This window comes from Sarcophilus harrisii, chromosome 6, assembly GCF_902635505.1.
Source record: "Sarcophilus harrisii chromosome 6, mSarHar1.11, whole genome shotgun sequence".
NCBI lineage: Eukaryota > Metazoa > Chordata > Mammalia > Dasyuromorphia > Dasyuridae > Sarcophilus > Sarcophilus harrisii.
The window spans coordinates 3,401,639-3,545,817 of NC_045431.1; positions in this window are offsets into that span (position 1 = coordinate 3,401,639).

The window sequence follows — 144,179 nt, forward strand, 5'->3', positions numbered from 1 at the left end:
AAGAAACATTGTATGGTGGAGTGAAAGGAGCTCTGATTTGGGAATCAAAGGATATGAGTTTAACGTAAGTTGTATGATTCAGGGTAAGTCATTTCCTCTTGATGTTTCATCATCTATAAAAATGAGAGCTTTGGCAACCAAGGGATAGAAGGCAACCGACAATAACATAGAATTTTGGCAATTGCAGTGCTTTTCTGTGAACAAAATCAATCTAACTAAGATAAGAAGGTAAATTGAGAAATCATCGAAAAGCTATCTCCCATCAAATAGCTCTGCTAAAAGTATGAGTTCTATGCTATCCAGGGGACTGTCATTTACCTATGGGTACATACATACATATGTGTGAAATACATGTTTTAAATACACACCTATCCAAAAGCTATTCTCCAATAGATATTATTGGATTCTCATTGGATAAAGGTCAAAAGGTTGTAACAACCTATAGTTCTCAATACAATTGTCAACTACTAATGAAAAGATAAACATTTGCTCGAAATCACTAATAAGATAAGCCAAAGTAAAACATCTCTTAGCTTTTAGTTTATGCCCAGTCGCTTTGAAAAGGTGATAAAAGATGGAAATAATTTACCTTAGAGGGCTTATAGGGAGGCAGTTATAGTTGATAGGGTTGGGAATTGGTCCAACCATTTGGGAATAATTTGGAATCATGGCATAAATTGATAAAATCTTTATATCTTTTGATTCAGTGTTTCCCTTGCTAGGTATATATCCTTGAGGAAGTAAAGAGGAAAAGGAAAGGTCCCATATATACAAAAGCATTATTAATAGCTCTCTTAATGGTAGCAAAACTAGAAGCAAAGATAGTGCCCTTCCATTGGGTAATCCCTAAGTGAACTGTGGCATAGGAACTGCCAAAATAACCCAGAAAGGAGAAATTCTGGAAAATCTGAGAATGGCTCTAGAAGGAGAACCAGGAGAATGTTACATCCGATCACTACAACACCCATGAAATAAAGAATAAACCAAACACCATTGTTATGCTGCCCAATCTCAGGGCTAGAGTTGAAGGGATTAGGCAGCAGTGGGTCTGGAATTCTGCCTCCTCCCTCAAATACAGTCAATGTGCTTGCTGGTTTGGATTATTTGTTTTTTCTTCCTTCTGTTTTAAGAGAAAGCTCTTTGTGGAGAGGAGTCATTAAATTATATTTGAGGATGAATATGCTATCCATTTTTAAAAATATAAAATCTTAGAGTTAAAAGGAAATTTAGAGTTTACTTAATACAACCCATTCAGGAATCTGATGCTCTAGTGGGAGTGGGAGGGGCTGGGGAACCATTAAAAAAAAAGTTGGTCCTCAAAGAGCTCTTACTTTATAGGGAAATAAACATACACACAAATATCTGTACACAAAATTTATTTTTATGATCATCTATATACATAAATATAAATTAATTTTTAGGTAGCTGTCCTAGTAGTTGGTAGACCAACATGAGTCTCTCAAGGGAGAAGCAGTTTGGGTCGGGATTAGGATTTTCATAAGGGGAAGTGAGGAGGGAGAGCATTTCAGGAAAGGCCATCGAAAAGCATGGAGGCATAAACCCAAGCTCAGCTGTGGGACCTAGCCACAAAGGCAGTTTGGCTGAACCAAAGAGGCCATAACAGAGAGGGCCACATGATGAGAAGAAAGGGAATTGGATGTGAGTGATAAACCTCGGTTAAAATCAAAGAGAGACTATATTTCACCACCAAGATAATAGGGAGCAAAGCAGTGATATAGTCACCTCTGTGTTTGAGGCAAGTCATTTTAGAAACTGTGTGGAGGTTGGATTGGAATCGGAGACTGAAGTCAGTGAGAACGATTAGGAGGACACTGCAAAGTTCTAGATAGGAGGGGACTGGGACTTGAATTAGTTTTTCCTTCCCTTCCTTTCTTCTCCCCTCCTCCTTCCTACTCCCCTTCCTGCCTTTTCTTTTACTCAGCACCCCCTCCTTCCCCTTCGCCTTGGGATGGAAATCTTGTTTCCTTCCCTTCTGCACTCAGCACCCTTCCTACCCCACACTAGCTCAGTTCCCTCGGGCCTCAGCTCTACTGAAAGTCCAGGCTCCCTCATTCAGGAGCTCGTTTTGGAGCTCATTTCGGCTCTCCCAAGCCTTCTGCTCCAGTCCCCTCATTTAAACGAAGAGAAAAGAGGTCCCAGAAGGGGAAGGGCCAGAGCGCTCACTCGAGGGCGCACCCCTGGGTACCGCGGGGCTCCGGCTCCTTCCACTTCGCCCCTTTGTTCCTTTGTTCCTCTGGCACTTGAGCTTTTGTGTTCCGGGGACAAGGAGTGTATCCTGCCAGGGCCGTTTTATGCGGCATTCGGCGGGGGAGGCAGCTGTGCGGGGTGGGGGGAGCCACAGACACTGAGAGAGCCAGGGAGGGCGGCCGGAGGCCACCAGCTCTTCGGGGGCAGCACCTCGGGGGGCGCGGGCGCGCAGGGCTTCCACAGGGCTTGCGGCCATGGCGCTGGCGGCCTGGGGGGCCCCCGAACCCTTCGGACTGGCAGCGGGGCGCGCTCCGATGGAGCACCCGGGTCCCAGCGGCCAGGAAGCCCGCGGGGGCCCTCGGGGCTGTGCGCGCCCCAACGGGAAGTTCCCGGCCATTGTCTAATCTCCCTAAAATTCAAGCGGCTGCCAAGAAAGCGCTTTGTTCTCCCCTCCTTGATGCGGCTTTGGGGAGACTCGGATTCGGAATACAGAGAAACACGGATGTGGGGTATGGAGTAATCCAGGGCTGGAAAAGAACCTGGCTTGTTTATGTCCTAGTCCAATCTGAATTAACGGCAAGACTTGGACTTGGGCTTCTCTCCCTCCCTCCCTTCTTTCCTCCCTCCCTCCCTCTCTCCCTTTCTCCTTCTCTCTTCCTTCCTTCCTTCCTTCCTTCCTTCCTTCCTTCCTTCCTTCCTTCCTTCCTTCCTTCCTTCCTTCCTTCCTTCCTTCCTTCCTTCCTTCCTTCCTTCCTTCCTTCCTTCCTTCCCTCTTTCCCTCTTTCCCTCTTTCCTTCCTTCCTTCCCTCTCCTCCCTCCCCTCCCCTCCCTTCCCTCCTTGCTGTCTGTACTTCTTCTTTTCCTCCCTCCCTCCCTTCTTTCCTCCCTCCCTTCCTCCCTTCCTTCCTTATAACTATGAATCTATGTTGAATGAAAAAAAAATCCTTAGAATTCAGAGAACCAACTTTTAAAAAATCAAATGAATACTTATCAACCTATTTCCCCAGCTATCACTATAGTTGTCTTGAAAACACTTTCAGTGAACCTACACAAGATAAACACGTATTCTACTTTTAAAAAACTATAAACATTACAATTTTAAAAGAATAGATATTTTCATTTTTCTAGAAATATTTTTAAAATAAGACATCATTTAAATATGAGTTGAGAGTCGCTAAGGAAAAAGAAGAAGATGAGGAGGAGCATTATTATATGATCACTGCCTCTAGATTTCCTCCAACTCTGATTTTTCAGAGATTTGGGTGTTTTATATCTAGTCATACAGAATCAACCCAAAAAGTAATGTTGAAATGATAAATTTTTGTTGTGAATAGGGAACTCATTAGGAAAATTGGAATACTCTGAACAATATTATTCTCATTTAAATCTGGCCAATTATTTGTCCATATCTAGCATCTGCCCAGCTTCCATGTACTGATAGATTCAATTGGCCACCTAACTGGCTATTAAACTTGGGTGATGCACTTGATTTTTTCCACCTGGATTACTAGGCTCTTTTGAGTAGCTCTCGTTGAGGATGGCACAGTATTTTAAAGTTTTGTATAATCAACATCGTGTCATCTGGAAACAGGAGTATCTGTAGATATTTTCCAATCTCTGGGTCACTCAATTTTTTATCCTTTCCAAGGCAGCCTCTATGATGTTTTCATTATACATAAATGCTATCAAGAAATTTATGTAGTCACTGTGGATCTTAATGATCGACCAGCTATATTCCTTGGATAGTACCTGGTTTGGTCATTGAAGAACAGTGTGTTATGATACTTACCATAGTTATGACTTTTCATGAAGACTAAAACAAAAAGCATGTATCTTGTTGCTCTAGTGCTAAAATCTCATGATATAATATGTGTAAAACACTTGTAAAACTTCAATAGAAAAATACAGAGTAGTGGACCTGTAGTCAGGTAGAGCTTCAGAAATACATGAGCTGTAAGACTCTGGGCAAGTCACCTAACTCTCAGCTTCTGTTTCTTCATCTGTTAGATAGAGATAATAATACTACCTCCTTCACAGGATTATGAAGGTCAAATGGTGAAAAAGAGTAAGTAAAACACTTTGCAAACCATAAAAAATTGTACAAATGTTAGCTATCCTTAAATGCCTTGGTTCCAAAGGCAATTATCTTGCCTGGCGTATTTAAGTGATCAATGAAATTCAAAGAACGTCTTCACAGTCCGTGCTTACGCATTTTGTGCTGGTTTGCATGTCGGGGGAGAGAGATCTTAAAATAGTCTCCCAATCCTCTGAAAGGCTGATAGCGTTCTGAGCACTGCAGACTCCCCAAAAAACTGACAATTCCCACTTCCATGTGTGGGTAGTGAGAAAGAGAAGAAATCAAGGTAAAAGACCTGGACAGTCTCCGTCTTCTACCATATGGCTGACTCTACATTGGCAAATCAATCTTCGTCATTACTTCAATCTCTGTAGGACCAGGAATTGGGGAGGTCTGAGTAGCCCCCCCCCTCCCCGACCCCGGGGAGGTGTTGAGCTACAAACACAAAAGCAAAGGCAGTTCTGGCCCCCAAGAAACTCACCTGTGGAAGGTTATCATGCATGTGTGCAATCCTGTAGAAGGTGGTAGGTGCCCTTGCTAGATGTCTTCAGGAACAGCCTCAATGGCCATGTGTGGGTATTGCTGCAGGCAGGATTCTTGCTCAGATACGGTGAACAAGATGGCTTCCGCTGCTCATTCCAATATGGAAGAGTTTGTGAGTCTTTGATTCCAAGAGGTAAAGGTCAGTTTCCCCATTAGAGGGTCATAAGTTCTTAAAATAATTTTTAAAATTATAAACTTAAATACAAAATGAGAAAAGAAAAAGAAACATTTCTGTGTAAAAAAATAAAAATCTATGGAATTGCAAAAAAAAAAAATTAAGGAAATGAAGTTGCAAATTATATTCCCCAATCTCAAGCCCCTCCCACCTTGCTCTACAGTCACCTCCTCCTGGACATCACTGCCCCTTGTATTGAATTTCAGTTCTGTATTTTGACATCCTCAAGAAAAGCAAAATTGAAGTTTAATGACAAGTCACCTTTACAGAGCACTTTTTAAGGTTTACAAAGAGCTTTCTGGGGAGGAACTCCTTATATACCTCTAGAAGACAGCTGCTGCCATTATCTTTATTCTACAAATGAGAATCCGGGGCAGACAGGAGGTAGGTGACCGGCCCAGGGCCATATGAATAGGATGTGTAAGGCAGATTTGAACTCAGGTCCTCCAGATTTCAGGCCTGGTGCTCTCTCCATTAGGCAGCTGCCTAATTCAAAGGATCCATAACCAATAAATGGTTATAAACAAATCTTTTCTGGGGAAGATGATTCAGAACACTCCTTTCCCCATCACAGGCCATCAGCCCACATTTACTTTCTGGACTGACCCTTGTCATCTGAGGCTACTGGTCTGTCAATCACACATTGTTTGGAATCAATCAGCAAACCTTTATTAATCTTGATTATGTTCCAAGCATTTGTGTTAGTCTCCAGGGACACAAATACAACAAATTAAAGCTGAATCTCCAATAATTATGTTCTAATGAAGAAGGCAACAAGAACATATATACCAACCTCCACCTCACATGCATGTGTGTATGCATGTCCTTATCCATATACATGTGTGCATATGTGCATATGTCTAATGGATACAAGAGAATAAATACTAAAAATGCAAAAGGTTTTTTATCGTAGAATGTCAGAGCTGAAAGCTGCTGTAGGAGGCCTTTAGTCCAGTCAGCTGATTTCAAAGATTAGGAGACGGCCTCAGGAAGTCAAAATGAGCGTTGAATCCCTCAGCAATTTAATGGTTGAATAAAAATTAAAACTCAGGACTCCCAGCTTCCAGTCGAGCACTCACTGGGGCTGCTAGATACATTGCATAAATAAATGGCTCTTCAAGAAGATGGCTCATTCTCCGTGGCCTTTTAGAAGCACCTGAGCAATTGCAAATACTATTAAAAGATAAGCCTTTGAAGCAACCCGGGGCCCCACAGAGTGATGGCATTTCATAAAACAGTAAGAATGACTTCAGACATTTACACAGAATCTTAAAGTTTATAAAGTGCTTTCCAGCCTTTTCCTCATCTGGCCCTCCCAGCAGACTTGAGACATTATTACTGTCCACGTGCTACAAACAAGGAAGTGGGGGCTCGAGGACTTCCATCACTCAAGCATGGACATATAGTTAGTGAGGATAATGTATTAATCTATATCTAATGTATAGTTGGATTACAATTTTAAACCCATTCTCCTGACTCCTGGTCCAATGTGCTTTCCATGCAGCTTCATGGGGGAGGAAATTGAGACCCAGAGAATTGCCTGAAATCATGCATCCATCTTAGAATTTGAATTAGAAGCAACTTCTTTTAACCTCCGGACTAGTTTGAATCCTCATTTAGCACCCTGCTTCCACAGCATCACTCCATTTGTAGTCGTGAACCTCCTTTCCCCACCCCCAGATCATAAGCATCCCGAGGACGGGCTTCACTGTGAACGTGTTTGTATACAGCCCAAGGAGTTCATCCCTGTTAGGAGTTTAACTATTAAATGTCCAATTAAATTCAATAGCCTTAATTAACAAAGGACCCCAAGCAGAAGCAAGAAGGAAAATGTGCTGTTCTTTCCCGATAAGGGCTAAATCCAGAATTCCGGGGGGATGATTTCTTACAGACCTGGCTCTTCCCAGGACATCCACGGTTTTCCCCTCTGGCTTTCAAGCAGCCTGAGAGTTCCGCTCTCTTCCACTTGGAAAGCTTTCTGACACAGGTATAGAGGGCCTTCAGTTAATTAACCATCAAAAGAGAGGGCCTCTCCTCCTGTAGTAGCTGCTCTTCCTTTCAAGAGGGATGTTATATTTTTACCACCAGGCGTGACTGAGTTGGAAATGAGCCCCGCTGTACCCCGTGCCCTCACTGAATGAAGCAGCCTCTTGCCTGCTCTAGGATGCCTCCCCTGCTTCACTGCCTCTCTGTAGAAGGAGCTGCGGTAATTAGTATAAGAACTGGCCAAAACTCCAACCTGGTAAATGGAGGACATTAAGGACCATTGATCAGTCATGTCCAGGGAAGGGGAGGAGGAGAGATTTGATGGTGAAGTGTCCTTCCTATTTGTAATTGAATACGAAGAAGCAAAATGGCCAATGTGGCTGTGGTAATTGTGGCTGTAGAGAACAATGACTGACCAATAGTCCTTGATCATTCTTCTTCCCCATACTTTGGGTCACAGATGCAGAGAGCTTATCTCCAGCGAGCCTTCCTTTCTTCCTGCCTCCCCCATCATTTCTCCCCTTGCTTTCCAGCGGCAAGGAGGTGCAGCCATAGAATGCTGCCCCTGGAGTCAGGAAACCTGAGCTTAAATCCAGCCTCAGACACTTCCTCTGTGACCTCAGTTTCCTCAGTTGGAAAATATGGATCGTAATAAGATCCTATCCCATGATTATTGTGAGAGTCAAATGAGATAGTGCTTATAGAATGTCTGGCACACAGTTGGTGCTCTATAAATGCTGGTTGTTGTTAACTTTTTTTACTTCTGTTTTTTCAAGATTATTTTCCTAGTAGATAGAAAGCAAAAGAAAACCAATAAACAGAGGCTGAGGGTAAATCCCGTATTCCTACACAAAGCCAACTTGTCAACAGTTAAAGGCTAAGGATGATAGATAAAACATGGGCCTGAGTATCACATTGATAGATTGTTACCTACAAAGTTCTCCTCCTCAGGAATAATTCATGCATCTGGTTCATGAGATATTTCAAAATTTTAGACTTTGTGAATCCCCGAGTGTTTGAACATCAGAGCTGGAAAGGGCCTTACAACGAGGAACACAGAGTTCGGCCGCAGGAGAGCTTAGAGATGCTTCTAAGAGAAGGGAATCCAAGTACCGGTATTCCATATTTCACACATATATGAGCCCTGCCATTGTTGCAGGCTGTGACCTCCCCACGTTCCATCCTTTTGTCTGACGTGCTTCCCAAATCTTCTGCAGGGAACCCAGAGCTGAACAAGAGGACACGAGGGGGTAGGGATTACACAATCTGCCCAAACCCCCAGAGGAGCCTGAAAGATACATTCTACATGGAAGATTCTATAAAAACAAAAGAAAGAAAAGAAAGAAAAAAGCAGTTAAAGGCCAAGAAATAAAAGAAAGAGCAAAAAGGAAAAAGCAAATAAAAACACCAGAGAAGCAACTGACATTCTTATTCCCTTCCATGAATGGTACTAGTAGCTGGCTCTGGTTGAAATCCTCATTACAGACATCTTTCCCACAATTCTGTGAGGTTGGCAGGTAGCGTGGCAGAGTGAAGATAGAGCCCACTTAGAATGTGGGCAGATCTGGGCTGTGCTGTAGTTCTGCTTCTGACATATCCTGCCTAGGGGATGCTGAGCAAGTCACTTATTTGTGGTCTATAATACTCTCTAAGGTTCCGAGGGGGTGCTGACCTGCAGGGGTGGAGTCCCCATAAACCTGAATTCACAGGTCCAGTTTCTGTCCCTGCCTTGTACAGAGGAAGAAACCGAGGCACAGTCACTTTCCAGGATCACGGAACCATCCCTGGCTTCCATGAAGGCAGGGCTGCTTCCTCTCCCCAGTGTAACCTCCCACAAAGTGAGAAGCAGCCCAATCCCACAGTTGATTTTCTGGCATTGAGTCTCCAGTCCTTGTCCACCCCCTCAGGACTTTTTTCCTGGTGGGTGTGAAAACACACAGATTGGAAACTGAATGCGGAGTCATAAACAAAGCAGATCAACAGCAACGTTTCCAGTTGGGAGGAGGCGTCTAATGCCGGGCTGCCTGGCCCGGCTGGGCGCCTGCCTCCATTAATGATCTGGAAAAGGGAGTAAATAGGCCTGTAATGAAATCTGCGGATGGCACTAAATTGGAAGTCATTACAGACACCACTGAGGACAGAGACATGAACAAAGGAACTGCCTGCTGAAAACGTCCTGTGTGCTCAGAGAAATGACGCCGTGGCCTAGTTCTACGCAGCCCCATTGGAGCCAAAAAAAGAATGGGATGTTCTGGGAAAAAAAGAAAATGAGGTTTCATCTGAAAGTTGGTTCACAGCTCTGCAGCACATACATGATGGGATGTAACAAGTATGCACATGCGTCTTTATACATACTAGACACATATAAATATATGTGCAGACATATATACATTCTCTCTTTATACATACATACATATATACATACACACACACACACACACACACACACACACACACATTATATTGTGATGAGCCCTATGACAAAAACTATAGTTAAATCAATTTCAGGTGGAGTTAATAGAAATCGAAATCAGGAAAGAGAATGTTCTGCCCTGACCTGATCAGATCACATCTGGAGCCTTGCAATATTCCATTCACTTCAGTTCTGGGTTCCACATTTTTATTTCATTAAATGGTGTGTTAGCTATGACATCCAAAATCAGAGCAGAATGGCATATTGGCAAAGCGGGATGGATTTGGACTCAGAAAATCTTTGTCAAGCTTGATTTTAAGCTCTGACAATTGCTCTGTGTGACCCAAATCAATGCTGTGGTTTAATCCTTTTTTATTTTACTTTACTTCATTTATTTATTTGCTCGTTTGTTTATTTTTGTACTATTTCCTCCTCGGGCTCATTTTACAGAATAAAGCAATGAGGCAAACATAATGAAGTGACTTGGCCAGGTTCACCCAGTTAAGTGTCTGAGGGCAGATTTGAACTCAGGAAAAGGAGCTGTCCCACCCAAATCAATAGCCCCTCAATAAATCTCAACTTCTATAAAATGGTGGGGCTAGATTGGAGAACCTTTCATTTATTTTCCAGCCCAAACTTAGGAATTGTACTTACATGGTAACTATTTATATTTATATTAATCTTAATGAATGAAAGAATATACAACTTCTCCCCTTTTTTCCCTCCTTATTAAGTTCCCATCAGATTTTTGGTCCATTCACTCTCATGATCTTCCCACATATGATACTAGTTTGGATGAGCTTCATTTTTCTGGTTCCACATTTGGCACTTTGTATTGTTCCAAAAAGATCTTTCCAGATTTCTTTGTACTCCACATAATTGTCCATCTTGACTTTTAAATTATCCCATTCTATTAATGTACCACAATTTATTTGACCCTCTATTGTCAGGTATTTTGATTTCTTCTTGTTTTTTTTAGTAACTATGCATAAATGCTGTTATGAAAATCTTTAAACAGATAGGTGCCACATAAAACGGGGAACAGAGAAGGTCAGAGGACTAGAGAGCCTGCCGAATGGAGAAGGTGCTTGTAGAGCTCCTTGTCTTTCCCTCAAAACCTGTTCCTTTCTCCCACTTCCTGGTCGTTTCTAGGACCCCGGCATCCTCTCTGTGCTTCCTCCTCCCTCTTGGCTGGCACTAGAGGTCTCATCTTTAACTTCTTCCCCTCATGATGTCTCCCACCCAGTGCCAGATCCGGGCATTTCTCCATTGCCCCATCTCTCCTCTCAGGTTCCTGCAGCCCTGGTTCAGACCTTTGCCTCCTCTCACTTGGACTGAGCAATAACCTTCTTCTGGGTCTCCCTGCTTCAGTTCTCTCCCTACATATTTTCTGAAGCCGCCTGAAGCCCTGTACTTCTAAGATCCCCCAAAACTGGTTGCCAAGAAGGATGGGAGCTGCACCAGACTGACAAGGGGTTTAGGACCCATGTAGACACAGAACGCCCGAGTTCTTCTGAGCCTCGTGATTGGGTCAGTATCACTGGATCAATGAGTAAAGAAGTCGAGAATTCCTTTTTTGAAATGAGGCTGGGGGATGGCTCCCTGATCCTCGACTCAGTTTTCTATCATTGAATATTCCAAAAGAAGATTTTGAGAGATATAAGACTAGTGAGAAAAGAAGGAAAAAGATGTAAACTTACAGACTCTGGGAGCCGTAGCAAGAGCACCAGATTGGGTGGTGGGCGTCATGGGCTTGGATATTTGCATCTCTGCTTCTCAATTTCCTGATTGGTTCCATTGGGGGTCATAAGTAATGGCCCATCTATTAAAGAGACTGAAGTGCTGAACAGTTAGAATCCCTGACAATTTGTGGGAGATGGTGCTTTAAAGGAAATCTTATCCAATACTCTCTTTTCTTAGGGGATAAAAGTGAGATCCCTTACCCAGGGTTGTTCTGATAAGATAAAATATTTTAAATAAATGTGTTAATTTATTTAAAAAAATAATGTATTTGAAAGGACCTTAGCAGAATGCAAAAAGTGGAAATGAAGTTGTTGTTAGCCACATGTAGGCAGCAGTGAGATCTAGGGAAATGAGGACTGGACTGACTTTGAGCCATGAAACCCTTCTGTTTTAAGTCCCTATAAGAATGAATGCTGATGACAAATATGTGTATAACTTTTTTTAAGGTTGGCAAAGCAGTTATTGTACATTATCTCATTTGATTCTCACAAAAAAACTCAATCTAGTATCTGCCAGCAATGAACCTCTATTATAATGAACCTGACGGGTAGTAGTCCAAACTCTACTTAAAGACCCTCAAACGGTGGGAACTCCTTGTTACAAAGCACTTTCCTCGAGACAGCCTCGTAAGGAAGTTAGAGAAAATAATATTATCCTCATTTTCAGGCAGCTACGCTGAGAAGTTGGGTTATTTGCCAAGGCTTTTCACTGGTATCTTCAAAATTCGAATCCAGGGCTGATTTCAGATTTCGGGCTCTCCTCCATCCGAGTCGACAGGCTCCATTCTGGCTCCCACACTCATGGTGTCTAGAACTCTTATTTGAATACATTTGTGCATCCACTCCCTCATTTTTTAACTTAACAATTGGCTATTCTTTTAGGGGAAAAAATCCTTCATTTTGTTTCTTATACCTCACTTACTGCTTAATAATCTTGCCCACAGCGTCCTCCCTGGAACACGGTTGCTTTCCCCCAACAAAATAAAAGAAAACCCATAAGTAAAAATTCTTGGCTCCGCAGCCAAGTCCATTATCCCAGAAAAGCCTCAGCTTTGTTGCCTTTCGCTCCTTTCCTTCCAACAATCTCTTCCACGATATCCTCACCAACAACCTCTTCATTGTTCATTTTTCCACCCCATCCCCCCGTTCCTTCTTAGAACAGGGCCATGATTGAATCAACTCTACCAGGGTTTCTGCTATCGATTCCTCTGTGTCCCCATTCACCATCTCTTGCATTGTCTAAACCAAGGTAGCCCACTTCCCTGACAGTCTCTCCTCTACATCTAAGGTTTTTCAAACTTCAGTTTCTGGAGGACTGGGTCCTTCTGCTATTGTTTTCATATCTCTAGTTCTTAGCATAGTACTTGACAGTAGTAAATACTCAATTTTAAAAATCCATTATATTTATGTAAATTGTCTATACAATGTAAACTTACATATATATGTTATTATATAACACAATTTATTGAGGAAATGTCTAATTGATGCAGCCGGTTTCCATCAACAAAAATACTGCAATGAACATTTTCCTTTACACAGGAACCTATTTTCTGTCTCCTTTATTATTATTATTATGAATGGGTTTGCCATTTATGTTTCTCATCTTTTTGGAACTCATTGTGGTACCTTATGTGAAGTGTTGTTCTAAACTTATTTTCTGCCAAAATACTTTCTGGAACCCCTCACAATTCTTTTTGAAGAGTTGGGGAACAGCCCTTCCTGAACTAGATGTTCTTTTTCAGTCTATCAAGCCCTGGTTTACTTTGGTGTTTTTCTTCTAGATCTTGTGTATTCAGTCTTTTACAATGCTTTCTTTTTTCTGGTTCAAATTGTGAAGACTGCTGATTTATAGTTCAACTTGACACCTGATAATTGTAGGTGATCTTCGTGCCTTTTCTTCTCCTTAATTTGCTTAAAAATTTGACATTCTTCTTAGAAATAATTTAAAAGTTTTTGGGTTGAGTTTTCTAAAGTAATCCCTTGTTAAATTAATGAGTATAGCACTAAATTTGTCAATTTAAGTAATATTTATCTCATTTCATCAATTACATTTGTGAGCATTACATAGCTCTCAAATGATTTAAATCTCCCTTTATTTTTGTGGAGAGAGTTTGTGTGTGTGTGTGTGTGTGTGTGATTGCATTCCTAAAAGTCATTAATATATTTTAATGGGTTAATTCCCTAATTTTTTTTTTAAATTGTGGTCATGTTGTTGAGGTTAGGAACCGAATGTTGAGGTGTAGACCACATGTTGAAGTCTACATTTGGGGTACCTAAATGAAATTAGGGTTTAGTTAAGGTCTAGTGGCAGGTTTGGGGTACAGGGAGTCAAACAGAGTTACCCTGCAACCCCCTTAGATTCGGCGCAAGGATACGGCGGTATATGAGGTCTAGAAGCGGTGCGGATTCCCAATAAAAGCATTTATTGGCCCAGAGAGCTAGATTAATAAAAGAGGTTTATTATTGAGTTTAGAAGTAGGAGATAGGTGAAGGTAGAGATAAGGAGGGCACTGGACAGAGGGTCCAGTGGACAGAGGGTCCTCACATGGCAACCATGTTTGGAATCTCTGCAAAGAGGGGTTTCCCAGTGTGGTCCTTTTAAGTCGGAGACTTAGCTCGAGGGGCTGTTGGGTATAGCCCCAAAGTTGGCTCAGATCCGGGTGGGGCTGGGACAGGTCCGGACCTTCTATTGGAATTCAAAGGGACCAGGATTTGTGAGTCAAAGGGTAATTTACATTAGCTAGGGGGGGTTGGGAATCAAAGATTGGAATCTTTCCCCCATCAATGTGGCATAGTGAATAGAAGTTTGGGCCTACAATCAGAAAAGCCTGAGTTCAACTCCAGTTTCAGACAATTAGCTGTGTGACTCTGGGTTTGTCACTTGACCCATTTACTTCAGTTTTTTCATCTGTAAAATTGAGATATGAATCGCACCTAGGGCTATTGTGAAAATCACATGAGATAATCAATGTAATGAGCATAGTTCCTGGTATACAGTAAGAGCTATATAAAAATTAGCTAGTATTTGATTTATCATTATCATTGCCATTGTCACTATCTTAGAGAATTCCTTTAATCAAAGTTAGCTTGCTTTGTTTAGTAATATTAAAAAAAAACTTAGTAATTTTATGGAACTTATTTTGTCCCTATTTTGCTGAAGTTATTATTTAGATCCATTAATTAATTTACTGATTTTTTAGACTTTCTATATATGGTATCCATAACTAGGGGTGACTATTCTTTATTAATTTTTTTCTTTAATTTCTTTCTTTCTCTTGTCATTGATTTAGCTGCTGTTTTTAACGTCTCAAATAACTGTGAAGAAAACAGGAACTTTTCCTTTACTTTAGAAATTATTTGGAAAGTATCTCACGTTTTCTCCATTGCAAATGATGCTAGTTTTTGGTTTTAAATAAAAATATTTTGTTCACATAAAAATGGACCTTCCCTGCTTATGTACATTTTAGTGCTTTTAGTATAAACTAGTACTATCTTTTGCCAAAGGGGTTTTATTTGTTGATATAATCAGGCATAATTTTTAAATATTTTATAATTTATGCAACTAATAATCATAATGTGAGCAGTGAGGTGGTGCAATAGCTAGAATGCCAGACCTGGAATCAGGAGGACTCATCTTCCTGATTTCAAATCCAGCTTCAAACAATCACAAGCTATGTGGCTCTTGCCAAGTCACTCCATCCTGTTTGCCTCTGTTTCCTCATCTGTAAAATGAAACAACAAACCCTTCCGGTATCTCTGTCAAGAAAATCCCAAATGGGGTCCCAAAGAGTCAGACCTGTCTGAAGTGACAGAACAAAACAAAATTATAATGCATAACTGGTATAAATAAAAACTTGTGATAATGACTTTTAAATATATCAGCATAATTATTTGAGAATGTTTTGTTAAATAATTTTGCATCAATATTCATTTATTGATATTAGCTTAAAATTATCTTACTTTCCTTTAATCTTCCCTGATTTTGTTATTAGGACCACATTTATCTTATATAAAATATCTGATACAGCATCTTCTTTTGTTGTTTTATATACCACAGATATTAATTATCATTTAAATATTTTATTGCTTTCATTTATCAATCCTTATGGACTAGATTTTCTAATTCCCATATTAGTCTTTTTATAGCTTATTCATTTTTTATGTGATAGTATAATTTAGGATCTCTATTTGCTGCTTTATTTGGATATTTTATATTTTAACAGATTTTCATTCATTTCCTTTAACTTCTTAATCCTCCTGGAGTAAGATTGGATTATTCCCTTCATTTCTTCTCTTTTATTTTTATCATTTTGATGACTTTATTTGGTGATTTTTTTGTTATTTAAATGAATGAATACATGAAAAAGCACTAATTTCCAGGTGACTTTGTGCCATAGCTAGTTCTAGGCTCTGGAGATACAAGTACCAAAGCTTTGATAGTCCTATCTATTAGAGACTTTGCCTTCTGACAAGAGCATTACATATATAATGATGATGAGGGAAAGGGTCACACTGATGTGAATAAAAAATTAATAATCACCCCTGATTATGGATCCCACCGACAGAGCTGAGATTTGAGGGCACATCCTCTGGATTCAAGTCTATGATAGTTCTACCATTCCAAGATTCCTGGGTTCAAATCCTGACTTTATGTGATCTTGCTTAAGTGACACAGGTGATGAGGAGAAAAGTCATGCTACAGCTGATTTCTCTTACACTTTGGTGTGTGTGTGTGTGTGTGTGTGTGTGTGTGTGTGTGTTGAGAGGATGAAGTTTATAATGCATGTTTGCGGGACTGGGGGGTGGGAAGCAGAGACACTATCGATGAATAAACATGTGTGATGGTTTGGCCTGAAAAAAGTCATCAGGAAAATCATTGCTCTGACGGCTTGACAGTTAAACTGCTCCCTGCCCTCTGGCACGGCTTCTGAAAATCTTGCTGCAGACCACCTTAACTCCCCCCTGCTTCCCACACATTGGCTAGTAATGTCCCAGCATAATTTACTTTAGGCAATCCCCGTTAAGATGGCATGATGGAGGTGGTGAAAGAAATCGTGTTGCCCTTTTTTTGGCCCATTCAGAAGCTCATTTGAGTGATACAAGGCTGAGATTGGGCCAGAATGTCAGTGGAGAGTTAAAAAGAAAGGAAAATATTGCCTCGGGCTGCCCCCCCTTGAATGGAGCACTTCATTGATCAGGAGATTGGAGAGCTGGCTCTGGCACCAAGGCCCCTCCGATTTCTCCGAGATCTATGGGGCTTCCTCTCCTGATGAGCAGTTAGGAGACAGTCCATTCACACGTTCTAAAGAAAACATTTCCCAAAGCCTCTGCCAACAAGCGAAGAGCAAGTTCTAACACGGGAGCTGTTAGAGCTCCAGAAAACAAACACCAGAGCATCTCTGCCTGGGAGGTGGAGGGGCTCGAGGTATGTCCCGTGAGCTTCGGTCCTTGGGGATCAACGTGGGAACTGATGGTAAGGATGCTCCAGAGTCCTTGGGCAGGAGGAGCGGGGGAAGCAACCCAGTGGATTCCTCAGGATCCCCTGAGCCCAGGAGCGGATCACTTCAGTCTCCTGTTTCACGTAGGGGGAGGGCAGAGTGGGAAGGAAAGGGCAATGAATTGCGGGGCATGTGATCACAGCAGTGGAGAATTGCAAAGGACGGCCCCCCTCCATCTTCCAGGTAAAGTGAGCAAGTCCTAGACCGGTCCAGACACCCGAGAAAGGTCACCCGGATAACTAATGGTGTAGATGGAGTTTGAACCCAGTTGTCCTGATTCACCCCCAGTGATCTTTTTATTCTCATGTCAGGGAGCATCCTGGCTCCATGTAATCTTAGGCCAGACTGTGGTTCTAAGCCTCGGCTTTCTCACCTTTCAAATGGTGGCGTCAGAAGCTCTAGCGTCTCTCCTGAAAAGATTTTTCTAGGCTATGAGGAAGCAGCAGGTGGCCCAGGGGAGAGTTTGGGCCTGGAGTCCTGAAAGCTGAGTTCAAATCCACCTACTAACTGTGAGACACCGAGCAAGTCACTTAAACACCATTTATCTCAATTTCCTCAACTTTTATTTGGAGTTTGAAATGATGCTTTCCCACAGGTTGTGAGGATCAAACAGTAGAGTATTTGTAAAGCACTTAGTACAGGGCTTGGTACATAATAGGTGCCTAATAAATGCTTATTTCTCTCCTCCCCCATTAGAAAACTGGACTTTTCTTTCTCCCATATTCTGACCTCCTGAGGCAGGTACCACAACCCCTGATCACTCCACACCGAGCAAGTGCACGGTCTTCCTTCCGAAAGAGGGGCGAGAATGTGGAATGGGCGGGAACTCACTCCATCTTTCTGGGACAGAACTCAAGTCCACACCTTGACGCCCTCCCCCGCATGTGTACATGTTATACATCCACATCTGCAAATATACGTGTGTACATATAGATGTCCTTGCTCCAAATGCTGTGATCTGCAAAATGAGGCACATGGAGGCCACGCTCTAGGATGATGAACACATGCACCAAGTGTGGCTGCCAACCTGCCTCAGCTGGGGGCGAAACTCCTTCCCCTTACCTGGCAACCATCCCCTGAGTGCTTCCTGGATAGATGGGGCTATGGATTTCAGAACTCATTTGGGTTCACTGATTAATCCCTTAAATGAGAATGGGATGGGAAGCTTTGAGCGTTACTGCAATGTCCAAAAGATTAGCCAGTAACCCAGAAGACCCTGGTCCCGCTCTTGTGTCCCACGTAGGGGACTCTGATCCAACATGGAGCCCTTTCTCTGCTCTTTGGTCTTCATTGGACAATCCCTGAGTTTGATCTAGGTTGTTTCTGTGGTTGTACTTGGGACGAGGTGGTGTGTGTTCTGCTCAGACATTCTCTGATCATTGAGTTCTAGGGTAGAAAGAAGCCTGGAATTAAAAAAAAAAAGATGAACTGGTTGATGGTCTAGATGCTTCTCATAACCTGTAGGGTGATTTTGGCCAATTATTTCTCTTTTCTAACCTTCAATTTCCTCACCTAATTTGCTCAGAGCTTTCTGATGGTTTGTGTGATAAGGAAGAGGAAATCCTGCCTTCTCATGAAGTCTTTAAACCCACTTTCAGAATAATATTTTAAATACAGAAAATTATATATATATATATATATATATATATATATATATATATATATAGAGAGAGAGAGAGAGAGAGAGAGAGAGTGTGTGTGTGTGTGTTTCAAAGAAAACCAAAATGGTTTGGTGGGTTGGTTACTGGAAATAGAGATAATTTATTTTTCTCCATCCAAGTTCATAGAAGCTCTCCAAAGTTCCCAGGTTAATAGCCCTGGACTAGACACTTTTAAATGTGTCTTCCAGTTTTCGGATTTTTTTTCTGTATCTTTCTGTATATATTAATAACAATGTATATTATGTAAGTATGCATGATATGTTACATCTGGGCTGGTGCTGGCTCAGGCAATAGGCTTCTGTTTTCTAAAGTGCAGTTTCTTCACACTGATTTTTACACTTAAAATTAAAATATTTTCATTAAGTGAGAATATGCCACGTGCCCCTGTATTGCATTATACAGGAATCAAATCTTTTGGTTTTCCTGTTCCTACATATCTGTGTATTTTCTGAGGAAGAAAGAGATAGAAGATATTTTAAAATGGAATATATATATATATATATATATATATATATATATATGTCCACATCCTTTCTTATAAAACCAGCTGTCTTGTATTCAGTGTCTTGACAGCATTTCTGTTCGTCATCCTCATTTGGAAAAATGATAAAAGAAAAGAGATTTTTGATAAAAGGATCCAGGAAAGAACACAAAAGAAAAAGTGATTTTTTTTTTTGGTTTAAACAAGGATAAATCAAATCTCAGAAAATGTATGCATGTTTTAAAGATGAATATCTACTGTATGCTAATTGGTGAATCCTCTTGTGGGTTTCAAGAACATGCAGATTATTCTGTCTAATATGACAGCATGTGTCATTACTGCCAAAGAGTTCCCAGAAGCCCAGTCAGGGTGGTTAATGACAGCATCGTGTGGCAGTGGAGCAGTTGGGAATGAGTCTGTGCTTCTGTCCCACCTAGGTTCATGATGTCATCAGAAATGACTGGCACTGGGCTGTTGCTGTTTTCTATTTGTTCCCTTTCTGGCATTATGATCATTGTCCTAACAAGAGAAGTTCCCCCAAATTCTGCCTCTGGGACTGGTGAGAGCTGTCTTATTTTCCTCGTCTGGAGCCCTTCCAGCAGACATGGGGAAATCAGAGCGCATTAATGATGTGGACGGCCATCATCCTGCCTTATTAACTACTGAGAGCTACGGGGTATTGTCTCCTTGCATCTGAGCTACAACTTCTCCCCTCTCCCCATTATTCTTCAAGCATTTTTATTCAAGATAATAAATTTATATATATATATATATTATGCACACATACATATATATGTATATATGTGTGAACAGGCACACTCATATATATATATATATATATATATATATATATATATATATTCTGGCAGACGGGCTCTATTCTTGATCAAACAGAGGAAAACAAAAATAAGTAAATAAAAACAAGAGACAGACAAACCAAAAAAAAATAGGTGTACCTAACATGCAAGGAGCTGGGGAGCTGGGTCCCATAAAAACAAGGAGGAGGAGAGTGGCTGTACATGTTTAGGAAGATGTTCAGTGCTTTCAATTATAGCAAGCTGCTCTCTAATAAAAAATAAAAAGCAAAACAGCAAAATCCAACACACACACACAGAAGTAACTTCTAGCTTCAGTAGCTTCTCCGTGATACACGTAGGTTTCTGCATAAAACTACTTAAAACTGCAAATCGTGCAGTGTCTTGATCTCAGAAGAACCAGAATTGCTGGTGACCCCAAGGGCAGCCCTGAGAGAGAAGTACGCTGGGCGTGAGTGGGCTGAGGCGCGTCACCCGTGATTTCGGTTGTGCTCCAAGTACCAGAAAAGGCATTAAGGGAGTGCCTGGGAGGGAGAAGCGGCAGCTGTTCATGCTGTAAGGGCAAAGAAAGCTGAGAGATGATCTGAATGCTGTCCTGTCTCTGGGGAGTGTTAACATGAGGATGACACCCCATCTTTCTGAGAGGGACGCAGGGCTACATCTGTGTGGGTGAGCTGCTTTCAAGACATTTCCCTGCCTACTCACTTTGGGTTTCAGATGAACCGAATTTTTTATATGGAATTTTTTTATTTGAAATGTTTATCTGAAGTGTCTCCTAGCTATTCTCCAACTTCCCCCTGCCATTTCTCATCATCCATAATTATCTGGACTGGCCTCCTGGTCGAAAATGAGCTTCTTTCTTCCTCTCTTCTGCTTCTTAGGATGGCCAGCTTCTTCCAAGGTTCCACTCAGATACTTCCTTTCCAGGAAGCTTTCCACTTCTCTCACCTCTTCTTTCCTTATCTGAACTGATACTGTAGGCTTCCAGTAGAATGGAAGCTTGCTGACAGCAGGGGCCATTTCATTGTTTTTTCTGTATCCCTAGCTGCCAGTAAAATGTCCTGGGCACAGAAGAAGCTTCATAAGCATTTGCTGAATTGAATTTTGTCTTTGTCTCCCTCTGACCATTTTCAGGGTTTGTGTTCTCATAGAAAATGCTCGACTTCTCTTTTACGTGAAACCGTGTATTCTTACTGCACTTGGCTTGGCCCATGAAACAAATCTCCCCGAGGAACATATGGTCTTCACCAAGGATGATTCTTTGTATCCCAGGGGAAATATCAGTAGACATGCAATTTTCTTTCTCACAGTTGCTTTTTACAAGTCTCATGTTCCTAGTTTTACCTTCTTGGTACAAAGTCGATTTTGAATCTATAGATTTTTGCAATGTTTAAATTTATGTATGAACTTTTTCTCCCTCATTTTTATGGGCAGAATGACATCTATACTCACTCATTTACAACCCAAAGGGAAACCCGGGATCATCTGGAATACCAGGGACTCTCACATTTTTTATTATGTGGGAAACTGAGGTATATTGCATTCGCTGATTTGCCCAAGGCCACAGAGACAGTTTAGCACAAGATGAGTAATAATTGTTAACTGAATGAAATGGAGTGAACTGGACCTCTTAACTTGAAATCCAATGCTTTTCTGACCCTCCCACATTCAGAAATAGATGAGAACTCAACTAAATTTCAATTTATAGAAGGAAAAACTGGGACCCAGATAGAGAAAAAAAGTAGTTCAAGGCTGTACAGCTCTCTACTTTCCCTTACTCCGTTACCTTCCATGCTGTCTAAATAATCATGTGAAATAATATTTGTAAGAGTCAACAATAGGTTCATTGGCTTTGGCTGGTAGATATGTTTATCTCTTTAATGATGATGATGTATTATTTCAAGGTTCATCAATGTTTTTCTTTTAGATAATGTAGCACAAGGATTGTTGTCTGATCTTTTCAGAACAGGCCTTCTGTTGAAAATACTGTACAATGTGTTAAGAGACTTTGAAAGACTTCAACAGTTCAAATGTACTTGCTTTTCTTTATTTTATTAAAAATAGAATAAGAAAAATAGAAAACAGAAAAAGGAATACAAAACAAAACAACAAAAACAAAACAAAGAATGTTGTTACATGCCCAGCAAAACATCAGGGAGAATTAAAAATATTTAACAACAAATTAAGTTCAAGAAAGCGTGTATCTACATGTGTGTGTGTGTGTGTGTGTGTGTGTGTGTGTGTGATCTGTGTGTGTGTATATTATATACACACACACAGATCATATATATATATATATATATATATATATATATATATATATATTACTAGCAAGCTGGTTTAGGGATAGAATTACAAATTATAAAATGATAGAATGTAAGCCCCAGAAAAAAATACTTTTATCATTCTGTCCTCCCTTCCATTTCTTCTTGTTTTTCTTCATTTTCCTCACTCCCTCTTTCCCTTTCTCCCTCCCTCCTTCCCTGTTTTCCTCTCTCCCTCCCTCCTTCCCTTCCTGCCTGTGCTTTCTCTCTCATTCCCTCTCCACCCCCTCTCCTTACCCTTCTGGTTTCACAAGAGAGTGGTCCTTCCAATTCCCTATACATTCATAGTTTTTATTTGAAACTATCAATTTCTTCTCTGGGTAGAATAGCCACATGTTTGCTGGCTGTTCATTCCAGTTCTCTTACATACATTGAGCCCTGAGGTATCATGAGGCAGAATAATAGAGCTCAGTGAAAGTACTTAAATTGTTGGGGAAAAGGACTCCCGGCTCCTGTGCCCGCATTCTTCCCAGGCTCAGCTGCTTCCATCTCTCCTCTGTACTTAACTTTGCCGCGTGTTCTTGGTCGTTCCTTCGCACCCGCCATGTTAATCACAGATATTCCAGCAGTTTTACTACTGGGCTCCCCAACCATCTGGCAGAAAAGGCTGATAAAGAGTTGCTTTAGCACCAGCATCCTGTGCCTAGGACACCACAGAGTCCGTCTACTCTGAATCACTCTCCTTCCTCTGCCTTCGTTCTCCCTGTAATGCTTAGATGATTTTCTTAGGCACATGAATGTATAATAAACCAGAAGAAACAAACGTCCAAAAATAAGAACCCAAGAAGAAGAGCGATCATTTATAACAATTATAAGCGTATTCTTTCTAGAAAGTTAAGAGAAACAATGGATTTTAACTTTGGAAGAGACCTGCTTATGTTGACAACTGTGCCGAGGGTTCTCTCTCAGTCAGTAGATAAAGGAGAGACCCTTAATCCTGGGGTTTAAAGCCCACCGGCGTTTGGCCCCCTCATCTCATTTCCGCCTTGTCTTCTTCAGTTGGTGCAGCCAAAGGGATCGAGTTTTTGTTTCTCAGAGGTTGGGTCCCTGCCTCCACACCTGGGCTAAGGTCAGGGACGTGATGTTGGATGGGTTGGGCCATATCACGTTTTCTGACATCCCTGTCAGTCAGGTACATGCTTGTCCCCATTTTCTAGTGTGTCACTAGATTAGAACTGTTGTCCCCTCACTCCAAAGATGGTCAGAGTCACAGATGAGTTTAGAACGCAGATGTCCCAGCTCAGGACTCTCTCTAATGTATCACAGAGCTTTTCGATGGATGCAGAGTTGGGGTGATGATGGGGACCAAACAGTCCAACTCCCTCATTTTACAGACAACAGCCTTGGCCCAAACTCCCTGTATATCGAGTCATATCCAAGTGGCAAAGTACATCCTTAACTAGGAGGCTGGAAGAGAAAATTTCCAGCTTTTTGGTTCTTTCATTTCCATAGGTGATGACTAATCAACAGTTTCCACTTTAACATGTTCTCTGGATCTGATTTCAGTTGTTCTCTAGATTTGCACCTTACTACCCAAACTGTGAAAATTCAGTTTCCTGCCATCCCTGTTGTTTAAGAATTATTTCCCTCATGTTTCATTTAGAAGCTGTGAACTCGCCTCTCTGACTTAGATTCCCTGCTGCATCTGCCTCAGGTTCCGCAGGTTGGGTGCAGAGAACAGGTCACTCTTTGGGCCCAGTCCCCAGCTCCAGAGTTGCCAAGGCCGCTGCTCCTTCTCATCAAAGTGCCTGGCCCCCCTCCTCCACTCTGCAAAAGGCTGATTAGCGCTCCTGGTGCATAGGGAGATCTTGGACCGGGGTGTCCTGTCACCTCTGGCCCCAAAGCTTTGTTCTGCATGAAGACTGGGAGCAGGATGTCCCCGGGGACCGGGGGGACCAGGGTTAGCAGACTTGACAAGTCCCCACTCAGTGCTTGTCCAAGAGCTTCAGCCATGTTGGGGATAACCCCAAATTACTTATTCTTATACTAGCCCTGAACTTAGACTTGTGACTGGTTGTGCCCTATTGCATTTTGGGAAAGAAGATTCATACTCATCAGACACCCTAAGCCCCATGTTTCTACAGGTGACAGAGGGCCTAGACTTCCAGGAAATGTCTCAGAAACTGGGATCTGACGGCTTGCTTCATGGGTGGGACTACCTTTCTATTGTGCTTCATGACACAGGACCTCAGTCTGAGCCTTGTGATGAAGCTGGTACCAGATAAGAATCATCATGACCCAGAAGACTCAAGGACCCCAAATTTGTTGCCCTGGATCCCCTGAAGAACTTCTGTCAATGTGTTCAATTCTCCCCAATCATCGGTTCTGCCGTCATCTTATGGCAGCCAACTGCCAGGCCCTTCTCCTGTTTAATTCTGCAGTTCGGAATCTCCATCTGCTGGGCAGAATTTTATGTGGATGGTTCAACTGACTTAGCTCAGGAAAATGTTTAGTTTTCTAATTAAGATAGACTCGTAACAATGCATTTCCATTAGTGTTCTTAAAATGGTTTTTATGTTCCATGGAGTGCTGCATCTATTTCTACATTGCATCTCACCTGAGTTAAACATTTAACATTTTTAATAGTATCCCTTGATTGGAGAACATGACTCTTGTATGTCTTCATTTAATTAAAAAGAAGAGTATTGTTGGACCGGTGTTTTTATTACATTTTTATTACTGCTTATGTTACAATAGAAAAGTGATTACTCTCTGAATTTCAGTTTCCTTCTCTGAAGGAGAGAGTTAAAAATCAGTGGCCTCTAAGGTCCCTTCTAGAGCATAATTTATTCTCCTAGGATATAATCCCTATCCAGATCAAATCTACTTTGTTCGTGTCTTTTTCTTATTCCACTGAGCTTTAGATCCCTTTCTCTACTGTTAACAAAATGCTTCTTATGTTCTATCTCTTCTGCCTTCTGACATCCATGGAAACTTGGCTCCATGTAAAAGACACCATCTCTGGGGTCATCCTCTCTGATACTAAGTGCCCATATCGTTCCTTCTTACATATGGGGCCAGGAGCATGAGGTTACATGTTCCTACTTCCTCATTACCACTTTCAAACTATTCATTTTCAACCATCCAATCAATAACTTCTCTTCCTTCCTTCTTTATGTCATCTCATCAAATCCTTCTCATTATGGTTTAGTGGATTTCGTTAACATTCTTAATTCAAGGAGTGCGATAATTCTGGCAACAACCTGGGGATGGTGGTGAATTATGCAAATTTGCACCCAATCTCAGCTTGAAAAGGAAACCTCATTTTGTTCAAACTTTACCAATTCCCTCCCACTGATTCTTCTCAGGGGGATGTCATAATCAGATTGTAATTTTAAGACTATCTTTTTATTCATTAATAAAGACATTGCACTGTGGCTTCCATCCCCAACATTCACCTGAAACTACCTTCTCTCTGGTTATCAATGATTGTCCAATACTACTGCTTTTTCTCAATCTTTTTTCTCCTTGACCTGTCTATATTCCTTGACATTAATGTTCATCTTCTCCCAAATGCTCATTCCTTTCTGAGGATTTGTGACACTGCAGTTCTGCCTCCTTATTCTTCTCCTACCTGTCTGAAGAACTCACCTCAACATTCCTTTCTATTTGGAGTGGTGGGAGCTCTCCTTCCTTTATGCTATTTTACATAATAATCTCTTCAGCTCCAAATGAACTCAATTATTATCTTTTCCCAGATCTATACACTCAATTTGGATGTTTTTGTTATGCTCTAGTTTTATTTCATCAACTAGACTTTGAAATCTACTTAAAATGGCCTGCTTTATTTGACCTGAAATGGTTCTCTCTTCCAAATTTCTCTCTTACTGTTGAAGGTACTATAATTATGCTACTCATACAAACTAGCTACCTCAATGTCTTTGTGGATTGTTTTCTGTATTATTTATCAAAATTCATTCCCTACATCCAATCCACTGCTAAGTTTTGTTGTTTATATCTTCACAATGTCTCTTGTAAAAAAAAATAAAAACAAAATAAAAAACAAGATACCCCAAGCTTCATGACGCCTTATTAATTTCAGGTTCAAATACAATAACTTCTCTTTGTTTTTGAAAATTGTTTCATGATTTCAGTAGTTAGGCTCTTCTGCTATCCTTATATTTTGAAATCTAGCTTTGCTGGCCCACCTGTTCCTCACATGAGATATTTCATCTCTGAACTCGATGCGTTTGTCCAGGATATATTTGTCCCTCATATAACTCCAAGATTCTCTCAAGACTCACCTCAAATCCCTTGCTCTACTAGAGACTTTCCCACTCCCTTTCCTTTGTTCTGAATTTATTCCGTTTGCATGTTATATATAGTCTTGTATTACATAGTTATTTTCATAGTTTCTAGCCTGAGAACTCCTAGAGAACAAGAATCAAACTTTTGCCAATTTTTTTTCAGCACTTAGCATAGTTCTAGCACATAACAAGCACTTAATAAATCCAGCTAATTGACTGACTAACCGACTGAGTGAGGGATGGGCATTGAATATAAGGAGACTAATTAGGAGACTTTTGCAAAAGTCCTAGGAGGAGATAATGAGAGTTTAGAAGATTGAATTTGTAGTGTAATCAGAGGGAAGGGGACAGATTCAAGAATTATTGAGGTAGAATTGACAGGACTTAGGAAGGCGATTGGATCTGGGGATTAAGAAGAAATGAAGAGTAATTGATGACTTCTAAATTGTGAATCTTGGTGTCTCTAAGAATGATGATGCCAGGGAAGTTATCAAGACTGATGAATTTAGGAGAAAAGGTGAGTTATTTTTTGGCCATGTTTTTTGAAGCTGCTCATAGAATATTTAGGTGGAGATTTCAAGCTCACAGCAGTAGATACAGACTTGCAATTTTGTGAAAAATTAAGCTGATTATGGAGATTTGGGAATTGATTTGTATAAAGATTAGGTCCATTGGGAACTGATGAAATCACCAATAGAGAGTATGGAGAGAAGCAGATCATTTACTCACAAACTTGCTTAATCAAAAAGAACTTATTAATTCCGCTTAGGAACCAGGCATAACACAGGGACTGTCTCAACCCATCATAAGTAGATCACAGGGCCAAGTAGGTAAAATGATGAACTTGGATAGGAGAAATCTTGATTTCAATTTTCTATCTGCGTGATCTGGTCAAACCATTTAATGTTTCTGAGTCTTTCCTCATTTGTAAAATGGCAATAATGAAAGAACCTCCTATCCAGTGTTATTAAGAAAATTGGACTAGATAATGAACCTAAAGTTTCTGGCCAACCTTGAAGCATTGTATGAGTGAGCAATCGTTATCTACCATAGACTCATTGATTATGACAAAGATCTGACATTGAGAACTCCAGGACTTTCATATTCCATCTTCAAAACCTCCATATTTTAAGGAATCATGATTTTATCCATATGGTATTTCATCTGTCATGGATGAATTCATTGAATTTAGTACCTGGCAGCCAATCCTTTGTGGATGGCTTCACTTCTACCCCAAAATGAAATCAGGTCCAGACTATTACCATCGACATCTACATGCAAGATACATACATGTACATGTATATGTGAGTGTGTATATATATATATAAACTCATGTATATAAACATATTTTATACACACAAGCATATATATTATATAAATATAAATACACACATGGATGGCCCCATATCACCTATTTTTGCCACTATATATACCCACATCTAAGTGATATATGTATGACCCCCACACCCAGATCGAGAAATCAAGAATTATGACTATGCAATGTCCTCCGTTCGCTGTCCAGGACAGCTGGCCCTTTAATCAATACTTTCATTGAAGTTTACAACTCTGGCACCAAAACCCTAATAGACACATTCCCAGGAAGAGAATCCCTGGCTATTGTTGAGAAAATACCCAGATTCTCAGGGATCGGATCATTTCCCCCTCTGATTCCTGACGGGGGATGTAGGAAATGGGAAATGACCGGCTCTTCCTTTTCCAAAGCATCCATTCCTTGATATCGTATAATCCCTGGACCGCATGGGACGGGCCGTCAGCTGTGACTTTATGTGACTGTGAATGTGGGAGCCTGGAGAAACCACCTGACAGTATTTTTTGTCATTCTGCATAAAAATGAGATTAATCTAAACAAAGGCCAAATCACATTTTTGAACATCAGGAGAAATTTCGGTTGTTGAATGTGGCTTTTCCTCCTCACGAGGCTCTCGGGATGTGATTTTGAGAGCCTCGTCATAGACTTACTGGCAGTTGTCATTGGAACGGTCCTTAGAAGGTAAAAACGTTAGCGGGGGAGGAGTGACTTGAGCATGCAGAACTGGGAATGTTCCCCTGGGGAAGTACCTGAGGACCTCCATGTTCTTTTAGTCCAATTTCCTCCTTGTACAAAGGCAGAAAAGGAGACAGGGAGACGTCTAAGAGCATTCTAGGTTCCAGATAAATGGCTCACTTGATGTTGCTTTGGAATAGATTTCCTCTTCCCTTCCTTCCCCCATAATAAAACCCTCCTGTCTTCTGCCTCTTAGGAGCCCTAACTTCATTCAAAGTTCAGCTCAGGTGCTACTTCCTTTGTGGAGCTTTTCTGCTCCCCTGGGAGCTGTCTCTCTGTCTGTCCGGCCCTCTTTCCCTCCCTTCTCCCTATATATTTACATGTTATAGCCCCAGTGATGGGCAGCCCAGTGGGCAGAGCCCCAGCCCGGAGTCAGGAAGACTCATCTTTGTGATTCATATCTGAGTTTAATGCTTCCTAGCTGTGTGACCCTGCACAAGGCCCTTCACACCGTTTGCCTCAATCCCTCGTTTGAAAAATGAACTGGAGAAGGAAATGATAAATGACTGCAGAAACTTTGCCAAGCAAACCCCAGAAAGACGTCACAAAAACCCAGAAACAAGTGAAAAATTCAACCACCAAAAGCCCTAATAATGCTAGCTCAGAAGAATGAGGTCTGAATTTTCTTCCACCTGTGTCTCTGTATAATGTGTTCTTTTGCACACAATAGGTGCTTAATAAATGCTTGTTAACTTGCATGTGATTACAAGTGCACTTAAGGACATGCAGTGCCACAGATAGGTCCAGAACCCAAATCTCCTGGATCTGGGGCCAGTGTCGACCTCAGGCTTCCTACAATCTTGCTTGTGTTATGTTCACCTTTACATTCACTCACCTGCTCTCCTGCAGATTCATGCATGACTTGGATAGCACTGAGATGATCTGTCCATCCCAGATGTCAGCACGGATGCTGTGGCGAACCACAGAGCGGATTCCCTGGTAGCCATCAGCGGCCCAAGTGCCCGGATTATTCATGCTCCAGTCAAGACCTCTGGGAACCCTGGGAACAAGGATTGAAATCAGGCTTTTATTCTTAGCTCAATGCCTTCTCTTCAGGAGAGAATTCTGGGTGGAACATTTCCGAAGAGATCTACAATGAGAAGGACATGGTTATTTAAGTTTTCTTCATATCTTTCAAGTTAACAGAGCACCTCATATCTCTGTGTATATAATATGTATTATGTTACACACACTATATATGTGTGTATACATATGTGAATATATACAACATATATCCACATGCATATTCTATATTCATCAATATCTTCTTTTCTTCCTCCCTCCCTCCTTTTCTTCCTTCCTTCCTTCCCTCCTTCCTTCCTTCTTTCCATTCATCCATCCATTTCTCACTTTAATGTAGAAGGGCAACTCCCCTATGTAGGGTGAAGGAGCTGGAAAACATTTCATGTAAGAATAGTTGGAGGAACTGGGCGTGCTCACTTGGAGACAAGCAGACCCAGCTTTCGAGCCATTGTTGGGGAAGGGCTTGGATCTTTCTCATTCATTTGGGGCTGCTTCAGCGTGTTTCTCTACAAGAGGCAGCTTGAAGAAGCAGAGAAAGGACCCACCTCGAAGTCAAGAAGAACTGTGGTCGGATCTTGCTCACCACAGGATCATGGGGCCTCTCAGGCCTTTAAGTAATTCCCTAAAGCTATCCAATACTATGAGGAAGCTGTCTCTTATCCCCCCTTGTATGAGAGCGACTTGAGAGGAAGGATGACTGTCTCTGGCTTTTCTGTGTGTTCTCAGTGCCTAGCACAGAACCTGACACATAGTAGGCTGTTGTCTGACTGGAATTACAGATAAATTGTATAAATGTTTTCTTCCCATGGAACAGAAAGTTTAAAGAAATAAGTCAGTCACTAAACATTTATTAAGTGCCAACTACTGCCTTGTGCTAAATGTGGAGTATCTGTGTGTATGTATGCACACAAACATGCGTGTGGTATATCCATATCTACATAAACATTTATTCCCACATCCAAGTATAAGTAAAGATTGTAGGAAAGCAGGTCTCCATCACTTGGAAGCAAGTCATTTCTTGTGGATGCAATAGAATGTCGCTGACAGTTCAGAAAAGATGACGATGAAGAATTCAGAGAAAGGTGGGAAACTGGTAGGAACCGCACCAGAGCAAAATATGCAGAACTCTGGAATAATCTGTGCAGCGACTGCAAAATGTGAAGGAAAGCAACATCGAAAGTCTTTGACCCTGATCAGTTCAGTGACCTCACTGCCATGGGAGCTGAAGTAGCAGTGATTCAATTCCTGACTTAAGAAAGAACTAAAAAATCCAATTCTTATGTTTTAAAACTGACACGTCTAACTACATCAAGGTAAATTATTTGCTGCCTAAAGTGTTTGTAATGTTTCTTCTGCATCTTGCATCCAATGACAAAGCAGTCCAGAACCACTGGCTCCAGATCACCCTTATCCACAGTGGTCAACTCCATAGTGCTTCCATTTCATCCATTAACTCCATCTCCACAACTTGAGCCTCTGCCCCGGTTCCTTGATAGACGAGCTTGCGTTTTATCTTGCGCAGAAATGGGGCTCTGTGAGAGTTCTTATCTGCCTCTGCATCAGGCTTCATTCCCCCTTTTGAATCCCCTTATAGTTGCTTTTCTCCCATGAGAATGCAGGCTCCTCAACATTGAGACTGGCTGCTTTGTTTGCTTGAATTGATGTCCCAAGAACTTAGTACAGTGCCTGGCAAGTAGTAAGTATTCATTAAAAACTCTGTCAGATCTGTCCATTGTATCTATCAAACTATCATCTATCTGTCTGCCCATCTGTCTGTCTGTCCATCCATCCATCTATCTATCATATTTTCATCCCCTCTTCTACCCCTTGACCATGACACTTATTTGAAGTCTAAGGAAAGTAAATATTTATTACTTCAGGAACCAATTACTATAAAAACTATAAAGGGATTTATGAAGACCATAAAGTATAAGTCAGCCAAGTAAGTGTTTTAGTTCAAGATGGAAAAAGGAAAAGTGGTAACTTGAAGCCACAAAAGAAAATTCAACATGGCAGTCAGAGGTAGCAGGCATTTTAGCAAGTCTCCACCCTCTTTGCCTGGGGAGGCAGCAAAATGTCATACTAAGAACACTGGGTGTCCAATCAGAGACCCTCAGTTATCATCTTAACTATGCTATTTACTACCTCCTTGAACTTGTGTGTGTGTGTGTGTGTGTGTGTGTGTGTGTGTGTGTGTGTGTGTGTTTTGACTGTGCCCTTGCTGGGTCTTTGCAAAATAGGGTGCTTGAATGAGGTGATCTCTGAGTTCCCATGATCCTATGAAACACTTGGTAAATCAGGTTTCATCAGGGCTAGTAGCTACAAACTCTAGCAATATCTCCTGTGCCATTTTCCTAGGAAATGCATTCTATGGAAGTGTTGTGGTTTTGTTTTCTCTCCTAAATATTATATTCAATTTGTTTTGGTCCAATGTGAGTGTGGCAATTTTGCTGTATGGAAAGAGGTTTAATTTCCTCCTTGTTTTACTTAATTATACACACATATACACACATACATTTATGTGTATATATATATATATATATATATATATATGTGTGTGTGTGTGTGTGTATTATATATATACATATATATTTTTTCATTTTTAATTTATGGGTTAAATGAGCATTTCCAAGGCACAGTATAATAAGAAAGATGTTTCCATATAAAACTGCAAATCTATCATGTAAATTTCTTTTTTCCCTCTTTCCCCTCCTTTTCCCCTTCCTATTATAGACATTTTTACTTTAAATATACATCAAGTCCCCTTTCATCTCAGGGAAATATCATGACCCCAAGCAACTTTCTGACTAGGATTTTTCATGTCAAACTATTTCAAGCCCAGGAATATTCAGTTCCAAACCAGCTTTGTAAACAACAGAAAAATGCCCTTTGTCCGGGACTGGAGATGAGACATCTTGTGTCTAGCACCAGCCCAGCTGTATAAATAGGGAGAGGGACAGAACTGTGCTTCCGTTGAGCACCTCCAGGTGAGGAAACTTTGGTCAGTACAGTTTGGCATCTTCTCTACAGCTCAGGGTCTTAGGGAGTGGCCATGGCATCTAAGAGTTCAGGTAACTCATCTAATATGAATGGATTAGTATTGGAACCCAAACCTTTCTCCTGGAAGAACAGCTCTATAGCCATCGAGCCCCACTGCTCCTCTAGCTTTAACAGTGATTGAAGTGCATCGGGATAGACTCACAAGCCAACATGCCCAATTTTGTCCTACCCACGAGCCCGAGATCCTGCAGAATCCTTTGGAAATGATATTGCTCGGGGATGGTTGCCTTTACTGGAAGGAAACAAAGAACTGAAGCAGACACAAGACTGCAAGTCCCCAATTTCTTATTATTCTAATTATTATGTCCTATATCAGACATGTGGTAAAGGAGAAATCACTGGGCTATAAGGGAGCTGCCTCATCCAGCTCATGCATGAAGCAATATATACTTGACATTCTCCAGTTTGGACAATGTGCTCCATAATTGTTTGCTCAGCTTCTCCTTGAGTCCTTCCAGAAAGGGGGATCCCTCTACCACTCAGAGCAAACCATCCCACTCTTCTAAAGCCTTAATTGTTAGGAAGGTAGCTTTTCCCCCCTGAGATTGAAGTTAAAAATATATATCTTTGCAATTTCCCCCCTTAGCTCCTGATTTTGCCCTCTGGGATTGTGTAGAATAAATCATAGGACAGCTGTTAGACACTTGGCCATAGTTACTATGCCACTTGTGAGTCTTCTCTTTACCAGACTAAACAAATCTAGTTTCTTCAGCCTCTCTTCCTGGGTTACAAACTCAAGGTCCTTTATCATTCTGGTTGGCTCCTCTGGAAGCTTCTTAGTTTATCCCCAGAAATGAATACAGTACTCCATATGAGATCTGATAAGGACACAATATAGTGAGACGTTCACTTTCTTGGCCCTGGAAGCTATAGTCCTCCCTCTTAATGTAACTCAGGATTATATTAGTTTGACTGTTACATCAGATTGATGAGCCCTATTGATCTTGTAGTCCACTAAACTCCCCAGATTCTTTTCACAATTCATATATATATATATATGTATTATATATTCATATGTATGTTTGTCTATGCATTTGTCTCCCTGATGTTACTTTTATGGTGGTTTCTTTTTTTATCCAAATGTAAAATTTGACCTTTATGCCTATTTAATTTCATCTTATAAGATTTAAGATATAAGGAAAGGTAAAAGATAATCCATGTTCTTAAGAAATTCAACATCCAGTGGAGGAGACAATGAAAGAACTGTATACAGAGTTACATAGAGATGAAATGGGAGATCACAGGCAAGGGGAAGATACTTAGATTAAGGGGGACTCAAGAAATGCTTTATAAAGGAGCAGAATTTTATCTGGGCTTTGAAGGAAACCAGAGAAACCAGGAAACAGAGATGAAAAGGGAAGATATTCCAGACTGGTTTTATCTGTAAACTTCATTGTACCATCAGTGCCTTTATCCAAACATTTATGCCCAAGAAAAAAAGGCAAGATTAAATGTTTTCATTTTGATTTTTTCTCTATAATACCTGAAATCTTGAAATGCTTTTGGACTCACTGATGACTTGGTAAATCCATTTTTATTGCCCTCTGTTGTTCTTCTATTAAATATGTGAATCGACCTGGAATTTTAGGAAGAAAATTAAGAGAAGCATAGAAACGTCCCACGGCCAACAGAGAGATTGCCCAGTTATAAAATATAAGGAATAATGTTCTCATCATACTCTTGCTTCCATTTGTGAAGCACATGTTTATGAATGATGCCGGTTGATGCTTATGAGATCACGTTTTCAGAAAAGGGTTGGGTGATGTCAAAACACAGTAAGTAGAGGTAATTAGAACAGTCCCTGACAGAATCAAGATACAGGCAAGAAAACAAGGAACTCTACAAGGCAGGAGTTGGGGTCTTGAGAATATAAACATTCTGACTGCTTGGGACATGTACAGGAAGGAGGAATTGTAGTAACATTTCAACCCCCAAGATCTGCTCAAAGATCATAATACCTGCTCCTGGCTGTGTTGGCAAAAATGATCATGTAACTCATTCTGCCTCCTGGAAACCATGACCTTTAATCACGGTGGCGAGCATTATCTATCCCTCCCTCTGTAATGTGCTGCCTGCCCACATGCCAACATGGAATCTGGGATCTGGCCTTATTTTCCACTTTGATGGATGTATAAGAACAACAATTTTCTTTTTTTAAATTAATTTTTATTTTCAATTTCACATTTTCTTTCTTCCTATACCCATTCTCCTGCTCTTTGAGAAGGCAAGGAAATACAGTATTCATTATACATATATATATATATATATATATATATATATATATATATACAGTCGTACAAGACATATTTCTGCATTGGCCATATTTCTACTACAAAAGCAAAAAAGAAAAAAAAACCCTCAATGTGCACTCTTTATTCAGAGGTGGACAGCATGCCATGTTATGAACCTTTGGCATTGCGGTGGATGGGAGTATTAAGTTTTTCACAGCGGATTGTCCTCACAATATTCCTGTTACCATATATAGGTTATTCTGGTTCTGCTCACTTCTGCTTTGAATTGTCCCCAGACCTTCACTTAGGAAATGGGCGCAGAGCGGGACCCCCCCAGGGCCTGAATGGTTTTCTGAGGCCTCCCTGGGAGTTTCGAGTTTGAGTCCATTTATTTTACATTTGTCTGTGACGCCAGGCAGTCCCTCTGAAGTCCCTTTCCAGCCTGGCACAGAATAGCGAGGCTGGAAGGCGGCAGGAGCAAGCACATCATTTCCAAACGGAACACACCCCGAGTCAGCGGGAAAGTCTTTCACATGGTCGGGAGATTTTTCACCCCTAAATACTGATGTTTGGGATTTTCTGTGGCTACACGAGCAGTCCAGGCCCTCCCTTCTAGGTAGCCCCGGCTCCTGGCCCCACAAGGCTGGCCGCTGGGAGGATGAAGAGCCCCATCTTCCCTGGGGAGCGTTCTCATTGTCATCCAGTTAATCACAACCACCTGTCAGCCTTCTTCTGTTTATCTCCAAATTATATCTGGGCGTTCTTGGCTGACATGACATTTTCTGGAGTGTGACACCTCTGGAAACACTTCTGACAGGTGGATAAACTGCTGCTGATTTGCACAAAATCATCAGTGGCCCTGGCAAGCAGATTAAGTGAAAGGAAGGGATGGCGGCGTGATTATTTTAAGCAAAAGGAAGGAAGTTCTCTCTTCATAATTATTTACCAGGACCACAGAGAAATGCTCTACCGGAGGAAGTATAGGCAATATGGGTGTTTCATCAAATTAAAGGGGGGGCGTTATACTTCCCTGTTGCAGTTGGCCAAGCACTTCCCTCTTGAAAATGAAAAGTGGCAGAGAACATGGGCAAAATTAATGAGAAATCTCAGAGGGTCTGGAGAAATTTCAAAGCTTCAGAAAATATTATGAACTACCACAAATTGTTGAGTTGTGATTAAATGAGGAGAGGGCCCAGTTTGGCAAAAACAAAACAATATCATTTCCTTTTGATGTAGTGCCTTTCATAACCAAGATTTCCAATAGAAAACAAAAACCAAACAACAATGAACGTCCTTTCTGACCGCTTCTGCAGAGACTACTGGAGTGAAATGGTAACAGCCATTCCAGATCAAGTCCTCGCTCCCCACGTAGTACTCCGCAAATGCTGCCCGCTCATTTTAGCAGGAGAGAAAAGTAAGACCCTGATCCAGGTTAGACCCTTCACTAGGAAAGCAGGAACACAAGGACAGGGAAGGAGCCAGAATGATTTATTAATTGAGTCAGAAGTTCTGAAAGGCCCACACTTCTTGGATATCTACCAAGATTGGGGGATGCAAAAATTAAACTGAACCAGCAAAAAAGTCCAATTAGTGTTTGACCAAAATTCATTTCAAGTAATAGGTGGTGGCTGAAGTAAGTGTGGGGAATGATCTGGGATTCTACAAGACAAAAGTGAAGAGGCATGGGGGTCAGCAAGCACAAAGGCAGAAGATGGAATATTGCATTCAGAGAACAGTGTATTGCCTATTTTCATTGGAACATGTAGTTGTAGTAGTAGTCGTAGTAAGTAATAGTAAAGTAGTAAAGTAGTAGTAGTAGTAGTACTAGTAGTAGTAGAAAAGTAGTAAAGCAGTAGCAGTAGTAGTAAAATAGTAAAGTAATAATAGTAATAATAAAGTAGTAAGGCAATCGTAGTAGTAGTAAAGTAGGAAAGTAGTAGCAGTAGTAGTAAAGTAGTAAAGCAATAGTAGTAGTAGTAGTAGTAAAGTAGTAAAGCAGTAATAACAGTAGTAGTAGTAAAGTAGTAAAGCAATAGTAATAGTAGCAGTAGTAGTAAAGTAGTAAAGCAATAGTAGTAGTAGTAAAGTAGTAAAGCAGTAAAATAGTAAAGCAATCGTAGTAGTAGTAAAGTAGTAAAGCAGTAGCAGTAGTAGTAAAATAGTAAAGCAATAGTAGTAGTTGTAAAGTAGTAAAGCAGTAGCAGTAGTAGTAAAATAGTAAAGCAATAGTAGTAGTTGTAAAGTAGTAAAACAGTAGTTATAGTAGCAGTAGTAGTAAGGTAGTAAAGCAGCAGCAATAGCAGTAATAGTAGTAGTGGTAGTAGTGGTGATGGTGCTACCAACAGCAATTCTTAATACTACTTCTATTATTATTACTACACTTATTACTGCTGCTCCTGCTATGAAGTAGCTAGCATCTGTCTAGTGCTTTAAGGTTTGAGAAGCACTTTGCATTTCGTGGATCCTCACAGCCACCCTGTGAGGTAGATGCTCACACCGCCTTCATTTGACAGCTGTGAGAGGTTTTATGAGTGGATAATTTCTGTGTCTGAGGCAGAATTCTGATCCAGCCTTTCCTGGCCGTGGGTGCTGTGCCTGCTCTGTCCCTTGTGGCACCCGCCTGCCTGCACTGCAGCAGGAGGGGGAATAATGTGGAAGGAGATAGGCTGAAGACGAATTGTTGAAGGCTTTACATGATGGACACGGCTACTTCTCTGTGGTCTGAGTAACTGCTGCAGACTCCTGAAGCTTCCTGAGCAGGGAAGGGATATGATTAGAACGATGCTTTAGAGATCTCATTTTATCCACTGTAGCTATGATAGAAAGGGCAGGGGAGTGACCAGAAGATGGGGGCAAACCTGGAGTCAGCGCAACAGTCCAGGCTACGAGGAGCTAAGATGGTGGTCAAGTAACGAGTTGGGCGGATGGAGGTTGCCTGAGAAAAGTCATGCTCCTGGCACTCTGGGCAATATGTTAATCCCTGGCCTGTTCCTCCTATGACCACGTGCCCTATGACCTTACCCCACTGGATAGACATAATCCTTCTTGTGACTTCTTGAATTCTGACTAGATGCCTCATTTAAATGATGTCTCTAGGAGGACTTTTCTGACACCCCTTGCTGGTTCTGGCCAGAACCCTGCAAAATACTTTGTTCCGAGCCCCCTGGGCATTTACTTTGTAATATTCAGTCCTGGTGTCCCGTGTTTCCCCCTGAGTTAGAGACTCTAAGCTGAAGGAGGCCAGGACGGCACCTCATCTAGTTCAGTCTCTCCCGTTGTATTCGACACAAAGCTCTGTCCGTAGTGAATGATCCATTTTGAAAGGCTTCAAAAGTATGGCACAGGAAGATTGGAGGAATGAATGGGGGCTAATTAGGTTAATGAAGAGATTTGACAGCCAGCTTTCAGTCTTTGAAGGGCTATCACATAAAAGAGGAATTATATTTCTTCTACTTGACCCTAGAGAGCAAAATTAAGAACCCGAATGGAAAGTAAAGTGAAGGAAATGATTTCCAGTGTGAGCATAATTAATAATAATTTCACTAATTAGGGCTGCTAATTAACAAACCAATCAGTAATGTATTAATAATAAATTAATAATGATTTTAACTAGGGCTACCCATTAATGAACTGGACTACTTGAGAAGGTGGCAGACGCTTACAGGTTTCAAATAAAATTAGACAGTCACTTGTCAGATGGTTGTTCACCAAAGCCCTTTCCACTACTGCAGGACTAGGGGAGCTCTGAGTTATCTGTTGATGAGGATCCATGGTTTCATTTGTTCTAATCCTCTCCACTGAGGGGACAACAGTGCAGATGCAGGACTGGTCAAGTCTGTTTGAGGACTGAAAATCTCTCCTTCCCTGAACTTCAGCAAGCAGGATGAGAAGGCGCATTCTGAGGAAGTGTTGTGGGGTGGCAACACATTTGGTTATGTCATTAAAAAGATTCCCTGATCCACCAAAACTTAGGGTCTTTTAAAGTGAAACACCCGTGTTTTTGTTGGAACTGGATCTACCAGAAGTCAGGAGTTCTGGCCGAAAAAATAATATTTTGAACACAGAAGTTTCCTGTTTGGATTTGTTCCACGTATGCACCCTGGGGGTTAAGAAACTTTTGTTGTCCCACTGACTATATCTTTAATTGCCCTTATCACCTCTAGCAAGTCACTTCAGTTTTATGAATCAGTTCCTCATCTGTAAACCAAAAATGATTACAGAGATTTATTCAATAACTGAATTTTAAAATAGCTAAGAAAACACGTCAAGCAAAATACACCAGGCGGTGCCCAATAGGAACTTTCCCCAAGAAAGTGAACCAATATGGGAAAAAGATTAAAAATACCCAACATGAATTTAACTCAAGGAGCTGGAGATATGGAGCCCCAAGAACATGGAACCTGGGGATGGGAGTAAAGGAATGATGGTTGTGTCCAAATATTTGAGTATTGTTCTGAGATTAGGTTTATTTGATCTGGCCCCAAGAGAGCAGAATGGGAGAGAATGGCCAGAACCTGCAAGGACTTCCTAATAATTAAAGAATTCCCCCCTGCGGGTGCAATGGGATGCCTCATGATGTAGCTGGTTCCCTATCACTGGAGCTCTTCAGACAGAAGGTAGATGATGATTTGTCATGGATCTCTTAGTGGGAACTCCTTCCAGGTGTCGACTGGGTTGGATGCTCTCTAAATCCCACCTCACTCTCTTGCGTTCTTTGATAGTTGGATACAACTTTAAAAATATTATCTGTTTCGCCAGTTGCTTGGAATAATATTGTCGCTCATAAAAAAGTCAGTTCGGAATTAATCTGGAGCAGCTGCTGTGCTTTCTGTGACGTCCCCTGGCCTTCGCTCTGTTCTTGCCTCCCCATTAGCAGCAATTACAATGCCTGGCCCCGAGCTCCCACTGGATGGAGCTCCACGGGAGCCACCATTTAGCCTCCGAGAAGACATCGACCACATCGGATTCTTTATGTGAACAATAAATGAGGGGCAATTGCCCATTATCTCACGAACACCAGGAAGACAAAGACAAGTTTAGGAGTTTGCTTTGCTCTTCCGGCATAATGTTTTTGTTTCTGCATAACTATTAGTGAGCCTATAACCCAGAAGGAGGTTAATTAAGCTAATAGTAGTACAGAGAAGAACCTAAGCTGCGGTTGAATCTGGCCTCTGACCCTGAGCTGGATGGATTCCGAGAACTCCCCTAAGTTTTCCTTGCCTCGGTTTCCTCAGCCATGAGGCTCACATGAGATCATGGATCTTAAAATCATGGAATTTGTGCTGGAAGGCAATCAGGAGGCCGTTGGGTCCAATACTCCCGTTTCACAGCCAGGCAAGAACCACAGGTCGTGCGTGATGTCTCGTGTATAATAAATGGAAAGATTAGAATTCCAATCCAGATTGTTATTATTATTAAACAGATCAGGAACAAATAATAAAAAAGGGATGAAATGTTTTCATCAATTCAACTGCTATTTAATTTTGATTGGTATAATATTTGCAATTTCTAGAGTGATGCTTCTGGGTTTGGAGGCAGAAGTCTCGGGTTCTAGTTCCAGTTCTTGTCAATTTGAATGTCTGGCAAACTTTAGCTGTAAGAGCTGCAGTTTTTCCATCTCTCAAATGAAGATGAGAATACTTAACATGCTTTATTTCTGTTGCAAGTTTTTCTAAGGAAAACACCTTCTAACCTTACAGTGCTACATAATGTTAGTTAGAAAAATAAAGTAATCACAGAGGAAAAGCTCTAGCATCAGAGGAGGCTTCTTATACGAGCTGTGACTTGAAGGAAGCCATGGTACAGAGGAGGAAAGGGAGCAGTGTAGCCTTGGAGGATGGCCAGTGACGATAGAAAATCATTACCTAAAGCCTCAGCTGCAGTTTTGATAATAGACTGGTTCTGTCTTAAAAAGACCAATATAACTAATGGGAAGAAGCACATCACCAGCTGTTTTTTTTTTTTAATGATTATTGGCCAAGGCAACTCATCACTCAAAGAAGGGTGCTCAGTTCTATCTGCCCCCTTTCTCCATCTCTAGGGGCTAGGGTAGGATGGCAGAAAGCAGGATGGAAGAACTAGACCATATTTAGACTATCTATACATATTAACTCATATGCTGACACTTTACATGTTCCTTTTCAAATAATGGCCGTATACGTTCTCGAAGGTTTTGAATTATATCACTCTTGAGCTAAATGGAAGGATGGTCACTACATTCTCCCTGGAGAAGCACATAAAAAATGGGGCAGAATTAGGTTCTTTCATCTGACAAAGGCAGCAGGAAACATGTTTTCATGAGACATTTGGTTCTATCCTATTGCAATACTAATAAGTTTTTGCACAACCAGCAGGAAAATGATGGCTTATGTACAGAATCTGTTGCAAAGGATAAGGTAAAGTATTTCTACTAAGAACCCAATAAGATCCTCCAAATTAAATCTGTACATACTGGGTTACTTCATTGCAAATGAAGGCCTGGGGGTGTGTGAAAGATGGCAATGAATATGTTGGAAAATATGGTTCAGTAATAAAAAATGAGAAAGACAAGAGCTTTGCAGACTAAGCAAGTCTATAGATCATAAATAACTTTTTGGGGGAAAAATACAAAAAACATGAGACACTGAATATGGCAAGTAAATTAAATACTCAAATCGTCTGCACTTGTAGTCTCCTATCCATCTGTCACCCACACTTTGGTCACATGACCAGCCCATTTTTTTTCATATTTTACTCCAGTTTTTCAGTTTTTGCTTTGATATACTTGGCAACCTACTTTTAGTTGTTTTTTTTATCTTTGTTGCCCTTTGCATGACATTAATTTTTAATGCTTACATATTCTTATATTCCACTTCTCACACTCATCTAACAACACTGATATGCTATTGGTATTTGACAGAGAGAGTCTTTGGTTTCTGGGAGGAGTTTAGGTCCATAAGTATAACTTTGCAGTTTTCTGAAGCCATGAAGCTTGGTCTCAATCCTGTTTTTTTTGTTTGTTTGTTTTTCGGGGTGCTGAACTTCATTCTACTATGTGTCCTAAATCTGCACACTTATGAAAGGTTCCCCAGTTTATTTACATGACTGCATATCATGAATTGAATAAGAGACATTTTTCACCTTTTGATTTTTCCTGTGTGAATGGTAAATCCAGTCTGTTTTTAGTGGTTATGCAAATCTTTTCCATTAGACTCTATAATATTCTAGAACTTGATGCAACCAGTGATTTACAGGATCATCCAGAGGGTGTTACCACTCTTAGGGAACCCCTCTTCAACTTGGTCTCTGTGTTGATTTTTTTTTTTGGCTCTTTGGTGGCCAAATTAGACAAGCATCAGACCTCCCAGTTTTATACCTTGTCTGATATTATCGGAAAATAATTGAAGAAAGAATTTTTTTTATCTTTCAAAGTGTTTTTAAGGATTTTGATGTATGATTTGGAAATAGCTTATTCAAGAAAAACGTGAAAATAGGGATTCTTGACATTGTGTAAGTGTGTGAATGTGTGTGTATGTGTTTGTGTGTGTGTGTGTTGAAGTCCTTTGGTACTCTGGTGAAACATATGGACTTCTTGGAATACATTTTTAAATACATACAATAAAATACATGAGACTACAAATGAAACCAAAGGTTAATATAAATAAAGATGTCATCTTTTCCCAATCATATTCACAAACCCTCTGAAATCTAGCAAAGAATTTCTTGAGGGTCTATATCCTAGAAGGACTCTGGTTAGGAAGCCATACTTAAAGGAATAATTTTGTTCTATGAAATCAAAAGTCCTATTTTATTTTGTTTTGTTCATAATCAACAAGCAATGAGCTCAGTAGATCTTCAGTCACCTGACTTTTGGTAAAGGAATGATCTACTGTGAAATGCTACATCTAGTACCATAAAAATGAAATTGATTGTTTTAACAGGCAACAATTTGCTAATAATGGGATATCAGTTCATCCTTAAATTTGCTCTTTGTGTATGACCAAGATGACCAAGGTGTTAGAGACAGAAAAAATAAATACAACCCAAAGGATTTTTTTTTACCATAGAACAATGTTAAGCTCTTTAGTCAAACATTGGAAGATTTCATTTTTTTCCTAAAAGATTAACAACTTATTTGCCCTTCTCCAACTCCTCCCTCTCTCTCTCTCTCTCTCTCTCTCTCTCTCTCTCTCTCTCTCTCTCTCTCTCTCTGTTTCTCCTCCATGAGAGAGAATTTACTTAATCACCTACAGACTATGACAGTGAAACTCAAAGGGTCAAAGTGCTTTGTATTTTTACTACCAGCCACATTCTCCTTCCTGGAACAAAAGAAACCTATGGGCTAACAAGTTTAACCCAGACTTGAAGAGAGCTTCTTTTTACGATATTCTTGACAAGTGATTGTTCAAAAATTTCCTGAAGCCCTTTAGAAAAGAGAACTTACTGATGTTAGTGGCATCTGATTCCATTTTTAAATGGATCTTATTGCTAGAAAGATTTTTTTCTCATGTATGAACTAAAATCTGGTTCCTTGTAACACGTATCCACTGTACCTAATTCTTCTTTTTTGATCAAAGAACAAATCTAGTCTGTCTTCTACATGAAAGGCTTTTTAGCTTACTTATAACATGTCTACTCAGAAAAAACAACTGACCTAAGTTTGTCCAATCTACTTTCTTACTTTTTCTAAAGATTATGTTATATATTTTCATTTTTGTTCTTGTAATACTTCTATGTACAAAATCTTTAAAAGATGACTTTATTGAGGTTCATAAATCACATCTTTTGGTTCTTTCAGTCTGTGAAAATCAAGTTAATCTGGGCTTAGTGATTTTACTTCATTGATGGCAGTTAAGCACCATCTTGTCTCCTTATTTATCTTGACCATAGAGTCCTTGTTAATTCAATTACTTTTTGGAAAAAAATCATTCTATCTTTCTTTGTCAAAAGATCATTCAAAGAGTTGAGCAGTTCAACCTTTTTACTCTCTCATCCATTTTCATTCTGTGATTCACTGCAAATAATAGGGATCTACATATTATAGTAGTAACTTAGCTCACACCTAGCTCATTATTTGTTTTTTGCAAACCCACAACAAAGTAGACTGTCACTCAATTAATCAAGTAATGTAAGAGTACCATAAAATATGCCTGCTGAAGTCCCTCTTATGATTATATCAATGTTTAATCATATATCCATGAGCCCCCTCAATGGCTGTATTATCTTTATTGACCAATGGGGCTTATTCATGCAAAAAAAATGATCATATTTTCTTTTACCTGTCCAAAGCTTGCCATGCAAATGCTTCTTTGGAGCTAAACCTGATGTAATTTTGTTCTAGTGATATGAAAAGAAAATGGGATGAAATAGTAAAATTATGGAAATATTAATCACCTTACCTCAAATCTGTGACTTTTAGGCAATCAATATTTCTCTTCAATTCCACCTACCTTCTATATATTTATAACTGAAAGAGGTAGTCCACACTGTGGCCACATAGAAGAAAAATGAATAGAGATATATTAGGAGCTTCTTGGGTGAACATTCAGTCAAATTATCCTCCACCATTATTCCCAACCATTCAAATTGCTCCGTTTCTGACTGGTTCTCATCTCCATTACGGAAAAATATTAGAAACATTAAAAAAGGGGGCTTCTGGAGAACAAGTTGCTCCAAACTAACTCCTTTTGAAAATAAGACTTTTTAAAAGAAGCTGCCATTTTAGTTTATCTCCATTCTGGTTTTGGCTACCACACTTTGCCACATGGGTCTTGCTGGTCCCTCTTCACTGCCCCTAGTCTATGATTTCCACTGGAAGACTGCCTGGAAATGGAAGGCTCAGTTCAGCAGCCAATTGGTGTCTGTCACCACCATAGTGGTACTCAGCTATTTCTCTTTCTCTCCTCCTCAGGTAACCCTACCAAAGAATTTATGAACACAAAGCCAGTCTGAAAATAAAAACAAAAACAAAAGAAAAAGAGAAAACTCCAAGAATCTAAGATCCTAACCTGCATATGGATCAATGGCTTATACTCCTATTTTTCCTGTTAGAATCTTGGCAGAGCAAAGAGATCATATGCTGGCTGGCTATACAAATAAGTGAGCTTAGTAGATTTATAAACAATCTGCATCAGGAAGAAAAAACTTGGATTTTGTGACAGCAATTTTAGGTTTTCAAAAGACTTTTCCTTCCCTCTCCTTCTGGAACATGTTTTTTTTTTAAATTAATTTAATAATAATGATGATGATAGTATTTCTATAGTGTTTTAAAACTGACAAAATACATCTGTCATCTCCTATCAATGATATACATGTGAGTTGTTACCTCCTTGTTATTATTATTAGAATTACTACTGATGATAATGATGATGATATAATAAAGTCAGGTAGACATGTCACTTAATTTCAGCCTCAATTTCCTGAATTATGACATAGAGATGATATCAGCACCTACCTTATAGGGTTGTGAGAAGAGGATCATGAGATCATATATATATATATATATATGCACATATTTATATATATACATAGCTCTTTGAAAATCTGAAGCACTTCAGAAATGCTAGTCATCATCATTGTTAATAATTTTAGCAGTTTTATTATTCTTAATGGTTAAATTTATGAGAAATCTGACATGTGGATAAGTGATATATTATTCTATGTTTAATTCAAAAATATATTCTATTTTAGCCATTGAATTTTGGGGAAATTGTTGTCATTTTGCACATCCATTCTGTCAGAAGTTGAAAACAAGAACGTGAATTTCCTGTTTTTCTTTTATAGGACATTATAGCATCATTTTTCACATTTATGTCCACTTAAAAATGCTGACATATAGCTGGAATATCTGCAAAAATTTAGGATGTTGGGGGGAGGGAGGAGGATGACAAGAATACAACACGAGAACTAGGGCAAAGGAGCAGTGACAGATCCTTGGTCAGAGGATAGAGTTCACTAAAGAATAACACTTTATGTTATAAATGACAAATGGTAAGAGCCCCTTTTGGAATTATACCCAAGGGGCTCTGAATGCCTACACAAATAATAAAACCATCAGTGAGAGGAAAGATAATGACAGCACACTTCCTGATAAAACATATACTCAGCTCTGAAAAATTCAACTTCCAATACTATCATCCATAAAAGCAGCCTCCACAAGCCCCTAAAATCCCTTAAAATTTAGTGGTCTAAGTATTGGTACTTCCCTCCTCATTGAATCATGTGTAGAGAACTTGTGGGAACCCTTTGGATGAGAATCTGCTTCAAATAGTCAGTTTGCCCGTGATTATCCCATGGGGCTGTGAAATGGCAATGGCATCCTCTGTTTTCTCTGACAAGAGTCACTGGAAGAGCCTTGAACTTGCAAAGACAAGACTTCTTGCCTTGATTCCTAGCTTTACAGCTTTCTGGGATTCTGAGATCCTTTACTTTTCTTTAGCTGCAAAAGTGGAGATTTGCTGGATGACCTGCCATCTTGATATTTTAAGATTTAAAGTGTGATGGAGCCTTCTAGAGAATTAATCCAACTCCCTAATTTTAGAGATGGAGGAAACAATAGCTCATAAATGGCCCGATTTCTGGGATCCTTCCAGTTCTGCCAGTTTGGGATTCTATGGGCACATCGTTGACATTGGAGAGATTTGAGCATCCAAAGGAGTTCTCAAATGACAAATATTGTTACTCTGATTTCGAGGGAAAGTGACTTTGTTTCTCCAGGTGTGGCCATTACCCCACCTAGGTAGGTAAACACCAGAAATCAATGGCGTTCTTGGTTGGTTCAGGAGGAAAACAAAACATAATGAAGTGGCGTGTTATATTCCGTCTCATCAGAACCATGTTACTTGGGTTCTGTTTTTTAACGCTGTTTTTCACTTTCTTTACCAGCGGGAGTGAGGCGGGGCAGGGGAAGCCGTCCTCCGAGTGGGAACAATTAACAGTAGGCATCAGTCAACCCATTGGACAATTAATGAGCCTCGTTGCAGGGAAACCAAGGTAGTCCTGGCTTCCTCCCATATGGAATAAGCAGGTTCATCAGTCTGCAGTGGGCAGAGATGCGCCGTACGTCAGTCTGGGAAGAGTCCCGGGGAGCGGTTAATGCCGAACCATGTGCAATGGAGAGATCAATCATCCTCTGGGAAAAGTACAAGGAATTTTATGGTGCAAAAATCCAAGCAAACCAGGAGCGTCCAGCCAGGCGTAAAGACAGCTTGGGATTGCTCCCAACTGCGATTTTCTGAAAGAGATCCGCTGTCTTCTTGTTTTCCTGCTGAGGAAATCTGTTGGTAGAACAGGGGGGAAAATGCTCAGGAAATGAGCTACTCCCACATAATGCTCTCATGTTAATGGTTGATTATAAGGGTTATCTAACTTGCCAGGATTTGGGAGAGATCACCACAAAGCTCACTGGGTTAAGTCAGTAACAAAATGGTATTTTTATCTCACTAAATAAGATTATACAATTTAGCATAGAAAGCACCAGATTTACATAGAGCGTGGATATGATATGATTTTTTTGTTTTATTGATGCCTAAGTATTTTTATTCTATAATTATTTTATAAAACTTTACTATTAATGAACTCACATTTTATTTCTTTCCTACTTCCTCTACCCACTAAAGAAAAATAGACAAAATAATTATAACAAATATGTATAGTGAAACAAAACAAACTTCTCCAATGACATATCTAAAAATATGTATTTCAGTTTGTACATTGAGCTCCTCCCCACTCTGTCAGGGGATAGGTATCACGCTACATCATTCATCCTCTGAAGATATAGTTGGTCATTGCATAGATCCTAACTGTCAAATCTTTCAAAGTCATCTTTAAAATTTTGTTATTATATACTATGTTAATTCACTTTTTATTTTTACTATTCCCTGCATTTACTACTATTCCCTACTATTTACTACATTCCCTACTATTACTTTTCTAGGTTTATTCTCCTTCTGACAAGTTCTCTCTAGGTCACTTGAAGTCTTCATCAAATGATGGATCATGGGTCTTGAGTTGTCAGAGACCCCAGAGCTCATGCAATTCAGCTTCCTCATTTTTATAACTGAAGCGATGGAGACCCATGGGTAGTGAGCATGAGAGACAGGGCCTGAACTCAGGTTCTCTGACTGCGAAGGCCATGTTCTTTTGATTCTGAGTTATGTTCAAATAAGATAGTTCATTTAAAGAGCTTAGGAAAACTTGAAATTATTTACATAATTGCTAGTTATTATTGTTATTTTGTAATTAAGCATATGCATTTTTCAAAAAGATTTTTGGAGAAATATCTAGAAATAAATTTATATATTAGGATGTATATACACATATATGTATAAGTACATATACAATATGCATAGAAATTTCTAGAAATGAGTATATCCACATGTGTGTACACATGTATAAACATAAAAGCATGTATGTATATATACATATATGCAAACATTGCTCTGTGTTTGTACACAGTCTCTTGTGTATGCACACATATATACAAACACTTTACTTAACTATATTCTCATATGTACCCTGTCCCCATCAGACATCAGTAGAGTTTTTTATTTGAAGAATTTATCTATCTCAGACCTGCAGGAGACACCCCAGGCCATTGAAAAAAGGGTGGAAGAGCCATAATAATTAGGTAGTTGTTGATTCACTCTTATAATCATAACTCAAATTTAAATAAGATTTTTGCATTTTAAAAGTGTTTCATGTACATCATCTCATTTACGCATTTCATTCTGTTGGGCTAGATTTGGTATAGTTGGGTAAACCAATGCATTTTTGAGCATTCAATCTTTCAGATGGTAAGATTATTAATACAGTTTTACTTTTTTAATTAAAGCTTTTTATTTACAAAACACATGCATGGGTAATTTTTCAACATTGACCCTTGCAAAAATTTCTGTTCCAACTTTTCCCCCCCTCCCCTAGATGGCAGGCAGTTCTACACATGTTAAATATGTTAAAGTATATGTTAAATACAATGTATGTATACATATTTATACAGTTATCTTGTTGCACAAGAAAGATTGGATTTAGAAAGAAGGTAAAAATAACCCAAGAAGAAAAAACAAAAATGCAAGCAAACAATAACAGAAAGAGTGAAAATGTTCTCTTGTGGTCCATACTTACTTCTCAGTGTTCTTTCTCTGGGTATATTTATTTTTATTTTTAAGAGCTTTTATTTGCTTTTAATCAATTTAATCAAGCTATTTAAATAGGCCAAAATACAGGTACATTGTGGATAACTAAACTGATCAAATTCCATGAATAAAACCTTAGAATATATAGATGTTGTAGATACAATCATTCTTCATTCTGATCAAAAAAAACCTCTTCTTGGATAAATCTGACAATTTCCCAAAGGCCTCTCCCAAGAGATTTAAAAGAGTTTAGCCTTCAATATCCCAAACCTAACTTATTTCCTTACTTTGTCAAATTTGAGCCTTCAAATCCTCTCACCTTATTTTTCTTTAAGAACCCATTTTAGGGAAGACTTGTTATTCTCCCCAAACAGAACTGGCTCCAAAAACTATTGTTGCATCACAGTATAAAAAACTAGAAAGATCCTGAGGAAAGTTTTCATTCTGGTTCTTCCAGGAAGTTTTCCCCAAATCCAGCAGCAAGAAAAGATGGCTATTGTCTTTGATAACAACAGCGATACTTTCTCGTGAATGTGTCTCATTATGCTACTTTCCCTGCTAGGTCCTATCTTGGAGACAAAGTCCTATTTCATTTCTCTTTGTGTTCTCCTCGCTGGCTAGCACAGAGCTTGAAACAATTCACAGAGAAAGAACCCAAGAAACAATCACTTTTTTAAAAGTCACATAGTGATCAAACCAGAACCAGAATCATAGGACTTAAGAATTTAGAGGTTCAAGGCATCTTAGTGACTTAATATATGAGTAAACTCAGACCAAGAATGGGGAACCTGCCCAAGGTAATAAAATGCAGTATTGTGGCACTATTTAAGCCCAGTTCTTCTGATATCTACTTCCTCCATAAGATTTTTTCCTGAGTCTCAACCAATCCATTAGAACCACTCTCAAAAGCCATTTCATCTAAGATGGTCTCTCTAGGTATCACTTTTTTGACCTTCCACAGAACTTATCAGATAAACTATTTATTTGGATCCCAGATATACTTGTTTCTATTATTCAAGTGTATATTCATCATCTTAAAATGAGACTATATAGTTTCTGATCGAATTATTTGTATTGAGTATCTACTATGTGCTGTTCTATTCGAGATGAGAATACAAAGACCAAAAAAAAAAAGTAAGAAATTACTCTTTCTCTCAGAGAACTTATCTTTTTGTGAGTTATAATATTATGTATTTTAAGCATATGCAGAATAAGGGTATTGAGAATAAGTACAATATAAACATAAGATCACTAAGTGAAGAAACTCTCTCTATTTGAGAGGACAACGGCAGCTGAGAAGACCAAGAAAAATTTGATGTACAAGGAAGTGCATGAGCAGCTTCTTGAAAGCAGCAGAATTTGATGAGGAGGAAGTAGAAAAAGAGTGTTCCAGGGATGGAGAACTGCTAATGTGAACACACAGAGATTAAAATTGGAGGGTCATGTCTGAAGAAAAGAGAAAAGGCCAATTTGGTTAAACGCAGAGTATTCAAAAGGAAGTAATATGTAACTAGGCTGGAAAAATTGATTGGGATAGGTTGTGAAGGGTTTGAAAAGGCATAGAGTCAATAGGGAGTGACTGGAGCTTATTGAGTAGGGCAGTAACATGATTAGCTCCACATGCAAGGAACAAATCCCTTTGACATCTATGTTGAAGGTAGATTGGAATGAAAGGATATGAAAGTTAGGATATTATTGTCAAATCTCCACTTGACTTGTGCTATAAAAAACCAGCCATTTATCTGAATGTTAGTTTGTAGGATATAAAACCATTGTGGTAAGAACTGGAGAGATTCACATATTAGTCAGAGAACAGGAGCTTCGTGCCTGAACTAGATTGTGTAGAGATGAATGGTTGCTTCACTCAGCTCCAGGATCTTGAAAAGAATGGACCGTTGGAAGAGACTCGATTTCTCAAAGCTTATACTCAGAAATGAAACACTGTTCAGCTCTCTAGGAAAGCTCTATAAATAATCCCATGAGGATTTTCATTTTTAAAGACTTTAGAAGTTATCGAGTCCAGCACATTCCCAAGATAAAATCCTCTTTACAACATTCATTGATCCATCCATCCATCCAAAAATAATGAGGTACCTTCTAACCTGGGGATTCCATAATAGTTCTGTTTTCTCAGACTTTTGAGAGCGAGACTGAAAATGAACTAAAAATTATAAATCTTCAGGGTTCCCTCACTGCAAAGTTAGTCTTCTCTCTACCACTTATTCTTTTTTTGTTTCATAACAAATTTTGATGACCTTGAACATGAGACTGTATGGAACCTGAATCATCCCTGTGACAGTTCAACCATTGGAAACTTTGACTTTTCACTTATGACTTAATTTCTATGAGTCTTTCATGGATCTTTATCTGTTAAATGAGAGGGTGGGCCTTTGGTATTCCTTCTACCTCTAGATATATGATGCTGAGATATGATATCAGACAAAAACCAAAACAAGCCCATCATCATCTGTGTTAGTTCCTATCTTAGAGGTAAAATGCAAAGAATTTTAAAACTAAGTTAATATACAACTCTTATCTTTATGTGCAGATTAGGGTCCCTTCTCCTCCCCCGCACTTTGATTTTATTTCAACATAATTGATATATCCCAGCTCCTTCATTTTATAGATGAAGAGACATGGGTATGGGAAGACAAAGTGACTTCCCTTTGGTTCCAACAGTAGTTAGGGGAAGAATTGGATCAGAATCCCACTTTCTGCCTTTGTAAGATGAGCATTTTAGGCAAGATAGGCTCCAGTTTTCTTCTCACCCTAAAACCTATAATTCTATGTCTAGTATCCTTCTACTGAAAATGGAGTCAGCCTTCAGTTTGAATTCCAACTTTCCCTTTTACTAGCTCAACTGTTCTAAGCATCCTTTCACTGATTTAGGAAATGAAGGGACTGAGCCCAATAATATGAAAGATCATGTTCTGCCCTAAGTTTCAATGATCCTACAGCTTTTATAAGATGAATGCCTACATGGGGGCAAATCAGGAAAGATAAAACCTCAGGTGTTATTGCCATTGACAGTGGGGGTTCTAGTCTTTACTGTGCACTTAGGTAAGATTACTGTCACAGACAGTTCAATATAATAGAACCCCAATGACCAGGTCCTATGCAGTGACTTTAATTATGCAAGACATATTGTGCTTACCTGCTTGCCTGATTAAACAAAACAAAAGATTATGGGCAAGAAAGAAGGTCAAATAGACATTTGTAGTCAGAATAGCTTATGCATCTCTACAAAGTTCAGTTTTCTAGCGTGATTTCTGCCCAAGAATTCTGTGAATTATTTAGTTCAAACAATATCATCCCTATTTTATATAGATCGTAGGCAAGTAAGAAGAGGACCCAACACCTTAACTCACATAACACAAAACTTTCTACTCTACCAGAATGGCTCATTAGCTTAATTATTGCCCTCAGTTTTATAAAAGCAAGAAGGCTAATTAAGCTACATGAATGAGGGATCTATCGAAGAGATCTTGGCAAAAGGGGGACCAGTCTCTGGAATGCTGGAGAAAGCTAGTTTTAAAGTTGAAGGACCTGGGTTAATATTCTCATTGAATAATTTACTCTCTCTGACTTTGGAAAAATCATGGAACTTTCTTGGCTCTTAGGTTCCTTATCTGTAAATTGGAGAATTTTATTGCAATATTTTCTCTCCCAGATCCTCGTTCAGTTGTGAGATATGTGATCCCAGGATAGAGTCGGACCCAAAGCCCCTTTGGACCATTAGGCCTAAAAATTTGACAATTAGGAGGCGGTTCATAACTTTCAGTGGTTTGAATTCTGGAATTGTGGAAAAGGAAATCAGATTCCACATGCTTAAAGAGCCCAAAGAAAGTACTCTCTCAAGAAGCATAAGAATAAAAGACATACACTTTGAAGAACACCCGCTTAAGGAAGATAACAAAGGAGGAAAAAATAGGCAAAGGGACACCGGAGGAGTATTTCTAGGTAGAAAGTTCGAACTCATCTACAACTTAATTATAGATAGATAGAACGATTTACGACTTAATTACACTTCAGTTCCTCTCATTGTTACTTATGAACATGCTTTTCAATCTACTCATTATTTAGTAAATAAGAGAACCCAACAGTCATCAACATCTTCCTTCACACAGTAGCATAAGGTAAAATGAAAGCTAAAAAAAATTAAGGCCTTTGTTACTTAGGAGTGTTTTTTTCCCTTGAGCCCCACATTGAGGGTACCACTAGGACTTCTTTGGAGACCCTCAGCTGCAAATGCTATTTTAGAGCAAATTCTTCTTTGATAGAAAGATTGAAATATTCAAAAATAGTTTGAGTTGGAAGAAATGAAGGGAAACTTTGGAAAGGAACAATGAAGATGTTTATTTAGCGTGTCAACTTAGAGAAGTACAAAGAGTTGAGTGTGGGGATTCACCCCTGAAGTCCCCTTTCCTGTGGAGACTGAAGTTGGTTGATAGCTTGAGCTCAGGATTTCTTAGCTGCGGTATGCTACGAAAATCTGGTGAGCTTATTAAATCTGGCAGCAATATGGTTAGTCCCCAAGGGGAGGTATATAGGAGAGTTCCAGGCTGCCTCAGGAAGGACAAATGTACCCAGGATGGAAGATTCCTGTTCCAATCAGTAGCAGAATTGGGCCTATAAGTCCTGTGAATTCACACACACATTGCATGTATATGTATGTATGTATGTATATATATATATAGACAAATAAATAGGCCCTGAAATAGATGGACATATATTCTGTATACACACATATAACACATGTGTACATATATCTATCTGCACATATACACATTATATACATATGTGTATATATACATTATATACATGTGTGTGCATATGTGTGTGTATATACATACACTTATACATATACATATATATGATATATATATATATATATACTCATATATACATATATATGAGTGTATATATATATACATATATATATATATATATATATATATATATATGAGTTCTAGAATTATTGTTGCAACAGAATGATGAATATTCTGGGCAGACTCCCCCATGCCATCAACTGGGACTATCTGCCTTGCAGTTGATTAAAGGGCATAAATTTCCCTGTCTGAAAGTGTCTGTTGTGTCAAAACAAAGCATATCAATAAGATTTTTTAATAAATTGAAGAGAAAAAGTTCCACTTTGGTTTCAAAGAGAAGTTGAAATTTATCTTCCAATTTGCTGAGAAAATACAGAAATACAAATTGAGTTGCCAAAGCACCATGGATGATATTGCAGGTTTTCATGGGCATGTGAGCACTTAGGGAGGAATATGGATATTTCTATGCATGAGGACTTTAACGCTGTTCATTTCTTTAGACTGGAATGTGGATCATTATATAATTTTAACATAAATGCACGTTTGAAAAAAATTTTTTTGAGTGTGGAGTCAACTGGATAATAGGATGATTGTTACTCCTGGTAAGAATTGGGTAATGTTATTGTGAGTGTGGACTCTTGAAAGCAAAGAAACCACCCAATAGAATTTAGATGTCACTACGGTGGCAACAGGACTCAACACTGTTCATAAGGGACCCAAAAGGAGGAACTAAGGAGAATTTGGTTAAAGAAGAAAAGATTTATCAAGTTGCTCCTGATGGTCTTCACATATTTTATGTCATAGGAAGAGATATTAATTTGACCTACATGACTTCAAAAGGGATGTAAGAGTTCAACTTTATGTTAGAAGAGCTTCCCATCCACTAGAGCAAAACGATGGAATGGGCTACTTTGTGATGTAGTAAAAATCTCTGTTAAAGGAGAGTTTCAAGGAGATACTGACTGACTTTCTGGGATGCCCAAAATTCATTTCAACATTGGGTGGACTGTGGCTAAATGATGTCTATGCTCTTTTATGATTCTGCCATCCGTTGATGCTGTGATTTAACGAACTCAACCTCCCTTACCACCAATTTGCTCTGCCAATTCCCAATCCAGACTTTTCCCTTTTAAATGCAAAATGGCTTAGTGAGAAGGAGAGAAAAGTTATTTCCAGGTAAAATTAAGTTCACGTTATTCATTTGTGTGATGTCCAAGACCTTTTGCATGGTTGCCCCAAGCAACTTTCCCCTTGTCATTTAACACTAATTCCTTTCAGCCATCTCACATCCGAGTCAAACTCAGATCTCTGAACATGCCTCGAGCTCCCTAGCCTTTGTAGCTTTGTTCATGTTGTTCCTTCCATGTGTGATATTTTGCCCCTCATCTTGGATGAGCGATTTATTATCTCTGGGTTTGAGCTTCTCCATTTGAAAAATGAAGAGGTCATCAAGTTGAAGATCTCCAAAATCCCTGCTAGTTTGAAATTTATAATTCTGAAATTCATCCTAAAAATTCCCAGTTATCCTAATTCAGCTTCTACATCTGGCAGGAAGCTTCATTCCATATACTTTCTGCAACCTTTCTGTTGCCGCTATTTCCCTGACTCCCTCTCTCTTCAGTCACTTCATGTCTACTAGTTGATTCCATGTTACCTACCAAAAAAGCACATCCTTCCATCCTTTAGCTCAGTGGTTCTTAAAGTCTGGTCCAGAGCATCCTCGGAATCTCTGAAATCCTTTCAGAGAGTCTACAAATTCATAATTGGTTTTTATTTTAAATGTGATATTTTCAATATCTATAACTATAACCCACTTAAACAAAAACTCTTTGGACAAATCCTCAATCATTTTAATAGGATAAAGATATTGAGAACAAAAGTTTGAGGACCTCTGCGTTTAGATGAATCACGACTAGATATGTGCCCCCGTCTCTTCTCCCCTTTTTTGAGATGGTTGTCAACAATCAGTGAATCCTTTGTCCTCCTCTCCCTCCCTACTAAACTTTTTCTGACCTTATCATTGAGAATACTTGGAACTACTCTTTTTGAGATTTCCAACGATGTCTCGATTGCCAAATCTAATGACCTCTTATGAATCCTTATCCTTCTGCATCCTTCTTCAGCCTCTGATGCTTGGGATAACCAATTTTTACATGGGACTCTCTTCTGTTAGATTTGCACAATCCTGCTATCTCATGGTTCGTCTTCTACCTCTCTGATCATTCTTTACTCCTTTATCTCCTTTGATAAATATTCTTTCAGGTTATATAGGTTAAATGGGAATGCCCTTTCCCCCTGACAGATTCTTCTCTTTCTCTATGATATTTTATTTGGGAAATTCATCACCTTGTATGCTTTCAGCTATCATTTCTTTGCAGGTGATTCTTAGATGTATTTGTTCCTCCCCTTCCTTCTTCCTTCCCTCCCTCTCTCCTCCTCCCTTCTTCTCCTTTCTTCTCTCTTTCCCTTTTCCCCCTCCTTCCCTCCCTTTCTCCCTCCTTTCTTTCCTCTCTCCCCCTCCCCTTCTATGTTTCTTTCTTTTTCTCTCTCCCTTTCTCCTCCCTCCCCCTTCCTCCCTCTCTCTCTGTCTCTCTCTCCCTCTCTCCTTCTCTCTCTCTCTCTTTCTCTCCCCTCTCCCTCCTTCCCACTCCCTCTCCTTCTGCCTCTCCCTTTTCCTCCCTCTCTCCCTCTCCCTCCCTCTTTCTTTCTACCTCTCTTTCTTCTCCTTCCTTGCCTCTTCCTCTCTCTGTCTCCCTCTCTTTCCCTCACACATACACACACATTTCCAACTACCTAGTAGACAATTTGGACTAGATATCTTGTTGATATCTTAAATTCAACATATCTAAAACTGAACTCATTGTCTTGTTACCCAAATCCTTATTTGTTCCAGACTCCTGTTCCTTTGTGGGGTGTTGAACTCACAACTGAATTGTCATCCTCAAATTGGTGTGGGGATATATCATATCTACTTTCCCCATCATTGTAACCTTCATTAAATTCTCCCATTACTCTTTCTTTCATGGGATCCTGCCACTACCCTCATCCCCTCATCCCTGGACAAGGTGGCAATACCTTGTGGGTGGATTGCACAGGAATTCCCAGCTCCAGTTTATACCCCTTCCAGGTCATTCCTTTGATGTTCTTCTTTAAAGTTGCCCGTTGGTTATAAGTCTCTATAGCCTCACACCTGCTTTGTGTCTCTGTTACCTTCTCCATGCTATTAATTTTAGTCTTTCAGAAGCTCTTATGCTTCAAAGTGAACAAGCCTCCAAAAATAGTAGTGGAATGTTGACATTTAAAAAAAAGATCCTTTGTTTCTAAGGGTCATTAAGTAAACTTTGCAGTTTCTTGAAGGCAATCCAGCATTCGCCAAACTTGACTGCCTCCTGTTTATATATTATTAATTTATGTTTTTTCTTTAGATGAATATTTAGGAATAAAAGGATCTTCTCTTATTAAGAAGCCTATTGAAAACTAAGAGCTGACATTATTTGTAGTGGAGAAACATTGGAAATTTTTCCACAATAACTATTGGTATCTGTAACATATTTGTAAGAGAATTAACAAAAATAATTAAGATCATAAATAATTAAATTTCAAGCAACAATGTGAAAACAAAGATCCAAATACTACTAAATGAAATGCAGATTCTATCAGCTCATACCTATCAAATGCCAAAGCTGATAAAAGGCCAAAATAGTCAATGTTAGCGGGACTGTAAGGACAAACTAGATTATCATTGCTGAACCTTTTGCTACACATAGTCCCTTTCCCCCCACTGCTTAGCAGAGTATTTGGAACACAGCAAGAGCTCAATAAATACTTTTTTATTCACTGAAATTTTCAAGTGAACTCAGAGACTACAGGCCAGATCCTGCTGGCCACTATTTCTCTTCCCAGGAAGGAGAGGGTGGAGCTCTCTGGCTGAAATGATGGAAGTTCCTTCCTTGTCACTTCTTGACTTCAGCAAAAAGACAGTGAACAACTGACCTCTTCTTTTCTGTTTCCCTATCCATAGCAATTTGAAACTGGAGTTATACACAGGAACTGTCTCACCATCTCTAGGTTATTTCTAGTTTTGGATTTTGTCTCCTACAAACTATTTCAGATCACGGTTCTCTCTGAATAATATTAATTATGTCAGGGGGCTGGGTTGCAATGGAAAACATCAATGAATAGCTTGTGGTATGAAAACTGAGAAAGAGAAAATGGATCTTTTGTGTCTGACTTTTAGGGTGAAAGGAAAACAATACTTCTCTTTCTCCTGATTAGGGACTAGTTCAAATTAGTGAAAATCTTATGGTTTTGACTTATTAGTGGCTCTTTTAAATTAGTGAATATCAGGGATAGACTTGAGTTGAGACCATTTATCCATAGATAAACATTTTCCACTGTTTTGCTGTGGTGGTGGTTGTTGTTGGTGTTTTACAATTCTTTTTCAACAAAAACAAAACAAAATGGATTAATCACACCTAGAGTAATTTAACATCTTATTTATATTCTTTTTAATTCTTTATTTCTAAAGGTGTTAATTAGATTTTTAAGTAAGCATAAATTCTCCAATTCATCATCAGAACCCCCCAGAGGTTCCCAAACCATCAAACCCCTATTTAATAATTACCAAATTGTCAGAAAGCATGATTTAGGCAGCTTATACAGGGGTAAGCATTTTATTTTTTCCAGCAGCCAGAGTAAGGAGTGGAAGTGATATATAGACCAAAGCAAAGTCACAGCTAAGTGACAGAAGGAAGCATGGCGAGAGTGACCCCATGCTGTGTCATACTCCTCAAATTCCAAAGAATGTGAGGAGGCAAACTTGTCCTCACAACCAAGCCTTGTGATACGGTGACATCTGGTAGTTATATATACACTCTCCAATTACGTGAGCAAAGATGTCCCTTGTCCTTTGATCCTCCTGTGAACAAAACAAAAAACAGTCCTGTGAAGTGAAGCTCCATTAAAGTGCAACAGATTCAGGGACTTTCTATTTCCAGTGAAACCATATTTCTGGTTCAAGATAAAGGCAAGGTTTTGAAAATTTCCCACAGTACCTTATTTCTACTTTCCTTTTGTGTCTGTCTTATTTTCCCTTGTATCATACCTATTCATTCACCATAATATCGCTACTCTTTTCTAGACTGTAAGCTCTTTGAGGAAAGGGGCTATGTTATTCTTATTCCTTAGTGGTTAAAAAAGGATGATGTATGCTTTATCTATGTTGGGATTGCTTGCTGTTTGTGGGAGAGGGGAGGGGAGGAGAGAGAGAAAAATTTGGAACACAAGGTTTTGCAGGGTTGAATGTTGAAAATCGTTTTGCATGTCTTTGGAAAAAATGAAATACTATTAAAAATGAGTAAGAAATCAGCAGCACAAATAGAATAGAGTTTTTTATGTAAGCAATTGTTGAATTGAATTGAATGGCTCCAGTTGATGGTGATGTAGAATGAAAAATTAATTTAACTAAGATTTATTTATTCTCTAATAAGTTCCTGGAGGAATAGATAAGCAATAAGAAAAAGTTCCTGTTTTCCAGTAGACATCAATAATTATAGTATACATTTTGTATAACTTTTCCCCTATAACTCACAGAATCACAAAATTCTTCACAGTTATAGTAAACAATTTTATTTATATTTTGGAAAACCAGGGGGCTTAAGACATATAGGACAGTTATGGGGTTAAGAAAAGATGGATTCCCGTGCTAATGCTAGTGCTAACTGTATGCAAATAGCTTAATGCCTCCCTTCCTAAGGTAATACTCCACAAATCTTAAGTTGTTGATCTCCTTCAGTGGAAGGACTCTCTCTGTTCTATACCCCCAAATACCAGGTGAATAACAGACCACCACCACCACACACACACACACACACACACACACACATCTATTTTACAGATAAAAATATAATCCTCAGCAAGATCTTGTCTTTGGCAACATAAAAATCAAATATCAGATTGTGAATCAAACTCCAGTCTCCAACATTTACAGAGATGAACAGTGGATCCATTCTTGATCTCTTAGTAAATAACCTCTTCTTGTCATATAACTTGGAGAATTTGTCACCTTTTGAACAGCACCACCCCAACCCCCACTCTTGCAAATCTTATCTGGAATAGGATCATCCTCAGGTGCTTTGATACATGAGAGAAGCCTAAGGACATTCAAAATCTCTTTTTCTGTTGCAAGTATTTATAGAGAGGGATTGACTTCCAGCCATCATGAAAGTGCTTGGTATCGTTGCTATCAGTGTAAAGCTTAATGTCATCTTTCTTATTGCTGGTAGCTAAGAATCTTGCATCTCTGATCTTCACTTGCACTTTATTTTGATGGAGTTAAATGATACCTTCCTGAAGATGGGTTACTATCCTGCTAGTATATGCTGAGGAATTGTCTTCTGAATTTCCCCATCATTTTTATCAAACTGATCTTGATGTCTGTGACTGTTCTGGCCCTCTGAAAGCTGTCCACTCCTTTTCTGCTGTTGCTAACCATGTGATGGCCAGATTTTCCTCCAAGTCAGTTCAGACTATTCATTCTGGGAGAAACACTCCAATCTGTTGACATTAAGTCTGATCTTTGTGGTTCCTTGCGGCTGCCACTTTTGTTAAATGTGAATGTTTTGTTTGGAGAAGATAAGTCTGTGATTGGTCCAGCACTCTGTGCCACATATCATCTCTGTTGCTCTTACAATCTGTTTGTCTCTTCTCCTTACAATGACATAATATATTTAAAAGGATTATTTCTGTAAGGGTGCACCCATGATTTATTACATGATTTTAAATGGGAGACAGTGTTGGTGACAGGGCCATGCGATGCACAAATCTTCAGTAGTAAGTGACCATGAGCATTGCTAGTATTGTTTACAACTTCATTCCTCCTAATGATTCCCTGCCATGTCTGGTAGTCTATGTGTACTCTAACATTAAAGTCACAGAATTACAAGCTTGTTCTCTTTCAGCACATTGATGATGAAGGTCTCCAAGTCCGTAAGATTTTTTTTTTGATCTCATCAGTGTCCTTCATGGTGGAAACATATACACTGATGATGGCAACTTGGCACTTTTCTGCAAGTGGCAGTCAGTCTCGTGTGCCTGTTAGAGAGCCGTTAGAGAATCATACAAGCTTGCTGACTGGATTAGTTTTGACTGTAAAACTCATGTCCGCTTCATCACATTCCCCATCACTAAGGTCATTCCAGAAAATAAAACCAAACAAAAAAGACATATCCAGCTCTGCCTTTGGTAAGCCGGCTTGCATCTGCCAGCTTGGTTCCCTCAGGATTGCTATCTGTAGGTGATACTTTTTATGTGTATATTCTCTTGTAACAAGAGCTTTTTTTTCTTTTAGGTCTAATGGATTTCTTGGTATCCTAAAGTGTGTGCACATTCCATGTATCAATGGTGAGTGGAATCATCTTTGCAAAAGTTTTTGTACAGTATGTGTGGGGGTGTTGACTGCAGGGCAGGATCCCTGCTTGTTGCAATAAGTGAGTTAGGGGGGATGAAGGGAACAATTTTAGGGTGCTTTTTCTAGCTCCTTCCTCATGGAAGGAGGTGAGCAGTGGGGCCCTTATAAAAGGCTGTTCAGATGCCCAGGGAGCTGCTGAATCCCACTCCTGATTCAGTCTGATGAAACGGTAGTGATGGCTTGGGCTGCCTGTGTGCTGGTTTATGACTACAACTCCTAGTGTATTTATAGAACATGCTGCTCTTCACTTGCCCACAACCACAGCGCTTTGACATGGGTAAAAATGGCAAAGTGGTCTTACTGGTGTCTTTTGACTTGCGATAAATTGGATTTAAATGAGGCAGAGATGCATGAAGTGATCAGATTCATTCTCCTCTCTTAGCATCATAATTCAGCATCAAGTCAAGAGGAGTGGTGATATCTTGGGTGCAGGGGATGGTCTTGGGTCTTCCCTGTCTAGCCAAGCTCTAATTGCGCCACAGTACCTGTTTCTTTCACCTTCAATGATATGTCTTTGTGTCAGTTTGTGTCTGTCTATTCCAATAAGTGTCCAAATGCTGGGTAACTCACTGATGGGTTGTTCACCCTCAGCCTGGTTTAGCCCTCCTGCTGAAATGGTTTACCAGGTGGGAGCCTCTGAACATGTTACAGGTTTGTGGAGATGTGGCTAAGACTTGAGTGTCAGGTAGACAACAAAAGTAGAAGGCAGCCCTAAAAAGGGTTTGGAAGCCCTCACACTAGAGATCCAGTCTTCTCTGAACACTCATACATCCCATTGGGTTAGCGGCTTGAAAGATAGCTAGCTAAACAAAAATAAGTAAAATGATACATAAACAAAAGTAAAGTAAAAAGCAAAAGTAAAACAAAGAAAGAAAGGAAAAAAGGAAAGGAAGAAAGATAGAAAAAGAGGAAGGGAAGGAAATAAGAAAGAAAAAAAGAAAGACAGGAAGGAAGAAAATATATAATGAAAATAAATTGAAAAACAGCTCCTAGGTGACAGTAAAGATTCATCTTCTAAGCAGTCCCAGTCGTTCAAATAAATTGCAGCAAATTTTGTCAGTAATTCAGCCCAGGGCCTTGTGAATTCTCTACTCCAATGGGGGGAAAGTTGACATGCATATTTATTAAAATCTTAGATTGTGTAATCCCTGTCCTTGGCACTGGGATCATAAAGACCCTTCCCTTTAAGAGTTTAGCATCTCCTGAAGCGTGTCCACCCATTTTTTTTCATTTTGAGGCTATAAACAAGTTGCTCAGCTTCTTCGCCCTGAACACTGGTACCAAGAAGTGGTGAAGGCCAGTGAGTGGATGGAGGATGAGCCTTGCTTCTGTCCCATTCCTGTAGGATGCTCTGAGACTCTAAGTAATAGAAAGCTAATGATCTGAGTTGTAGACAGAAGTTTTGACATTGGGCATCTCCAAAACTAAAGAAAACCAGAGTCCAGAATCTCCCCTCTTCTTGCTTCTCTCCCATCAGTTTTGGTGTCAGTACCAAGAAGCATATGATCAGGGGATTACCTGAGTGATATTGGACCTGGACTTGTTCAGGGTCACATAGCTAGGACCTATCTGAAGTCTCAGTCTCCTGATCTGTTAAATGGGAGCCTTGTACTCCACCATTCCCAAGGTCCTCTCCAGCTCTAGAGCCATGATCCATGAAAATTCAGTCAGTCCATCAGCCAGGTAGATGACCATGTGTTACAAACACTCTGTGTAAATAGTATAGGGAAGGATGGGGAGATTCATGTTGTTCCTGTTGTTTGCCTTTCATTCTCCAAGAGGAACCAGGACATCAGGGAGGGGATGCCGTTACATGCAGGGGGATTGCTTCTAAATAAGGGAGGGCTGCACAAAGTCACCTGCCTCACTTTCTCCTCTGGAACCATCTGGGTCCAGTGGCCAGATGTAGATAAGGAGAACCAGAGATGGCTCTGGGATGCAGGGGGAGACCTTGACCTTGTTCTGTCTTTAGCAGGTCTCAGACTGACTGAGGCAGATCAAAGTAAGATATAGGGTAATCCTTTAAATCTCGATTTGCCAACAATGGACCAAACCAAAAGCAGCCTGGTTTATGACCTCCCTGCTGGAGCTCTAGCCAAAGCCAAGGTGTCCTTCTGCCAGATAAAATGTGTGGAGCAGCATAAGCTTTCTTCACCTTTCATGGTTCCGAGGCTGTCTTATGGGTTGTTTAAGCCCTCGTCCCAACACCGTGCACTTACTGTCCAGTGCCTGACAGTCTAGAGTAGAATCACTATGACGCCTTCCTCAGAAATTCTCTTTGTAGAATTCTTTGTAGGCATAAATTCTAATATTTAAAACTACTTTCTCTTGAAGTTGTTCTTCTGGCAAGTACAATTCCTCATTAATAAAGTTCAATTCATCCTAAAATTTAATTTAATTAAGCACTCTGTGCCTGACCCTGTTTGAGGCATTGGGAGACCATTCATGTGGAGATGTCAGAGTTGGAAATGCAGAAACGCCACACAGAGAAGGGCCAAGTAGATGGATTGGGGAGTCAGAGAGAGATGGAAATTTAAGCTATAGGAGCTGAGGATGGCACCAAGTGAAAAAAAGAAAGAAAGAAACACGCCCGGGACAGAGCTTTGGGGACACTCAGTGTTTGTTGTTGTTCAATTATTTCAATAATGTCTGACTTTTTGTGACTCCATTTGGGACTTTCTTTTGAATATGCCATTTCCTTCTCCAGCTCATTATGCAGATGAGGAAACTGAGGCAAAGAGGATTAAGTGATTTGTTCAGGATCACACAGCTGGGACATGTCTGAGAAGAGATGAGTTTTCTGGACTCTAGACCCAGCCCTCTATGGACTGTATACTTAGCTATTCAGTGTTAATGAGTGGGAAGGGAATGGTGTTTGGCAAATGGAACAAAGGAAGGGCAATCATACAGGCAGGAGCAGAGCTCGCCAAGAGCATGGAAATAAAAAAGCTGGGAGTACCCAGGAAGAAGAGGGAGCAAAGCAGCAAGAATCCCCTGTTCTCAAAGAACTGTTACAGATACTGGGAAAGAGTTTGGCAGAAAATAGGTTTAGCTCTTAAACAATATCACAGTAAGATCCAGATGGACTCATAAACCATATGTAAAAGGTCACCTCACAAAATCATTAAAAGGGAGCAGAAGGAGATATCTTTCACAACTTTGACTTAGGGGAATGGAGAATTGTTCATCAACTAAACTACAAATATATTCATGAAAATTCCCTGAATCACAGCACTTGAGTATTAGAACTGCGTTTGCTATTTAGTCTAATGCACACGTGAAAAAAACAATCTTAGTATAATATACCTGAGAAGAGGTCTTCCAGCCTCAACTTGAAGTTTGCCATCGAGAATGAAGACATCACCTTGCAATGGATACCATTTTACTTTAGGATATATTTAATTGTTAGAGATTTTTTTCTGATATCAAAATCCAAAAATTAAAAAAAATTGCAGAAATGAAATATAAAATTATTGCCTGTGGAGAAATCTAATCTAAAGGAGAAAACTGATTGAGTGGGAAAAATAATCTTTTTGTTCATTATATCTGAGGAAAAAAATCTGATATTTGTGACACATGGAAAATCGACACATATAGAAAACCCAAATGCTATTCCCAAGAAATAAATGATTAAATGAAATGAATGATATTCAGATGAATCACCATGACAACTTGATGAAAAATGATCCAAATCATGAATTGTAAGAGAAATACAAATCAAAGTTACTCTGAAGTTTTTCCCAAGTAAAATGTTTGTTGACTTGCTCGTCTCATATACTTCTCAAATTGGACATCATGAAAAAATATCAAAGTCATTAATATTAAAGGAGCTATAAGGAAATGGTCGTTCCATTACATTCTTGATAAAATTGTGAATTAGAGCAACCATTCTGCAAAGCGATTTGACATTATATGAAAAAAGTCATTAAACTCTTCATATTTTTTCATTCAGGAATCCTACAACTGCAAAAAATACCCAAGGAAGTACAAAAGAAAGAACCCCCCCAATATACCTTGATATTAATAGAAACACATTTTTTTGTGTGTAGCAAGACAAAAAAAGAAAAACAAAATTGGAAATAAAACATATGCCTATTGACTGAGAAGGCTAAATAAATCATGGTACTGAATATCATGACATACCAATGTGCCATAACAGATGATGAAAATGAAGAGTTCAGGGCAATAGGGGAGGATTTGTACAGAATGATGCAGGGAAATAGGAAGAACTGGGATTCCTCTCGAAACAACTTTAAAATAATGCTTCAAATTGAATTCTGGAGTGGCAGAGCCCATCAAGAAGACAAAGTGAGACATTCTTCCAGCCCAAGACAGCTTAAGAGGTTGGAAAGAGAGATCTGGGATGTGGGGGAAGGAGTCTGTCCCAGAGACTTGCAGATCCAACACAAGATGTGGGACTTGTGATGTCAGAAGCAGCAGCAGGTTTGGCAGTCAGAGACCTGCAGGATCAGATGCTTGCTCACATTCACTACTAGGACATCCTTCAAGAACAGAGAAGAACACTTTCAATCAAGAAAGAGGAGAAACATCACTGAATCACAAGGGAGGATCAGCATCACTAACAACATCAGAGGCCCTGAGGAACAATATAACAGAACCCAACTGTAACATGAAGTTCAAAATCAAGTAATGGGGTGGAAAAAGGATCGAAAATTTAGAAAAAAAGAATCTGACAAATAGGAACTGGATTTATAATGTCATCGATCAAGGACTTTCCAGTGAGAAACCCCTTCCCTCTACCATTACGATTCAGCCATCACCTCCTCCGCAACTCATGCTCTTAGAAAATGGTCTATGGATCCTAGAGGTTAAAGAAATTGTCGGTAGTATTAGAAAGGACCCACAGCAGAAGTGAGACCTTTCCAGTGACCTTTTCAGTAGCACTGACTGGGTTGGGTCAGGCTGGTTTTTGATCTTGTACCAGTACAAATATTATCTTCTCTTTGTCATGAAAATGAATGGTGCTGTTTCATCAATTTCCTCTCCGTTATAAACAGCTCAACCCAACATTTGGTGGTTTGTTTGGTCTCTAAGTAGACTCGAAGATATCTAGTTATAATCAGTTTAATTGCAGAGGCTGCCTGGGAGTTTCTCCTGGAACAAAATTCACTTCCTGTGTTTGTTGAGAAATACCTGTTTCTGCATGGGAGACACAATCGGATGCCTTCAGTGAAGGTCAGTGTGTGCTTGAACTTCTGCGATTTTATGAGAAATATCACCCCCCATTTGTTTGATCATTCTCATTTGGTCTTCCCACAAACCTGGGAAGTAGCTGCTATTATTTTCACCATTTAACAGTTGAATAAACTGAGGCAGCCAGAGTAAAATTCTTTGTGCAGGGTCACCCAGCTAGTAAACGTGTGATGTCATGTTTGAATTTGTGTCTTCCTGACTCCAAGTCCAACACTCCCTATCGTGCTATCTAGCTGCCTTCAAGAATAGGACACTGGAGCTTACCAACATGCTTTTAGATCCAATCTATGTTTGATTAATTTATGGGACAACAAACATGTCTGTGATTTGAATGCCTGCTTCTTAGATCTAATTCCTATTCCTCAACATGAAGCTTAGGCTTAAGGTCCTTTATCTTATAAGCACTAAACATAGAGTTGGAAGATGGGTTCAAATTTGTCCCCAAACACTTAACTAGCTGTGTGACCTTGAGCAAGTCACTTAACCCCTCTTTGCCTCTATCTGTAAAAGGAACTGAGAAATGGGGATCATAAAAGCAGCTAATTCAGAAGTGAGGATCAAATGAGGTCAAATAAGACATTATTTGTAAAAGCACTTAAAGATGGTATACAGTTAGTGCTATATAAGTGCATATTCCCTTCCCTTCCCTTGCTTGGTCTTCTCTTCTCTTCCCTTTCCTTTCCTAGGTGATTTAGAAACTGACTGGGCTACCTCTAGGCAAAACTAGAGTTGATCTTATTGACCACAGTAATTATGGCATTTCAAAGTATATGGAATATGGAACAATCTGTAGCAGTTTTGAAACTCAAGTTTAGAATTGTTTCAGACCCTGTGCTTTTAGAGTATCGGCTCTTGCTTCAGAAGTAATTTAGAAAAAACACTTAGTGGAGAAGAGAGCTGGCTCCAGCAGCTGATCTTAAAGAAAATAACTGAAACTAATATGAATGCAGTTGTGATGAAGACCTTCGAGGGCAAGAAGACCACTGACCCTGAAAATCCAGCTGGGCAGATGATGTGATATTAGGAGAGATCTAGATCTTTATCCACCTTTGATATGTTGGATTAAAGAGTCAAGATTTTTTAAGTTGGAAAGCTTGAATGATGATCTGATTCTAATGAGATAGAGTTTAATAAAGATAAACCAGAAATTCTAAACTTTGGTTTAAAAAAATCAACTGCTGTGGAGCCAAAATGGTGGAGTAGAGGCAACCACCACGTTGGATTTCCTAACATTTTCCCCAAATAACTTTCAAGTAATGCCTCAAATCAGATTTGGGAGCAACAAAAAGTCAGGGTAAGGCATTTTTTCAGCTAAAAGCAACCTAGAAGATTGACAGAAATGGTCATTGACATCAGAGTGGAGGCCTGTCAAGAGCACACGCAGAAGCAACCCCAGGGATGGGCAGCTGGGACACAGGCAGTGGTAGGTTCTTGTCAGACAACTGGTCCAACATAGATTCCAGAGGATGCTTGGCTGGCACTAGTGCAGCTGACATGGATTGGCGATTCTGCGTTCCAGTTCTAGGGCAGAGAGGACTGGTTATGATTGATCATAAGGCAGCTGGGATCCACAGAGAGAAGGGCATAGCACTCGGTGCTACAGGAAAATGGCACTTGATCACAGTTCTAGTGCCATGATGAATGCTAGAATTTATGACTGTAGGAGAGCAAAAACCCTTCCTAGGGAGAGAGCAGAGGGCTGGCCATGAGAGCAGTGGCCACACCTGTCCTCAAAGCATATCACCAAAATCTTCCCAAACCCCAGAACCAGCTCTGATAAAAAGCAGCATGAGGGACAGTGTTTCTCTCTGCAGAGGTGAGAAGAGTCAAACCTTAACATAAAACTCAAAGTCAAGAAATAGACTGGAGAACAAGCAAACAAACAAACAAGGAAAAAAGAACTTGATCAGAAAAAGCTACTGCAGTGTCAAGGAAGACCAAGACACAGACTCAAATGAAGACAGCCATATGAAAAGCTTTATGGCCAAAACCCCAATGGGGTCAGGAGGAGGGGGTGGTAATAGGACACAAACCCAGTAAGAAATCCTCAAAGAGAAGAGAAGAGGAGGGGGGGGAGGGAGGAGTGTTGGAGGAAAAATTGGGAAAAGAGATGAGTGATGCAAGAAAATTATGAAAAGAAAATTAATACCTCGGTAAAAGGTACAATTGCTGAAGAAAACAATACCTTAAAAAGTAGAATTGGCCAAATGGAAAAAGAGATACAAAATCTCACTGAGGAAAATAATTTCTTACTGGAATAACTTACTGTATAACTGGAAGCTAATGACCCCATAAGATATCAAAAAATAATCAAACAAATTCAAAAGACTGAAAAAGTGAAAAGAAGTTCAAACTATTTGAAAGAAAATAACAACTGACCTGTTGTAGAATAGATTGAGGAATGATAATTAAGAATTATTGGACTGAAAGACTTGATTTTAAAAAGTTTAGTCATCATTTTCCAAAAAAAATTTATCAAGGAAAACTGTGCTAGATATTAAATACAGATTCTATTTAAAATACAAATGATAAGATCCATTGATCACTTACTGAGAGAGATCCCAAAATGAAACTCCCAGGAATATTCTAGTCAAATTGCAAAACTCCCAGTTCAAGGAAAAATATTGCAAACAGCCCAAAAGAAACAATTTAAATAGCATAGAGTCATAGTCAGGATTACTTTACAGCTTTCATGTTAAAGGACCTGAGGATTTGGCAAAGGAGCTAGCAATAAAACCAAGAATGACCTACCTAGTAACATTTAGAATAATGCTTCAGGGGAAAGGGGTGTTTAATGAAATAGAGGCCTTCCAAGCAAAGACCAGAGCTGAATGGAAAATGTGATATTAAAATAGAAAATTCAAAAGATGCAGAGAAAGGTAAACATGAAAATGAACTCACAAGGGACTCAGAGTTCAATTGTTTACATTCTTACATGGAAATATGATGCACCTAACTCTTAAGAACTTTATCATTATTAGGGAAATTAGAAAAAATCTATGTAGACAGAGACCATGGCTGTTAACTTTTTTACATTAGGATGACCTGAAAAAAATGAAGGGATAAAAAGGAATACATTGAGAGAAAGGGAAGGGAAATAGTAGAATGGGAACATTTTCTCACATAAAGAGGAAGGAAGAGTTTTTGTAATGGAGGGGCAAATGAGGAAGATGCTTGGTAATGCTTGAGCCTTAAAATCATTAGAATTGGTTCAAAGAGAGAAGGAAAATATGTGTATGTGTATATATACATACATGTATGTATATGTATATATATATATACACACACACTCATTTGGGTAGACAAATATAGCTTATTCAATAGAGAAATAAGAGGGAAAGGGTTAAGAGAAAGGGAGGGTCCTCTAAAGGAGGTCTGATTAAGGGAGGCAGTGGTCAGAAGCAAAGCCTACTTTTGAGGAGGAAAAGGATGTGTGAGAGAGAAGGATAAACAGAAAAAAATGGAATGCAAGCAACATATAGTAATCATAATTGTAAATCTCAATGGGATAAACTCACTCATAAAATGGAAACAGATAGCAAAATAAATTAGAAACTAGAATATAATAATCTGTTATTTACAAGGGAAGACCAAACCAAAAAAACTCACACAGAGTTTAATAAAAGGTTTGTTCTGATGATGTTCAACTGTGAAAGATTTAGCTACTTTGATCAATACAGTGATCTAAAACAATTCTGAAGTCCTCATGCTGAAAAAAGTTCTCCAAGAAGAGAACTGAAGAAGTCTGAGTACAAATTGAAGTATAACTTTATCATTTTATTTTTCTTCCTTTTTGTGATACAGTCACATGGAAATATGTTCTGTATGATTTTATGTGTATTGGCTATCATACTGCTTACCTTCATGATGCATAGGGGAAGTATGGAAGGGAGAGAGAATTTGAAATACAATTTTTGTTAAAGTTTAATAAAAATAAACTGTACACATGTAGTATGGGAGATAAAAATTCATGAGAAAAAAATACCCTGGTAGTATGGAGTTTAAATAAATTCTTAAATAAAACAAGGCAACTGGGTGGTATAGTAGAGAGTACTAAACTTTGAATCTTAAGTTCATGAGTTCAAATGCAGCCTCATATACTTAAAGGCTGTGTGATTCTGGGCAAGTCACTTAAGCCTGTTTGCCTCAGTTTCCTCAATAACTGGAGAAGGGAAATGGCAAACCACTGCAGTTCCTTTGCCAAAAAAACAAAACAATCAAACAAACAAAAAGCAACAAAACCCCCAAATTGGGTCACAAAGCGTCAGACATGACTGAAATGACCAAAAACCCAACACAAATATGATTCAATAATATATGTTGGTTATTATAACTAATCTAAATTTGCACCTTTAAAGACAAAATATCCTGGGCAAAGGAGATGTTGTTGCCAATAAATACTGTTCCAGATAGATGATATCTGAAATAGGGTCTTTACTATTGTCTACACCATTTTTCTAATGACATGTTGGAGAAGGGTGAGCATCACAGTAGCTACACAGACCAGCTAATGGGAATGCTTAGCCTGGAGTGGGAGTTTGTGGGCACAAGAGCTGAGAACAGTTTCTGAGTGTTTAGGGGGAAGAGATGTCACAGGAAAGAAGGATGAGACCTGCTCTGTTTGACTCCAGGAGGCTCATCTGGAAACGATGGACAGAAGCGACAGCCTGGGGCTGGATAAAAGAATGCAAAAACTTGCTGGAACAAAGGATTATCACAAGGTAGAGATGACTAACTTGCCTACAGAGACTTAAGGAAAATTTAAGTGACCCCTGTTGGGGAGATGCAGAGAGAGGTACTGATCTTATGTAGATAGTCTGGAGGGCCTTCCAGACTGAGAGTACGTGATTCTCCCAGGTGCATCTGGTTTATGTCTTTCTCTCTCCTCACATTTAACTTTCAAGACACCCTGTAGCCCAAATCTTTCTCTTTAGGCTACTCCCCCTCCCAAAAATGCTGTTACTCCTCCAGGCTAGTCCCATCCTATCCCATCTCCTACCTTCCTCTCATTATATCCAGATACAGAGGTTTGGTTTGTAAACAATGACTAAAGAAATTGAGATTTAAAGACAGACACATCCATCCTTGACAGATCCCACAGTTGAGCCTTGGAAGCTGCTCCTGAAAAATCCCTAATCTGGGCCCGGTTCTACCTACTATCTTTCCAGCCTCCATTCTACATTGAGAAAAGACCCTGCATACATTTTTTCAGCTACCTCTTACCCCTGTGCCCCCCCCCCCAGCCTCTATTAATTTTCCTTCCAAGGTGAAGCCTTCTGGACTCTCCCAGTCTCTTATGCCCCAACAGTGCTCTATATTAGAGAAGGAGAAAGGCTTAGAAGAAGCTGTTCTGGGCTTTGAGTCAGAAGATTTGAATTCAGGTCCCACTTCTTATTAACTGGCTGCCAATGGGAAAGTCCCTTCACCTGTCTGTATCTTGCTTTCCTATTTGTAAATGGTGATCTACTGCTCATAGAGGTCATTTTCCCATTGATCCCCCACTCACTTTATAGATAAGGAAACTGAAGATGAAAAGGTTGTGATTAAGGTTACACAGCTAATAATTTCAGAAATGTATTTCAGAGGCAGACTTTATTTGAACTTCGGTTTTTCTTCAGCACAAAGTTTCCACTTCCAATTGCACAGAGCTTTTAAGAGGAAGCATCTGGTGAGTTATAAAGCATCATGGAAATGTGAGTTCTGTTCTAAAACTTCATGCAAACTGCTCCCTCACCAGAAAAAAAAATATCGTTCACCTCCTTTCACAAATATGTGACACTGACATACAGTACAGAAAAAATGCATACAATTTCTATTCAGATTAAGGGAAGGGTGTTTTTTTCTGAAGTCAGTGAGTGATTCTGCACCCCCCCCCCCATGAAACCATCACTAAGACATAAGGACAGAATAGTAGGTATACCTCCTACCATCCACCCCTTAACACCTCTTAGCCAAGCTACCTTTTGAAGCCTTTTTCTGTTTCAAAGCTGGTCATGGTGTCCATATTAACTTGATTTGACTTAAATAAAGACCTTCAGAGTAAGAGACGTGGTAGCAAAAACAATATGACTTGCCCTCAACCTTTCCTCCCTTCTTCTTTCCCCTCAGTCTTCCATCGAAGGATAACATCATCTTTCCACTTAATTCTCCCCATCATGACTTTGTTTTGCAAAGGAAATCTGACTGGATATTTAGCCTGTAGTGTGAGTTTCAATCAGCCCCAAGGTTAAGTCTCCAGAGATTATTTATTTGTATTTAAATAGGATTTCTCCTAGTAGGATGAAAGATGGCACCTGCCTCAAGAATTTCAATCAGGCTATGGGAGAGAGGAGGAAATTTGGGTAAGTCAGAAAGACATCAAAGGCTTTTGATCTAGGGGTGACTCAATATAACTGGCACTGAACACACAGGCTGGTGTGGAGGATGGAACAAGGAGACTGGAGTCAAGGACTATTTGGGAAACTGCTCCAAAAGAGTGGGAAGGTGGGAGTGGGAGTGACAAGGGAGGAACAATAGGAGGCTGGAGGGAAGGGGCTGTGTACTTGACCAACTTTCCTGTGTATCTGTCTCAGTGTCTGAAGGCAAGACTGTAGCCATGCTATAGAGGGAATGGCTAGGGATGCAACTCTGCCATTGTGATGTAGCCAGGAGACTCAGGCCTTAGAGTCTAAATGTCTGCCTTCAAGTCCTGATTTTGGCCATCACCAAATTCTGCACAAGTTAAATTCCTCTCCAAAACCCAGTTTTGTTGCCTAAAAATGGGAATAATAATAATTAGAATTGATTCATCATGATGTTGTGTGAATACCCTTTCTGCATCAATCTTAAACTGGTTTAGAAATATGATGGGGCAGTGGTGGGTGTCATGGGAATGGATAATATCTCCATGGAAATTGAGCTTCTCTGATGGAAAAGAAGATTGAGAACAGAGGATTTAAGAATTGCCACATTTGGAGGCTGAGAGAAGAAAGAAGAGAAGGAAGAAGAGCACAAAAGACTGATTAGAAAGACAGAAAAAAACCTCGACAACAATGGAATACTGTCTCCAAGTTGGGGGATAGTGTTTCAGGGAAAAGGTAGCCAATGAGTCCAGCCCAGGAATGCTGACAGCAAGTTCCAGCTCATGCAGCGAGGTGGGGACGTAAGTGGGTTTTAGAGAAAAATCATAGGGGCCAGTTAGTAATGAGAGAAACTGGTCTCGGTAAATTTTAAATCATACCAGGTAGAGTTTAAAGTAACGCCTGGGATGGGCTGGAGGGTTGGAGGGAAACGGGAGCAAAAATGAAAGATAAAATGAAAGATAAAACTACACTACATGGGGACCTGGAAGGGACATACCTCTGGCAGCTAGCTAACAAGTGAGGTTCTAGGGTTTTATAGGAAAGGGGGTACGGTGTCACGAACACCTGCAGGGTGAGCTGGACCAAATAATGAAGAAAACTTAATGATGCATTGATAGGTACCTATACATTTGTATGTAGTAAATGTGTGTGTGATTGTGTGTTTGCACCAGTACCTGTGTATACACATAGAAGGATAAAGTAATGGAGAGAGACCAGAGAGAGACACACCGAGACAGAGACAAAGAAACAGACAAACACATACAGAGACACAGAGAGGGCTGAGAAAGCCATCTTTGAAACTGGAGGTCTGGTTTGCATTCCAGAAGAAGCCTTTTTACTTTGCATGTTATCACCCTACGCCCAGGTTCCAAGTCCTGCTGAGGAAATCATAACTTCAAGTGTGAAACCAGCTCTAAGTGCCAGATATATATGTGCTGGTTATTAGTAAACCGTTGGCTTCTCAATGGGAAATGACCAGGTTCTCCCCTCCCGAGACCTTTCTTCCGTTCTCTCAGGTCTTTTAGAGTGGCTTACACCTGCAATTAGGGGGACGCTGCCTCTGAAAGGTACCGGCCACACCATCCTTTTTGAGCTGCTCCCCCACATGAGATCCAGTGGAGTTGCCACACAAATGAACCTTATATTATTCCATTTTAGCTACTCTAGAATTGACACCAGGGAGGAAGGTTCCTGACAACCCTGCTGGGCTGAAATCCCATTAGGGGCAAGTGAATTAGTGACCGTGCTGTTCTTTTGGCTTTTTAGGCTACTTTGTTTGTGTTCCTAGACTATGTGCTCATTTATATGAATAAGAGAAACTCTGAAAAGAGCTGAACCTTAGAGATCATTCAGCAGCAGCACATTTAACACCAACTCACTTTTAATACTTAAAAGATCCATTGTTTGCTCAGGAAAAGTGGTCCCTCTGCTGTCACAGACGGCAACCCCTGTATAACCTGTTGGAAAATTTGTGTGAATCACCAGTGTCCTACTGGTAATGATAATCTTAAAATGTATAGACTGGCTTTTAGACAACAGATAGCCAGTTCCTCACTGGGGTCCCTCTTGTAAAGAAATGATTCTAGCCAATGATGACGGTAGTTAGGGATAGTCAGGAAGGTAGGGATGAATGAAAGAATGATCAAAGCATTTATAAAGCACTTTCTACTTACAATGCCCTCTGCTAAGCACACCTTCTAGGCAAAGTTTCCTCCTCCGACATGGCCTTCAAACACCCAAGGTCACCCCTAACAAGGCTCCAAAAGAAGTCTGATGGGAGAAGAGTAAGTGTTTACCAGGATCAGGAAATCATTTGTGAAGAAGATATTTATAGGTGAAAAGAAAGTTACTGCAATAATAATTACAGGCTGGGACTTTATCACCAGTTGTGAAATAGTGATTCCAGCCAGTGAAGGCAACAGGTAAATAGGTAAAATGGAATGAATGAATGAAGCATTTGTTAAGTAATTAATATATGCAAAGTATTGTGATAAGCCCTGGGGAGACAAATAAACAAGGAAGATGGACCCTGCTCTCAGAAACTCCCATTATAACAATGAACAAATAACATATGGAAGAACTCAACTTCCAGTCAAATGGAAAGTTCCATTTGGTCACTTCTGTGAGCATTAGGATTTTCAGTAAAGCAGAGAGTAATTCCTCTTCTTTTATGTCCTGGGAGGAAAAGCGTAAGGAAGGTGGAGGGCATTCATCTGGGAGTGTCCTCTCCCTTTCTGTCACCTCTTTGCACCTCACTATAAGAATCAGAGTCATTTTTAGAGGGGAACTCTGGACAGAAATTGGATTGTTCTGTGCCAGGCTTCAAGGGAAAGCTTGTGAGCAAATCAGTTAATTAAGAGCTGGTGGAGATAATCACCCTGGTCTGTTGGTCTTAACTCTTGTCCCCTGGGAGGCTGGAGCTTTGACAAGTAGCTAGGAGAGCTGCTGCTTGACTGGAAGTTGAAAGAAAGGACAGAAGTTATACCAATTCAGATCTCCCTGGATTTACTCAAAGCTCATTGAAAGTGGCCCAGCCAGGAGGATGTTTGACTTATGTATTTATGATCATTGGGGCTTGTTGGCAGCAGTTTAAAAAGAGATCAAAGTGAGAAGAAATGCTATTGAATGAGCCATATGGTCAGATCCATGGCATCTCTATATTTTGAGTCCCTAAACTCTTATAAAATCCCTTGGCTCTGAATCTTTGCATTATTATCTTCCTTGAATTTTTAGTTTCATTCCTCCCTCCAACTTGAATCTTGATTTCTATCCAAAAGTAACCTAAGAGATTTTCTGTTTCAAATCTTTTATTTAACAGATGAAGAAAACATGGTCATGAGAACCAAAATGATACGCTCAACGTCACATGGGTAGAAAATAGTGAATCCGCTCCATGTGGAGCCTAATGCTGTATGCAAGAGGTATAACATACAAAGACAAACAACTATAATGCTCAATAATACACAACAAGGTGATTTAAAAGTTTCAAACACAATTCAATGTGATCTTATGACATAGAAGGAGTATTTGTTATTAAGTGCAGTGGGGTAGGGAGGAGGAGGATGTCATAGAAGGCTCTCTAGAAAGTAGCAAAAAGATTTCACATCCTGTCAATTGGTTCAAGTTCTAAATCCTCTGGAAAAGTTGGTGAGGGAAGAGCTACTCAAAGGATATGGCAGATAGAGAGTTTTAACTCTGAAACTAATGGCCAGGACACGTTCAAAGTTACATATTATGAGAAGACACATAGGAAAGAGAGATGAAGGCATTAGAAAACTTGGAGTCAGCTCTGATTGAGAAACTGAAATATACTTTAGTCTCAAATAAACCATGATATCACCATAAAGGAGTATTTTTATGAGAGGTTTCTTTTCAAAAGTCATAATTGACATATAGCTACACATGTAGCCAGCAATGGTATTACTGTGTTGAAGAAGGAGAAAGAGATGGAGTCGGACACAAAAAGACAAAATAAGAAGAGAAAAAGAAGAATCATAGAATATTAGACCCTGATGTCACTTTAGAGATCAACCTAAAAACTGAGCCTTATAAAGTCAAAATAATTTTCCAAGTTGATAAGACTAGTGAGTGTCAAAGGAAAGGCATGGATTTAGGCCTTGAGTTTTCAGGACTATGGCTATTTCTAAGATGTTTTACTTCCACTTAGAGTAGGAAGAGTATAAAAGAGGAGGAGAAAAAAAGAAAAGAACCAATTGATAAATATTTATTAAGCACCTACTATGTTCCAGGCACTCTAATAATCATTGGGAATATAAAAAGGCAAAATAACCATCACTGTTTCAAGAATTTTGCAATCTATTAAAGGAGACAACATTCAAATAAATATAAATCAAGCTATCCACAGTTTAAATAGAAATAATTAATAGACAGAAGGCACTGAAATTAAAAAAAATTAGGCAATACTTCTCAAAGAAGATGGAATTTTAGTTGGCACTTTAAACTATATTTATTGCTTATGTATTTACTTTTACATTCTTTTCTTTTTCAGTTTTGAGCTCTAGAGTCTCACTGTCTCCCCCATCCTCATCCCCTCCACCAAGAAAGCAAGCAATATGATATCAATTATACATATGAGATCATGTAAGAAATTATTTCCATATAAACCATATATCAAAAAAGACAAAAGAAAAGAAAGAGAAAAAGGAAGAAAGGAAAGAGAAAAAGAAAGAAATGAAGAAAGAAAGAAGGAAAGGGAGAAGAAAAGAAAGAATGAAAAAGGAAAGAAAGCAGGAAAGGAAAAAAGGAAGAAAGGAAGAAAAAAGGAAGAAAGAAATAAAGGGGAAAATTATACTTCAGATTGTACTCAGGTGTCATCAGTTCTCTCTCTAAAGGTGTACAGAGCTTTTGTCATCATGAGTTCTTTGCAATTGTCTTGGATCACTGTATTGCTCAGAACATCCAAGTCTTTCAAAGTTGATCATCATCACCTTGTTGTTACTGTGAATTCTGATCTTCCAAGTCTTCTTGCTTCTCTCCACATCATTTCACATGGGTCTTCTATGTTTCTCTAAAACCACCCACCTGGTCGTCTCCTCTAGTACAATGGTACTCCATCACAATCATATGCCACAACTTTTTCAGCTATTTCTCAATTTGAGAGCATCCCCTTGATTTCCAATTAACATCACCACAAGAGTTGTTATAAATATTTTTGTACACATTAGTCTTTTAAATTTTTCTTTGATCTCCCTAAGATACAGACCCAGTAGTAGGAATATTGCTAGGTCAGTGGTTCCAATATAATCAACTCATATCTACATCCCTCTGTCTATGCAAACTATTTTTAACTACTCTAATAATGATAAAGTTCTTAGACGTTACTAGTGTCATCCACCTATATGGAAATGTAATCACTTTCACTTTATTGAGTACCTTATGAATATGAATTGTTTCCTTTTTTAGGCTTCTCTTGAATTTTGTTTGAATGCAAAATATTTTATTCAGATCTGATCAAAGAATGCTCAAAAGTCTTCTATTTCATTAAATATCCATTTCCCCCCTGAAGGATTACATTTGATTTTCCTGGGTAGGTGTAATCCTAGCTCATTTGCCTTTTGGCATACTATATGTCAGGTTTTCCTCCACTTTCGTGTGGGAAACTGCTTGTGTGATCAGATTTCAGGGGCTTCTTAATATATGACTTACTTCTTTTGGCCAGCTTTTTTTTTTTTTTTTCATCATGAGATCTCTTGAGAAAATGATTGGTGGATTGTTTCAAGGCTGATGTTATCATCTGGATCTAAGATATCAGGAAGGTTGCTCTTGATGATTTCTTGAATTATGATAGTTATACTCCTTTTATTTTTTAAGTCATGACTTTCAGGTAGGCTAATAATTTTTTTAGACATTTAATGAATGTTTACTTGTTATTGTAGTAGTTCAATAATCCACAAATACATTGTCTTCTATTTTCCAAGTCAGTTATGTATCTGGTAAGATATCTCACATGTTCTATTTTTTCATTCTTTTGACTTTTATTTATTTCTTGATGTCTCATGGAGTCACTAGCTTCCCCTTGCCCAATTCTAATTTTTATTTGTTTTATTTTTCAGTCTCCCCCTCCCAATTTGACAAAGTCTGCTTTTTTACAGAACTTTTTTTCTTTGGTGATTTTTTGGTACTTCTTTTACTGTTAATTAAATTCTATTTTTATGGTGATAGTTTTCTTCAGTATTTTTTGTCCCTTTTTTTTTTTACCAAGCTGTTAATTTTCTTATCATAATTTTCTTGAATCACTTTTATTTCTTTTTTTAAAATCACTCTCACTTGTTTTCTTAAGTTTTCTTCAACCACTCATTTATTTCTTTAACTCTTCTAGGAATTCTTTGCTGGCCTTGGGTCCAATTAGAAGTTTTTCTTTGAGGTTTTGCTTGTAGCTGTTTTCCCATTGTTATCTTCTTCCCAGTTTATGTCTTATTCTTCTAAGAATAACTTTTTGTGTTTAAATTGTTGTTTGCTCATCTTTAGCCTATTCCTTGTCTTTGAACTTTATGTTAAAGTTGGGCTCTGTTCACCTGGTGGTGGACAGGCCCTGTTCCAATCTTCAAGCCTTTTTTGTGCTGCTGTTTTAAGACCTACTTCCTGAGGTGTGCTTCCAAGGATCTGTTTTCCTGGTAGCAGTGTAGTCCCTATTCTCCTGGTCTGCCCTCTGGAAGGATCCCTGGTCCTCTCCAGCTCCAAAGACCAGCTCTCCTCTTGGGCCTGTGACCAGGACCTGGATGTCCTGGAACTCAGACCCAGAACTGTTTATGAGCAATAGAGTTGTCAAGCAGCTGCACCAGTGCTGGCAAAGGGCCCGAAATCTCTTTCTGACAAGTTTTCTGATCCCTTTGCTAACTCTTGGCTGGGAGCTCCTGAAGCTGCTACTCCTGCTGTCCACCTCTCAGGCTCATCATTGGTGGTCCGGACATATTCAGAGCCCGGGCCCTTCCCATTCTTACATGGAGCTTGGACAGACCCCCTAAATTGTCTCCTACTGAAAAATGCCTCTCTCTGACCTTTTCTCAGCTGGGCCAGTCCAAAATCTGATTTCAGGCTTTATTGTAAAGTTGCTCATAGGTGGATGTCAGTAGAGTTTGTCTGTGTCTCACTCAGACTGAGCTCTATTTGTCCCTTAAAGGAAGCTGGCCAGGCCAGCGATCAGAAGAGGGACCAGAGCCTGATAGGCAGGGGGGATGAAGCCCAGAGAGGGAGCGTCCTTCTGTGGAAGGCTGGGAGGCCAGTCTCCCTGGATGGAGGACTGCGTATTAGAGAATAAGATGTAAGATGGGGAGGAGGAAGGGAAGAAGGAGGAGGAGGGAAGGAGAAGGACGGAGGAAGAAGGGAAAGAAAAAGGCGGCCGAGATACTGCATCAGAAATTTTTATTTTGTGTTTTTGGCGAGCTATTTGGTAGCAGTGCCGAATGTCTTGGCAACTGTCCAACATGGGATGAGATCAATCGTGATGGAGCCAAGTTCAGGAGGAGGAGGAGGTTTGTACCTAGGGAGAAACTTCTCGATTGTTTAATCCTTTGAAATGGCAAAGTATGTAACCTCCCCAGAACATGAGGAAGCCGAGGGGGCAGCTCCTTCAGGAATCTTTCTCTGGCTTATCCCAGCCAGAAATGAGCTTCATCCTCCTCCAAAGCCTTCCCTTACGTCTGCACTCTCTATCTACCAGAATCTGACCTTACCTGTGAAGTCAGTCGATGGAACATTTATGGAGAAATTTGGAAAAAGCAAAACCTGAGTTTGAATCCGGCCTGGAAATGTCCTCTTTCGTTGTGTCCTCCTGGCCAAGGCATTTAGCTTTGCTTACACTCAAGTTCCTTATCTGAAAAATGAGGGAAAAATAGCACATCCCCATGAACTTATTATGAAGGGAAAGTAAAATGAAGTCTGTAAGGCCCTTTGGAAACCTAAAGTGCCATGTCACTATCAGCAGATGAATTTTGGTTTATTTTGGTTTTTTTACCCTGCCCGACCCCTCAGTAGATTTGCAGCCTCCTTATATGCAAAGAGTGTCTCTTTTCATCTTTTTTTTTCAGCCTTGGGCCTGACACTTTTTTTAAATCTGGGGACATGATTTCATTAGGACAAGAAGCTCTAGATGAGGAAATGCTTCCTGCCAGTCTAGATCAAAAACTCCTTTTCAATTTAACAGTCTCTGAGAGTCAGCAAGGTGACTCTTTAAGAAGCTTGACAGGGACACATTCAGTATGAGTCAGAGGTCATATTTGGATCCAGATCATTTTGACTCCCTGGCCAGCTCTGTCCACTTCATCATGCTGCCCTTCTGCCTTGTACACAGCCACTATTTCATAAATGTTTGCTTTCGAATTGAAGTAAATAAATTGAATTTAACTGAAAAAAATTAAATTGATTCACATTGAACTATAAATAAAACGTTCATGGGCCCTTCTAAGAAATATTTGAACATAATTTGTAAAAGCTAATTATCAATGACACTAAATAGCATACTATTGCTTTAAAAAGACTAATTAATCTTATCATATTATATAATCTCTATACATGTATGACAATGGCATTTGGAATGAAGTCTTATTATGAAATATTTATTTAGTGAGAAGAATGTTTATTTGCTTTTGATAAAATGATTATAATTAGGAGCAAAGAAAAAAGCTGGTTTTATGGTAAGATTAAGAGATGACTGGGAGATTCCATTGATATCATTTTAGCCTCAGGAGAAATTGAGGCAGGCTCCAAGGTGGGTCCTCTGTGTTTTATTCATGAGACTGTATGGAAAAGCACAGGATGGGAAGATAGGTCCATGTGACAATCTCTCTTGTTGGAGACACCATCCAAAGAACTAGATCACGGTCCATGGTCTAGCTAAGTGTTAGAAACAAGAATTCTTGTTCTGAGATGCTCCCCAACAATTTGCATTCTCTTTATGTAAATCCATTCACCTTTAAAAGGATTGTTTCAGTTGGTTTGTATTTTCATTTAAAATGTGTGAAAGTCTCATTTCAAAGTCTCCTGAATTTCATTGGCAAATATCTTTGTGATGTTGCCAGCCTCATGGAAGTATTTTTTATGTTTGGTAGCATAACACATGTGGAGCCTCCCGGGAAGGGAATCCAAATTGGAAAGGGCAAATGCTATTTTGGGGTTTCCTTTGTCTTTGTGATTGGGTCCTTTAGCTAACTTTGTAGATGCTTTTTCCTTTACCAATATTGGTCGTTGAAACTTTTGCTTTCTTATCTTCATGATTTTTCCCAAAAACCACAACAATGAATTCCCACCCAAACATATTTATGGTAAAAAAATATAAGGAATATTGAAATCAGACATATATTACCAAAACAGGCTCTCAACTTAATATGGTGTCACAGTGAGTGCACCCTGTATATTATCCTTGATAGATAAGAAGCCAACTTCTACTCCTGTGATGTAAACCATTCTCTGATCATTTCCTACCTTGAAATTTTTTTTTTGATATAATTGACCCAAATAGCAAAGCAAACAGACTTAGTCTGTGCTCATCCCACATTCTTTTCCATGGAATCCTGCACTTCAAGGGCATCACTTGGATATCATTGTGGAGGCTCTTCTTCTAATTAGACTTGGATCTGCTTGGGTTGCTTGCTGTCAAGACTCTAAGCTCATTAGGGTAGAGATTGTTTTTCATTTACCTTTACATGCCAGATGCCTGTGATAGTGCCTTGTATATAGTCACTGCTCAGTAAATGGTGATTGACTGACTGACTGAAGGAAGAAACTCCATTGTTTCTCTAAATATTTGGGCTTCCCAAGCCCTTCCTTCCAGCTTCACTTCACTTCTCCCTCCACCAAGTCTTGAGCTTGTTAGGCAAGTTCTGGGACCATTGGTTTTCCCCATACCTCCCAAGAACATGACTGATGCCCAATTTTGGACATCACTGATTCCCAGATAGTTAGCGCTCCAAAGTTCAGCACAGCTAAGCCTTTTGATTGCTCTCTGGGGGCCCCAGAATAGTTTCATCCATGTTTGTAAACATTTGACCTGATAGTTTAAACATTGGCGCATTGCAGACTTTGACAAGACACGGATGAGAGATTAAATTTATTCCATTTGTTTGCTGAAGGCAAGACCAGGAGTGAGGAATTGTGGTCCAAAGGGAGCCCGTCAGAGTTCGCACTGGCCATCTTGGTGCCAAGGTCAGACTTTACAAAATATCTTCCCAAACCACTCTGGTGAGACAAACACAGTTGAGCAGTGAGAGAGGAGCAAAGATGGCTTTGGTTTTCTCGTACTGGCATTTATAAATGACAGAAGCATTTCAAGGTCACTGCTAGGGAAGCCCTGGAAGAAGGGGAGTGATTGCCAGAAGAGGAAGGTTGGGAGGAGGAGCCGCTCATCTTTTGGCTGATCTTTAGAAAACAGGAGCCAACTAGCTGCCTAACTCAGCTGTGAGCTCGACTGCCAGAGTCTGGATGCTGTTAGTCTCTTCCTAATTTCAATGCTCCGGAAAATCCCTAATGGTCTACCTCAGGTATAGCAAAACAGCAGATTCCAACTAATGATCAAATCAGTCCAGCAATGGAAGGGATAGATTCTTAAGATGATGGCTCCCTTTTGCTAGAAGTGCCTTAGGTGGGCAGCAAGAACTTTTTAAACTTCTTGCTCAAGATTACACAAAAAACCAGAAAGACAAAAGTCCCTGATCTCCAGCACTTTCCATTCTGATGGAGGTGACAAGATCTATACGACTATTCTCATCCAAGATAGAAATGGTACAAATGATAGCTCATCACCCAGGGAAAGGACAGGGGAGAGAAGAGAGGGTTGTAGTGGGGGAGAGGAGGGAGGACCAGAAAAGACTTCCTGCAGAACGTGCCATCGGCCCTGAGTCTGAAAGGAAAGGCCCGGCGCGTGGAGGAGACGAGAGAGAGCATTTGGGAGCGTGGCTGGCTTGGAGAGTCACTGAGCATCATGTAAAGGAGATCTTGGTAAGACACAGCCAAGATGACCTTGGATTCCCTTCTGATTTGGAAATTCTGTGATTCTGAGTCACTGCTGCCGTTTGTCTTGTTGGGAAATTGCACAAGGAGCACAGAAAGCAGAATCTCTGGTTAAACATGGCTGACCTTCAAGAAGACAAAGAAAGGATCTACTTTTATGGTAGAAACTGTTCCAGTTTCAAGGCTTCCCCCAGTAACAGGGAAATCCTGCATGTTCTGTGAGCATTTTATTTTTAAGGCTGGGCCCAGGTTGGACAGTGGGGAAAAAGCTCTGCTTGTCGTCCCTGAGGCTGTCGAGCCATCAGGCCCAATGCTTGTTCTGTTTCTGTGAGGAGCCATGGGACAGTAGAGGCACACGAGCCGCGGGGAACCCCCGGAGCTCAGGACGCCATGGACCAGGTCCCTTTCACTTGGCATGGAGTTCAGGCTCTGCTTACATATTGAGACTGTGTCTAATTGAATGTTTTGCAATCCTGAGCCCACATCATAAAAGTCTCTGAATAAATCGGTAGCTAAAGGGATGCTAAGGACCTGCTAGATTGCAGAAAATTATAGGAAACATCTCGCCGAGTTGATTGCCTTTGTATTTAATTTTATGCTAATTATTAGTTCCAGGAGACAGCGACCCAACAGAATGACAAAGTAAAAATAAGAAAGCCTGCACATGTGTGTCACTCTCACAGGCCAATCTACCAACGAAAATGTCATAAAAAATAAATCCATGGGCACCTTTAAAAAATGTCAGCCTGGTTCCTGGGATAACATGCAAGAGATTCCAAGTCTGGAAAAGAACCGAGACTCAGCTAGAGCGCTGCCTACACGGAGGGAAGCTTCTGGGGCCACATTTGGGGTCCATGGGCCGGCAGCACCATGGAGAGTTGCCCTAAGAAGAGCAATGATGGTAATGTCCAGCACTTTGCAATCACAGAGACCCCAGATACTTGATGTCCCTGCATCCTCCTGGCCAGCCCACAGCCACTGGGGGAGCTCTCGGAGCTGGTAAGTGCAGAAGCCAGGACTCAGATTCACGTCTTCTCCATCCAGGCTGTTCTGTCTCCTCAATTGTCCTCTGGGGATGAGCAGCTTCTGGGGAGTTTGCTGCAGGTAAAAAGGAAAGAAGCCTGAAATCCAGAACAGGGGAGGAGCACCCGTGTTGTGATGTCCTTACTAGGGAGCTGCCTGATAAATCTGGATGAGTTCGAATGGGCTAAAATCATCCCCCCAAGTATTATTGGCAGAGATGGTCTTGTGCAGGGGAGAGGAGGTACAGTGGTTTGAAGGCCCTCAGAAAAGCTCCTGGGGAATTGTGGCTATATGTGACTGAAGCCAAGGGCTCTTGAGTTCAAGTCTAGCTTTATGACCATTTGCCTCAGTTTCCTAATTCGTAAAATGAGCAAGAAAAGGAAATGGCAAACCACTTTGTTATCTTTGCAAAGAAAACCTAAACTGAAGTGACTCAAAAATAACAAAAAGTCCTCTATTAAGAACACTTTCTCAGGGGCAGCTAGTTGATGCAATGAATAGAGTACCAACCCTGAAATCAGAAGGACCTGAGTTCAAATTTGGACTTGGGCATTTAACCCTTCCTGGCTGTGTGATCCTGGGCAAGTCACTTAACCCCAATTGCCTCAGGGAAAAAAAAAACATTTCCTCTAGCAATCAATGTTGAGATTCAGTCTCAATCATTCAAGAGTCATCACTGTATATTAGTGCTTCCTTGAGAAGCTCACATTGTAGATAGAAGGCTGACCTTTCAGTCTGCAAGATTGCCATATTATATCACAAACAAATGTGTGTATATATACAGCCATCCCCAATGCATGCACTGAGACACCATTCTATGTTCTCAAGTATAATTAATAGGAGTTAGCATAGTAAAAATTGCTTCAGCACAATATGCCAGCCATTGAACTTAGCCCTTTACAATTATGATCTTCTTTTATCTTCATAACAACCTGAAAGTTTGGTGCTATTTTTTGTAACCCTCTTGCAGTGAGAAAACTGAAGCAAAGAGATTAGGTGATTTGCTTAGGGTGACACAATTAGTGAGGATGCCAGGCAAGATTTGAATTCAGATCTTCCTCGCTCCTGGCTCGGCACTCCATCCAATGCTCTGTCTAGATTAGTTTTTGAGGGGACCATTGAAGTTCTGAAGAACATATAAATAAATACCCATTTCACTGAGCCTAAATGTTTGCAAAGTGCTTTCCTCCCAACTCAGCGAATTTTTATTAAGCCCCTGTTGTATACCAGACATGCAGTAATCACTGGGGATACACAAAGACAAAAATGAAAGTGTCCCAACCTTTGAACGGTTTCTGTTTTATCACAAGAAGAACTTGGGCATGGACAGTTCCGTTTAAAACCCGTGAAAGTGAATATTGCAGGGAAAGGCACTCGCAACTATAGGAACCAACAGAAGCTTCCTTTAGGAAACATGGAGCGCGGGTAGAACGATGGAGAAGATGATTCCCCAGTGGGGAAAGAGACATAAACAATCAACAAAGCTAGGAAGTGTGTGTCCTGACCCCTCCTGGGAAGTGTGCTCACTTCCCAAACTGCTGTTTATCGATATCCCTAGTCAAAGCTTCCCATTTCCTCAATGCACTTATCTGGTACTTAGAGTCGTACATCCAAAATATTTCAATATTTGGCTGGAAATTGGGGTCATTGGGAGATCTGTGATTATTTGATGTTTCTTTTTTAATCAGGAAAAGCTGAATTGAGGCCAGATAGGTTACAGTCATTTTCACTGCTAACAAACCTGGCTTTAGCGGTCTGGGGGAAAATTAATGTGGGCAAAAAATAACGAGCCTCTTCAGGAGATTTTTAGTAACTCAAACTCATTCTAAGTGGAGATTGTTATTTTTACCTATTTCCTTTATCATTTGAGAAATAAATTGAGAAACAGGGTTAATATCCAACCAATACCCCAGCCTGGGTATATATGAATGATGAGCTACCCAGAAATCAGCACTCTGGGGGACAAAACCCCAGCAATCGGAGCCTCCAGAGATCTAATATCATTGGAAAAGATTGCTTAAATCCCCTCTCCCCAGGGAAAAAAAACGTTCCTCAGGCTTCAGCAAAGCAGAGGCAGAAGCAGGGACAGCATCACCCAGGTGAATGGACAGCACCAACCAGAGCCCAGTCAGAGATCTGGACAAGTTAAGGGACCCCAGCTTGATGGCAGAGTGAGCAGATGACCTTGTCTCTCAAGCCCAGAAAAACTGAAACAGGTCCTTCAACTGTAGGGAGAGGAGCCTGAAGTGGGGGAAATGGAGCTACTAAGTGATCTGAATTCTGAATGAGAGAGACAGAGAAAGAGAGACAGAGAGAGAGAGAGAGACACACAGAGAGAGAGAGAGAGAGAGAGAGAGAGAGAGAGAGAGAGAGAGAGAGACCGACAGACACCCAAGGGCAGAGATGGAGAATGAGCGGCAGAGAGACGTCATCGGTACCAGCAGTCATGGAGGATGGTGGGTTTCATGGCCACCATGCCTAAAATCTTAATCACTTTTCCTTGTTTTTTACTGGAATCGGGAAGAAGACAAAGCTGAGCTAAGTCAGGATGCTGGAATTGAGAAAATAGGACCAGGCAGGCCTTTTGTTACTCAATTTTGGAAGCATTTACGAAGAACAATAGGTTTCTTTTGAAAATGTTGAGAACGAACAGATTTCCCCCAAACTGAGAATTGAGCTTCCATTAGAAAGTTGCTTCATGTCGAATGATATAATTTCTCAGAAATCAGGACCCATAGGGACTTACATTTGACCTTAGGATATTCTAGTGAACAGATTTTTCCCTCCACACACATTCTCTCAGTCTCTGTCTTCCTTCTTCCTTTCCTTCCTCCCTCCCCCACCTCGCCCCCCTCTGTCTCTCTGTCTCCCTCTGTCTCTTTTTCTATCTTTATCTGTCTCTTTCTGGGTCTTTATCTGTCTCTCTTTGTTTCTCTGTCTCTGTCTCTTTGTCTTTTTCTGTCTCTCTTTGTTTCTGTCTCTGTCTCTTTCTGTGTCTTTATCTGTCTCTCTTTGTTTCTCTGTCTCTGTCTCTTCCTCCCTCCCTCTATCCCCCTTTGTTTTTTTATCTGTCTCCCTTCCTCCTTTCCCTTTTCACTTTGCCCCCATCCCCTTCAAAGTTTCTTTTGTTTTTCTACTTTCTATTGGATCTGAATCTTTTGAGATTCATCACATCTTGTGTCTCATTCCTTCTCTAATACAAACCCAATGTCAGAGCTGAAAGGGAAGTTAGAATATAGTTAGAATATTAAGGTCTAACAAACCTTAATAAAGACCATAGGGGCAGCTAGGTGAACGCTTCCTGCTGTGTGACTCTGGGCAAGCCACTGAAACCCAATTGCCTCAGTAAAATAAAATAAAATAAAAAATAAAGACCATAGAATATCAGAGATTGAGTAAAAATCTATCCATAGCAAAAGCTATAAACAAATATACTCAACTGTAGTAATAATATATTTGTATATTTGTATATCTCTCTATTTGTTCATCTTTATGTAATATGTCTCTGTGTTGGAAAACAATGGAGACCTTACTGAAATGAAAGACTTTCTGAAGACAGAGACTTTGTTTCGTCTTTGGTTCTTCATGGCAGGAACTTACTGATACATGCATGCATATCTGGTGTCTGTAAATATGGGTGTATAAAATAGCACATGTTTGTTGGAATAATGATTGCAATTTCTTAGAGTTTTACTGGACACATTTGGATAATTTGGAGGAATGGCCATTCTAGGGATTGCTCCTGCCATTCTGAGCAATCTATTAAATGTAAATCAGTAAGCCATGGAATAGTCAAACAAGATGTCTGGTAAGTTCAAGCTTTTTATGAAATTCAAGATGGGTTGAGATTGTAGTTTCTAGAGCAAGTTGGATCCTGGATCAGGGACAGGTACTAAGGTCACATTCTCGTTTTCTAGTTTCAATTTTTGGTTAAGACCTTCTTGAACAGTTGTAATGATAACTAACATAGACTAACAAGATAGAAATGATAGTGGGCTGGGACCTGGCCCTAGGGTAGTGCTGGCCGTGAGATATAACAACGTCAGAGGCAGCAAAATGGTTGAGGAGGCTAGTTTGGAGACTAGAGTGGACAGTGGGGGGAACTGAGGCAGAAAGCCTTGGTATGTTGGGTAGAATGGCTGTGGGAAACCATAAGTTCAGGGCATGGGACCCAACACTTTGCCCAAAGTTACTGATGAAATCTACATAGAAAAAGGGGGAAAATGATGGAGAAATATTTAAGCATATTCAAAACTTTATTCTCCGTAAAAAGTGAGAATGGAAAGCTTTTTGTGCAATTAAAATAATTTCAATATTTATTCTTGTCACATTATTTTAAGTATCTACTTTGTTTTAAATGGGTATAATGTATTAATAGAATAGTACATACATGTATGATTTGTAGCTAAGTATACACATATTGGGTCTGTTAGTTATTTTATTTTTTACTGAGAGAAGGATATAATCAAAATGTCTTTTTAGATAAATTCAAATTTATTATTGTAACAGTTAAATTCCTCCACCATCTGACTCCTTCATTCATATTCAAGTTTCATCTTCTCTGTTCTCTGTTCCACTTTGTCTAGCATACGGTATGAATTCTTAACCAAATAAGGGATAGAAATAATTACAAAAAATAAAATGGATGATTTGGATTACATGAAACTAAAATGTCTTTACATACACATGCACACAATTAATATATCTAGGACAACGATGTAAGTCAGCTATGAGGAAAAACAATCTATATATCAAAATTCTTGGATAACAAATTGCTATCCAAGATATGTGGATATTAATAGAAATATATGATCAAAATCCATTCTCCAATAAAGAAGTTGTATGATCAAATAGTTCTTAAAATAAAAAAAAAAGGAGAAATCATTAACAGCCCTGTGGTAAAATATTACAATCACTAATAAGTGAAATGTGAATTTAAATTATCCTGAGGTTTCACTTCCTATCCAGCAAAATGACAGAAATCACAAAAGATGAGAATACTTAGTGTTAGTGAAAAGATAGGCACACTAATGAACTATTCGTAGAAATATAAGTCGGTAGAGTCACCCTGGAAAAAACTTTGAAAATATGCAAATAAAGTGACGACAATCTCCATATCCTTGGACCTAAAGGATCTCCTTAGTCTTATAAACGAAGGAGATATTTGTCAAAAATGGCATCAAAATATTTGTACTAGTGCTTTTTGTGGAAACAGAAAACTGAAAATTAAAACAATTTACACACTAAAAATTAATTCCCTTACAAGTTTGTAACTTTCAAAGTTTTCCTCTATCAACTCGAATCTGCCCAAGAGAAAAACTGCACCATGTGTGTATCTTCCCTCAAAGAATGTATGTATCTTCCTCTGCTAAAGTCTTTATCTTAATTGCTATTTTACACGTACTTGTTGTATTTGCATGTGTATGTATGTGTATGAATAAGCTCTTAATGAAGGTAAGCATTATAATCTTCAATAACCCTTTAATTCTTGGAGAGACTAGTCTACTGTATATGACACAATTGGAGAAAAGGTGAACAAATAGAGGAAAATTATATTGAATATAAAAATGATAAAAGCAAAAATAGTCATAATAAAGTCATATGCTCTACCCAGTCATGTAAGAAGAGAGATCCCTAAATTATCGGGAAAGGGACAATGTAATGCATGATGGGTAAGATTAGAATTCCTCATCTCAACTGCCTATATATTACAAATGAAGTCATGTAAGGGATTCTCAGAGCTGAAGGGGAATCCAAAGGTCACCTCACCCAGCTCTTATTAAATTCATGTCTCTTTTGTAATATCCCCACGTGGGCATCCAATATGTGCACTAATGTCAACAGTGACAGGGAACACAGTATCTTTTGAACAGCTAGCTCAGTTATTAACAAAGTTCTTATAGTTTACATCGTTTGGGCTTTGTTTTAACATCAAGACACAGAGAGAAAAGACAACTCATTTCCCATATGACAGACTTAAAAAACCCAACAACACAACAGTAAACTTAATTTCCATTTCTCCATACTAAACACCCCTTGTTCCTTCACCTGATCATTTAATATAGCTATGAGTCTCTTCCTGATCCTGATTGCCCTATTTTGGGTAGATTCCAGTTTATCTCTTATCTACTTACACTACACACTACTTATACCTTACATTCAGAAATCAATATAATTTAAAAATTAATTCAACTTTGATTAATCTTCTTCATATTCTCTTCCACTAGCATTGTATGGTAAATTGTATGTACTTTTAAAATATTCCCTTATTTTTAAAAAACATCTTAGTGCTGAATTAATGTCAATACTCCGATTCATCTCTTGATTATCCTGGTCATTAAAACCATCATCTGAAAGTGCTGATATGAGACATAAAATTCCCTTTTGTAACACCTCATCAGGTGTTAAGGAGAATTCTACAGGGTATAAATTAATTCTCTCAGCAGTCTGTGACTTTTTTTTTTAACACTTAAGGAGTATTTAATTCTCCTTCTTTGGTAAATTATTGAATTTGCTGAAAAGTGATTAAATCAATTGCATTAGACATAAAAATGTCTTAGAGATTTTTGCCTTGGATTCTGTTTGGAGGACTCATTTTCATAGAAGCTCTGTTTGCACTAAAGATTTCATAAAATAGGACATGGTCAAGCATATGAACAAATTATTTTAACTATACAATAAACTCATTCCAGAAGGCTGGGTTCAAATGACTTATATTAGTCATGAGACTCTAGGAAAATAGCATTTATTCCTAGAGTTTCAGTTTATTTTTTTTACATATCAGAGACTTTTTCATTTTTATCTTTGCATTCCTAAAGTCTAACACAGTACCTAGTTAATGTTTGATGATTGATTGATTAATGGGAATAATAATATCTGTACTATTTGGCCTATTATATAAGCTATTGCAGGCAAATCACTTTATATGTTACACAGCTCTATAAGAGTGGGCCCTGTTTAATTTGGAGTTGTTTGTGGTTTGCTTAATTTGAGAACCCCCCCGTACCATTCCGGTTAATGCAGCATTTCCACACCTCCTCAACCTGTACGATTGCTGTCCTTGTTTTCCATAATTTCCCATAAATCCCCCATAGAGAAGGAGCGCTCTTCAAAGAGCACGGGGCATCTCCTTTTTGTTTTGTGTGTATCCACAAGGAATCACAATACTCCTCAGGCTGTACATCTGCTGTCTTTTATTTTCACCGTTATATTATTATCATTATCATCTTCAATGGAGAGATGGAGACAAATGTGTTTTAAAGCTCAAAGTGAGCTAAGGCTGGCAATGGCAGCCAAGAGTAACAAAAATAGCTGGGTGGTTTATTTTAACTTTTCCTGGCTATGTTAGGGAAGGGAGGTGGAAAAAAAGAGGGAATAGGATGACTGTTCAACATGGATCAGACAATGAAAGCCAATGACAACAATATCTTGTTTTCTCTGTGATGGATGATGGGAGTGTATGCTTACGGATGGAAAGGGTCTTGAAAGTCAACTGCGAGTAGTCCAGCTACTCTTTTTGCACAAGAGGATTGAGACTCAGAGAGGTTAGGTCGCTTAGACAGGTACTGAGTGACAGCACTGGCATTCAGATGGTAATGGTTCCTACTTATACTTCAGTCTGAAAGCAGAATCATCTTTGTTTTGAGAACCACAGCCAAAAAAGGACTAAAATTAACATGATGCTCAATACTGATAAGAGAATACATAGCAACCATAATAATGTCAAACTATTCAGTTCAGATGAACTAAATTAGAAAAAAAAATTTAAATGAATGCAAATAATTTCTAAGTCATTGTCAGTGATTTTTGAAAGCTATTGGGATACTAGAGAAATACCACAGAACTAGGAATGAGCTATCATACTGCTAAATTTCAAAAAGAAAAGAAAATAATATCTCTTCTTTCTCTAAATAACAAACCAATGAATGTGATTTTAATTCTGGGCAAATGCTAGAATCTATTGCAGGGAATGATTACTGAATGAATATCTGCCAAAGAAGGAATGATCACTTGGTTAAATCAGTCGCTAGTCTTGCTAAAGTGATCTCACTCCTTTTTTTACAACAAGGTTACTGGACTAGCACAGCAGGGGAATGCTATAGATATGGTCTCATAGATTTTAACAAATCATTTCATCATGATTTCAATGCTTTTCTTTTGGAAAAAGACAGGAAACACAATAATAGTTATTGGACATGGTTGTTGAATGTGCAATGTGCTAATGTGCAATCATCAACCAATTCATGTTAGCTTGAAAAAAGACGGTCCAGGGTTTGCCGTTGAATTGGTATAATTAAATGACTATTTTGGTCAATTTATTGAATAAAACACAGATAGCATGCTTTTCAATTGTGTAGATGTAGCAAAGCTGGGAAGGAGAGCTACCGTGTGTTGTCGTTCAGTCGTTTTAGTTCTGTCTGACTCTTTCTGATCCCATTTGGTGTTTTCTTGGCAAAGCTCCTGGAGTAGTTTCCCATTTCCTTCTATTTCCTTCCAGATTATTTTACAGATGAGGAAATTGAGGCAAATAGGGGGAAATGACTTAACCAGAGTCACATAGCTAGGAAGTATCTGAAGCCAGATTTGAATTCAAGCAGATGAACCTTCCTGACTCCAGCCCCAACACTCCATCCACTGATCTTTTTAAGAAATCATGTAAAGTCGAGATTATAGGGCACTTCATCAGTCCACTTGGTTACTTTCCAGTAGGCATTTAGGCTTAGGTAATTTGTGAAGTAATAAAAACAAAAGATTCATCAAATGGACTAAATTAACTAAAACTCAGAGGGAAAAGATAAGCTTACATTTGAATTAAAAAAAACCCTCTTTTTCATGACTAAGTTATTGGAACCAGACTTTTACATGAACTAGATGACAATTCTTATGAGCAAGAGCTGGCTGTCTTTGCAGACTTCCAGGTTAACCTGGCCCATTGGAGTGAAACAGAGGGCAAGGAATATTCGGACACCTTAAGGAAGGTGCTGCTCTCTGGTCAGATCATGGCTAGATGAGGGTGGTTGCTTCCTGGGCCACAATTCAGGAAAAGCTGGTCCTTCATAGAACATCTTTGACAGCCAAGGGCCCTGGCTCCATGTTCCAAAGGCTTGGTGGAAAGAACACCGGGGTGACCTGATGTCCCACATGGACAAAGCTTGGGGATCCTTCCTTTCCAGAGTTCAGAACAGAAAGTTGCATTTTTTTCTTTCTGTAAGAAAACAAACACCCTCAAACAAAAGCAGAATTAATGGATGAGACCTTGGTCTTTCAGCAAAGGCTGGTTTATCCCTGGGCAGGTGTGATGGTGAAAGGAGCCCTATTCAGGTATGTGTGGGACTAACTCTGGAACTCTCTGATCTTGTGATTCTTCGGGAGCACAGAAGTCTGCCAGTTATCTGTGACTAATTAGGATACATCATATCACAAGCTCCCTGCCGACCAGGATCCATATTCTTCAGTCAATGGGGTCCAGCCAAGAGGTCCTCGGCAAATTATCGACCTATTTGTCTAGTTGGTGCTGAATTGAGAGCCCTGAAGGATCCACTGAGAACATGGGGTCTAGGCCCAGGGGCAGGTAGGGGCCAGTGTCAGGTAGGTAGTAGAGGAGCAAATCACGGATTCAGCACAAAGGATGGGAATGTTTCAAGCCGGAAGAGACTTTAAAGATGTACAGTTTGAATCTTTCACATTTATATGGGAAGGAACTGACATCCAGAGAGGAAAAGTGGCCGGTCCAAAGTCACAGCAGGAAGTAATCTGGGCGATTCACATTGATGTAGCAGCACTTTAGGATTTAGAAAGAGCTTCTCTCAAAGATACTCCAAACTCAGATTTTTAAATTTAAATTCAGTGTTTTTTTCCACTCCTCTACAATGAGCTTTAAAGGAAATGGGGAATAAGCCACACTCTAGTTCAAAGTATGCTAAGAGATGAACAGTAATGCACAAACAATATAACAAATAATTATAATGTCAGTAAGACTTGACTTTAAATTTGGTCTCCAACCCCTTATAGCTGTGGAATCCTGGATAAGTCACTTCATCACATTCAGTCATAATTCTCTCATCTATAAAATGAGGATATTAATAGCACCCACATCCCAAGGTTCCTGTGAGGATTACGTGAGATACTGGTAAAGGGCTTTGTGAACTTTAAAGCCCTATACAAATGGCAGCTATTATTATTAGCCTGTAGTAATATGACGCCAGGCTGGAGATGTCTTCATTTTCTGAGCTTTCTGCTACACCCCTGCCAATCTCAAGCTCTGGTTTTAGACTTTATAGAGTAGGATGCTAAATTTTTGACAATTGAGTTCTACAGAAACAAATAAGCAAATAAGTAAAAAAAAAAAAAAGATAGATACATATATGTATATACACAAATGTATACATGCAAACTTTTAAATCTAAGCAATGTTGTCAACACTCTCTAGAAATCAACCAAACAATAAATCACGCCACAATTTTTAGTCCTGACTCTTTTCTGAGGAGGAAGTTTAATTGTCATTTAATAAGGGACTCTCAGTGGCTTCAGCACACTCTGGTTAAGATGCTCTGTTGGCTGTTGTTCTGTGCAGGAACAGGTAGGTAGCCAGGTTATAGTTCCTGCACCTTTTCAGGAAGTCTCATCTCCACTCTCTATGGCCTCTATGGAGAATGGAAACTGACTTGTCTTTGGGTTGTGGGGGCCCAGGTCAGTGGCTAACACTGAGGTATCCACTACTTTTGTTATGATTCATCCTTTGTTGTTGAGAAGGACCAATGAAGTCATGAGGGAGATGGCAGGTGAAGCAGGGCTGGGCAGTCACCAGCTTCACTCTTTCCTCCAAAAATCATCAGTCCAGGGTCCACACAAGGTTTGGTGATAGCCCAGGTGGGTGGATAGCAGGGCTCTGTAGCTGTAGCTCCTCCATGTTTGCAAAGTACTTTCTATCTCTTGTTTCACTTGCTCCTCACATAACCCTGTAATTAGGTTCTTCTCTCACTCTCATTTTATAAATAAAGAAATTGGAGATAGGAGAAATTGGTATCTTGATCGGGGTCACACAACTAATGAGCGTCTGAGGAAGCAGCTGGACTTCGATCTTGCCGATTCTGGGTCCAACACTCAGTCAGCCTGAGAACTGGCCCTTGTCCCCCAGGCCTTCCCTCTTACCTTCCCTGGCTCCCTTCTAGTCTCAACCAAAATCCCATCTCCTGTAGCACTAGTGTTAAATTCCTCAAATGGAAACAGAATCTTGCAGGCAACACATTGACTTAGGAAATAGAATTGTAATCTTCAAAGCACAGCCAAGGAGAATGCCAATCAACATATCAATCAACAAGTATTAATTAAGCATCTGCCTACTATTTGTCAAACCCTCTGACAAATTGATATTGGGGATACAGAGGCAAAAGTGAAATAGTCCCAGCACTCAAGGAGCTATCAATGGCTCAGGGGAACAATATATACATACAGGACAAATCAAAAGTGCCTTAATGAAAGAAGGCTGGAGCAGTGGGAGGAATCCAGGAGGATGGTAGGTAGAAGAGGTAAACTTGAAGGGAATCAAGATTCCAAAGTGCACAAGTGAAGGGTGAGCCTTTCTCAGCAGGGGAGATAGCAAGTGTAAAACAATCTGATGGAAGAAGGCTAGGTTGGCTGAATTAGTGTGTGTGTGTGTGTGTGTGTGTGTGTGTGTGTGTGTGTGTGTATGGTTTTTAAGACCTTTACATGACCAGTAGAGAAGGAGTTTACCTTTGATCTTAGGAATTATCCTGAAGAAGGACGTGGTGCGGTCAGACTTGGACTTCTGGAAAATCCCTTTGGCAGCTGTGCGGAGGATGGATTGGAGACTAACACAGGGATAGTAATTAGGAGGCTTTTGCAGTAGTCGAGGTGAGAAGTAATTAAGAATCACAGAATCTCACAGTTGGAACCTCTGCTGAAGGAAGATTCTCTTCTCCGGCAGCCCCAACATGTCGTCGGGTAGCTGGGCCTGAAGATTTTGGGGAGAGAGGGATCTTCTACTTCCCAGCCATCCTTTCCATCCTTGAATACCTATAATAGTTGGAGGCTTCCCCTCTCATTTCTCTTGAGTAGAATCTTGCTTCTTAGTGATTTCCTGTCTCCCCCTTTTGGACTAAGACGAATGATTCTCCTCCTTCTTGCCCAGAAGAGCCCTTCAGCTTCTCCAAGATAAGGCCTCCCTTGGAGCCAGACCTCCCCCCCCAAATCTCCTTTTCTCCAACTTGAGCATCTCTAGTTCCTTCAGCTGCCCTTCAAAGAGCAGAATCTGGAGGCATTTCCCCATCCAGGTTCCTTTCCTCTGGACATCTTTTAACTTCCCAACATCCCTCCTGGCATGGGATGTTCAGAACTGAACCAGCTTTCCAAAGGGACCTGACAAAGGCAGAGGATCGTGGGATTATCCTATGTCTCACTGTGTATTTAGAAAGGCAAACTATATGTTAGTTTAAAAAACCCCACTCTGCCACATGAGTCTTAAGAGGAATAAGAAAGTGTGTGGTTTGGCTCCAGGGAAATGGTAAGAACCACCATGTAGTTCAGAAGCGTTGTGGTTAAGGCATATAGAAGAATTATAGCAGGGGCTGAGTCCCTTGGCTTCCCAGGCAGATGGCAACTCTTGCTAAATTGATATAGAGTCCATGGGATAATGTCAGCAGTTTCCTTTCTTGTAACTGCTGCCACAAACTGGGCTTGAACAGAGTATAGCCCCCATTTGTTAGTATTGCTATTTTCCAATTGTTGTTAAGGGTCGCCCAATCCTCCTTTCAGTCAGACTGAGCACATACCAAAGTTTCAGGATGTCCCCGAAGTCTAAAGGACAATCCCTGAGTTAATATTCTTTTTTATGTAATGATGGAGACGAACCTGCTCCCCTTCTCTTGCTTAGCTTTCTGCTGCTTTGCTACCTAGGTGATTTCAACAGCATGCGTTCTATCCATTAATGGAGCTCATAAACATTCGTACGTTCTGGGGGATTTTGATTCATTTAAACTCTGTAGAGAGCTCCCTCCAATGGAACGTGAGGCTTTCTCTGGATTCGTTCTGTATTTCATTGGTAGCAAAAGTCCCTCAGTTTGTAATGAGAAGAATTTCAACCCAGTGTTGAAGACGAGCATGATGGAAAGATTAGGCAGATCGATGCTGTCCCGAGAGAGAAACCGGATCCAGTTCTATTAAAAAATCTTAATCTCTAAGAGCAATAAGTTGAAGACTTAAGGGGAGTATTTTTTTAAACCAAACTTGTTATAACTAATTTACTTTCCATTATGTTCACATGCATTTAGAGATTTGTATTTCCAAGCATCATCTCATTTGATTTCTCACAATTTCTCAGGATGATTGTATACAAGTACATGATTATTGTGACTGATAAATCTTCAAAAAGCCTGGGAGGCAGAAAATGTCTCACACGGTATAAAGGCTTAAGAATATCTGTTGAATTGAATTTGAGGGGAATGGCTCCATTGATAATAATGCCTAACAATGACTAGGACTTATATGATGTTTGACTTTTTAAAAATCATTATGTATGTATTAATCATTTGGGTTCCCTAACAACATCATGAGGCAGGAGTTACTATTATCCCCATATTACAGATGAAGATACTGAGGCTAGTGTTTAAGTGATTTGTCTATGGACACAAAAGTAGTATCTGGGAGAGGATTTGAATTCAGGTCCTCCTGACTCCACATCCAGAACAGTATCCACTGTGCCACTTACCTCAATTGGAATGACAAATGCATGGCAGGTTTAGGAAGCATACCATGAAGAATTTGCTTATTCTGTTGCATATTTAAATGTTAAATTCAGATCTATAAAAATATTATTTAATAAATATTTGTTGTTTCTGCTGGATGAAGAGAATAGAAAAAATAAAAAAAATGAACAAGTTCTTATTATAAAGACATTTTTCTCTGGGAGAATGCTTAGGAAAAGATCCATTGGTAAATATAAATGATATAGAAATAAATAATATCCAGAAAATATTATTTTAAAAATAAAGAGGATAGATGTTCATCTTTTCAGAATATGTTAGGATTAATTCTATCAGGAAACAAAAAGAGAAATTGAAAAATTAAATGAACCAATCCCTGTTCTTAAGGAACTTGCATCCTACTGGTGAAATATTACAGATCCACACAAAAAAAGAACTATTTGTGATTGTGTGTGTGTATATGTATATGTATATAAATCAATCAATCATTAATCTTTTAATCACAGAATTTATTTCTAGAGAGAGAATATTAATAACGAGGTGGTGAGGGAAGGCTTAGGAAGGAGTCATGTTTGATGTAGCATCTGAGTTGACACTGAATGAAGTTAGGGCAGAAGAAGGCAGTGAATGCATTGTTGACATGCATGACCCTCTGTAAGGATACTGAGTTGGGGGATACATTTTTCCATAATAGAAGAATTGTTAAATCTCAATGGACAGATTGGGAAGCCATGAATCAGAGGTGAAGACATATTTTCTCTCAGATTCACAAGGTTAGTAAGTGGCAGATCTGGGATTTCAATGTAGATTTTTGGATTTCCTAGCCAGTGCTCTTTGCATTATATTGTCTCTGAGTGTGGCTGGACAGGAAGAAACGTCTTGTTCATTTGGGCGGACTCTATTCTTTTAAAGATAGAATACGAAGTCCTGTGGCAGGGAGGTGGTTCATTGGGTAGAGCACCGGCTGGGAAGTCAGGAGGACTCATATACTTGATTCTAGCTGTGTGATCCTGGGTGTTATTTAACCTCAGTTGCCCCCCAAAGCCAGTAACAACAGGAAAACCTCTGTTAGTCTTCCTAATCTATCTGTCCAGCCTTCTCTCGCATTGATTCTCTGTTTTCCAACCAACCTGAGACCATGGCAGTCCTCTGAGGTTGGCGCTCTGTCTCCAGCCTTCATGAATCACAGAGGCCATCCTCCATGACTAGGATACACTCTGCCTGCCAGAATTCTGTTTTTTTTTTTTTTTTTTTTTTTTTTTTTTTTTTTTTTTTTTTTTAATTTAAGTCAGGTTCCTAGTCAGGAGCAGTGCCTTGGATTCCCCTCAGTTGCTGTGGCTCTCATCCTCCCCAAATATTCCCAGAGCTCTTTGTCTGGTTGGACTTACTCCACCCTGCCCAGAGAATGTACACTCCTTGAGGGCAGGACCAGCTTTCTTTGGTCTTTGTTTTGTTGCTCCATCCTAGGTACAGTGAGTGACATCGAGGAGGTGCTTAACAATTATTTGTTTAATTAAATTATATTTGAGGGAAACGAGTCAATTGATGAACATCTCAGGGGCAATGAAAACCAACACAATGTTATCAGGGGCTCCATTAAATATGGATGGGAGAGCTCAAGGATCCCACAAAGCAGAACAATGAATTGCAGTTGAATAACCCAAGTATTGGGACTTAGGTATTTGCCAGCAGGCAGGCAATTAATGTTTTACACTAGGGCATTTCATGAAATAATAATAATAATAATAAAAAGATGAAACCAGGTATTGTCAAAGCATTTTAGAAAGGAGACTCACTCTTTGCTGATTTTTCAAAGGGTTAAAGTCGCTTTTCATGGCTGTGATTTAATTACATGCAATCTATCTACCCAATTGCCATGGGAAGTACTAGCTGTTATTCTTTAATTGAAGCTGTTGTTATTTAATTCTTTTTATATTCCAAAAAGCAATTAATTGAGGTGAGGTAGTCTCCTGCTGTTGAATGTCTTCCCTCCAACACCCCCCTCCCCACCTTCCTCTGAGCCAAACAAGATCCCTCTACCAAGGTCCAGTTCAGCTCCTGCTTCTTTCACTGAACCTCCCTGATATTCTAACCATTGTTGAATCCTCATCCCTAAGGTGACTGGGGATCACCAAGAGTCCTCTGGGAGTTGTTGAAGCCGGGTATTCAGAGGGTTAAACTGGGTCCAGATCCACTCATGAAGTGAGGGAGAAGGGTTGTAGACAGGTCCCAAATGGGAGCCATCTTCTTCCTGGACTTTACATGTTAAACCCGGCTCGTAGCCACGTCCCCATGCTGGACTCTCACTGGCCTGGGGATCCATGCAAGTCTTCTGCAGCTGGGAAGAGAAAGGCAGAATCCAAGGGTCAGCTCCCCACCACTCCCAGCATCCTTCCCTGTCCTCCATATCCAAATTTCTGGCCCTAATCTCTCCAGTCTTCCAATCATTTTCCTCATTCCAGCTAAAAATCTGGTCTTCTGAAGGAACATCGGTGCGTCCATCCAAAAGCAGCTTTTGGTTTCTGCAGCCTGGATTCCCGTCTGGACTCTGTTCCTCTTTATCAGGGGAACAATTGTTCCTCACTCTGGTGTTTCTCCTAATGGTTGGATCATGAGCTGCTTCAGGTTGAACATGGAGAATTCAACAGAGAAAACCCTCAGAGTCAGCACAGGCTGCAGCGAGAGGCTGGGCTGTCTCAGGGGACCCTCACAGTAATGGGGTGCCCCTCCCCAGGGGGCTGCCCCAATGCGGACATTGCCTAATCTCTCGGCGGCACAGGGTCAAAACCTCAGAATTTCTTACTTGAGGGGAGAGTGGAATTCAGAGCACAAAGGCTCTCTGCCCCCTCCTGCCCACGTGACCCCAGTAAAACCATGCAAACTCTCTGGGTCTCATTTTGCTGGACCCTTGTTGTCTGCTCTTCTACCACTGTCTTCCTCTGGGAGGGCCGGGTCTCTAGTTTTTATCCTCTGCCTAGCGCAAGACTTGGGGCAAGGGACTTGTTTAATCAATATTGTTGATTAAGATAATATTAATTGATTTGATTGAAAGGAAGAGGTAAGTAGATCTCCCCATTACTCTTGGCCCAGGGCCAGTCGGTTCATCTCTCAGAAATTTCTTAGAAAGTGAGATAAATCCTATTGTCCCTACTTTGGTGAAATGAGGAAATTTAGAGAAAGTCCCCCAAGAGAGTAGGACCAGATGATGTTTTATAAAGCTTTCAAGCTTATTTATTCACTTATATATACATTAAACATGTATCAAGTTCTTGCTTTGAACAGAGCATCATGCTAGGCACCTATAATCAATAATCCTTCTCAAGTGCAGCCCCAGCGCTGAAGACTGGGAGACTATAAATTAAAAATGAGAACTCAAGGACCACAGGCTCATCGATTTGGGGAACAGGAGTTTAGAAGCCTCTAAGTCCCAAATCCTCATTTTCTCCAAAGGAAGAAAAGGAGACCCAGAGAAGGAAGCTAAGCAGCTCGAGCAAAGTCACCCAGACCTTAAATAGCAGAACAGCCTCTGAATCTAGTGCTCTCTCCATTCTGTGACATCAAGAGGGTGTAAAAAGTCCCTCTCTGTGCAAGCACAGTGCTGGCTTTGGGAACACAGAGGAAAAGCAAAGCAGTTCCTGCTCATGATCTCCTAGGGGGACAAGACAAGTTCATGGACCAATGTAATACAGGCTATTTGTAAAGGTGCAAGCAAAGATAATGTGGGCTCTGAAAGGAAGAATGACTATTCCCTGGAAAATGAGAGAAAACTTTCTGGGAAAAGTGCTCAAGAATCATATTACTGGCAATTCTCCTCTAGCACTTCCTCTCAGGGCCATGTTCCTATCACACAGATGCTGCGTCCAGAGAGATTAAGAGCCCTGGCCTTGGGGATGGGCTCAAACCCATATCTTCCAGTTCACAATTCCATGCCATCTTCATTCTCTAGATACTTACACATCTCTGAGATTTGAGACCAGACACTTCAAACCATCCCTGAACAAGGAGCCACTCTACAATATCCTTGAGGGTCTTTGCCAGGATGATCACTTTCCTCTAGTCATTCAGCAGCTGAACAATATTCTTCTCAACTGCAGCCCCAGAGCTGAGGACAACAATCCAGATGTGATCTTTGTAGGGCAGACTGTGACAGACCCTCTTCTGGATCATTGTAATCCAAAATTATATGACCTTTTCTGGGTGCCATGTCACAGCATTAATCTTTGATGGGAAATACTAATTAATAATAATAATAATAAATAATGAGCCCTTAGTATTATAAAGACAAAATTGTTCATGTTCTCAATCAATATTTGTGAATCCTCTACCCTGGGCCAGGCATTATGATGGTAATCAAGAAGAAAAACTCTAAAATGAAACAACTCCTACTTTAGTCTAAAAACTTAAATCTGTCAGAGAAAACAACATACATAAATACATACATACTTATTCATCACATATATATTTACATGTTTAGAAATATATATATATATAATGTGTCTATATATATTTGTATAGTGTATATATATTTATAGAAGGGAGAGAATAAGCATTTATTAAGTGCCTACTATATGCTATGCATTATGATAAACACTTTACAAATATCAGCTGATTAAGTAAGGTAATTTGGGGGTGGGATGAAGCTGGAGAAAGCAGGAAGACCTTATGCAGGAGATGACATTCAAGCTGATCTTTCTGAAGGAAGCTAGGGAAAGTAGCTCAGAGCCCGGCCACAGATCATTGAGTGCATGCCCTGGTTTCTTAGTTCCCTATTCAGTCTTTCTGTTGTAATAATATTCTCCAAAAAATGGTCATTTTGGTCCAGACCATATTTAGATCATTTGGAGCAAATGAAAATTTCAGCCTGCAGAGGAGAAAATTTAAGAGGAACGGTGTCTGCTAACATTAAAAAGACTATCAACTGAACAAGAAAACATTGGAGGTATCCTAGAATAAGGATTTAGTTCCTTATTTGACATCCATTAAACACAATATATAAATCAAGAAAAATGTATGTTCCTTTTCTGTTCATAGATGAGACCGTTATAGCAGGTGTTTTGGGGGAATTCTTGCTCAGTGTCACAGAACTGCTGATGCTCGAGGGTGGAGGGGGAATGTTGCCATGGCTAGTAGAGTAATGTCTATTTTCACTCTGTCTTTTACAAATGAGAGACCCCAAAAGAGATAAGTGACTTACTTGAGAGAAGCTGGATGGTGCAATTGAGAGGGTGCAAGACTTAGAATCAGGAAGATCCGAGTTCAAATTCAGTTACTGTCAAATAGTGGTTGTTAGGCTGGGCAACCCTAGTTACCCGAGTTTCCTTATCTGTAAAATGAACAATCATCTGAAGTCTGTAAGGCTGGTGTTATCTCCATTTTACAGAGGAATAAACTGAGGCTTAGAAGGAAATGTGATTTTTTTCCAGGTCACATAGGTGTTAAATGCCAGTTTTTTACCCCAGGTCTCTTCTGCCTCTGCATTTGATGGGTTATTCTTCTCCCTCTTGGGAAGTAAATACATATTCATTAGAAGGAAAATTTAAGATCATCTAAGATACTCTGCACATTTTATAGATGAGGGAATGAAGGCCCAAAAGGTTACCCTTTAGGCCTTTAGAAGAAGGTTACCCTTTAGAAGAACAACACAGACCCAGAACTCATCCCTGTATCTTGGTGAGCAGATATTCTATTATTAAGAATAAATGAGTATGGTATAATTTCTTTATTATATTTGTTGTGATAATTTTATTTAGAATTTAACACACTAACACAGGCTAGAATATAGCAGCTTCCCTTGTTGTAGCTCTTCTCCGGACCCTACAAAAACAGCCCTGGATCACATTAGATATTTTTAGCTTCAATGCATCATGTTGATAACTTTTTAAAACAACTTGTATTCCCCTGAGACTTTCAGGTCTTTTCCACATGATACCTTAGACCTATGTCAGACTTGTTCTTCATTAGAATAGTTCAATATTTCAGTAATTAGGACACAATCTCATTGGCGTGGGTACTCAGTCCAGTGGTACATTGTACAACATATGTATGCTTTCTTAATCTATGTATCTCATTTGTATTCATCCACAAATTGTTCCATAAAGCCCAGTTTTCTCCATATAACAAACAGTTTATGCTCTACCCAATCTCTTTTCCCTGTCTAATTTTTCCTCCCATTGAGTCAAATCCAAACTTAAATTAGAATCCTCTCTATACCAAAATTAGTAAGTAACTATTGATCTTTTCCCAGAAGCCCTACCATTAATAACAACTCACTGCACCCAAGGCCAGTCTCCATTCTAGATGGCCCTACTTTGTGGACTTTCCCCCCTCACTTTGAATTTAACTTTCTTTGTAATTTTTATTCATTGCTATTCTGCCCTTCAAGGATGAGCTAAAGAAGCCTCTGTCATATTCTACTTGCCAACTCTTTAAATACATGAAGAAGACATCTGTATGTTCTGAATCTTCCCCTTTTCTGATCTCTCACCTTAACTCTAGGCTACATCAAGCTCAATTGTATTTAAGCTGTTTCACTAACACCTTCCATTAAAAAGTGGCCCAAATAGTCACTTCCAACTAACTTGACTACAATAAAGAGAAGCCCAAATGGAAAATCTAGGTCTACAGCAAAGGGTGTGAGCCATTCAGACCAGAGATGCTAAGAGTAACTAAAAAATCACTGGGAATAACAGGCAACAATGTCAAGTGTTAGAATCATGGTCATGTATTTTCTTAATCAAATGAGCATTACAGACTATACCCTGAATGGGGAAAGCCATTCTCCAGAAAGCAGGCTAACTTGGCTCAATGTCAAGGGCCACGGAGAAAGGAAAATCGCCAAGAAAAATAACAAAACAAAACAAAATCGTGGTGTGCTCCTGTGGGAGCAAAGGCAGAACGAGGGTTGGCAGAAGTTCAGAGTACCAAATGAGGACTCTGAGGGGGGGGTCAGAGACTCAATCAATTCTCCCTGGCTCTCAAGAGTATAGCCCCATAACCTCAGCAAACATACAAGGAGAAAGTGCCTGCCAAAAAATAATGGGTTCTTTTTCTTCAATTCACATACTTCCCAGAAATCTTTGAGCTTACTGAAATTCCTATGATTAATATTAACAGAAGTCTTAATATTAATAATAACTGTAAAGTATTTTACAAATTCAAATGATCATTAAAAATTAGTTTTTCCCTTTTCAAGTTCTGTAATTTTTCATTGTGACTCGGAAGTGACTTTAAGTCGCTTATTTAGTCCCAAACATTGTGCTAGTTAGCATGGATTCCAGCAGGTCCTCCAAATCTGGGATAGCTTCAAGCACAGGCTCAGTGATAGCCCATGTGTCTATGGCCTGAAGGTTAACACAGGAAAAGGCCGAAATGCTCTTGATCTGGTTAGTCACAGAATGATGAATTTTTCAGCCATACCTGCTCAAAGACAATCTGTTAACATGGAATAATTACAAACTGTGCCGGGTCAAGGAGAGCCTGTTTGAAAGCCTGGCTGGTTAAACTATTGAAATCACTAGTGAGTATCATTAGCTTTCTTTAAAAGAACATGCTTTCCAACTTGGAAAGTATTTTGCATCCCTTTTTATCATATTTCTTCCTCATGATAATCCTAAGACTTATGTAAGTGTAAAAATCTCCCTTTCCCAATGAGGACCCAGGCTCAAAGAACCTAAGTGACCAGTGGAAGGTCATACTGACCTTGGCTGGCAGAATTCAAAATGAACTCGACTCTGACCTAATGTGAGAGATGACAAAACTGCAGCCAACAGCCATGGATTCCATGAAGAATTCCTTCTCCCCCAGCAATTGTTAAAAGCTATTTTCAGCTGTAGAGGATCTTAGCACGATAATGTGACTTGCACAGGACACTCAAGGGTTTGCCCCAATACAGCTTTGCCTGACAATGTGGAGTGTGTTCCAAGATGGGAAACTTAAAGGGCCAATGCTATGATTCTTGTACCAAAGAAGGTGAAGGTAGAACCTGCCTAGTAGGGGAGCAAGAAGCTGAAAGTTGGGGCAGGAGGGAGCAATCTCTTGTTGGAGAAGGAAGCCACTTTACTATTTCTTGGGGTTTTCTGCTGGAGAAAAAGCTACGGTTCCAAAAGTCCATTTAAGAAGATGGCAGAAAGGCTAAAACCATCAAAGAGAGGCAGTGTGGTCCAGTGGACAGGTTGTTTTATTTAGAATTGATGAACTTATGTGGATTTGAATAATTGGCCCTACCACTTATGCCGTGAGAATAGGTCACTTGAGTGAGTTTAAGTTTTGTCATGTGTAAAATGAATGAGATGGACTAATTGATATCTAAAATTCCTTATAGCTATAAATAGATAATTCTGTGATGATTCTGTAGTGGTCTGAGGAAATCAGGATTAGAGACAAGAGCTTTTGGCAGCTTTAACCAAAATACCTTAGGATATTCGAGGTATCTTCCACTCAATCCAAGGCAGAATTGATTGGGAGGGAAAAGGAGGAAAAGGGGGAAATTATGCTAGAGATGGTATTAGAAATGTGGAATGGCCCCCAGTACTTCCAGTTAGGGGAGACCTGGGTGTCTGGGCATAGGGGAAATGGGGATGCAAGAGCACAATTCCAGCTACCTTCTGACGGTTGGCTTCAGGGGCTCCTTAACATATCATCCTTCCAATTCAAACTCACATTATGACTCCCTTTAATGTCTGTGTCTGACTGAGTCTGACTGACTCTTTCTTCCCTGAGTCTAAGTCTCACTAAAACCACATGAAGAAGGGTATGGGTACTTGGGCTGGTTGGTACAATGGACGTCCAATGTCAGGTTGTGTCCAAAGCTCCCTTTTCTGCCACCCAGGGCCCGGAATTATCATCATCATCTTGAAAATGGAGAGATGGGAGCCAGAGGAGGCAGCCTGGATTCCAAAGGGACTGAGGCTGTGGAGGGGAGATACAGGGAGGTGGAGACTTGGACCCCCCCCCTCCATCAACGCTTTGGCTTCCTTTCCTTCACCACCCACCCCCCTGTTCCTTTCCTTATCTTGTTCCCTTGTGCTGGCCCCTGAGGCTCTCCTGGCACCCGCCCTGTGTCTCTCCCTCTTCCTGGTCACTCTTGTGCCAATTTACATCAGCCTCGCCCTTTCCCTCTCCGCCCACCCAGCGCTTCCTGCCCTTAGACTTCCAATGCTTTTTTTAAATTTCCCTTCCCCGATTTCCTTGACATGCCACCTCTACACAAAGAAGCCATTTTCTCTCATCCTATTTTTCACCCTGGATCTGGTGACAGAGACATTTAGAAGCAGGGAGTTTGGCAAAGGAGTTCAGCCAGAGGCTCATAGAGCAACTCTGAAGCTGGAGGGAGTGGAAAACATAATCACTACAAAAAGACTTTTCTCCAAAAAAAGAGCTAAGTTGTTCTATGTTTCAAGGAAAGCAAGTGAATTCCGCCGTAGAATTAGTAATCAATCACCACATCTTGATGGAGTGCCTGCTCTGGGAGACATTGTTCTGGATACCGGGACTACAAAAGCAATGAGGGAAACAATACATATCTCCAAAGAGCTCGTGTTCCCCATGGGAAAACAATACGTATATGAGTTTTATGTAGAAGGGGGGAGCTGAGTTGGAGATGTCTCTGGAATATCTGTTTTAAAATGTCCAATAAGCAGTTATTGATATCACGTTGATGAAGTTCAGAGGAGAAACCGAGCTTAGACATATAGATCTTTGGATCATAGGAATATGAGGAAAGGAGCCCGAGACAAGCAAACAAGGAGAAAGTATTACAAAAACTCAGATTGAAAGCATGGTCAATAATGTCAAATGTAGCTTAAAAAAGGTCAAAAAGGACAATGACTGGGAAAAGACCAACAGATCTGATAATTAAGACATATGATTGGAAAAAGTAGCTTTCCAAAAAGCTCCTCCTCCTTCAATAAAGAGGAATAAACGGAATGACTTGCTTCAGTGAGGACCCAGTTGAAGTGGAATTACATGAGTAATTTGTGAGGATTGTGTGTAAATTCTCCTTTAGAAGAGGTTATCTCAAAGACATCAAAATGAATCTGAAAAGTGAGTAATTATGATGACCCATAATGGACCGATAAAAGGAGATCTAGAAACACCATATTCCAGTCAGTAAAGTGGTTAGATGCCCTTTCAGGCAAGGTTATTGTGTCGGTCACTGTGTCAGTGAAAACAAAGGGAACTGGAACCCAGTTAGAGTCAGTTCTATTAAGGCAAAAGCTGCATGGGGTAGGGATGAAGACTGATAAAAAGAAAATTCCCTCAGTGTGGAGGTAGTCTAAGACAGTTTTATTCTTCATCAAAGGAGTAAAAAAGTGAGTGACTGAGTAATAAAAAAGGAGGAAAGATTAAAACCACTAAAGAGGTTTAAAGAAAAAAATTAAGGTTAAAAACCTACAGGATAAATAGATAAATCAATAGAGAATGTACTAAAATTCGAAGGGAGGACGAGTAACCAAAATATCCAAAATATTGTGAAACTCTAAATAAGTATTGCAAAATGAAATTGAACTAATAGCTGATGAAGGAAAAAAAAAAAAAACTCTCGATTTCCAAGGGGGTATGAATACATAGCAGCATTTTCTAGAACAATACAAAAACAAGTAAAAATCTTAAGGGAAGTTAGAAGGGAAGAAAAAATAGAATTTATGTTCTACACAGAAGGAAAAAATAGCAGAATAGAAAAAACAAACAAAGATAGAATTAATGGTGGCAAGAGAAGTAAGTCGGTGACATTAAAAGAGCACGCACTGATTTAACCATCCAGGGAACAAAGCAATAAAAATAATGGTTAAATTTGACAATTCCAGTAATGAACAATAAATTATTCAAGTGACTGGAATAAAGTCATTTAAATATAAGAGAAGTAAAATAAAAATAACATGAATATTTTGAATCCATAAGAAACTTTAGAAATTGAAAATGGTGTGCCCTATAAACCTGAGTATTAACTTTGAAAAAAGAGAAACATTTAAAATTTCCTTAGGGGTAAAAGCAACAACGATAAGATATTTGATCATATTATCTGATTTGAAACAGTAACACAAGAAAACAAAACAAAACCAGGAAAGGGAAAAAAAATACAACCATAAAGGAAAGCAAAAAATCGTGAAATAGATTATTTCATCCTTAGAAAAAAAACCAAATCAAAACAAACCCAAAACAGAATAAGATCCTTATTAGATATGTGTCTATGTGTATTTGTATTTATGAGTGTGAATGTATGTGTGTGTGTGTGTGTGTGTGTGTGTGTGTGTGTAATGAAGAGGGAGAAGGAAAGAGTAAAGTTGAGGGAGAACAAAAGGAGAGAGAGAGAGAGAGAGAGAGAGAGAGAGAGAGAGAGAGAGAGAGAGAGAGAATAAAATCTACTATGCAACAGATGGATACAAAGCAATGAGAATTGTATCAGAGAAAGCAAAAATAACAATTCTCATGATACACAGAGACTTCTAAGGAAATTACAAAATAATCTGCTGCTACCAAAGTGATCTGATTGAGGGCAAATTCTGGTTGCTTCCTCTGGAGCTGGGCATCACACCTGTGGGCTTGCCCTTTTGGAGTGTCAGAATATTGCAGTTGAAATCAGCCATTAATTATCAGTGAATTGAAAATTACTGCTGGTTCGGAGTGATAGGATTGCAGGTTTCATTTTAGACTGGGATTTTGGTCTTGCCCTTCTAATCTGAAGGCTTGACTGGGCTAGAAGCCACAACTGAGACCCCATATTGCTGTAGAGGTCCGAGCCATCCGACCGTTCTTGCTACTGATATTGTTCTTTATTTAATACACATTCTAGTGCTGTGAATCATTCCTCACACCAGAGCAGACATTCCCAGGTGTAAATTACCTCCTCAATACTCCTAGACCAGAGCTTCCAGCTTCCACCCTTCCCTGTCCCCTACCCAAGTTTAAGCTGCTCTGTGATGGGTCTAAGTTTTCTTATCCAACTGCACAACTTCTCCTTGTCTTGACACACTCCACTGAGATGTTCCTCACCAAGTACTGTCCCTAGATTTTTCAGTCCCCTCAGTCTTCCTCACTATGTCAGCCTGACCTGGAGTAAGATAAGGATTCACTGGGATTTGTTTCCCCTTGGATTTCCCCCCGTATTTGTGTTCCAGATCTATTTTCTGAGCAAAATCTCAATCAGTGGTGGTTTGGTGGAAGGAGATGCCAAGTGTGGGAATGAGGAGGATCAGAAACAAAGAGGTGGGGAATCAGTGGACATTTGGGGAAACGAAAAGCATCTCCCTTATGAGGATGCTGGACATATCAGGGGGAGCCACATGCACCCTCAGACCAGCATGTGAAATACTCCATATTGGATGCCACAGTGCCTTCCTTCCTAATTAATAGCCATTAATGCTATTCAAGCTAAGAACCATATCAATAAGGACATGACAACATTGCCAGCAATGACAACAGGAAACAAGGAAAAAGGAAAAAAAAATAAATGTTTTTCTTTAGAAATGAATCCTCTCCTCTCCTTACCTATCTCTTTCCATTTTTCCCTTTCTTCCCTCATGTTTCCCCTTCCTATTTTCCCTCTCCACCCCATTTCCTGGCAAAGCTGAAATATCCAGTTTGCTAGTGTATTTGTGTACAGTTTGGCTTTATTCCTGCCACGAACTAAAATCTTGCACAAATAAAAGCTTACATTTTTATAGCACCTTTCATCCAAAAATACTTTCAAAACTCAACCTGATGCATAAATTCTTCAAGGATTATTTCATCTTCTACTAAAATGGGGTCACCTTTGAGGTGAAATGTGGTATCAGTTGCAGACAGAACATCAAAAGTAGTCATTTTAAGACCAAGGTTGAGCTTGAGGCAACATGACAGAGTAGGGCCCCCTTAGTGTGCAATCTGGGGACTTCTAAAAGCCAGCATGAAGAGAGGGGGAAAAAATAGATGCTTAGAGGTCCCTGGGAGGACGCAGCTGGAGGGCCTGTTGTCTTCTGCAGAGGCTGCCTTGGCTGGTGGAGGAGAGGGAGGCTGTCTGCTGCCATCACTGCCCTCAGAGAGCTTGGAAGAGCCAGCCATAGAGAAGGGAGCTCCTTGAGGGAAGTTAGTCAAAACAAAGGCCATTCCCTCCCCGGTCAGACACACACATCGTCATTTTTACTCTGTTGATGTCATTGTATAAATCATTCTTCTGGATCTGCTCACATCTCCCCGACTCACTTGCTGTACATCTTTGCATCTCCTTGACTCATCTATTTCTTCTGAATTTTATCGTTAGTACCCTATCACATTTGCCAAAACTTCTCCAGTCATTGCTCATTGCTCATTTCCCGAGTATTCACATTTTGGTCACCTCAAAAAAGCAGCCACTGTCCTTAAGGGACACATCATCACTTAAGGGCATCCAACCTGATCATTTCTTGAATTGCTTTTTACTCGTAGGTTCATCCTGCATCTACTCCAGAGAAACTCCACCCCAAAGTGGGACTGGATGAGAAGCCTACTGTTTCATTGCTTTATACTGTTTCCTTGTAGTTTCTATATAGTAGGCTAGCTACTTTCTGATATGTTTTTGTCAGAGAGACCTCAGTAGAGAATTCTGTTATGATCGCCTACATTTCAACATTAGGACATGTCCTTTAGGATTTTTTATCAAAATGGATAGAGCCCTGCACTTGGAATCAGGAAGACCTTAGTTCAAACTCTACTTCAGACTTTTGACTTTATGACTCTGGCCAAGTCACTTTACCTCTGACTCAGTTTCTTTTTTAAAAATATCTTTCATCAATTGGGAATAATAATAATAATAGCATCTATCTACCTTGATTTGGGTTCTGGGAGTCATATCAGTCAATCAAGGGCAAAATATATTTGCAATGGTCCCAGCCTCCACACCAAGTTGTTATACTACTAAGAGTAGAAAAAAAGTTCCTCGAGGACAGGAGACTTTTGCCTCTTGTCTCGTCTACATATAGAACATACATAGATGGCTTTAGCAGGTGCTTAATGTATGTGGCAAGGCACTAAGTTTTATTGGAGATCACTGTATGATCCCTAGTTTAAGACTCTTCATTCACTCTCTGCTCGGTTCTAATTCCCCACAAAACCTAAGATGAGTCCTTCCTGAGGTCATCTAGATTATTGGTGAATTCCACTGCTATATCATATATTGAGAAGCTGAAGCTGCCACTCTTTGATCCACTACCTCCATGATGGCTGTGGAAGTGCCTTCTTCTTCCCTCTCCGATGCCCAGATTCCCTGTATAAGTTGTCTTTATCTATCTAATATCAGCTCTTTGAGTGCAAAGATCATTTATTCCTTCTTTCCCTCCTTCTTTCCCTTCCTCCTTCCTTCCTTCTTTCTCTCCTTCCTTTTTCCCTCCTTTCTTCCTCCCTTCCTTCCTCACTGCTCCTCCTTCTTTCCCTTTTCCCTTTTTTCCCATCCTTCCCTTCTTCCTTCCTTCCTTCTTTCTTTCCATTCCTTCCTACTTCCCTCTTTCCTTCTTTCTCTCCTTCCTTCCTTCTTTTTCTTTGTCACTCCCTCCTTTTTTCCTTCTTCCTTCTTTTCCCTCATTCCTTCCTTAGCCCAAATGAAAAGTTTAGATCCAATCCTAGAAGAGAGGGAGCCACTGGAACTTTTTGAGCGTGGCTCATACCAATGCTTTTGGAACATGAATTTGACAATTGTGTGAAGAAAGGGTTAGAGATATGAGAGGCCTGAATCAGTAAGACCAATTGGGAGGCTGTTGCAGCAGGTCATATTGGAGGAGATGAGGGCTTGAACTAGATGTGCTGGGCTGGGAGTGGGGGAGAAGAGAGGTGAGAAAGCTGTTGGGGAGGTCTTTGAGTTATTCCTATTTGATCTACCTCTATCATCCTACATTTAAAAAAATCAAAATAAAAAACGGTTATGCTCGAAAAGGTAGCCTGTCTTTCTGAGGAAGGTCACATGAAGTGAATCTCCTGGCCAAGAATTCTCAGAAAGAGCACCTGCCACAGTGTTTCCACAGCTCAAAAACAAAAATAGGGTTGTCAGACCAAATAAATCACTTCTCTAGAAATAGATCAAGCTGGGACATTTCCTCCAGCGTGCCCCTAGTGTCCTAAGAGAAGCCTCTACTACTTCAAGATTTGTTGGGTTTCCTAAATATGTTAAAAGGAAAATCATTTAGATTTACTTATGTTAGTGCATTGATCAGTAAGCAAACACTAGTTCATGATAGTATATGTGTCAGACACTGTGCTAGGCACCTGGCCCACAGGGACACAAGCACAGAACCTGCCCCTGACCTGAAGGAGTCAGCACTCTTTCGGACCATAAAGAAGATGGAAGGAAGGAAGGATGGAGGAGGGGAATGAATAATCACATAGGCCCAGGCTTTATGCTGAGTTAGCTAAATGTTGTCTCAGCCTTAACCCTAACCCAAATCTCATTGAATCCTGATGATGCTTGAGGAGCGGATGCTTTCATGACATCATCTGAGGAAACTAAAGGGTTAGATCAAGTCATGGTGCCAAGGGGCCAAGCCAGTGCCCAGTGACATCATCATCATCATCCCGCCGACTTCCTCTGGCAGGAAGTGCTACATAAGGCTAGAAAACTCAGCCGGAGAAATATTGTGATGAGTTTTAAGTGCCAAAGATGGCGGTCTGAATTTGGTCCCAGATGCTATGGGGGAGTCACTGGAGCTTCTTAGGGAAAGAAACGAGACCTATGTTTTAGGAAAATCAGTTTGACAGGTGGGTAGAAGAAGGGTGGGAGAGGAGAGAAGCCAATTAGGAAAAGTCAAACGTCCAGCTGAAAGGTGCAGAGAATTTAACTGCAATGATGTCCAGGGACATGGAGAGAGAGGGACAAAAGTGAGAGGTGTGAGGTTCAATTTGTAAGATTTGCCATTGGTCAGATGTCGAGAATGAGTTAAAGATGTCTCTGATGGTAACTGGTAATTAATAAAAATAGTGACATTGGTAATAAGGGTGGACTGGGGGGAGTTCATGGATTCCCTTTTAGACACATTGAGTTTGAGATGTCTATGAGACATGGACGAAGCGTCCAATGAGTAACTGAGGATGAATAGCCTGAGAACTCGAGGTACCAATAGAGAAGAACTGAATATATAGATAGACATAGACATTGTCATTGAACATAGGTGCTGCTAAGATGAAGAAAGAAGATAAAGAGAGAAGAGGCTAGGACATTGACTTGGGCTAAGCCAGTATTTAGAGAGTGAGATATGGATGATAAGTCCAAAAATGAATATTAAGAAAGAATTGTCTTGTAAACTGGACGATAACCAATAGAAAGTAGTATGGCAAAACAAACAAACAAACAAAACAAAGAGGAGAGATTATCCGAGAGAAAAGGGTAGAAAATTGAAAATTGTGCTAAATGCTGCGGAAAGGTCAGGAAGGATGAAGATGGAGAAAAGGAAGTTGGCAGATAAAGATCCCTGGGAATTTTGAAAGAGCAGTGTGAGTTGAGGGATTAGGTAAAAAGCCAAAGTATGGAGTGATTAAAAATTTGGGGAGAGATGGCTACATTGAGCTATAATTGGTAGTAGGACAACAATTTGAGGTGGGAGATAGGGTAGAATTACAGTTTTCTTTTCTTAAAGCTTTTTATTTTCATAACATACGCATGGATAATTTTTCAACACTGACCCTTGCAAAACCTTGTGTTCCAAATTTTCCCCTCCTTCTCCCAACCCCTCCCATCCATGGCAAGTAATCTACTATATGTTAAGCATGTGCAATTCTCCTATACATATTTCTACAATTATGTTGCACAAGAAAAATCAGATCGAAAAGGGGAAAAAAACGAGAAAGAAAACAAAATGCAAGCAAACATGTGATCTTCACTCAGTCCCCACAGTCTCTCTCTCTTTCTGGGAGCAGATGGCTCTCTTTATCACAGGACCATTGGAACTGGCCTGAATCATCTCACTGTTGAAGAGAGCCACGTCCATCAGAATTGATCATTGTATAATCTTGCTGTTGTATACTATGATCTCCTGGTTCTGCTCACTTCACTTAGCATCAGTTCATGTAAAAAAAATCTCTGAAATCCTCCTGCTGATCATTTCTTACAGAACAATAGTCTTCCATACCATTCATATACCACAATTTATTCAGCCATTCTCCAGCTGATGGGCTTCCATTCAGTTTCCAGTTTCTGGCCACTACAAACAGGGCTGCCACAAACATTTGTGCACATGTGGGTCCCTTTCCCTTCTTTATGATCTCTCTGGGATAGAAGCCCAGTAGAAAAACTGCTGGGCCAAAGGGTGTGCACAGTTTGATGGCCCTTTGGGCAGAGTTCCAGACTGCTCTCCAGAATGGCTGGATCCGTTCACAAGAGTTAAGGTTTTCTAAAGGAACCGGGGAATGCCTGAACATTATTTATAGATACCAAGAAAGGGGCTCGTAGGTATGGAAAGACTATAAGATAGAGGGGGGTGTGATTGCAGGGGCATTTTGCCAAAGCAGATAAAAAGCAATAGCGGAGGGTTAGCCTTGGCAAGAAGAGACATTTCCTTATCAGTGAATGGAATAAAGGAGAAGAGAAAGATGATGTCAAAGAATTTTGAAATGCACAGTGGGGGAGGGAAGGTGCCATGATGTCAGTTTTCTCAGTTGAAGTGAGAGCTTTTGTTTGATAGGTTAGAGAAAGGAAGAGTAGAAGGCTTGATCAGAGAGCACAGAGAAGCCTCTGTGGGAAATACAGTAGAGTATTGGTTAGGAGAGAGGGAAAAATACTTTCAGTATTGAGGGCAGTTAAATAAAGGAAATTGCAGCGAACCAAGTCAGCACCATTGTACGACTTCCTTTGCCTTGGTTTAATAATGATAGAAGAGGACTGGAGGAAGGAGGGAACTTGGGGTTTGACAAGAAATGATAAGAGAGGGGAAAAGGGCAGAGTAAGATCGAAGAGGTTAGCAAAGAGAAGCCAGAACCAGGAGGATGTCTTTGGTGAACATGGAGGGCAAAAGGTCTGGAGCTTAGGTGAAAATGGGGTAGATTTATGGGGAATGAGGCATTAGGAAAGATGGGATGAGAAAAGAAGTCCTTGGTCAGGGGCCTGGGACATTGCTGGGTGATGCTGAAATCCGTGGCGTGCCCTTCCCTCTGAGTGCCTGAGTGTGATGTAGATCCCAGGGGTTAAGGAGAGCTATTAACTGAGAGAGCAGGGACTTTGTAGAGACTTCAGCACGGTCACTGAGCATGAGGGCAGCCGTCGGTTTAGAGAGGACGGCCATAAGCCAATGGGTTAGTAAATGAGCATTTGTTAAGCACCTGGTTATGTCTCCTGCAGACACCAAAAAAGTTAAAAACAAACCCACGTGCTCTCAATATCTCAGTCTCATGGGGAGGACGGGGTGCATAACCAAGGTATGTACAGGAAAAGGGGAGGATAGCATCTGAAGGAAGAAAGAGGATTAAGAACAATTAGGAACCAAGATGACCCAGGAATCGGTACCGAAGTCACCCAAGGTCTTGACGATGGTGATATTTCTGCACAGAATATCCACTGGGGGGAAAAATGTACGGTTCTGGAGCGCAGGTGATTCTGAAGGTTCCAAACAGTAAAGAATTTGATCTCTTTAAAAGACAAAAAATCAAGTAAACTGGATAAAACAAAAGTCACCCCAGAATCAGAGGCAGCATAGAAGAAGATGTGGGACTATTAAGTTCTGGAAGTTCATCTACTATCTCAGATGATCTCTACCATGTGAACTTGGGCAAATTATGTCATTATCTGGAGACTGAATTTCCTGAGGTTAAATGTAAAGATTGGATGTGGATCTGTGGTTTTATTGGTCTATGGAAATTCCCTTCTCCCCCCTCTCCTTTCTAACAGTCTTAGAAAATTGTCTAGGACACTGATAAATTAAAGGAATGGCCAGGGCCAGGCAGTTAGTGTATGTCAGAAGTAAGACTTGAATTCAGCCCTTGCAAACTTTGAGGAGAGCTCTTTTTCCATTACATTTTCTCCTTTGAAAACTCCTTTAATAGTAATTACCATAATGAAGAGTTATGTGTGTGTGTGTGTGTGTGTGTGTGTGTGTACAAGAAATTGTATATAAAGCCATCATCAAAACTTTAGAATATATGTCTGATAACATAGACACACCCTTAAAGTCCCAGAATCAGAGAGTTGGAAGGGACCAATTATTGACCATCCAGTCCAATCTGTATCCAAAGGAATCTTCCCCATAACATACCGCCCGATTTCTATGAGATAATTTTGAATAAATACAAAATAAAGAGATCACACACAGAGGAGGCCATCTATGCCACTAGTCCAAAGTTAACAGGGAGAGAGCATCAGAGTGGGCACTTGAACCCAGGCCCCCTGGCATCAGATCCAGGGCCATTTTTCCTGTGCCCCAGAGGTAAACAACAATGAAAAATAACTAGTACAAGCTGCTTCTAGAATTCCCCCCAACATCCTTGAAGTACTGACCCTCCATTACAGTTCATTCTGATGCAGCTCTATGGCACGGAGTGACCCTACATCCAAAAGAGTAGCCATTGAAGGGGGGGCACCAGGAGGCTCCCACTGCAGCCTTGTAAAGTGAAGAAACTCCCCTCAGTAGAAAAGTGACTCCTGAGTGATTAATTTGGGGAGACACCACAAAGTGAGAGGACAACTTGTCCAAGCTTCATGTGGTTATGAGGGGAGTCAGTGGAGGGAGGGTTCAGATCGAGGAAATTGCACATCCTTGAAGCATGAAAACATACTTGGTGGGGAAAGTATGACCCAGATGCAAAATAATATGGGATTTCTATGGCACATCATTTGCACTGATTAACCATGCATATGTAAATGGATTCGCAGGGTATCCAGAGGCATTTGCATTTGTATACCTCCATAAGATAATAAGAAGGAATCAAGTGACAAAGCTGGTCATGTGGCTGCACATGTGTAGGAAGGCAGCATCATTAGATGGAGGTCTGGAATCAGGGCGACCGGCTTACCTCTGAACCTTTGCCACCAGCAGCCCTGGGCTTATCATTTCCTCTTTGTGTCCCTGGAAACTCCAGAATTAATTTATCCTACATTAATAGAGGGAGCATCCTGCAAGAGGAAATTATGGATGCTTCAGATTTGGGGGTATCCCCACAGTCTGGCAAATGCTGTGGCAAAAGTAGGGAAAGTCTTGTTTTATTGGTTAAAATGGGGGATTGGAGAGGTCAAAAGAAAAGTCTGTCTGTGATCACTGCGTTGTCCTGTTATCTTGCTCTCTCTAGATAACATGTCTATGTTTTCATATATTCATACTTGGTGGGGAAAGTATGACCCAGAGGCAAATTAATTTCCTACTTGTATGGTACATCTTCACATATATTCATAAAAGCAAATGTGTCCATTTACTTGTAAACGGTCCCTGGTCACCTCTTGTCATCTGCTCTATCACAGTATCCATAGACTTCCCCCACCCCCGCCCCAGTCTTTTTTCACCTCTGGACCTCTAGTCAAAGAAGAAACGGCTGACGTCCAGTATCTTTGCCAAAAAAGCCCAGGTGGGATTACAGAGAGTCAGACCCAACTGAAAAACCATTAAAAACAACATGTATGTACACACAGTATACATATGCAATGGCCCATTATGATTATTTCCCCCAATGAACTGAGCTGAGGCAACAAATAAATCTCCAGCCGATCCCAAGAGCCGACCTTAATAGAATAGCTGTGCACTTTTCACTCCCAGTTGTTGAGAACTTTTATTTTTCAGTCATCAGGGACCTATTGGGTATCCCTTGAACTTCTTCCATCTGTCCTCACTTCACGTGTGCTAAGTATCCCTAGTCATGCTTGCAGGAGCCCCCCTCCAAGATGACATGGCCACCCTTCGATGTTTCCCGAATCCCCCAGATCATGACAGTCTCAAACAGCTGACAGTTCTATGGCGTTTTCTGGGGTCTGGAGCCATTTCCAGAGCCTGAGGGTTGGCTCGTGTGTGGATTCTGCCCCCTTACACGAATGCCTTCTCCCCTTCAATGATCTTCCCCTTTGAAATGAGGTATTCAATCTTTGGGTTCCTTGATGAGGAGAAAACTGACAGTAACTCATTCAGTCACATTCAGCTCTTCATGACCCTCTTTGGGGTTTTCTTGGCAAAAATATTGGAGTGATTTTCCCCTTCCTTCTCCAGGAAATTAAGGCAGACCCTGGTTAAAGATGCTCCCAGTTAGGGAGCATCTGAGGCTGCATTTGAACTCAGGTCTTCCTCTCTCCAAGCCCAGTGCTGGATCCACTGAGCCGCTCGGCTGCCGGCATTTAATGCATTCTGGCAGATAGAGAACCAGAAGATTTGGGGACAAAGAGAGTATTTTCAAGTACTTTTCAAAGCAGCAGTTATGGGACCACTGGGCTGAGGAATAAACATCCTCTAGAGAACACTTTCTCCCCTTGGTGCATTCTCTTTTTTGCCCTGCCCCCCATCGGGCCAGGCCTTTTCCCATTCTTCCCTTCTGCTTCTTGTCTCTCCTGAGCCTCTTAATGCTTCTCAGGGCATCTCAGACTCAGAATGATTTCACCCAAATTGAGGAAGTTGGGAAGAGAACAAGATAGAAAATATCTACTAGTGGTGAATGAAAACTACCTGAGGGCCATTTCATGGGCAAGAAGGACATTTAGGGGGTAGTGATGGAGGAGACGTTCTTAACTTCTAATAATCGTGTCAAATATATCCCTGTTTGTTTGAAACTTGCCCAAGGTTACACCCAAGTAAATGGTGAAGCCGGAATTAGAAGCACAGTCCTCTGACTTGTACCGTATTACCCTTCGCACTCTGCCCTGCTCTCTGTCAGGATGTCTCGTCAAAGGGCCAGGGAGCCTCCTCCATCTCCTCCAAGTGTCCTCCGCCTCCAATGTCACCTTCAGAACTTCCTCCATCCAGTGAAAGGTTTTAGTCCTGAGTTCAGTGCCGCAGCCCAATGATTCTGCTCGTTCTCAGCTTTGCCAAGTGACCTCCTTTTGTGCATCCTGGGGGGGTGACAGGATATTCTGGGATGCTTTGGTGTGTTCTATTTTAAACCCCAAGTTGCCACTCTACCCGGACCAAAGGAGCCCAGGAAGGGTGCAGAGCTGGCAGAGCTGAGGACACCAGAGGAGGAGGGTGGCAGAGAAAGCCTTGGGCAGCAGATGCACTCGTCCCGATGACTGGAAGGGCACAGCATGGAGCCCCGGCAGAAGACGTCAGCGTTTGTTCCCTCTTATGTAAGATGCAGGATTTTCACCAAGTTCTGCTGGATGCTGACAGTCCCCCTTCACAGAGGCGGGCGGTCCTGAGGGAACGGCCTGGGAGAGTCGGAAGGGGATGCAACATGCAAAATAATTAGAACTGGGGAGTCTATGGGTGTCACGGTCATGCTGAAGCAAACAGTCCTAATGAAAACTGGCATGGGAGGGCAGTGGGAAAGACTGGCAGAGGGAAAGGGGCAGGAGAAAGGAGGAGCCATATAGGAAACAAGAGTGAGGGAGGCCATTGGGTGGGAAAAGCAACTGAAAGAAAAAAAGGAGGAAGGAATGTAGAGCAAGGAAAGGTAGAGAAAGAAAAGGTACAAGATAAAGAAAAAGGAGGAAGGAATGGGGCTCTACGGAGTAAAGAGAAGGGATAGAATAAGGAAGAAAGGAAGGAGAAAATGTAGGAGGTGAAGGAATAGTAGCTGCTCACACTCATGTGTTTTAAGGTCTGAAAAACATTTTACATTTCATTTTATTTGATAATCCAATGAGATAGGTGCTATTTTTATTGTCATTTGACAGATGAGAAAATTGAGACTGACAGGTGTTAAATGACTTGCTTAGGGTCAGATAACTAGTGAGTGTATAAGTTGGATTCAAATTTAAGTTTTTCTCACTTCTGTACTACTGATCTATCCTATAATCAACCAAGAGAAGAGGAAGGTAAAGATTGGCAGGGGGAGTGAAGAGGAAGAAGTGGAAGAGAAAAGAATATAAAGATGGGAAGAAAGGTAGAAGAAAAGAGAAAGGAGACAATGGGGAATAAAAAAGAGAATGAAATAAAGAGGAAGGAAGAAAAGAGAAGTGATGAAGTTAGAGAAAGGATCATTATATCGAGAGTCAAAAGATAGTTAGAGGTAATTTAGTTCAACCCCTTGGTTACACAGACGAGGCAAGTGATGGCCAGGGAGGTAAAATTATTTGCTCAAATCCAGGTCATCACTGCAAAAGACAATGTTCTTTCTTTCTAGCATGTTGAAGTGGGGAAAGACTAAGGAAGAAAGAGAAATAGACAAGAAAGGAAAAAGAAAAAATAAAGGGAGAATGAGCAAAAAAGGATAAAAGCATAAAGAGGAATAAAAAGAAACAAAATGAGGAATTAGAAGCTGAGAGACACAGAAAAATCAAGGAAAAGGAGAACAGATATGATAAGAGAAAGCAGAAAGAGGAGAAGAATAAAGAAAGGGAACAAGACTAAAGGTGGAGAAGGAAAGGAAGAAAAGAATTAGGAAATACCAAACAGTGGCCCTGGATCTGTGGCACCATTGCCATGACCCACTGAGACAATGTCAAGGATGGCAACAAATGAAGCCGATATTCCCAGGTTAATTGGGAAAGCTAAGCAGCATCTGGCAATGAGGACGAAGAGCTGTCTAGCTGAGGTTTAAGTAGATACTCCCTTGTTCTTCAAGTCATTCAGATGAGAGAGTATCTCCCTAAGAGTTAATCAGTGAAACAGAGAAACTTCCTATCCTAGATGGAACTTAGATTTCCCTGACCAAGAAAAAGTGGGATTCTTAAGCTATTTAGTTGTAAGAAATCCGTAGGTTCTGGAGAGTTGTAGGTGATATTTCGTGATTTTAAAAGTTCCCATCAGAGTCGATGTTTTGCCAGAGGAGAAAAAGCAGGAGAAGGAGATGGAAAGAACCTTCATTTGGTTTAAGTGCTCTGCTGATAACTATGTGTGATCTTGGGTAAATTGCTTTCTCTCTCGGTGCCTTAGTTCTCTCATTTGCGAAATAAGTGTAATGGACTAGATAAGCCCAAGATCCTTTCTAGCTCAATATTTTGTGATCCTAACGTTGTCGCTTTGGTTGAAATTTTGGGGATCTATATTGTGCAGCATAAGCAAAAATCCTTCAGTGAATCCGAGGAAATCTTATTGAGAAGAATGACGTGCACCAGAGTTGTTTCCTTCTCACAATTCCCCACTATTGTCTACTGCGTGTTTGCCTTGTGTTTCCAACTAGATGATAAGGCTTTTAAGGCCATCGATTTCACTGCTATCCTCCATGGGACTGTCCAAAATATGAATATTTAAGAAGGTAACTAGGTCTTTAACTTGACTAACTGCAGGATAGAGCCCCCTCTCCCCACCATCTGGAGGGGGTCATCTTGCCCACAGTTTGAAGAAAGTGGCTCCAACAATGGGGATTCTACAAGAAATTGCATAGCAGAGACAGGGTTTTCACTGAGCGTCAGCAGGGAACAGCACAAAGATCCTGGATTTGGGATCAGCAGACCTGGGTTTAATCCTATTGCCTTCTCGAACACTCTGTGACTTTGGGCAGATGATTTTACTTCTCTGCCTTCAATTTTCTGCCTATAAAATGCAGGATTGGGTTCGATGCCCTGGTCTAGACCAATGAGCTTTTGATCTTCATTATGAACTCAATTGGCTCCAAACACACATTGCCAACCCTCTCCTGCAAACTTCTTTTTGTAGCAAAGATTCAATGGAAATACTAAAGTTGGGGAAAAACCCACAGAAAAGACAATGTCAGAAGATCTGATTTAGACGTTCGGTTCTGTCCTTTATTATCCAGTGTGATGTACTGGATATTACTTTAACTCCTAAGTCTCAGTTTACTTACTCCTGTTTAAAAAAAGAAAAAAGAAAGAAAAAGTCTCTTGTGTGTTCTCCCTAACTCACAGAGGTTCAAGGAAGGGATTAGTTCAATAATTCAAAAGATCCATATGTGGGAGATATTCAAACAGTATCCTTAGAGTCAACTAAGTTAACTTTAGGTTCAAACTATTGGTCTCAGATAATAATCCTCTGAGCCCCAATCCCAGATCTAAATTCTCCTCAAAGACTAAATAATTTATCATTTATTGACATGACTTCGTGTTGAGTGAAAACAAGAAAATGAATATTTGTCTAATCTTTGATGAAGCAGCTTCCATGGGTTCAGCACTTCCTGATTCTCTCTTCATTTTTCAGATGTCAGGAACAAAGAATCCTAGAAATCTTCTCTTTGTTGTCCTCCTTTCAAAGCGTTGAGACCCGCCCTCCCCTTTGTCTCTGTCTGTCTGTCTCTGTGTCAGTCTGTCTCTCTGTTTATCTCTTCTTTTCTGTCTCTTTTGATCTCTCTGTTTATGTCTTTTTCTCTGTCTCTGTCTCTGCCTGTGTGTATGTCAGTCTGTCTCTGTTTATCTCTCCTTCTCTGTCTGTCTGTCTCTGTGTCAGTCTATCTCTCTATTTATGTCTCCTTTTCTGTCTCTTTCAGTCTGTTCCTCTGTGTGTATTGGTCTGTCTCCTTCTTTATCTCTGTCTGTCTCTCTATATTATTACTATACAACCCATTAACAAAATTACTAGTCTCATGACTGTGTCTGCTGAAACAATCAAGCCAACAGTTCAGTGCCAACTTATTTAGAGGTAACAAGGCAGAGTGAACGGAGCACGGGATTCTGAGACAAGGGTTCAAATCCCACCTCGGAAACTGATGGACAGTTGGAATGTGGATATGCTCTGGTCTCTGGGTCTCAGTTCCCTCCATGTAAAATGAGGGGGCTGGCTCAGTACCTTGCAAGGTTACTCCCCCCTCTAAACCCAAGTTTTTAGGACATTACCATGTCGGACATAGAGCAGATGAGAGATGTGGGATCTTAGAGCCTCTACGTTTTTCTAGTTTTAAGGCACCTGTTTTCCAGTGGGAGAGAAGGATTGAAGAGGGGAAGTGAATAGCTCAGTATCACACAGTCAATCAGTAGGGAGATCTGGGGCTATAATTCAGGTCCTCCTGATACTCAGTCACATGGTCCTTCCACCATACTGATGGAGAGATAGTACATTTTCTTCCTTTTCTTATTTAGCCTCAAAGTTGGAAGAGAAAGGAGATGTGAAGGAGAGGGATTAATTCTTTAAATTTGAAATTCTACTAAATTTAGTCAAACTAGTAAATTAGTAAAATTAAATTTAGTAATTTTAAAATTGGAAGTTGCAAATTCTAAATTTTACTAAAATTTAATTTGAATTCATTTAATATTAAGATAAATGAACTCAATTATTTAGTCCAAGGACAATCTGTACTGCAGGGAACCAACTAAGTTTCTCCCGTGACTGTTCTACTTTCACTTTGAAAGGAAGCACTCTCTACAGTCAGAGGACTTGTGTTCAAATCCCACTTAGGATATTTTCCATGATATCCATGGCTTCAGTTTCCTAGAATGGATAATGAGGGTGTGGGACCAGATGCCCTCTGAAGTCCATTCCCGCACTAATTTGGATCCTTTGATTATATATTATGGCAGCAGAAGGATGATTTATCTGGTGGGACTCCGGAAGCAACAGCTTTTAGAAATATTGCTAAGGGTGTGAGGAAACACAGTATGTTCCTGCCACCTGCTCCCTGTGGTGGCCCAAAGTGCCAGACACCAGGGAGAGGAAACCCAGGAAATGATCTCCCTTGGCATTGAGGAATGGCTGGAGTCGGGTCCGGAGGCCTCGCCGTGGGGTGGAAGCCGCCTATTCCCTTGCCGTTGCACTTTTTGCTCTTCCTCAGAGGTGAAAGCTGCTCAAAATGTGCTCCCCACAGCTGCATCTCCTTCCCTTCCACCTTTCCCTTACAAAAGTCATGCTAGGAAAACAGTTACTTCTGGACCACTTCCAGCCAGATCCATTTTTAGAAGAAGAAGGGGCCTTCAAAAACAGAGTGTTCTTAGGAGAGAGACTAGTGGGACTGGAAAGAACTGTGGCCCACAGAATGGGAGACTTAGAAGCCAGCTTAGAATTTAGTCTTAAGTTAAAAGGAAACATGGAACATAGATTTTAGTTTCAGAAAGAGAAAGAACATTAGAGGATGGGCCCAATCCCTGTAAGTTGTGGATAAAGAGCCTTTTATATAGGAAAGTACCTTCTACTATCTAATACACAAACCAAAGCAGCAATTTTTCAGTGTAACTAATTTACTGTCTTGGCAGCCAAACTATTGATTCAGTGTCCGTTTATTAAAAAATAACAAAAATGAACAACAGCAAAACAATATTAGCCCCAGTCCAATCCGTTAATAGGTAAACGTACTCCCAAGCCATTGAAATGGACACCTCAGAAATTAAACTACAGCCATACCATGACCTTTTTCTAGTTAAATCCCACTTATATTATGTTTTCATACTATAGACATGAGAAAGACATAAAGATGTGCCAAAAATTGTCCCTGACCTAAAGGTGACAAGTCAATGAGATAAAATATTTGTCACATTTACTCTACTGTAAACTCCTGGAGGGCAACTCCAGTCACGACATAATTTTGGACCTGAGGCAAGAATACAAAATAGTGCCCCGTTATCCGACTGCCATGGTCCATTTGGGACAGCAGATACTCATGTCTTTAATGGTCTTGCCACTTAATTTTGAGTAGGTTGTGCAAGGATACAGACCTTTGTAACAGTACTAATGATGGGACGTGTGGCTCTCAAATCTGACTGGTCTAAAGCTTCCATTACAGCTCCAATTAGTATTGCTTTCATATCTGTATTTTTCTCCTTTCAGAAAGATCTCATTTTAGGGTTGTGTTCTTAATTTAGGGATAGGTTATATTTGGATCAATATAGAATTAATTATAATCATCACAATCATTAGTATTTATATGTATTCCAAGGATCCCGCATTTATCATCTAATTTGATCATCAGAATAATCAATCAAGCATTTAATAAGCCTGTATAAGGTGTGAGGCAATGTGCTTGGCATGAAAATAAAAACACAAAATCAACCTCCTCCCCTCCTTCAAGGAGATTCCATTCTACAGGTGGGATGCGGCTCTGTGGATGGAAATACCCAGGGAGAAAGTACAAAGGGCAGGCCAAAAATGCAGGCAAATTAAGGGAGCCTCTGAGAATGGGGTCTCAGGAAAGGGCGGCCCTGGCTGACATCTAAAAAGGGGCAGAAGTGAGGAGGGAGAGCACCCCGGCCTCTCCAAGGTCAGGGGGATAGGAGATGTAATATCGAGTCCTGGGAACAGCAGGGCGGCCCGACTTGGCTGGCACACGGAGTCTGCAAGGGAGAACAATATGTAATTAGGCTAGAAAGATAGGGCAGGCTGGGAAGATCTCTGAATGCCAAAACAGAGGCGTCTGTGTTTGATTCCAGAGGGAACGGGGACTGACTAACCTCTCTAGTAGGGGAGGGACCGTGTGAGAACAAAACCCTTGTGGAAATAGGTCAGTGGCCAGGGTGTATCGGGAGCTGTAGGGGAGTGTTGAGGTAGAGCAGCTCACCCAAAAGCCCAATTCCCAATGCATGAATTTCTTTGATATAATCTAATAGACAAGTGACCCCGGTATGAATGTCCTCGGTAACAGGGAGCTCTGTCCCCTGAAATAGCCGGTTCCATTTTTACACAGTCAACTTTTAGGACCAGTGTTATCTCAATAGGACAAATGAGGAGACCAGGATATAAAACAACTGCCCTGAGATCACACAAGAAATTAAGAGCCCACACAGGACCAGAACCTGAGTCTCTGGACTCAGCCCAATTTAACTGGGTACTTTTATGGATAGAGCACTAACTGTGTGTTGGGTGAATATTTTAAAAGTTTGGAGCACGTGCAATGCCAGAAGTCCCTGAGATGGTGTTATCTACATGGAGGACACTGGGAATCCGGGAGCATCCTGCTAGATGTACCTTAGCAAGCTGACGATGCTCACCCGTGTGAGGGGCTCCCGTTGCAGACAGAAGCGGGGGGAAAGCTTGGCCACAACTTTGCCAGCAGACGTCGCCGACTTGTGCTGTCGGAGCGTTTCATAGTTCTTCATTTCCACCTACCCAAGCCATTGCCACAGCCTGATAGTTTGCCTCCTCCCTCCATTCTCTCCCCACTCCACCGTGCTCCACATCCAGCATGTCCTTTCCCTCCTGTCTCCCTCCTGGTGTCCCTCACTTCCTTCAAGTTCCACCTAAAATCACCTCTTCTCACAATGCCTTTCCCGACCCCCTTAAGGCTAGCATTTTCTATTGATCACCTACACTTTATCACACACACACACACACACACACACACACTGATTGCACCTACTTTTTTATATGGTGTTTCCTTCTTCAATCTGTGAAAGTGAAGGCTGTCTCTCATGTTTCTTAGCAGCCCAGAACTTAAACCAATATTTCATACACAATAGGTGCTTAATAATTGCATAGAACTTAGTAAATACTTGTTAATTCACTGAATAATAATAGTAAGCTAATGTGGTGGCTCCATAAGTTGATTAAGGATTGAATTTATCATTGAAATATTGAAGGATATTTTCACATCTTTTATGTAATTTTTATCCTTTGAATTTCATCCTTAAATGTACTAAGTATGATTTAAGTATCAGGTTTTCACAAATCTACTTCTCTGGCCACTAATTCTTAGTATTTTAAGCAATATTGCTCACTATCATCCATAATTCTCCAATGTGAGATTTTAGACTGGTATCGCCTCGGGGGGTTAAAGCACTCCTCCGTGGTGTCATGTCCAGTGTTTGCTGGGTAAGACGGCTGGTTAGAAATATGGTTTGTTCATAAGTCTAAAGATGGATAAGAGTTAACCTTCTTGGGGCCATGACAATAGCCTATATAATATATATAAAATATATTATATTATATTTATATATAATATATATAAAATAAGAGACTATATAATAGTCTCTTATTTTACCCATACTTAACGTTGGTATAGTGCTTTGCAAAGCTTTGCAAAGGATTTTTCTTTTATCATTTCATTTGATTCTCACTACAAGAGAAGTAGGAGGAATTATTATCCCCACCCTGACCTCCTTTTAAAAACAGATTAAGAGACCGAGGTGGCTTGAGTTAAGTATCACACCTAGGGCCACAGAGCCGATAAATATTTAAAGTACAGTTCAAACTTAGTTCTTCCTATCTGCAAGTCCAATATTTCATCCCCTCGGCCTGAGGTGTGCAATTCATGCTACCCATAATGTTTTCAAATACAGCAGAACCAGATAAAAAGTAATTGGGGAATATTTAACTAAGTCAAAATACAATGGAACATAGAACATATTACAATCTAAAACTATATCGGTCTGTGGCTGTGGGGATCCCTTTGTACACTTTAGAGGCCCTCTTTCTGTTTGAATTTGTTACGATTGGACTACTCCACCTGGTTGCCCCTGAAATGAAGTTGGAATGGTAAATTGGACCCAGTCTGTACAGATTGTGGCAGACCTTTATTCTCAGATAGACTTATCTCAAGCCAGTTCCCCAGTAGTTCAAATTCAATATTGGAACAAAATAAGGCACTCACTCAGATGTCATTCAATAGTTTAAAAATGGGATTACTTAGCCACAGCAGGAGAAGGATGCTCAACAAAGATGGACTCCTGCCGTTGATTCAGCTGAGCAAAGTCCCCTTGCTTCAGTCGCCAACCATGATCCACCAGCCAAGCGTTAGAAAGGGCACCTGTGGCTGTCCTTGGCTGTTGTATGCTTAGAAAGCCAAGAAGGGATGTTAACCATCTGAGACAAGTAAGTTTTAAGGAAAGCATCAATAGTCTTTATGGAAGGGGAAAAAAATTAATTTAACCAGGAGGAGATGAGATGCCGCTCCTATCACAACCTTAACTATCATGTTTTGAATTATGCATTCTATCCTAAAAGAAAAAAGGGATCCCCCTGGCCAACAGTGAGAATTAGCAGATTGTTGTAAATAATAAGTATAATAAAAAAAAGAGAATTAGCAGATTGTAAACCCAAACTCATATTCTCACCTTCTTTGAAAACAAAGATGCACGTTTATTAAGCATACAGAACTAAAATATACATTGGTCGCTATGCAGAAATTTTAGCTTAAATATACATATGCAAATCATTGTTCATCAAAATGACAAATTATTTCAATCAGATACTACTTTGCATGAAGAAGTAGGCTTTGGCAACTTTTAACAGTAACTTAGACTTCCACCACAATCTCTCAGTCAGAAAAGGAAGAAAGGGAGAAGAGAGAGAGAACCCAGAGACAGAAAAGGGGAAGGAAAGGAAGTATGGTACTTCTGGGAAGATAGGAAAGATGCTTTTCCCAAGCTTTATTTAAGGTATATTAAAAACTCCAGTTCAGAAGACAGACAGAGACAGAGACACATACAAAGAGATACACACAGAGAAAAAAATGGGCCATGGCAAAGAACCCTTCCAGTTCATCTTTAGGAGAAGAGGGATTCTTCCCTTAGAATGGCTCAAAAAGTCAGTCAGTCTCATGGGAGCCAGCCTTTATTCATTAGATTTATGGTTTTAATTATTTCAATACATGTGCGCATTTAGCCATATGATGGATCATAAGGAGGGTGATGAAGATGAGTAAGATACAGTTTTAATCATGAGAAATGTACAATTTGGTAAAGGGACATGTCATGTAACCAATAGATACTGCAAAGAATATGGGACTTATTCAGGGGGGTTACCCCCCTCCCACAGTAGATTTAGATTTTAGTCTCCTCATGCTTTAAAAAAAACTTTGATATTTTTGAGACCAAAAAATAATGTCAGCCAATGACCGGCCTTCTCGTAAAGATGCTCCGCTGAAAACATCATTACCATCAACCAAGGCCTTCCAGCTTGCCAGAAGTGGACAAATCTCACACTTTCCTGGCATAGACCTTGAGAACGTAGGGTCATGTCTTCAGGGCCCTTTTTTACTTATCTGTCAAAGTAATATAATACAAGTGTAAATGTGACAAGGGGATAAGACATTACCCAAGATCATAGGATGTCAAATAAGAGGGAGGGAGAGAGACAGACAGAGACAGACAGAGACAGACAGAGACAGAGAGACAGAGAGAGAAAAAAAGGAAGAAAGAGAGAGAGAGAGAGAGAGAGAGAGAGAGAGAGAGAGAGAGAGAGAGAGAGAGAGAGAGAGAGAGAGAAAGAGAGAGAGAGAGAGATGGGGGCGGGAGGGAGAGACAACATTTTTTCAGTTATGAGAATATAAAATGGATTCATAGAGAAAGTGGCATTTGAAACACATCTTGAAATTAGAGAGCCCAAGAATCAGGGATCAAAAGATCAGAGGAAAAGAGAGGGTGAAAGGGGAGTCATGTTGGTCTCAGCTCTTTCCCAATGTCTGCCTTAGCTGGGTCTGGCCCTTGCCCCTGCCCTATTACTGGACTATGTAAACATCTGAGCTTTTCTGTCAGCCTGCACAACTCTCTTACCTATTGTCTCCTGTAATGAGAGTGTAAATTCTTCGATAGCAGAGACTGTCTCATTTTTACTCATTATTTGCAAATGGATTCTGATCATTTGTGGTAGTCATGTTCTACAGAGTCACTGTGAACACTCAATTAGCCACTATTGAACCATTATTCCTAGGGAAGCACAGGGTTAGATTTCCTGCAATCCCCTAGTTACAATATTTAGTTTTACACTTTCCTAGTGAATTTTCTCTTGTTTTTTCTGGATCTACCATATTGTTGGTTCATTAGTATTGAACTCATGGCCAACAGCACTAAGACCCGTGCCCGAGTGAAGCTTATCTAATACATATATTTCCGTATAGTATGTTCCAGTCTTGTACTTAGGAAGGGCAGCTAGCTCTTCAGCACTGCACTTTGGGACTATCCTAAACAGAAAAATCATTAACAAAAAGTACAAAATACAAAAACATGGCAGTGAATAAACCAAAAGAAGCAAACTTGTTTGTAGTATGAAAGTGGAAACAAGAAGGAAGAGCGTCACCTCGTTTAACTTCAGTTGGGAACATCAACCTGGGGTGGTAATTTTTTACCATTCTCTTCATATCCAGGATTGACAAAATTGCCCCAAATGATTTTGGGTTTACCAATGAATTTTCAGACAAATACAATTTGGTTTACAAATGAAATTACAAATAAACCCATGAATGTGCAAATATGGAACCCAAGAATAGGGAGGCTCGACTGTATTTCTATTTTCTCTCCAAGAAAGTTAGTAGCACTGGGATAATTTTCTAAATTAACTTCTCAAGGGAAATCACATGAGTTGCTTTGGTTTGTTCTTTTATTTTAAATTGGGTTTTTGTTTTAACAGCCCCTTCTACACTACATAGGGCAATTCTCAGGGGAGTCATATAGTCTAAATTAATGACCGTGTCCCCTCCCCTCATTTTATAATTAATTCAATACAAGGAGACTCGGTTCTGATCAATGTAAAGACCTCATTGTATCTAGTTAATTAGGAAATTGAAGGGATAGATTTTGCCATTAGTTTAGACAGTGCCAATTGACCTTGTGTGATATTTCAGGATTGAATGTAAACTTCCACATTTGAGTAGTTCTGGACACTTCCATCTTTAAATGGCTAACCAGTAGTTAGCCTTTAGTCTGTGGAAGAGAAATGACTTGGAAATACTGTTTTAATTTGCAATCAGAGAAGTCTCGGGAGAAAACGTATTATCAAGTAGCCTAGGACATAAGGCTGAATCTGGATCCGATCTCTTCCTTAGGCCTTCAGATTCTGCTCAAGTTGATAATTTTCTGATGTCCCTGAAGCTGGAGAATTTGTCATTCAAGTCTCTGCTATTGTTAAGTTGCCACAGAAATTTCAGTAGTCATTGCAAGAAGCCTTGGATCATGAGATTTAGAACTGAAAGGGATTGTAGAAAGCGAGTTTACATATAAGCAAGGAGAAAGAGATTAGGAGTGATTGTCCCAATATCCCAGTGTCAGTCATGTGGTAAATACCTAAATCTCTCTCTCCCTTCTCTCTGTCTCTGTCTCTCTGTGTGTCTCTGTTTCTCACTCTGTCTTTATCCGAGTCTTTATGTCTCTGTCTCTCTTTCCCCCCCTCCTTCCCTCTCTGTCTCTTTTTTCTTTCACTGTCTTTATCTGTGTCTTTGTCTGTCTCTCTTTCCCCACCTCCTTCCCTCTGTCTCCCTGTTTGTCTCTCTCTTCCTCTCTCTCTTCATTATTCATTTTTGATTTCACCAAAACTTCCCCCTACCAAAAAGAAATAAAAAGAACCCTCCCATGTAACAAAGCAAACAAACTAACAAGTTGAAGAGCTTTGGGAGTGTGTTCATTATTTATTCCCCATCTTCCCCTTCTGCCGAAAGGAGAGAAGATGTACTATCATCTGCCCTCCATCTTCCAGGCTGGTCATTGCATTGGGCAGAATTCTGATGGTTTTAGTGCTGTTTCCCTCCTTGTCATGTTTGCTGTGTTTATTATTCTCTTGCTTCATTGGTATCAGATCATAAAGAACTTCCCCCAAATCCCTGTATTTCTCTTATTCATCATCAGGCTGCAAAGAGATCTAATCTTTTGCAGATCAAATAACCAAGCCCTAATCTCTTGTGTCAAACGGGATTTTGCTATGTTGGGTTTGCTTGATGTGGGATCCATCTGTTTCATTACATCTTTATAACAGACTATGTCCGGTCTCCCCTTGAGTGCCCACTTTGTTGCTGGGTTTTTTAGGCTCTTTCCATTGCCTGAAGTTCTGTCCTTGAGTCAGAATTATAGGCAAGAAAATGGTGGAAGTGAGATGCTCTTTCTTAGATCCCCCCTCGCTGGGATGCATGGTTTTAGCTGTTTGGAACAGCTTCACAACAAGGAATTCCCCTTAGGATGTAGAAAAGCGAGGGAAAGTTAAATTGGAGTGAGATCTAAAACCGTAGCAGAAGGAGGTACCGTCTCCGACCCTGGGCCATCAAACACTGGTGCCAGCTGTTGGGGAAGGGGTGGCTAAGAACTGGCCAGGGATCCACAATGGGTAACTGGAGGCTGAAGAGCAAGAGCTGGCGGACGGTCATTGCTCAAATTCAGGCGTGCTCAGGCTTTCACGGGGGAGACATCTCCCATTGGAGGAACGCCGTGGGTCTCAGCGATTATAGCCTCAACTGCCGGCGTCATCTGACAAAACACCCTGTTTGAGTCTGATTCCTTTGACCTTTGCTTCGGGTGGTAGATACAGAGCAGGAAAGTTCTGTCCAAATTCACCGTGCAGAGTGCTAGCAGAGTCTGGATGATGAATCAGTCGGGAAGTGGCTTTATTCTTTTCCCAAGTCACTGGTTATCCCTTAAATCACTTTGAGCAGCTAGGTGGCCCAGTGGATAGAATGGGAAAGATGAGTTTTCCTGAGTTCAAATCCAGCTTCAGATGCTTCCCAGCTATATGACCCTGAACAAGTCACTCAGCCCTATTCAACCTCAGTTTCCTCATCTGTAAAAATGAACTGGAGAAGGAAATGATGAACTTCTTCAGTATCTTTGCCCAGAAAACCCCAAATGGGTTCAGATTGGATGCACCAGGAGAATCTAATACAATCATCCCTACTTTTGTTCCTAATGGGGCAGTCAGCAAGCACCACAGTACACAGAAGGCTTCAGATACTTCCTAGCTGTGAGAACCTGAGATCACACCTGTCTGTCTCAATTTACTCATCTGTAAAATGGGGCTGGAGAAGCAAATGGCAGAGCACTCTAGTATTTTTGTCAAGAGAACTCCACATAAGGTCATACAGTCACACACAACTGAAACACACCCCGCAACAACAACAAAATCAGTGCTTCTCTTGCTCTCTCTTGGTTTATTTGTTGAATGAGGATATTATCCTTGCCCTGGCTGATCCATGATTTTACTGGGAATTTCAAATTAGAAACTATACGTGAGGGTGATCAGTAAACTATAAAGTGGTCCCGGCAATTCTTTCAGATTTGAATCAGGGGATTTCTGCCTGCTCTAGGATAAAGGAAGATAGAGGACTTGCAAAGTTTTATTTATTTACTTAAGCCCCACACTCTCGCTAAATTAATATAACAGAAATAGCCGATGCAGAACCATATGGTTGTATGGATGTAACATGGCATAATTGTATTGAAATCGATACCGACCTAGCTTGCAGTGGATAATGCTGATTGACTAGCTGTTTTCTCTTTTTGTTATGAGCAGTTTCATATTCTCCCAGCAATGCAGCTTGGGACGTTCTCTGTTGCACTTGATAAGAGCAAATTGGCACCGGGGGAAAGTCCGTGGCTTTGTTCAGCCCAACGGTTCAGCCTCCAATTGACGGGGAGAGTTGTACAAATTGTTTTCCTTCAGTTCAGAGACACTTATCAAGGCACAACAAGAAAAGTACTGCGGGATCCTTGCCAGGAAGACAAATCACTAACATAATACAGCACCAGGCCCTCGAGCGTAATGAAATTGTTCCAATGTTGTGGCCCAGGAAGGAACAGAACTTTCAGCAGCAAATTACTTAACAAGGAACACCCAATAGAGTCATTTTGTGAAGCATTTCAAGGTGACGCTCAGATGGGCCACGGCATCCTCTCAGCCTTTTGACAGAGAGGGTAGAATCTCAGCCTCGGGCCTGGGAGATAGATTGAGTAGCTCAAGGTCGATTAATTGGGAGGGGTGACCTAGACATATGTCTTGGGTTCGTTGGAAGAAGAAGATTGTACTCTCCCCGTTCTACCACCCGTACTAAACTCATCCCTTTCCTTTGCCTGGGTATACTGGGAAATAAAGGAATTAATAGTCAATAGGACAATATAGTAGAAATAACACTGTCTGAGACTCAGACAGATCAGGTCTACCATTAACTAGCCATGTGAACTTGGGGAAATAAGTCATTCTCTGCACTTCATGTTCCTTTTTTTGTATAAAGACCCCTGGGAACTCTGGCTTCTGTTCTAAGGTCAGACTTGTAGAATTCTTACATTCTGTGTTCTTAAGTATCTTCCAACTTAACATTCTTTGTTCATTCCAGCTCTGATATTGTAATTGTTAGCATCTTTCCAAGTGACAATAATTAATGTTGAGTATAATTACTTATAATAATAGCCAGGATATATGTGTATATGTATGTATGTATGAGAGACAGAGACCGAGGAAGAAAGCACCTCAATGTTTACCAATCATTTTACATTATGCTTATATTTCTTAGGATCATAACAAATTCCCCAAAAGGTTTTCCTCTCTGATACAATCCACATCCACTGCAATGTACATCTAGTGAGCAAAAGTCTTCCTCTGCTGGCTCAGAGTCTGGATGATGAATCTGGAAGGGATTTTATTCTTTTCCCAAGTCAATTGTTATCCCTTAAATCTCTTTGGGCAGCTGGGTGGCCCAGTGGATAGAGTCAGAAACAGAAAGATGAGTTTTCCTGAGTTCAAATTCAACTTCAAGATGCTTCCCAATTGTGTGACCTGAACAAGTCACTCGGCATGAGTTGGGTTCCCAGACAGTATTGTTGGAGAACAAGTTCCAGGAGCAACTCCTTCTCTGCAATAGTAAATTCGGACCAGAAATGGCTTCTGTTCAAAGACCATTCTAGTTGGTTTGGACGGGCTCACCGGCACAAGTTTGGATATTAGATTATCCTATATTTTGACCATAGTTACTCACAAAGACCAAATGGTGTTACGAGGCTTGAACTGATTTCAATCTATACCATAAGGTGAAATCATTAAAGCAAAAAAGCAATTTTGGAGTGGCTCTAGATAGTGAAACAGACAATATCAGTAATCCTAGTCACATCAAAGAACACGTGGGGGATAACATGGTGGATGCTTGTCATTATGGAATGTCTCATCTGGAGAGGATCTGAGTTTTGAGTTTGCCTGGTCTTAGCCCATCCTTTCCCATCTCCCTGGGTCAAAGAAGCTGATTAACAAGTTGGGGCATTGTGTACAAGGGGACTGATCACTCTCAAGCTGCTAAATACGAGTGAGTTCAGTGCATTATTATTAAAGCAAAGCTGAGACTAGAACCCAGGTCTCCAAGCTCCAATTCACAAACTATTCCTATCGTTGGAGAAAAATATAAGCTCAATTTAGCTTGAATGGCAGCAGACAAAACCCTTCCGGTAGCGTGGTAGAGACCATTTTTTATTTGCAACGTGCCATATTTATGGAACTAGAAGCCGCTTGCATTTTTTCTCCATCAGACTCCTTTTAGCCTCCCTTAAACAACCTTTCCATTCATATAATTGCCATCTTCATTTGCATATTTGTGCACACAGGTGCTACAATAATGACTTCCTGTTGCGACTAGATAGTGCAGCTGCTGAAGAACACATCCAGTCTTGAAGTTTCCAAAATGTTAACTTACTGAAATTTTACTAACAAGCTCCTTGACGGTCTGAGAGACCCATTAATCTCTCTTCTTCTGTTCTAAATACTGCTGGCTACATAATGGGCGATCATTATGGATGGGGGATCATTACAGCAGCTCACCCGGGGTGGGAAAGTGGGGAATAGGTAAGAGATGCGCACAAACCGGAGCTAACCATGGCGACTCTCAGGCGTGCCCCATGTCACTACTCCATTGTTTGCCTTTCAATAGCAGCATCTCTGTTTGGCAAAAACGGGGCTAAACCTGAATGCTAATCTTTCTCTTTGTATTCTTTTGTATTATTTGTATTTGTATTATATTTGTATTATTTTGTATTCTTTCTCTTTGGGCAAAGGTTTCGAACGCCAGTGATATCAAAATGCAACCCCTCTAGATGGTGTGATTCAGACAATAGATTTCAGGGTTCTTAAGAACAGGGAGAGTGATTTGGGAGGAGAATGTCAGACCGGGTTTATTTTCCAAGTAGATCCCCCACAGCCTAATGCCTTTATAACATTGCGCATTTCTGCGTCGCAGCCAGATTTTAGCTCCGTTACTAGGATGGACCTCCAAGAAGTAATAGCCAACAGTGGAGCAATCTGGTTGGTGAAGCAGTGAGCTCCCCGTCACTTTTAGACATTCAATCCATCATAGAGCCTCATAGAGTAGTGGAGACATGTATTCTGAACCACAGTAGTTGCTAAATAGACGTGAATAACTAGTCACTCTCTCTGTGGCTCATTTTCCTAGTCTTCAAAATAGAAATAATAGCATCTGCTTCCTGAAGGTATCATGAGGATCAGAAGAACGTAGTCATACATAGGTGTGGATCCATGAATGTGAATGGATATCTATCTGTAAATGAGAGAGACAAAAACAGAAAGAGACAGAGATAGAGAGATAGAGAGACAGACGGGGTGGGGGGGAGAGAGGTGTTTGTGTGATAGAATTGCACTAAGACTTTTAGAGATATTGTATATATACACAAGTAAATACATATATCCATATTTGTGGATGTGGATGTATAGAAAGATATATATGTGTATATATATGTATACCTTACAAAACTTAAAGCCTTCTCTAGAACTGGTCTCTTTATGATTGTCAGTGAATTTAGAGCTGAGGTGGACTTTAGAAATCATCCATTCTGATAAGTTCATTTTAAAGATAAGGAAACTGAGGATAGAGAAGTTGTCTTTGTTGTTGAATCAGTTTTAGTCATGTCTGACTCTGTGACTTCATTTGGGATCTTCTCAGCAGAGACACTGGAGTGTTTTGCCATTTCCTTCTCCAGCTCATTTTATAGATGAGGAAACTGAGGCAAACAGAGAAAAGTGATCTGGGCTCACACAGTAAGTGTCTGGAGCCATATTGGAATTCAAGGAAATGAGTCTTCCTGACTCCAGGCTCCACTATGGCACTTTGCTGGCCCAAGTGATTTATTGAGAACCAAACAGATAGAAGCTGAATGACCCCCTGTGGGGGATCCCATAGAAAGGCTTCTTTCATTGGTCAGGCACTTGGGGTGATTCTCCCCCTGTAGGATTCTGTTAGTCTCCAAATCCAAGATGCCAAGAGCCCCTGGAGAATTTGCAGCAATGGACAGTTATCATTTAAAACAAAGAATCGTTTTCATAAGACAGAGTTGCAGGAGGTATCAGTGGTCAGGGAGGTGTGAGAACAAATGTGTTGATCATTATGAAGTTTTATCAAAATAACACGAGGTTTAAAGCTGTTGAGCTATTCCCAGAACTCTTTGAAGAGTTCATTTCAAAAGTCTCCCAAGAGTGTCAGGGAAATAATGGGAAACCAGAAGCACAAAATTGAAAAGGATAAACAAAGCCAACCCTGGAATATAATATGGACAGCTTCCTCAGGAGCAGGCTCATCCTGGGAGATGATCTGAATATTCCAAGACTTTCTAAGGAGAGGGGGAGTGGGAGCCAGTTTGCATACAATCCATCTTATTAAAGTCTGACTGCATCCTAAGGAAGACAAAGCACTGTGTGATAATGGGACTCAATCCACGAACATCTCCTCAGAATAATCATCAGCAGCAGGGCCGCATGTATGTTTGGCCATATGATGCACACACATAGGGCTCCTGACGCTCCTGACCCCCCAGAAAAACAAATGCCTTTGGCTGGGAACCAGACAAACTGAGGATTTTTCTTTTCTTCTGGGGCTTCGCGTTTGTGTGAGTTTGGTTTTTAACCTTTCAATCGTTGATGAACTATCACAAAATGAGATAGGGGGATGTGTGACCAGAGCAGTATGGCTTAGATTCAGGGACGTGCTTACGTCAGCTCCATTGGGTTCTCCAAGGCATGTAAACCTCAGAAATGGGCAAGCGGATGGATAAGAATGGAATTATTGATTATTTAGATTAAAGAAAGTGCTAGAGAAAAGCATATTACACTGAAAAGTCTGTATTTTGAAGAGCTGGTGGTTAAATATTAACCAGCAGTTCCCTGAAGTAGAAAGAGAAATGAACTGGAGGTTGTGTGCTTGGGGTCCAGGCTTGGGTCTTGCTCTGTGTGACCATGAATAAGCTTCTCTTGGCTTCTGCTTCTCCATATGAAAAATGGTATGTTCTGAATCCTGCCAACTCTAAAAATCTCTGATTAATCACAGATTCAGAAGAAAACACAGATTTGATTGTGCTACTTTCCTCCTCAAACATCTTCAAAGTTGCCATATTGCTTTTAAGGGAAAAGAATAAAATCTTCCACTTGGCATTAAAAGCTCTTCTTAATTAGTACAGATCTACCTTTCTAGCCTAGGTTAATATCCCACAGTCTGCATTTCAGTGAAAATGATTTTGCTACATATGGATCAGAATTCACGTGGAAACAGCCTTTAATTTTGCAAAGTACTTTACCTACATTCTTATAATTCTATTTGCTAATGTAGAGAGGAGAGGTCCAGCCCACCTTTCCAACCTCCTCCTCCAGTAATCCCCTTCACTCTCTTTATGTTCTTCACCTGCAGTGCTCCCGGTCTCTCTCCCATCCCTTTGCTCAGATAATTGCCTATTGGTCAGAACCTCTCCACATTTCTCCTTATTCCATTTCATCTTCCTCCAGGGTACAACTTGTGCTTTACATGAAGCCTTACAAGGTAGCTCAGACTTTCTCTTTCATCTTCTTGATGTCTCTTGGTATTATTTCATGTAAACTTTGTATTTTCTAACACATATCTGTAAACATGTAGGTATACATAGATGTGTATATGTACCCACATACTTGTATTTGTGTATATTTTGTTGTTCTTCACATTCTAAGAGAACCAAGTGACATCACTGTGCTAGGGTCAAAATCATGGTGTGTCCAACTGTGCCTGATCAGACCAATACGAGTTCGGGATGTTCTGCCACGGGTCGGACACAAAAAGTCCCTTTGAACATTTAGGGTGGCTTTTGTGTATCCGTATAGATCATATTTCCCTACCTTGGTAAACTTCTTAACTCATTCTTGAATGTGTATTGACTATTGGAATTGAACCCTAAAACTCCTGGATGTGGTATCACTTTACCTTTTTCTGTTTAGGACAAATCTTAATTCAATGTTAGTATCACTAACATTAGGGATTTCCTTCTTTTTTGTTTGGTTTTTTTTTCCTTTGCGTCTGATAGATTGGATGAGTTCATTCATATTGCTATAGGAGGGATCCATCAACTCTTTTCCTAAAGCCAAATGGAAGATCCTTGAATTGGAAAACTTTTGATTTTCTTTTGAATTTCTAATCCTAGTGAATTAGAGAACAAATGTCTTCTATTTGACACATTGTTTCCCAAGACCAGTTCTACAACCAGTGATATCTAACACAATGACTCCTCTATCATTCAACCCTTCATTTTTACTTACCTCTCACTCAGACTATTATAATAAGTGTAATAAACATTTAAATATTTCCTTTTATGTTGAGTTTCTCCACCTCTCCAAAGCATTCTTTAAACCGTTAAAGAAATCCTACTAAACAGGTATCTAATCCTGGCACTTCTCTGTTCACAGTGTTTCAGTGACTATATTGACCACAGAATAAAATAAAAATTTAGGGTCTTCTATATTTTAGCTTCAATCTCCCTTTCCAGCTGACTTTTATATTATTAACAAGGAACCACTCACATATATGCTCTCATATTCAGTCTTTAGGTTGGCTTTTACTACTCCATGAACCATCTGTTCATTTTTAAAGACTACTGAAGGCTCAGAATTGTATAAATCACATGACTTATAAGCAAGACTTCTGTCATCACAATCCCTGAAATGATGCTATTATGCCCAGGGGGATCAGCATTTGGATGCTTCATTCATTAAATTTCTGTCTTGAATTTGAATTTTAACAGGGGGCCCTCAGTTTCCAGCAAACCCCAGAACCCACACTCTGTATCTTCCCCAAAGTTCCAAAGACCTACTGAACATCTAACATATATCCTTAAATTGTCCAGAGATTCCCACCTGAACACGCCTTAGACAACAAGATTTTGGCTCACAGTCCCACTACTTATGCCCTCACGTTCAGCAATCATTCTACATGAAACCTATTTAGGCAAAGAAGCACCCCTGGTCTGGCTTTCCGTCCTGTCTGTGCCCCTCCATATTTCTATCAGGGGAACACCTTGACACTCTTGGATAATTTGCAGGGTGTGATCATTCATGAGCAGGAAACACTCTTAAATGGAGCATCCCATAGAGCTGCATAAAGGTGCATTTTCAATTATAATTAGTTCATAGTTATTTCCCCCAAGGGACAATAGACCTGTGGATTGAAAATAGACAGAGATCTTCTGTTCTGTGCCCTGCTTCCAGCAGAATTGCTACAAACCTCTCCAAGATGGCAAGAGATTGGCCTTTTCTTCAAAATCTTCCAGCGACAGAAAGACTTTTTGGATTCTGATGGTCTTGCCTCTGTCCAAATGTTGGTGATGATAAAACAGATTATAGGTTGATTTTGGGGTATCAGGACCCTCATTCAATAGAAGGGGGGCAGATAATGTCAATAGTAAGTAGCCTAGTTATAAGACAATCAGTTGATAAACAGATACATGTAGGATTCAATATACAGAAACAAACAAGTGAACAACGGCAGAACATTGAAGTAATTAAGATTCACTCCAACTTAAAATGAGCTGCCTCAGAATAGAATCCTGTAGACTTGGGACATATCTTGGAGGTTTCATATTTTCTCAGTTTGAAGAGACAAGAATTGGACCTAAGAACATACATAAAGTTCTGGGACAATTATGACCTTTGTGGCAGTGAATCTGATCAGGGAGAGCTGGAAAATTCATAGAAGCCAAGACAAAGACAGAACCATCAACTGACAAGTTGTTGTATTCAAGGTATATTCCAGTTTGTCCTCAGGCAAGTTGGCAGTCCTTTTGTTTTTGAAAATGTTCAAGTTTTTATCCTCCTCCCCCAGTCACTGGTACCTGACCTTACAGGAACTGATCGATTCTGCCCAGTCACACTATGATTTTGCACATAGAACTTGAGTTGGTTCTGGACTGATGACCCTGATACTGCCAGCCCCACTTCAGCTAGCACCACTGGACAGCTGTTCCAGATGCGACCGAGAATTCCCGCATCCTCAGCAATCCTGTTGTCTCATAAAGTATAAACTTCCCCTGGTATTCAGTGTTTGTGGGTAAAAAAACAGATGTCACTTTATGAAGAATTTCTAAAAATAACAAGGAGGAGGAGAAGAAAGAGAAAATGTAGACAAAGATGAAGATGAAATAAAGTTAATAACATCTGTTTTAATTCACAAACATTCTGAAAGGGGGATCATGACATACATAGTGGAGAAAACATCTGTCCAGGAATCAGCTGATCTGACTTCTAATCGTGGGCTTTGGGAAAGTCATTTTACTCCTTGAGGACTTATCTATGAAATCAATGGCTTGCACTGAATACTTCACTCTGCCCAAAGTCCCAGCATAATCCTATTTTTTTTTTCACAAGAACTCCCTGTTTCAAAACTTCTGTCTTTTTTTCTTTCTCCTCTTAGCAAAACCAAGGTCTTCCACCACAACCAAGGCCAGCTCTGGTCATCCTGACCTACATGTGGCCAGGGGGACCCAGACGGCTCTTGAGGAGAGAATGAGGTGGGTGACCTTGCCCAGCCCTCCCTCGCGCAATCCAGTACATTTTCATGCCATGGCATCCACTCCCTGATGTCATGGACCCCTTCAAGGAGGAAGGACAAACAGCAACCGCAAGCAAAACTCCAGTTCCCTATGGGGACACTGACCTTTAAAAAGGAAAACAATCACACATATATTCACACCTTGAATTAATCCACACAAATGAATGAATAATTCCTTATAAGTTCCATAGCAGGGTGGCTTATTAGGATGAATTTTCTCTAACTGGTACCATTTTATGTCACTTAAGGAGATATTGGGGAAAGTTTGATAATATTTTCTTAAAGTACAAGTTTGACTCTGAATGTTGGGGTGGAACAAAGCAAGTGATTTAAGACCCCAGCACTGAAAAGAAAGATTTGGCTGCTATTGCCCCATTAATATCAGTAATTTGGAACTGAAAGGGAGCACAGAGGCTACTTTTATTTCATAATTTAGGCAACCGAGGCTCAGTGGGGTTAATTTGTACAAGGTCACGTAGTACTTAAGTGAAAGAATTTGAACTGGGTCTGATTTCAGACTATTCTTCCTGTTTCATGAGCTTCTAGCCAGAGATCTTCCTGTCTGATTTAAAATTCCTAGTGAAGAATAACAATCACTGTACCAGGAACACAGTCACTCTGCCCTAAACCAAGTCCCATTCCTGTGTCCTGCTGGCTCCCTGACCACCCACCGATGGATGCAATTGATGTCACAGGGAACCAGAATGTGAGAGCACTTATTGTACAGATAATGAAGACAGTAGGTTCCTGCCCAAATTGTTCTTTATAAATAATAGTAATAAAAGAGTTTTATGTAGATAGATAGTGCATTAAAGTTTTCAAAGATTTACAGAGATTATCCCATCTTGTTCTCACACAAAACTCTAGGAGTTAGATGTCATTATTCTCTTGTTTAGATGAGGCTGACAGAGGTTGCATGACGGTACAGGGTCACACAGCTAAGACTGGGATTTGATCCCAGGTGTTCTAGGCTCTACATCCATCACTCTTTGTATTGCAGCATTATTTGCCCATGCATCCCATTGTTTCCTGTGCTTGTTCTTCAACCTTCCATTTACCTGGAATTCTCCTTCCTTACTGGAACAGAATATCTTTCCACTCATCTATTGTAAAGATTCTATTTTTTCGCATCTTGCTTTATGTCACTTCTATTGTAAAGATTTCTGTGATCTACCCAGAGGAAAGTGATCTTAACCCCCTCTCAATGTTCTTTTATTCTTATTGTGCCAATTCTACACAGATTCTGTTCTCAAGGACAATAGCTGCGTTTTCACTTGTTTACAATACTGAGAAAGTACAATAAGTACAATGCTCTTCGCACCTCTCCCTGTGCACACATTCAGGTAATCGGAATGCCCAGATTTACACAGGAACTTAAATGTTGCTTGTAAACCTCTCCAAATTGCAGCCCTTCAGCTTTCGGGAAACTGGGAAAGGCTTTTCCTTGGGGCATTTAGTGGACTCTTCAATGGGGGCTCTAGAAGGCACAAGTCCCAATGGGGCTGCTCCGCCCATTGGGAAGCCAGCGGCCATGCTTTCCGGTGTGCCTTCTGCCCCCTGG